The 132738-nt window shown below is 60.7% G+C and overlaps 8 protein-coding genes across 13 annotated transcripts; 4 read left to right on the top strand and 4 right to left on the bottom strand.

Moving 5' to 3' along the window:
• Positions 1-14207: 14207 nt before the first annotated feature.
• LOC309381588 (uncharacterized protein) lies at positions 14208-16212 on the bottom strand. The gene is made up of 2 exons (XM_081932747.1): positions 14573-16212; positions 14208-14448 (listed from the first exon to the last, which is right to left on the bottom strand). Exons 1-2 carry the CDS (start codon positions 14786-14788, stop codon positions 14299-14301), a joined length of 366 nt encoding a protein of 121 aa, XP_081788873.1. The 5' UTR covers positions 14789-16212; the 3' UTR covers positions 14208-14298.
• A 1458-nt stretch (positions 16213-17670) lies between these two features.
• On the bottom strand, positions 17671-27922 carry LOC309400907 (TSC22 domain family protein 4-like). The gene is made up of 4 exons (XM_081969640.1): positions 26050-27922; positions 25102-25265; positions 19590-19641; positions 17671-17957 (listed from the first exon to the last, which is right to left on the bottom strand). Exons 1-4 carry the CDS (start codon positions 26824-26826, stop codon positions 17757-17759), a joined length of 1194 nt encoding a protein of 397 aa, XP_081825766.1. The 5' UTR covers positions 26827-27922; the 3' UTR covers positions 17671-17756.
• Positions 27923-29177: 1255 nt separating this feature from the next.
• Positions 29178-42900, top strand: LOC309400906 (neuronal tyrosine-phosphorylated phosphoinositide-3-kinase adapter 1-like). Of its 2 annotated transcripts, none has more exons than XM_081969638.1 (7): positions 29178-29307; positions 29679-29925; positions 35752-36047; positions 36720-37970; positions 38284-38490; positions 38832-38941; positions 39765-42900. In XM_081969638.1, exons 2-7 carry the CDS (start codon positions 29726-29728, stop codon positions 40020-40022), a joined length of 2322 nt encoding a protein of 773 aa, XP_081825764.1. In that variant the 5' UTR covers positions 29178-29307; positions 29679-29725; the 3' UTR covers positions 40023-42900. The 2 variants fall into 2 exon arrangements, with proteins under 2 accessions (XP_081825764.1, XP_081825765.1); XM_081969639.1 differs by having other exon boundaries at positions 29202-29307; positions 29676-29925.
• A 7431-nt stretch (positions 42901-50331) lies between these two features.
• LOC309381268 (arf-GAP domain and FG repeat-containing protein 2-like) lies at positions 50332-58927 on the top strand. The gene is made up of 12 exons (XM_081932046.1): positions 50332-50645; positions 52902-52995; positions 53431-53546; positions 54388-54478; positions 54896-55022; positions 55366-55491; positions 55879-55981; positions 56104-56168; positions 56280-56372; positions 57104-57232; positions 57316-57401; positions 57498-58927. The coding sequence occupies exons 1-12, from the start codon at positions 50344-50346 to the stop codon at positions 57567-57569; spliced, it is 1404 nt and encodes a 467-aa protein (XP_081788172.1). The 5' UTR covers positions 50332-50343; the 3' UTR covers positions 57570-58927.
• A 6327-nt stretch (positions 58928-65254) lies between these two features.
• LOC309401068 (insulin receptor substrate 1-like) lies at positions 65255-73051 on the top strand. 2 transcript variants are annotated; one of them, XM_081970011.1, is made up of 4 exons: positions 65255-65460; positions 66133-67220; positions 68865-70520; positions 72412-73051. In XM_081970011.1, exons 2-4 carry the CDS (start codon positions 66869-66871, stop codon positions 72417-72419), a joined length of 2016 nt encoding a protein of 671 aa, XP_081826137.1. In that variant the 5' UTR covers positions 65255-65460; positions 66133-66868; the 3' UTR covers positions 72420-73051. The 2 variants fall into 2 exon arrangements, with proteins under 2 accessions (XP_081826137.1, XP_081826136.1); XM_081970010.1 differs by having other exon boundaries at positions 65255-65530.
• A 3509-nt stretch (positions 73052-76560) lies between these two features.
• LOC309401025 (histone deacetylase complex subunit SAP25-like) lies at positions 76561-80230 on the bottom strand. 3 transcript variants are annotated; one of them, XM_081969931.1, is made up of 5 exons: positions 79736-80230; positions 78742-78890; positions 77768-77875; positions 77333-77433; positions 76561-77123 (listed from the first exon to the last, which is right to left on the bottom strand). In XM_081969931.1, the coding sequence occupies exons 2-5, from the start codon at positions 78878-78880 to the stop codon at positions 76923-76925; spliced, it is 549 nt and encodes a 182-aa protein (XP_081826057.1). In that variant the 5' UTR covers positions 78881-78890; positions 79736-80230; the 3' UTR covers positions 76561-76922. The 3 variants fall into 3 exon arrangements, with proteins under 3 accessions (XP_081826057.1, XP_081826056.1, XP_081826055.1); XM_081969930.1 differs by having other exon boundaries at positions 79823-80230; XM_081969929.1 differs by having other exon boundaries at positions 78742-80230.
• Positions 80231-83665: 3435 nt separating this feature from the next.
• Positions 83666-103180, bottom strand: LOC309402135 (calmodulin-binding transcription activator 2-like). The gene is given in 22 exon segments (XM_081971732.1): positions 83666-84512; positions 84782-84856; positions 85440-85633; positions 86286-86357; positions 86547-86887; positions 86890-87076; positions 87273-87628; positions 87720-88020; positions 88336-88414; positions 89285-89463; positions 90930-91048; positions 93911-94045; positions 94164-94290; positions 94407-95518; positions 95920-96063; positions 97162-97315; positions 98400-98471; positions 99035-99170; positions 99806-99873; positions 102309-102412; positions 102648-102733; positions 102895-103180. Coding segments are annotated over 21 exon segments (4050 nt in total). The 5' UTR covers positions 102676-102733; positions 102895-103180; the 3' UTR covers positions 83666-84445.
• A 13477-nt stretch (positions 103181-116657) lies between these two features.
• LOC309401851 (kinesin-like protein KIF1C) lies at positions 116658-132003 on the top strand. Of its 2 annotated transcripts, none has more exons than XM_081971145.1 (22): positions 116658-116794; positions 122143-122286; positions 122924-123000; positions 123122-123301; positions 123464-123529; positions 123609-123787; positions 123964-124075; positions 124367-124444; positions 124565-124630; positions 124868-124949; positions 125336-125414; positions 125540-125685; positions 125825-126000; positions 126345-126424; positions 126823-126898; positions 127091-127170; positions 127278-127372; positions 127725-127808; positions 128076-128256; positions 128470-128542; positions 129192-129830; positions 130433-132003. In XM_081971145.1, the coding sequence occupies exons 2-22, from the start codon at positions 122181-122183 to the stop codon at positions 131099-131101; spliced, it is 3324 nt and encodes a 1107-aa protein (XP_081827271.1). In that variant the 5' UTR covers positions 116658-116794; positions 122143-122180; the 3' UTR covers positions 131102-132003. The 2 variants fall into 2 exon arrangements, with proteins under 2 accessions (XP_081827271.1, XP_081827270.1); XM_081971144.1 differs by lacking the exon at positions 116658-116794 and adding an exon at positions 121482-121755.
• Positions 132004-132738: the final 735 nt, after the last annotated feature.

Below are 132738 nucleotides of genomic sequence, written 5' to 3'. Positions count from 1 at the left end.
CCTCTTTCCCTCTCTTCTCTCCTTTCCTCCCTCCCTCCCTCTCCCCTCCCCCTCTCTTTTTCACTTACAAAAATTGTAAAATGTGACAAAACTCACTTGAAAAATGTTTCACTTAGCAACCGAAATTTGTGATCGTAAGTTGAGGACTACCTGTATAATGGCCTCTGTGTCACTTTGGCTCCCCATCCCTGTAATCTCCCCCAAATCCTGGGGCCGAGGGGGCGCCCTCCCCAGGAAGCTGCTGAATCGGCAGCCTTGGGATGCCCCCCACGCCCCCCACCCAAGACCCAGAGCTCCTTCTGGGGGGCCCCACCAAGGGGCCGCCTCTCTCCTGGGGAAGGGGTGCGTCTGGCACCAGGGACAGGGGCTGCTGAGATGAGCCCCCCCCCCCTTCCGTAGCCGTTATCAGCTCCAGGCAGGAGCCGGAGGGAGGCGGCCGCATCTATCGGCCGCCCCTCCTTGGAGGCAGCTGCCCAGATGAGAGGGCCTGGCGCCTGCTGGCCACGTACCTCACGTCCTCCCCTGTGCCGTGCGGGCGAGGAGCAGGCAAAGGGCCTCCCTGGGATAGCCTGCCCAGGGCGGGCAGCGGCCAGAGCAGCAGCAGGGAGGCCAGGAAGAGGCCTGCAGGAGAAGGAGCGCACGGTCACTTGGGGTTGGGGGCTTTGAGGGGCCGAAAAGAGGACGGCCATAACAGGGCATTATGGGTAGCCCTTGGCTGACAGGTCGTGGAGGGTTAAAGTTCAAAGTTAAAATGGCATGGGGGAAAAGTGACCTACGACCCTGGCAGCCTCCCCGTGGTCACCGGAAGGGGGCTTTAAGGGGCGCTTGGCACCAGACTCGTTTTTCTGACGGTTGCACTCCTGGGGTTCGCCTTTTGCGACCTTCCGGCAAGCAAAGTCCATGGGGAAGCCGGATTCACTCAACGACCGTTCTTACTAACTGAACAATTGCAGGGGTTCACTGAACTGGCTAGGAAGGTCGTAAAATGGGGCAGGATTCGCTTAGCAACAGAAAGCTTGGGCTTGATTGTGGTCATAAGTCAAGGGCTAATTGTAAATAAATAAAATAGAAACAGAATAGAATTGAAAGGAATAGAATAGAATAGAGAGGAATAGAATGGAATAGAAAATAGAATAGGATAGAGAATAGAATAGAGAATAGAATAGGATAGAATAGAGAGGAATGGAATGGAATAGAATAGAATAGAGAATAGAATAGGATAGAAAATAGAGGAATAGAATAGAGAGGAATGGAATGGAATAGAATAGAGAATAGAATGGAATAGAATAGAGAGGCCAGGGAAGGCACTTGAACGTCAATCTGGTTGGTGCCATAGAAATTTTTCCTGGCAAGAGAGTCACGTATTGGACCGTCTCCTGTTCCTGCCCCTGCCCAGCCCCCCCCCAGCTGCAACAGCCCCTCCTCACTGGTAGTCCTGGGTGCTGCGAGGGAAGGCCCCCCCCCCAGTGGCCAAAGTGCGGGGAGGAGCAGGGCTGCCCCCCGTCCAGGGCGGTCAGTCGCCGGAAGGCCTGGGCCTCTGCTGACCAGAGGTAACGGACATGGTGGTGCGTGAAGAAGTGGACCTGCGGCACAGCGAACGGTCAAGCGCCTCCACGGGGTAGGGAGGGAGGGGGCTGCTGCAAGCCTCCCCCCCCCCCCGCTCACCTGCATCTGCTCCCCACCGGTCAGAGGGGAGAGAAGCCGCTCCTCACAGCCCACGTCGTCTCTCGGCCCTGCCGGGCACAGGGGCCACTTGCTCTCTAGCCGCTACAGGAAGCCCAAGGGGTCGGTGCCAGGGGCCGAGAGAGAGGAGACCCGTTCTCTGGACTAGATCTGGAACTCATCCTGGAGGAGGAGGAGGAGGAGGAGGAGGAGGAGGAGAAGATGGAGGAGGAGAAGGGGGAAGAGAGAACCTGAATTCTGCCCAGGGGCACCAGGAAACGCACCACAGCTGGGGTGCAGAGCTGCCCGCCTGTTGGGCGCAGAACACAAGAAGGCCGCCTTGCACCCTTCCAGGTGCCCGCTTGCTCGGGGCCCCAGGAAGGCCCTGCCGGCCTTGGGCCCATCCAGGAGTTCCCCCCTCCGGTCTGGTTGAGGAGGGGGCCACCCTGGGGCAGAAGGGCCTGGCTGGGGCACCTACCGTGGTCCTCAGCAGAAGTACCTGGGCGTCCTGCAGGGGCACTGCCCGGCAGATCCACTTGGCGCTCAGCTCTGGCAGCCGGTAGAGGAAGAGGAGGAGGAAGCTGCTGCTGCAGACGGTGCCCAGTGAGACCAGCGCCAGTTTCCAGCAGCGGAGGCGGTAGCCCTGGATCCCCTGGGGGAGGGGGGGAGGGCAGTCAGGCCAGCCAGGGGCCCTGAGGGGCCCACAATAGATGGACAACCAGGGGAAGGAGCAGAGCCCCCACTGGTCTCTGGGACCTGCCCCTGTGGGTGGGTGGGTGGGTGGGTGAGGGTGGGGCAGAGGGCAGTCCCCCAGGGGTCACGAGGAGCCACTCCAGGCAGATGCCTTGGTGGCTCCTGGGGAGGGGGACCGATGGCACCCACTGGGAGAGGCACCGAGTGCCAGCCTCAAGCACTGTGCCAGGGGGGTCCATCCAGGAGGGCCGGAATACAATGCCTGGCAACCCCCACAGGGAGATGCACCAACCATTTCACCCTCCTCACTGCCCCTCACATAGGCTGCGCTCGTTCTCTCCATGCTTCCTTTCTGTGGGTCAGGCGCCTACCCCACTGCCAAGCTCCTGTGGGGCAGGAGGGGGGTCAGAGCTGCCCATTCAGCCAATGGACCAAAGGGGGCTGGCAGGGAGAACGTCACCCCCCCACAGACACACGCCACGTGCTCCTCCCACCTCCCCACAGGTCCCAGTCCAGCCCCACAGCTGCCTCCTGGCTCCAGTGCCCTGCCCTCCCTTGCCCAGGTCGCCGGATGGCTGCCCTGGTCATGAATGAGTGCCCTGTTGTCCCCTCAAGCCTGTGGTTTTGGGAAGCCGACCAGCAAGCTGTGGCCGTTGCCCAAGGCAGCCGGGGGGCGGGGGGGGCGGAAAGGCCGTCCCCGTCTGCCCAGTCCATGGGGGGTTTGGGGGGGGCAGACTTATGGCAGCTTTTGTCCCTGTGTCAGCTGTAGGGCCCCGCGTCCACCGGCCACATCCAGCAGGGGAGAAGGCGGGCAGCGTGGTCAGCAACTGGAAGGACAGAGGACAGAGGACTAAGCAGGGGCACTGGCAGAGCAGAGGGGGCCGGGCAAGGAAAGAGAGCTCCGTGGAGGAGGCCTGGGGGTGGGCTGGGGGGGGAGTGGGAGCCACCCCCTCCCCTGCTTCGGACACCTCCTGTCCTGGGCATGACTGTGGCGGTGGCCTCTTTTGTGGGCAGCTGCCTCTGTGCCCATCTCGGCTTCGGCCCCAGACAGCCTGGCTCCTGCCAGTCTTCAAAAGCCGCCTCTTTCCACACAATGCACTCGCCCCTCGCAAAGGCCCAGGCCGCCTTTCTCCAGGTTTTAAACCAGGAGTAGCCAACGGTCGCCATTTTGAAACTTGGGGACTTCCACTCCCAGAATTCCCAGCAATAGCTGGCTGGGGAATTCTGGGAGTGGAAGTCCCCAAGTCTTAAAAATGACCAAGAGAGGAGATAAGACAGGCCGTCAGAGCAATAGAGCTCCCCTGTACGGGCGCAGTCTACCTTTTGAGTCACCAAAGGGAAGGAAAGGCGGGATGGCTCCTGCAGGGGAAGCCCCCACGGGTGAGAGGAACCAGCCAGGCTGATTCCAGGCCATGTGGGAGCCCGAGAGGCCCCTGGCCGCCCTTCCCCACGGTTCCTCCTGCCCAGCTTCCTCTTGGCACCCATCGCTTCCCACAACCCCTGGCAACCCAGGCCAGGGAACCACAAAGGCTGCCATGCACAGTGCCAGACCAGCCTTTCTGGACAGGCTGGTTTCGGCTGCCCCTCCGCCTGCTGGGCAAATAACACCCCCCTCACCCACCCTCACCAAGGCAGCTTAAGTTCCTAGTCCTGCAGGAGGCAGGCGGAAGAGCCCGGAGTAGCCTGGAGCGTGCCTGGCCAGTGGAAGGCTCCCCCCGCCTCTCTCCAGCCTGGGCACCCTCTCTTCTTGGAGGCAGTCCTCGGCTTACGACCAGGACAGAGCCCAACACTTCCATTGCTAAGTGAGACATGAAGTGAGTTTTGCTGCCTTTTACAACCTTTCTTGCCACGGCTGTTAAGTGAGTCGCTGCCGCTGTTCCATTGCTAAGTGAAATTGGCTTCCCCGTCACCCGGAGCCCAGGCAACTGTCGTAAACGTGAACCTGTCGCCAAGCTTCTAGATTTGGCTCAGGTGACCATGGGGAGGTAGCAACGGACGTAGGAATGAAACATGGTCGCAAATCCCTTTCTGCAGGCCTTCTCGTGACTTCAAACCATCCCTAAACGCGAGGAGTTAACTGCACAGCTTTGGTGTGCCCTTAAAGGCGGGCACGGGCAGAGGTTTGGCAAAGGCGGGGGGGTCTTCGGGGCCTTGGCTTAGAGACCAAGGGCGCTGCTTGGGCTGGCATCCCTGCCAGGAGAGTCCCTTGCCCTCCCCAAAACGCAGGAAAGCGCAATCTCCACTTTGCACAGCGACGCCCGAGAGGGTCCGTTCCCCCTTTCAGGAGGTCCAAGCCTTGGGCGGTTGTAGGGTGCCCCTCTGCAGCCCCCCAGCCTCGGAATTGGAGGGGGGGACCAAAATCCCAGCATCTCCGGGGCCCCAAGTGCCGCGAACAGACACAAAACATGTGCGTCACAACCTGGGGAGCACAGCAACCAGCCCCCCCCCCCAGGCACCGCTAAGGCAGGAGGGGTCTATGGCACCCCAGGCCCCCAAGTTCGGCCCACTGGACTGCCAGGCCCTCTGCCCACCCACCCCTCTTCACCCGGCCTCTGAGGTCACCAACTCGTGTCGCCCCATAAGGGTGAAACTCCAACCGTCCCTCCGAAAAACCGATCCAGTTAGCGGCCGTCATCCTTTCTTTGTGCTGCCCAGTGCAAGTGGGGGAGGGGCAGGGGATTTCTGCAGCCGTCCCCCCCGGGCACAATTTATTCAATTGAAAGATTTACACGGCCGCTCAACACAACAACAGCACAACAAATAATAATAATAAAATAATAATATATTTATTTCTTAGCCGCACCCTCTCCCGAAGGACTCGGGGCGGCGTACAACGAAACATACGAAATAAATATGTAAACAAAACAAACATATAGCAAAGACATACACTGAAACATACACAAGGAGGAGGTCGATTGATAAAAACAATTAAAATACAATATATAAAACCCCTAGATAATTAAATATAATTAAAATACCCAGTTAAAAACCCGTCAGGAGCGATATGGTTAGATCAAAGTTGAGCCAGGCCAGCTGCTTGGAATAGGTGGGTCTTGAGCTTGACACGGAAGGAGCGGAGGTCAGAGGTATTCCTAATATCCGGAGGGAGGTCATTCCACAGGGCTGGGCCCGCCACAGAGAAGGCTCTACTCCTAGGCGCCGCCCCACGACATTGTCTAGCGGACGGCACCTGGAGGAGCCCCTCTCTGTGCGAGCGGATTGGTCGCAGGGATGTATGGGGCAGAATACGATCCCGCAAGTAACTAGGTCCTAAGCCATGGAGCGCTTTAAAGATAGTTATCAAAACCTTGAAACGCACCCGATAGACCACAGGAAGCCAGTGCAGCTCGCGCAGGAACGGTGTCACATGGGAGTACCTAGTACTCCCCATAATTACCCGCGCGGCTGCGTTCTGGACCAACTGCAGCCTCCGGGTGCACTTCAAGGGAAGCCCCATGTAGAGAGCGTTACAGTAGTCCAAGCGAGACGTCACCAGCGCATGAGTGACTGTGCGCAAGGCATCCCAGTCCAGTAGGGGGCGCAATTGGCGCACCAGGCGAACCTGGTGGAACACCCCCCTTGCCACGGCTGTCACATGGTCATCCATGGACAGCCGGGCATCCAGGAGGACGCCCAAATTGCGCGCCCGCTCCACGGGGGCAAGATGAATGCCCCCAATGGCCAATGATGGAATTAATTGGCTGAACCGGGGGGCTGGTACCCACAGCCACTCCGTCTTGGAAGGGTTGAGCTTGAGTCGGTTGTCATCCATCCAGATCCGTACGGCTTCCACACACCGGGACATCACTTCGATGGCCTCGTTGGGGTGGTTCGGGGTGGATAAGTACAGCTGAGTATCATCAGCGTACAGATGGTATCCCACCCCGAAACCACGGATGATCTCACCCAGCGGCTTCATATATGTGTTGAACAGAAGTGGCGAGAGGACCGACCCCTGTGGCACCCCACAAGTAAGGGGGCGTAGGGTCGACCTCTCTTCTCCTGTCAACACACGCTGCGTCCGGTCAGAAAGGAAGGAGCCGAACCACCGCAAGACGGTGCCCCGGACCCCCAACCCCTCCAGCCGGCGCAGCAGGATACCATGGTCGATGGTATCAAAAGCCGCCGAGAGGTCTAATAGGACCAGGATAGAGGAACAACCTCTATCTCTGGCCCTCCAGAGATCATCCACCAACGCGACCAAGGCCGTCTCCGTGCTGTGACCGGGGCGGAAGCCGGACTGGCGCGGGTCTAGATAATCATTTTCCTCCAGATGTCGTGGGAACTGGTGGGCCACCACACTCTCTACAACCTTCGCCAAAAAGGGAAGGTTGGAGACAGGACGATAATTGGCCAGCTCCAAAGGGTCCAGGGAAGGCTTCTTGAGCAAGGGTCTCACCACCGCCTCTTTCAAGGCAGCCGGGAGAGACCCCTCGCCCAACGAAGCATTCACTAGGCCCAGGAGCCAGTCTCGTGTAACCTCCCAGGATGCCAGTACAAGCCAGGAGGGACACGGGTCCAATAAACATGTGGTGGGTCGCAGTCGTCCACGCAATCTGTCCAAATCCTCGATGGCAACCAAGTCAAACTCCTCCCAGATCGAAACCTCAAGACTCGCCATGGGCGTCTCCACTGGACCACTGACTGGAACCCAGTCTCTCCGGATTTGAGCGATTTTATCCTGCAGATATTTACCAAATTCCTCTGCCCTGCCCTGTAAAGGGGCCTCCCGCGGCCTCTGAAACAAGAGGGAGCGGGACATCTGAAACAGGGCGGCAGGGCGGTTCTCCGCGGACGCAATGAGAGTGGCACAATATTGACATTTGGCCGCTCTCAATGCCACAAGGTACGTCCTTAAATGGGCTCGTACCTGTGTTCGATCAAATTCGGAGCGAGAGGATCTCCAACGACTCTCTAGACGTCTCTTGCGGCATTTCATCACCCTCAGCTCCTCGGTAAACCAAGGGGCTAGGGTGGATCGTTGCCGCCGGAGAGGCCGCAAAGGCGCCATCCGGTTCAAGGCCCCGGTAGTTGCATTATTCCACGCAACCACCAGGTCCCCTACCCGGGGGCGGGTCAAGGTTACAGGAGGTGGCCCAAGCTCCGTCTGGAACCTATCAGGTTCCATCAGGCGCCTGGGGCGGAACCATCTAGAACTTTCCGGTTCCGCCTCCCCGCGGCGGGAGGTAGCACCAGGGAAGTCAAGACGAAGGAGTGAGTGATCTGACCATGACAGGGGAGTGATGGTTAAGTCCCCTCCTCCCAGATCACTCAGCCACTGGCCAGAGACAAAAACAAGGTCCAGAGTGTGTCCTCCCTCGTGTGTTGGGCCCTGAATCATTTGAGTCAGGTCCATGGCTGTCATGGAAGCCATGAACTCCCGAACCCCCTCTGATGCTTCTCCCACCGACGGCAGGTTAAAATCCCCCATCACTAAAAGTTTGGGGGTCTCAACCGCCACCGATGCGATCAGCTCAAGTAGTTCAGGCAGGGCCGCTGATGTATAGCGAGGAGCCAGGTATACTATCAGCAGGCCCAACTGTCTCCCAGGCCCCCATTTCACAACAAGGGTTTCACATCCGGACGTCTGTGGCACAGTAGACTCCCTCGGCTCTAAGTCCTCACACTGAGAAAGTGACAACGGTATAGAAACACAAACGGTGCAATATAAATAAATAAATAAGCCAAAAGTAAGTAGGTCGGTTGGTCGGTCTGTCTGTCTGTCTGTCTGTCTGTCTGTCTCTCTCTCTCTCTCTCTCTCTCTCAAGCTTCAAGGGTCGCTTTGCTTTGCTGGCTGGGGGATTCTGGGAGTTGAAGTCCAGGCGTCTTAAAGGGACCCAATCTTGGGAAAAGAGTGTTCTAACCGTCTCAACGGCAGTTTTCACTCCATCACCAGTAGTCCTCGCTTTACAACAGTTCATTTAGTGACTATTCAAAGTTACAACACCACTGGAAAAAGCGGCTTCTGACACTGTTTCATGCTTTCGACCATTCGTGACCAAAAATTCATCCCCATGGGCAACGGACTCACATTTATGACGGTTGCAGTGGGATCATCCCTGGCAGCTTTCTGACAAGCGGAAGTCAGTGGGGAAACCAGATTCACTTAACAACCACGGGACTATCTTCACAGCAACAATGATTCACTTAACAACTGTGTCAAGAAAAGTCGTAAAATGGGGTAAAACTCATTTAAGAAATGCCTCGCTTAACCGCAGAAATGTTGGGCTCAATTGCGGTCGTAAGTCGAGGACTGCCAGTACATGAAACGTGACCTGACTCCTTCCTGGATGCATGGGGGCAATGAATGGGGGGGGGGGAAAGCCAATGTAGAGAGGGGGTCCAAGGTGAGGAGGGGTTGGGGGGGGTCTCGAGTGAACCGCAGCAGGGGTCTTCCTTCACGATACCCGAGAATGAAGCGCTTGGCACCCCAGCCAGGCCAGGCAACCTCAGGAAACTCCCGGGTACCCTTCCCAGCTGGGAGAGGCGGCCCCTGCCCGGCCCCAGAGAACGGCGGATGCTGCCAATTTCGTTAACGGCTTCTCCTACCACAACGGATTTCCCTCCAGGGCTGGATTGGCTGCCAAAAGCCCGTCGACTTCCTGGGCTTCCGTCAACCGTCTAGGCCCCTGTGCCAGAGAAGCTCAGCCAGGCCTTCCCCTGCAGATGGGCCTGGCACAGGTGGGCGAAAGGAGGGCACCCAAACCCTGCAGAAAGCTCACATTTGCGGCTCTTTGTAAAAACGGGAAAATCCCAGTTCGGGAAGAGGGTGGGGCTCCCTGGCTCCCCCATTCCTCCCGCCCCTTCCCCCCACCCCCAGCTGTTCCCTGCCAGGGCACGCCTGCCCCCTCCCCCACACAGGAAGAGCCCGCTTGGGCAGAGCGCAGGTGGGGCCCCCGTGGCACATGCCCCTGTGTGGTCTGGCCCGGAGGAGGAAGGAACAGAGGCCTCCATGCCAAGCACCCTCCTGGGGCGGCAGATTCTATGGGGAGACCCAACCCAGCGCTTAGCTTGATTTATTTGCTGCCGAGGCCTGGGGGGAGGGAAGGAGGGAAGGAGGGAGGGAGGGGCTGTCTGGCTCCTTTATCTAGCCCCAAAATCTTAGTCCTCTCCACTGCCATGCCGGCTTTACAGGGAGTCCTTGACTTACGACCGCAACTGGGCCCAAAGTTTCTATTGCTAAATGAGACGTTTAAGTTAGCTTTGCCCTGTTTTATAACCTTTTTTTGCCATTGTTGTTAAGTGAACCACTGCCATTAAGATAGTAACACGGTTGTTAAGTGAATCCAGCTTCCTCGTTGACTGTGCTGGTCAGAAGGTCGCAAAAGGGGAACACGTCGTGACCATAAGGCACTGCAACCGTCGTAAATATGAGCCGGTTGCAAAGTGGCCGAATTTTGATCACGTGACCAATGGGGATGCTGCAACGGTCATTAAGTGTGACAAATAGTCATAAGTCCTTAAGGAGTGTTCTAGATACACTAGAATACTTTGAAACATACCCAGGAAAACAAGCGACACTAATCATTTTAGATGCTCAGAAAGCTTTTGATAATGTAAGCTGGCAATTTATGATACATTTTGGTGCCATTGTAAGTTCGAATGGTCACCAAATGAACGGTTGTAAGTTGAGGACTACCTTTAGAAGTGTGGGGGAGGGAGGCCAAGACGGGGTTTGCATGCAAACACACAGGCAAGGCCAGGATCTTAATCTTGGGAAGGGGGTCAGACGAGAAGTCCTCCAAGGTCCCATCCAGTCCTATGAATCTGTGATCTTCCTGGGAGATGCTACCTCTTGGCATTCCAAAACTGGCAGCCTGGGGTTCAGATCAGCATGGGGCACCGAGGGGGGGGGAGAGGGGGGAGGATGCCTCTGGCACTCTGTCATGAAAAACAGCCTCCCCCAAATTTGTGGGGCTGCAGCTCCCCTTCTGGAGGGCCAAGCAGAGACAAGAGGCTCCCACTGCAACCCCAAGGCCGGATTCCAGCAACAGAGCCCAACCAGTGGCAGGGAGGGGTGGGGGCGTGGATGTGTTTAATTCACTAATTAACCCGTGGCATGGCATCCCTGCAGAAGTCGTGGGGCTCCGTCACTGGGGCTTTCCAAGAAGAGACAGGACAACCCTTTGGCTGGGATGGGCTGCTAGGGTCCCTTGCTTGAAAGGGGGCTGGGCTAGATGACCTCCAAGGTCCCTTCCAGGCTCCCCTGTTATACGGTTATTCGGGGATCTGGGAGCGGCTGGGGAATTCTGGGAGTTGGGAGCTGCCGAGGTTGAGACACGTTGTGTCAAGAGTCACTAGCGCAACTCTTAAGAAAGTGTAGCAAGCGCTCCGGGATCCTGGCCGCCGGCGCTCCCTCCGTCTGGAGGGGAAGGGGCTGCCAGGCTCCCCGCTTTGTGTCCTCCTGCCGGGAACGCAGCCCGTCCTTCCCTGCCCCAGCCGAAGATCTTTCGCCCGGGACCCCCGCAGCTTTCCCGCCCGGTTGCAAGCAAGAGCCCTTTCCGGGTCGCGTTCCCACGAGACACGTGTTCCGGCCGCGGCCCACGTGACTCATTCACCCGCCGGGAGCTCCTCATCACATCTCCCGGCGAGGGGGAGGGGGCGCGAGAGGGGCGGGGCCGGAGAGGAGGGGGCCGCCCCCTCGGCAGAGCGCGCGCCGGGGCCCCGAGAGGGTCGAGCGAGCCGAGTCCGCCGCCTGCTCTGGGACAAGACGTGCGAGAGATGACCCTCCGCGAGCATGCGCCGCCTGTTCCCCCGCCGGCCGAGCCATGCGCAGGCGCAGGCGCCCATCGGCCCGCTCTCCCCGTGCACCCCTCTCGTTTCCTCCTGCCGGGAATCCTGGGAAATGTAGTCCGCCTGGCCGGGGAGCGGGGGAGAACACCCCCTATCTATGAGGTACCAAGACTGACATAAAGGGCAGAAAGAGGGTAGTTCCTCTTTCCCCCTCCTTTGTGGGGTTAGCTGAAGCCCCCCTCCCAGGGGGAGCATGACACGTGTCTGTGCCAAATTCACACAACCTTTCAGGCTCCCTTTCAGTCCTGAGGCTTGTGGGGGTGTCGCCTACGGTTGGCTGAGAAGCGGAATAATTTGCAGCGGCTGTTGGAGAGATTGTGCAATGCAACGGTGGATAGATTAACAGAGTTGGGAGGGAGCTTGTAGGTCATCTAGTCCAGTCCCACGCCCAGGCAGGAAACCCCAGGGCAGAGGTCTTCAAACTTGGCCACTTTAAGACTTGTGGACTTCAATTCCCAGAATTCCCCAGCCAGCAAGCCTTGAAGTGGCCAGGTTTGGGGACCCCTGCCCTACGGCCTACCCCATTTCTGACCAGCCCAGTCTCTCCTTGAAAGCCTCCAGGGATGAAGCTCCCATAACTTCTGAAGGCAACTTCTGTTCCGTGGGTGGATTGTTCTCACGGTCAGAAAATTCCTCATTTCTAGGTTGAATCTAGGACCTTGTAGGCCAGGCAGGGAAAACGCAGAGGCCGCTCTGGGAGACGGATTTGGCTGCCTTGGAGGACTGTGAGCAGGAGATGGGAGCGCACCTGGCAGTCGGCTGGCCAGCACGCACGCACACACCAGCTTTCGGCCCTGCCACGTGCACGAAGGACGGCTGATCGTCATGCGCACCAGAAACCCAGAAGACGGACAGACAAGGCACACGGGCCATAGGTTCACGGGCCCAGGGTCTCCTGCCTGAGCAGGGGGTTGGACTAGAAGACCTCCAGGGTCCCTTCCAACTCTGTCCTTCTGCTTCTCACCTCAGGGCACGGAAGTGAGCATTGGGCACATTGCAGGATGCGGTCCAGAAGGCGTCGCGCGATGGAACAAGGAGAGGAGGGCAAAAGAAAGGATGCCAGGGGAAAGTGGCCGCGAAATGGAGCAGAGAGTCCTGGAAACCTTTTGCTTGGATAAAAGGAGGAATAAAGAGTGGCTCCGGATTGAGGGAAGGGGAGGCCGAGTGCGAATCCCTGTGCTGTTTGCAGAGGGGTAAAGGCCGTTGTACGAACGCTTCTTTCCTTCCGCCTTCTGAGTCTTGCCAACCGACCCGCTTCGTGGGTTGTTCCGGGCAGCCCTGATTCATCCTCCCAGCACGCTGCGTCAGGTGGTAGAGCCGACGGTGAGGTGGACAGAGTGGGATCCAAACAATCTCCCTGTCCTGTTTGGATAGCCTGCCTACCGTATAATTACCTCCCTCCATAAATGCCATCTTTAATTAAACCCGGGACTAATTGACATCCTTCTGAAAGATGCCTGTCAGCAGTCAGCTCAGCCCGGTTCTCCAGGGTGCCCAGCTCCGGGCAGGCCTTGGGAGGCAAAGCGGGGGAGGGGGGGCAGGGAGGGTCAGGGGCAGCTGCCCTGGGCACCCAAGATGGGCACCTATGGCGTGGTGGCGCTGGGTGAGCAGAGGGCGGAGGGGAGGGGCCTTGGCGTGACCCTCCTCTGTTTTCTTCCTGAGCTCTGGGGCCTCCGAAGCAGGAAGATGGCCCTTTGCCAGGGCAAGGGAGCCGGTTGGGCAGCCCATTGCTGGAGGGGCAAGGAAGGCGTGGCGCTCCCGCTGCGTGAGAGAGCTTGCCAAGGGAAGGAGATAACGTGGCCACACCTTCCCCATTTCCCTGGCTTCTCTAAGGAGTTCATGTAAGGACTGAAGTTACTGCAGTAGTGAAAAAAGCGACATGACCGTTTTTCACACTTACGACCGCATGGTCACAGGATCAAAGTTCAAACAGTGGGCAACGGTTCCGTATTTATGACGGATGCAGAATCCCGGAGGGGTGTGTGATGTGTCTCATGTGACAATGGGGAAGCCCGAATCACTTGACATCCCTGTGACTAACTTCACAAGTGCAGTGATTCACTTAAGAACTGTGGCAAAAAAGGTCGCAAAATGGGGCACAAGTCACTTAAGAAATGTCTCGCTTAGCAACAGAAATTGCAATCGTACGTTGAGGACTACCTGTGGACAGCCAGGGCCTTAAAAGCAGCTCCTTTGCCACGTTCAGTCACCTTCTTTTAATGACCCCGTAATCCCTCCCCTCTGGGCAACTGACTGGAGCTGAGCATTTATTGGCCGGATGCCCTTCCTGTTGCCAATGCGGAGTTATATTCAGGAGGTGGATTCTCATTGTGCCCAGAGTGGGAAATCTACGTAGGATCCTTGGCCACTTTCAATGTCGCCCCCAAAATTAATGGGAGGAAATCAGTCCATTTCACGTAGTGTATCACTGGGAAAAGTGGAAGCTTCAAACCGACATCTGTCCGAAGAGGTCCAACCCATTTGGATCAGAGCATCCTCCCCCAGAGGGCTGGGCTTCCCCCCAAACAGATCCCACCCCCCAAAATAAAAACCCAGGGGTGGAGATGCATACCCCTTGCTTGCCTTTGCTACAGCTGGGTGTTCACAGTCAAGCTATAGGCTTGTTTGATTATATGGACTTTGGTGTGGGAAATAATTGCTCTGAATCCACCCTTTCCCCCCCCCCCAGTGCCGTGATTGAGTTGGGGAGGGGGGAGGTCTGCAGCAGAGACCCAGCCTCTCTCTTGCCCCATCTTTGGAAGAGAAGTGGGGGACAGCCGGGCCTCCCTCAGAAAGCCTGCAGAGCAGCAGTGAAGGGCAGAAAGAACCGTCTCCGCTGGGTTTTGAAGCCGGAGGAGGGCCGGCTGCGGCAGAGTAAAGTGAGGTAGACCGCAGGCACAGGCCGCGTCCAGCAACCCGTAATCAGGGCAGAGCCGTAGGTTCGGCTCTTGGGACACGCAAGGGATCCTGAGGGTCGGTAGCCTTTGGAGAGGAGCAGCGGGGGGAGGCAGGTCCTGGCTTCACACACAAACAGAGAGACGTCAATTCCTTCCATTGGCTTCAATTCCTCTTTATTCCCTATTGGCGTAACCTTTATCCAGAGCAGGGCAGCCTTCTTCTCGAGTGACGGGGCACTTTCCGTCCTGCCCCTCACTGGCTTTCGTGCAGCAATTGCTGCTGTTTCCGTCTGTCTCGCACAATCTTCCACAGCCGCAGCCGGATGACGAAAAGCACTCCAGAGACATCGCGCAACAGGTTCTCCTCCAGCTGGGCATCGGGGTCTGCGCCCGCATCCTCGGCCTGCAAGGGGGAAGCGCAGGGGTGGCCCCACAGAGCCCAGGATCAGAGCTTCCCTGTGGGGGAAATTCAAGGACTTGGCCCTGAAAGTGGTGGGGGGAGACCCTTAATAAACCAAAGGGCCTACCTCTGGGGCGTCTCCAAAGAGGGACAGGAGGCTCCTGCCTTTCAACCAAGATGAAATTGGCGCCAGGGGCCACGCCCGACCCATCGCTGCCTGAAACAGGCAAGACGAGAGCAGAGGTTTTGGGTCGAGGGTGACGGGATTCCTTTTGCTCTCCAGGGAAGATGCCCCAGAGACCCCTGCAGCTGAGGAGGGCCCCCCGGGGATTTGGATTTGCATGATTCCCTTCTACCATTCCCCACCCTCCTCCACCATGCGCTTGGCCGGTCCCCACCAACTCAGTCTTTGCGCCGTCTTTGTCTCTTTTCAGGAGGTCTCCCAAAAGGCACCTGGGATTTGTTCATTTGTTTTCCTTTGAAAACGCTTCCCTTCTCATCCCAGAAGTTTCTTCGGTTCTTTAACAGTTGAAGAGAGTTGGAAGGGACCTTATAGGTCATCTAGTCCAACCCCCCACCCAAGCAGGAGACCCTATAGCATAGGGCCTGGGCTATTTCTGACCGAGGGCAGTCCAGTCTCTTCTTGAAAGCTTCCAGGGATGAAGCTCCCACAACTTCCGAAGGCCACTTCTGTTCCGTGGGTGGGCGGCTGGTCTGGCGGTCAGAAAGCTTCTCCTTATTTCTAGGTTGAACTCTCTTCTTGGATGAAAAGGAAAACTTTTTCAAAGAAAAACCAGGACCTGCATGATGGAGAATCTGCAGGTGCATTGTTAACCCCAGGAAAGGGGCCAAGAGGGGCTGTGGAGGTGGGGGGAAGATTATCCAGACCAGGAGGGTTCTCTGGGGAAACGATGGGGACTGGGGTGCCCCCCCCCCAAGGGCCCCTGATGTGCTGGACAAAGGCAGCTGGAATCTGGATGGGGCCGAGTCCAACCTTCCCAGACGGTCTGACCTCAAGATTGACCGGCAAGAGGAGAGCTGCCCTCTGGACTCCTTGTGGTGCCCCTTAAATCGAGGAGGGGGGGCAGGGGCTCCCCTGATGAATCCCTCTCGTAGACCGGGGGACCGGCCCACCCTCCCTTCAGCAGGATCCTTCCGTTAAAATTGGAGGTTCTGGCTCAAAGCCAAACGAAAGGCCTATCTCGTTAGCCGGGGGAACAGATGCCGTGCCCGGCCCACATGGTGGTCCCTGATGGAGGCCCATCCGCAGCGGGGGGGCAGGTGTGCGGAACAACGGTCGGAGGGCTTCCTGGTGGGGGGAGGGGGGAGGGGGCCCGAGCTGCTCACCCCCGGCTCTTTGGCAAACAGCAGGTAAATCACGAGGGAGCCAGCCAAGGCCAGCAGCAGAGCCCAGGGCAGCAGCACCAAGGGTTCCAGTGTGGGGTCGCCACCCCCCTGGGGGCAGGAGGATCCCTGCATGCCCCCCAGAGCCGGCTCCAGTTCACCCACTCTCTGCCGCTTCAGCTGGGCCCGGCTAGCAGGCAGCCATGCCAGGACCAGCAGGGTGAACCGGCACAGTGGCATGGTCTTCTCTCCAAGGGATGTGCCGGAGACTGGTTGCTAGGGAACCGGTTGCCAGGGATACCGTAGTCTGAAGCTTCCGTGGACCAACACGGCCATTGTCACCCTGAAGCAAGCAAGCAGGGGAAGGGGCCGAGGGTCGGGGCTGGCGGAGCCACAGCTGCAGCCTTCTTCGGGGGCACCCATTTACAGGGAGCAGGGCAGCTGGAATTGGCCCAGTTCGCCAGAGGGTCTGTGGCCCGGGCCTTGGGACAGGCTGACCTCTCCATCCGTGGATCTGGCCACGCAGGGAAGCCTCCCTCCCGGTGGCCATTGGAAGCTTCCGTGGGTTGCCCAGGCAGCCTGGCAAGGCTCACCATCTTCGCTGCCACCTCAGCAAAGTGACCCTGGATTGGGTTGGGGGGCTCTCGGTGTGGGATTGAAAAACCGGCAATCTTGGTGGGACGGGGGTTTGCCCCATCCTGGCCTGACCCCGAACGCCCCCGCGGGCACTTTCCGCTGGCAAAGAGGGCGGCCTTGTTTTTTCTCCCTGCCCTCGGGAACACGGTGATCCCAGTGGGGGGAGGGAGGGGGAGGCGGGGCACGGCGGACAACAATGCCCTTGTCACCCTGCCCTGCTGGCAGCGGGCGGGCGTCCACGTGCCAGACGGCCCCAGCTGTTCAGCCCACCCTCTCGCTCGGCATGCGGCCACGTGCTCCGGCCGAGGGACAATGGCCCTGTTCAGCAGACCAGGCTCGGCTGCTGCTGCCTTGGGGGGGTCAAAACAAGGGGAGGGGAAGGGCTAGTGTTCGGGAGCGCTCCACTGGGGGGAGGGCACGGAAGGATGCGGGGGGGGGAGGGAGGCACCAAGGAGCTGCAGCGTCTCCTCTGCGGCTCTTCTTTGAGCTGTCCCTGGTGGGGGGGGGGGCAGAGGGGTTGCCAGTCCACCTGCCTCTCTCTCCCGCGGGGGCTTTTTCCAAGCGGCAACTGGACTTTCTTGGGTGGGAAGTTACTCCGTTCAAAACGTTTCCCTTCTCATCCCGGAGAAGTAAAACCTTTTCCAAGGAGAGGAAAAAGCCCATGCGAGGCAGAGGCTGGCCAAACCCCCCCCACTCCTTCCCGGGACCCCCAGCACCTTTACTCCCCGCCCCACAGATCACCCCATGGCACACGGAGCGACTTTTAACAGCTAGGTACTTTAATAACCTGAAATACTGCAAAAGTGCCCTGGATATAAAACTATTGGCACTGCCAGACTCTCCGATCTTCATTCTGCACCCCCCCCCCCAATTTCGAACCACGTACATAGTACCTTAAAAAAGTCCCCCCCCCACTTCAGTCTCGGAGGGGGGGCAAGTGCAGCACTCTCCCCCACAGGTTAGGGGAGGGAAATCCCTGCGAGGGAGGGGCCGGCCAATCTGAGGCTTTGTGTGTGGCCCCCTCCCCCCGCTAGGAAGTCTCTCCTGCTCCTTTCAGAGCTGGGGGGGGTTAAGTTGCACCCCCAGAAGGCACACGGTGGGTTAGTAGCCCAGATCCCAACCCCCACCCCAAAGGCTGGTTTCACAAACACACTTGTGCATGACCCTCCCCCACCCCCCCACCCCAAAGAGGCAAGTTCACATCAGTGGGACTGCGTTGGAGAGCTCCCTCCCTCCCTCCCTCCCTTCAGGCCCCCCTTAGTGGCGGCAGCGGCAGCAGCAGCAGCTCTCTGGCCATCCGTCCTTCCATCCATCTGTCCGTCCGTCCGGGGTCACGCGGAGCCGCTGGACGACGGCTTGTTTTCGTGGTGCTGAGCCTGAAAGTGGCTGGCCTGCTCCGTGTTGGCCAGGGAGCGCAGGAGGCTGTTTTCCTGCTCCAAAGCGGCGTTGCGCTCGGACAGTTCCTTGATCTGCTCCCTCAGGACCTCCACCTCTTCCCTCACGGCGAACATCAAGTGGCTCTTGACCAGGTCCTGGGGAAGGAGGAGGAGGAGGAGGAGCGGTCAGGTTCCCCGGGGAGCCCAGAAGGCCAGCCCCCCACCCCCTCCCCACTGCATCCATCCAGCCTCTGACCACAGAATTGGAAGGGACCTCGGAGGTCTTCTAGTCCAGCCCCCTGCTCAAGCAGGAAGCCCTACTCAATTTGAGACCAGTGGCTGTCCCTTCTTTTCTTAAAAGCCTCCAGGGATGGAGCCTCCGAACGTTCGGGTGGCAAGCAGTTCCACTGATTAACTCTTCCCACTGTCTGGAGATTTCCCCTCATTTCTAGGTTGCTACTCTCCTTGATGAGTTTCCATCCATTGCTTCTTGTCTGCCTTCAGGGCCTTTGGAGCACAGGTTGACCTCCCCCCACCCTCTTCTTTGGGGAAGCCCCTCAGACCCTGGAAGGCTGCTGTCATGTCAGCCCCTAGTCCCCCTCTTCATTAAACCGGACACGCCCAATTCCTGCAACCGTTCCTTGTGCCTTTATATGCCTCCAACCTCCCTGCTCCTCTTCGTTGCTCTTCTCTGCCCTCCCAATATCTTCTTTTTATATCACGGGGACCAAAAACGGACGCAGCGCTCAGTCTTCCCAGAGGTTGCCAACTGACCGGAGGGAGCGGTGCAGTGGTGAAATGTTTTTACTACCGGTCCTGAGGACGTGGCTTGGTGGGGCGTGGCTTGGTGGAGGGGTCATGTGACTTTATGGGGGTGGCTATTTAGTCATGTAACTGGGGGATCAAAAGACACTTTAACAATGTCCTGCTGGAGCAGGGTTGGACTAGATGACCTCCAGGTGCCTTCCAGCCCTGGATTATCCTCTGAAGCTGCGTCCAATGCCTGGTTTGTAGTCCTTCCTTCCTCTCCTTTTTCTCTCCCCCCCTTTCTTTCTTTTTCCTTTTCTTCCTTCCTTCCTTCCTTCCTTCCTTCCCTTTTTCAGCACCCCCACCCCCCATTTTTGGCAGCAAAAATGGACCCCCCCCCACCCCCTGGATTTCCGGAGAACCTATAGTAAAAAAAAAATGCTTTAAAAGTTTGTTTTTTAAAAAAAGTTCCAAAGCTCAGCTATGTGACGTGTGATTGTCGGAACGGAGGGTTTTTTATTTTTTATTTTGACTTTTTAAAATATTTTTTGCTACAGGTTCTGTGAACCAGTAGCAATTTTACTACCCGTTTGGGTGAGACGGCCCGAACCGGTAGCATTCCACCCCTGGAGTGGTGACATCGCCTGGGCCTTGCCAGAGGGATATAAAGCCAGGAGAATCCCACCCAGAAACCCCAAAGAGGCTTTTCAAATGGCAACTGGACATTCTTGAGTTTTTTCCCCTTTGAAAACATTTCGCTCCTCATCCAGGAAGCTTCTTTGCTTCTTCTTGGATGGGAAGCGAAATGTTTTCAAAGAAAAGAAGCGAGAAAGTCCAGCTGCCGTTTGGGATCACCGTGAGATGAAGATGGCCGAGAATCTCCAGAAACGTTATCCAAGAAATGGATTTGGCTGCTGCCAAGGGTTAGGGACTGGCAGCTCTCCTGGGCAGAAGCTGCCCCCTGCAGCCCGCCTAGGCCCACCAAGCGCCCTGCCCGCCTGCCCAGGGCCACCCTCCCTCCTGCCCCGCCTCTGGACTCACCATGGCTTGCTCAATCTTGTTGTCGATGGCAATCATACTGCTGTTGCTTCCACTACAAGAGAGAGAGAGAAGGAGAGAGAGGGAGGGAGAGAGAGAGGGGGGGGAGAGAGAGAGGGGGGGGCGCCCGTGAATCGGACTGACCCCCACCAAAAGGCGAACCTGCCTGACTTGTGCCAGTACCCCTCCCTCCCCACAGGGCTTCTGCTCCCCAGAGTGACTTCTGCTGCCCTCCCCCAAGGTTGGCCAGCCAGGCAAAACCAGAAGAAGAACAGAGTTGGAAGGTACCTCAGAGGCCATCTAGTCCAGCCCACTGCTGAACTAGGAAGGGCTGGGAGCCCCAGGAAAGCCCCAGGAAAGCCTGATTGCCGCAGGGACCCTCAAGGGCAGAGGAAGAGCCCCCGAGGCAGGACGGGAGGCCAGGAGTGGCCTTGGGATCCCTGCCTGAAGGGGGGGCTTGCACTGCCGCCTCCTATGCCACTCTGGCCCCAGCCACGGAGGCCAGACCAAGCAGCCATCCCTCCTGCTTTGGGTCGTGGCTCTTTAATCCATCAGAATAGAGCTGGAAGGGACCTTGGAGGTCATCTAGTCCAACCCCCTGCTCAAGCAGGAGACCCTGCGCCATTTCCAGTCTCTTCTTAAAAACCTCCAGGGATGGAGCACCCACCACTTCCAGAGAGGGTACCTGCCCTGGCTCCCCCCCTCCCCTCCCCTCCCCTCCCCTGCCCCCCTGAGGGGTCTGGGTGGGCTGAGCTGATTGGTCAGCGTTTTCCATATGGGGCCCAGAAATACAGCAACCGCAGTGAGGAACGGAACCAAAAGCGCTTTGGGTTTCTCAGTTGTTGTAAGAATGAGAGCCCCCCCCCCCCAATTCCTCGTCTTCAGGAAGCGGGGAGAGAAGCAGATTAATCGGGGGGGGGGGGAGGCTCCTTGGTGCTCTCTGAACTTGGTTGTTTTCTTGCGGGTGTTTTGTGACCCAACTAGGGAAGATCATTAGTTTGGGGGATAAAACCCTAACCAAGTTCAGAGAGCACCAAGGACCCCCCCCCCATCTTCCTCCTCCCAACACCCCCCCTCTTTTTAAGCACTGATGTCGTTCCCTAGTTGCACATGAAACGTCTGGAAGAAAACCACCAACTTCAGAGAGCACCAAGGACCCCACAGTCCTCGTCCTCCTCCACTCTCTCCTCCTCCTCCTCCTCCTCCTTGCAAACTCACTCCCTTCTAGCCCTGATGATGTTCCCTAGTTGGGTCATGAAACGTCTGCAAGGAAACCCCCAAGCTCAGAGATCGCCAAGGGCCCCTCATTTCTGCCCTGAACTACACATTGAGACAATTCCCCAAAGCTGCCGCCTGGCATTGCTTCCCACCCCGCTTGACCCTCTTCTGAGCCCACCCCAGAGCCCACCCTGGAGAGCAGCTCAGTGAGTGACAGACCCAGACACTCTCCTTTCCTCCATAGGAACCTTCCCCTGGCCTCCCCCCTCCCCGCCCGCAGCCCAGACCCTCCCCACTACCTGTGGAGGACCAACAGGAGGGAGACCAGCCTCGGGTCCGCCTCCTTCTGGCGGCAGCTGCTCAGCTTCCGGGGGCTTGGCGGGCCGTCCCTCGGCTTCCTCGCCCCCGCGGCTGGGGAGGCCTCCCTGGATGAAGCCGGAGAGGTGCAGCCCCTCTGCCTGGGGCGAGGGGAGGCCCCCGGATCAGGGAGCAGGCAGCAGCCACAGCCAGGGTGCTCCCACCGGGACTCGTAAGCGGTCACCAGGGACCGGACCGACGCCCGTTGGCGATCCAGAGACATCTCCCCTGCCTCCAGCTCTCTGCGGTCCCTTTCCCCTTCTCCTGCCGACGCGTCCTTTGGCCTTCACCCGCCGGCTCTCCTGAGCCTCGGTCCCCCCCAATCCATCGGGCGGCCTGGGCAAAGGCCGTCGGTGCGCCCAGCTGCCCCCAAATGGGCCAGGCGATGGGCACTCCTTTGGCCAGCAGGCTCCTGGCTCAGCATAAATAGCCATCTCTGTGCCGGGCTCTCGGCCCCCTCTCATTCACTCTCATTGGCTGGGGTGCAGGGGGGGAGCGTGCCCCGTTTCCCAACCTCTGGAGGAAGCAGAGCCAGCCAGCAACTGGGGCCTCAGCGCCAGAGCACCCCTGCCTCTGCCCGCTCACTCTCTTCCGCCCCCCCCCCCCCGTGCCCAGGACGGAAGTGGCGCTGGGACCTTCGCTGTGTCCCCCCCCCCCCCCGCTCTTGGCTCAGAGGTGGCCCAGAAGGCGTGCAGGGGGTGGGGGTGGTGGGGGCTGCACAAAGGAACCTTTGTAGACTTGCCACCTCTGTTTATGCCAGTCCCCATCCAGGAAGGGAGGGGTGCTGGGGGTGGGACGTCATGGGAACAGGGAAAGGAGTCCTAGGGCATTGCATAACCCAGCAGCACCGGCCCCCATGAATGAGGGCCCCGGCCCTGCCCGCCCCCCAGCCTGGGCAAAGGTGCCAGCGGACTAAGGTGCCCTTGGCAGGCAGACTGAATCCGTGGGGCACGGAGGGGAGGGGAAGGGACGGATCTAGGAGGGAGACGCCAAGCAACCTCCCCCCCCTCCCTGGGAACTCTCCTTCTGCCGGTTGAGCTGACTGTGGGGTGGGGGGGCAGAGGGATCTTTGTGCCCACACTACAGGTAGTCCTCGGCTTATGACAGTTCATTTAGTGACCTTTCAAAGTTACGACGGCAGTGGAAAAAAGCAACTCGGGACCGTTTTTCACACTTACGACTGGGTCACCTGTTTAAATTTCACATGCTTGGCAACTGACTCACATTTATGATGGTCGCCGAGTCCCCAGGTGGGTCGCGTGATTTGCTTTTGTGACCTCCTGATGAGCAAAGTCACCAGGGAAGCCAAGACTCACTTAATGACCGTGGTACTCACTTAACAACTGTGGTGATTCAGTTAACTGTCTCACTTAGCAACATAAATTCTGGGCCCAATGATGGTCATAGGTCAAGCACTGCCTGTAAACTGCAACTGCACCAGAGCCTAAATTTGCTTCAGCCACAAGTGGGTTAATTTTGTGGACAGACAGACAGACAGACAGACAGATGGGAATAGATGAGAGAGAGAGAGAGAGAGAGAGAGGATAGGTGGATGGATGGATGGATGGGAGATAGATAGATAGACGGATAGCCGTGAGTCAGTTGGTTCAAAGCACAGCCCCCCCTCCCTCACAGTGCACCCAACTGCCCACTTGCCAAGTGGAGGCCAGATTCCCCTTGAGCATGCACAGAGTGTAAAGCCTCCAACCTATTCCCTGCCAAGTCTTGAGAGGAGAACTCGGGGAGCCCCTCTCTAGACCTCCATCTTTCCTCATAAACCCAAAGCCCCCCGCCCCCACCCCCCACGGCTGGGCATTCGAGGCCCATGAGGCCCCCTGGGAGGGCTGGGGTGTTGGCATCGGAGAGGGCATGCATTCTGGGGAGGGTGGGGCAGGACAGGCTGAGTGTCAAGACAAGATTTGCTGTTCCTGAAGGGAGCCTCCCCCCCCCCCCCCCGCTGTGGGGCAGAGAGCAGAGCTGGCAGGGAAGGCCCTTCCGTCAACTGATACCACTTGCTCAGATGCCAGCCTCTTAAGCCTTGGAAGGATTTATTCTGGGCACAGGGCTCTTTCACCCCCGCCTACTCCTGCCCAATGTCCCACCCAGCCTTGTTCCAGGCTGAAGTTTACCTCCCCCCTCTCATTTCTTCCCTGCTTCACCCCATGCCGCTCCCCCCCCCGAACACTTAACATGGCTAAGAATAGTAGAGCCGTGTGTCTCCCCCCCCCCCCCGGGAGGAAGGTAGTGGGTGCTAGACAGAGCTTGTGCGGTGTGTCAGTCATCTTGATAGTGGCCCCGTTAAGCTTCCGGGGCGGGGGGAGTACAGAGATGATTGGGGCGGGAGCAAGCCAGCAGGGCAGGGGGCTCACGGGGAGGGGGGGGGGCTCGGAGGTAGACAGAAATCGGAAGGCTACACCTGCTTTGGCCTTGGACCCAAGCCCTCTGAGCGACCTTGGGGGTGGGCTGAAAGGGGAGGGGGTGAATTGACATGGGGGGAATGGGATGGGGACCCCTGGAAGTCACCAGAGGGGGGGGGAAACGGAAAGGCAGAAACATAAATGGGAGTTGGAGCCCCTCCTGGGCAGGGGGACAGAAGCAGGCTAAGCACCAGGAATGGGCCGGGGGGGGGGGGAGTTGCTAGAGCACCTGTTGTCCCCCCTGCCTCCCCCAGCTAAATGGCCGGCTGTGGGATCCGAAATGCTCAGGTGCAGCCAGGGCTGAACCTGAGAAGCAGCTGGCATTCAGGAGACCCTTCCTAACAGGGAGGACAATTAGCCAGTGGAACTGCTTGCCACCAGAGGTTGTGGATGCTCCATCCCTGAAGCTTTTTAAGAAGAGAATGGACAGATCCTTGTCTGAAATGGCGCAGGGTCTCCTGCTTGAGCCCGGGGTTGGACTAGAAGACCTCCACGGTCCCCTTCTAGCTCTATTCTGATGGATTAAAGAGCTGTTACCCGCAGCAGCAAGCAGGGGCGGAGGGCAAGGGAAAGCCAGGGGCACGCATGTTTCTGTGTGTGTGTGTGTGTGTGTGTGTGTGTGTGTGTGTGTGTGTATGTGTGTGTGTGTGTTGGGGGCTCCCTTGGCTGCTGGCCCCTGAACCAGGCGCAGGAGAGCTCCAGAGAGGCTGCTGGGGCTGGGCTGGCTGAAGGCTGCTGTGGGTCAGGCTCGAAATAGACTCTCCTCTGTCCCCCCCTCAACCCCCCCCCCAGCTCTCTCCGCTGTGCCAGGGTGGAAATAGCAACAGGCGGGCCTGGAGAGAGCGCTTGGCCTCACCTACCTGGGAGGCGGCCGAAGGGGGCCGGATCCTGAAATTCTACCCGCCCCTCCCCATCCCCCGTTTCCCTCCCCATCACCCTCTGGCCCCCCAGGACACTGATTGTTTGCGCCAGAGAGAAGCCACTGAGGGCGTCGCCCGGAGCGGAGGAGGTGAAGCAACGCCCCTCCAAAGAGGGGAAATGGTTCGGGGAGAGAAAGCCCTGGCCCCACGCCCGCCCAGCCCTCCCACCGCCGGCTGTTGCAGCACCCGGAGCCACTTCCGAGGGGGGGGGGGTGTTACAGGCTGCCCCCCCCTCTCCCCGTCCCAGGGCTTGCAACCCCTCCTTCCTCCTGGCCCCCTCCTTCCTCCTCTTGCCCAAGCTTCAGCTCAGGGGAACTGAGGCGGTTGCTGGCCGTGCCCAGGGCAGCCCCAGGCGCCTGCAGAGAGCCAGGGGCTCAGGGGGGCAAGTAGAAAGCCTCTGCTTCCCTCCGACGTGTCACCCAGGTGCTCCCGCCGGCCCCCTCCCAGCCTCACCCACCGGGGGTCTCCAAGCACCTGGCGGAGAGAGCTGTTGAGGGCCAGACCCAAACTCCTCTTCACACTGGGGTTACAACCCCCCCCCCAAGACTGGGCACAGCTGTCCCGAGATGTGCCAGGCCGCCCACCTACCCCTCCTGCCCCCACCTGTCGTCGTCGCTGTCGTGAGAGCCTCCCATGCCAAACATCGACCGGGCCAGGTTGAGGCGGGCCACGCCGAAGGGGTCCGAGGTCCTCCGGTGGGGGCTTGCATCGCGGAAGAGCAGGGGAGCCGGGGAAGACGGGCGCGAGCGGGTCTCTCGGGGGAAAATCTGGGGGGGGGAGAAACAGCTGAGCCTCCCTGGGCAAGAGGGACTCTCTGGGTCAGGGAGGGAGAGGAATTGGGGGGGAGGGGACCTACTATTCAGTGGTTGTAGTGGGCCCCACATAGAAGGGGAAAGCCGTCACGGGATGGGTGGGGGCTCCTCTAAGGGGAGGGGGCTGCCTGTTGGCATAGACAGAGAAGCAGGGGAAGAGGCCGAGGGCTGGGCAGGGCGGGGCAGGGCCACAGTTCCCCTGCCCTCTGGCATCCAAAGAGCTTCGGACCAAGCCTGACCCCACTGGGACACCAGCATGTGGGCAGCGGTTCCTGGCCAAGGACACCTGAATGGACCTCCCCCCTCCCCCACCCCCAAGCACAACTGAAGAGTTTCTGCTCTTGAGAAACTTTTCCCACTTCTCAGCCCTCTTTCCCCTTGGCACCAGGGGTGGTGGGTACTAAGCCACAGCTTGCCTGGTTCCTTCCACGGAGGGAGGTGCAGGCCCAGGGCTTCTTCCCTGGGAGCACCAGAGGGATTAGCCACCCTGGGGCCCATCCCTCCCCATGCACAAGGGGGGCTCTGTCTCCATGGGCCCAGCGAGGATGAGGAGTTGCCCCCAGGAGGACGGGCAGAGGACGGGCAAACCTCTGAGAAGAACAGAGTCCAAGTTAGAGGCAGGGTCAACCGGAGGCCGTTCGTGAAGGGGAGCTTCTGCTCCGGCCTCTCTTGGTGCCCGTCCTCAGTTGGCTGCGACCCCCCCTCCCCTCTACAGGTCACAAGACCCCCACATCCTCACCTTGTGCCGCTCTTCCGTCTCCCTTGGGATGAGCTGGGTGACACTTTTGGGCAGCAAGTGCTCCTCCACTCTCACCACCGGGATGCTGCCAGGCTGGGGAGGGTCTCCGGGCTCTTGGGCCCCTTCCTCTGCAGCCAGGGGCCGTGTCTCTGCCACCCCTCGGGCGCTATGGAGAGACGCTGGGCTGGGGGGGGTCCTCACGGAGCGGAGGACAGGCAGGCCACCCCCCAGAGAGCGGGCCTGGTGGGCTGAGGCCGCCGTGGGCACCGGGAGGACCAGCAGGGACTGCAGGCAAGGCCCTCCCCGGCGTGGCATCTGGGGGCTGAAGGGCGAGGAGGGCTTCGCCAGCAGCCCGGCCACTTCCAGCCGTGAGTCCAGGGACTGAGGCTGCCGGGCAGAGTCTGCCAGCCGCCCTGCCAGGTGGTGGTCCATCTCCTGTTCGTAGAAGTCCCGGCAAGTCCAGCGCCCGCGTTTGTACGGCTCTCCCAATCCATGGTCCAGCTTGACCACACGGAACCGGGAACCCGAGACGCTGCCGAGGGAGCCCGGGTGCGAGGGGGCCGAACCCGGGGAGCCTGCAGTCGAGGGCCCGTTTTTGGGGCCCTCGCTATCGTTGGGATGGTGACTGCCGTTTTCCACAGGGTTGGGCTCGTCCGGCAGCCCCCCCGCTGGCCTGGCCGAGGGGCCCTTGGCGTCTCCTCCTGGCAGACCCTCCTTCTCGTAATCAGAGGTGACGCTGGTGATCTGGAAGCCGCTTTTCTTCTTCCCCACGCTCATGGTCCCGACCGGGCGGGGGTCTCAGCGGCTCTCCGGGCAACAGAGCAGGAGGGGGGCTAGCAGGGCTGCGGAAGCGGCTGCCCCCGAGCCATGGCTGCCCCTGAAGCTGCGGAGTCTGCCCCCTGGACTGGTGTGAGGACAGGGCAGGCCCCCCAAAGACCCCGGGGGTCCTTCGCCTGGGGACCGCAATCTCCCCCCCCCCACACACACACACCGGCACTCGGCGGCTCCTGCGGGTCGGCGAGAGGTCGGCGCGCCCCGGGCAGTGGCAAAAGCAGCTTAAGGGGCATTTGCCTGGCAGGCGTCCCGCATTGTTTCACTCCCAGCTGCAACTTTCTCCGGCGGCGGCTCCGGTTCCTCGGCGTGGCGGGGCGCCCGCTCCTTCCTCGCCTCCCCTCGATCCCGGCGCGGAGAGCGGCTCAGGGGGCGTCGGGGGTGGGCTCCGCTCGGGGGCATGCCCGGCCTCCCCCCCCGCTCCCGAGGCAGGACGACCCGCCCAGCGACGTGGGCCAAGGCGAGGCCGGGGCTGCGCTGGGTGGCTGCCTTGAGCTGGCTCGCCCGCCTTCCTTCTGCTGCGCCGCTGCTCGCTCGGCTGCTTCGGCTGTTGACAAGCCCCAGCACCAGGAAGTCCAGCCCCCTCCCAACCAGCTGACTGGGTGACGCCCCCCACCAGCTGGGGCCAGCTCAAGGCGCGCTTCCCTCCGCCGCCCCCCCCTTCACCCGGGGGCTGCCAGCCTGGGAAGCCCCCGAGGAGGGCAGAAGCAGAAGGCAGCCTGGCAAGGGGGTCCCGCCTAGCCGGCCACCCTCTCGGGGGGGGGAACCCCCAGCCGCCTGAGCATCGCCGGGATGGCGCCCCACTGGGCCTGCCCGCCACCCCGGACGGAGCCTGGGCAAGGGGAGCGGTGCAGCCGAGGGACTCCCTCCTCCCGCTGTGGGGACCGGGAGTCGCCCTCCCGAGGGCCTCCCAGCCTGTTACCGGGGCTTCTGGACCGGGGGGCAACCGGAGGGTCTCCCTGCCCACCCCACCGCCTCCTTTGGCTCGGTCATAAGTCCCCGGGCCCCCGCCTCCTTCCGCCCCCCCCCCCCGCGTAAACCTCAGCGCGTGGAAGCGGGGGAGTCTCGAACTCTGCCCGGCCTCACCTCAAGGCTCCGGTGGGGCGACGCCGCCCCCTGGTGGCCGAAGCGCAGCCCCGCACAGCTTCCTTCGGGCAGCCGGCGCGGCTTGCCCGGCGGCCGCTGGGCCACCTTCGGCCGGCAGGTGGGAGTCGGGACGCCCAGCCGCCCGTGACCGGTGGCCGAAGCCGGGCAAGATTTCCTCCGGCCGCCGCCAGACCCGTCCATCCGGACCGACGTGGCGGCCGAGGCGTTCTCGCCAGGCTCCGGGGACCCGCAAGTGCTCGGGCCGTCCGGACTGCCGCGGGGACTGCCGGTGCCTCGCTCAACGCTGCCAGCATCTCCGAGGCCGCCGGTGGCGACATCTCAGCAGACGAGCGTCCTCGAGGCGACCCCCAGGCCCCGTTGAGCCAGCGACCCCTCCGTGCCCCGCTCGCCCGCTCCCCTCCGGCCCAAGGCACAGCAAGGACGGACGGCGCGCTTGCCCCGGGCGCCACTTCCCGGAGGGCAGGAGCGGGCAGTGCAGCGGGCGCCAGCTTGGGGAAGCCTGGTCCCGCAGCCCGGCCTCCCCTTCCCTCCCCTCCCTTCTCTTCCCTTCGGGGGGGGGGCGGGCTGCGGGTGGGCCGGCCAGGGCGTCGCTGCTCACCTCCGCCCAGGGCTGCCCTCCGTCGCCTCCTCTCGCGGCCGGGGGAGCCCTGGGAGGCGGGCCGGGAGGGGGCCGTCGGGGAAGGGCCATGCCGTGGCGCCGCAAAGGAGGAGGGGGCGCCTCTTCCGGCCGCCAGGGGCTCCGGGCCAGGCGGGGCTCCGGGAAACGCGGCCCGGCCTTCTTCAGCCCCCCCCACCACGGCAGGCGGGGGTCTCTCTCCCCTCCGCCCGCGCTGCGCCCGCGCTCCCGGCTGGGGGAGGCGCGCCGAGCCGCTGCGTCAGCCGGAGGAAGCGGCGCGGGGAGCAGCCGCCGCCAGGTGAGCCCCGCCGCGACCCCCGCCGCCGCGATCCCCGCCCGAGGCCCCGCCCGGCGGCGTCGCCGGAGTAACGGCGGGGAGGCGGCGGAGGGCGGCGTCGCAGAGCAGGTGCCTCTCCCGGCGCGGCGGGGCTTGGAGGCGGCGCTTGGCGGAGGCTCCGGGGCAGCGGCGCGGGGACGGCGGTGTGCGCGGAGCCGCCCCGCTCAGCCCTCCTCTCTCTCCCCGCAGCCCCGGCCAGGACCGCGCCCTTCCCGCAGGCCCCGTGGCGCCATGGAGGGACGGCCCCCCTGAGCCCGCGCCCGGCATCCTCCTCGCCCGGGAGGAGAAGCAGGGCGGCGGCGGCGGAGGAGCGATGCCCTCCGGCCCCCGCCCCGCCGGCTGCCCCCCCTGACTCTCCGCCTCGCAGGTAGGTGGAGGGGGCGCGGGAGGGGGATGCTCGGCTGTCTGGCGGGGTCCCTGCCGGCCTGGCTTGCTTGCGCCCCGCCTGGCATCTTCCCGGGCTGGCATCGGCCCTCCCCGTCCGGCTTCTGTTTTCTCCGGTTCGGTCCATCAGGGCCGGGAGGGGGAGAGGAGGGGAGGGGGAGACCGTCTCGAGCGCCCCCCCCTCTCCACCGGCCCGGATTGTTTTTCAGCAAAGCAGGTCAGCCGCAAGGAGGTGGGGGAGTCCCGGGTGGGCGCTCTGCACGGGCTCAGAGGCGGCCTGGTTTCTGGCCCCCTCCCTCAATCGTCCCCCCTCCCCGCCCCACTCTGGCTAACGGCGCCTCTCCCCCGCAGCAGCGCCCCCTCCGGGCGCCCCCGGCCCGCCTTTGGCCAGGCCGCAGAAGATGAATGCCGGTCCCCAGGAAGCCCTGGTCTCCGTCTTCCTGCAGTTCATCGAGGCCCGGGGCTGCTGGTGCTACGGGGCGCTGAGCCAGACCTGCCACCCCCAGGAGCTGCGGCGGCTGCGGAGCGACATGAACCTGCTCTACCGGAAGAGCGGCAAGGTGGACTGGAAGCCGGGCAAGGACGAGGAGCCCAAGCGGGGGTGAGCGCTCGGGGGGGGGGGCAGGCGGGGGGGAGGGAGGGGGTGGCGTGCAGAACCCCTTCCCATCCGAGCCAAAGGGAAGCCGCTGCCCACCCTGCCCTGGTGGATTGGGCCCTGCCCATCTGGCCCGGCGGCCTCTTCTGTGCTGTCGCGCCTTCCACCCTGCTTGGCTTCTTCATCCAAAGTGGGGAGGGGGCCGCAGGGGTCTGGACTTCCCTCCGTGGGGCTGAGCAGCCCTTCCTTCCCCAGCCGGGGTGGGGGGAGTGGGTGGGGGGGGTGGGAGGCGGAGATTTGGGGTGAGTTTCCAAAGGGCTGCTTTTGTGTTGTGAGGAAGGTGATGGGGAGAGGTGCCACAATTCCCGTTGTGTAGACCAGGGCTCAGCAATTCCACAACCTGCCGGCTCAGGAATTGTGGGAGCTGAAGTCCACAGGTCCTGAAGTTGTTGTCCACCCCCCCTGGCAGTGATTGGGGGGGGGGCTCAGCTGATGGCTTGCAAAGGATGAGGAATGAATGGATATCCAGCAGGGGATGCTTTCCTCCTGCTGATCTAGAGAGGGGGGGGCTGTTTTGTTCAGCGAAGGGGCCGCTGTGATGCTCCTCTTTGGTCCTGTCAGGTGAGACACCCCCTCTCCCTCCCTTGAAAAGCTTCTTGTGTGGCCACGTGGAGTGTTTGGGTGCTGGAGTGGCGCTTGAGGTGCACCTGGGTGCCAACTGATTTTCCTGCCAGGATTTGGTGCCACACGAGGCTCACATCCGGAATGGGCCCCTCGGTTGTTTGGAGGCCTGGGTTCTGCCTGCTTGGCTGTGGAAGCTGTGGGCTGTGGATGATGGACTTTGGAGCAGAGAAGTCCAAAGCCCTTCTTTGTTGTGGGTCAGGCTTTTGACTTGTGGGGTGCATTTCTTCCCTCCCTGCGGACAAACTGCATAGGATCAGGATGGAAAGACAGAAGACGGAATGGCATTGAGTCTGCCTTTTGTTTTCTCTCTCTCTCTCTCTCTCTCTCTTTCATTTCCTTTCTTTCCCTCCCTCTTTCTTTTTTCCTTTTTTCTTTCTTTTCTCTCTCTTCTTCCTTCCCTTCCCTTCCCTTCCCTTCCTCTCCCTCTCTCTCTCTCTCTAGCTGGTCTTATATTTATTTACATGCATTTTTGTCCAGTGATTGACATGTGTCCAGGATCATTGACATGAATGGTCTGCTCTGGAGAATTAAGGATGACAATGTTGTGGGGGCTGAGGCCAGTGTGAAGCGCCCCCCCCTTCCCTGTTTGCAGTCTCTGAACCGAAGTGGCCGTCAGGAAAGGTTGGGATTCCTTGTGAATTCACCCATTTGCACAGATTGCCTCCAATGGTCCCTCTCAGTCTCCAGTTGATCTGGTCAATGTGCTTCTCCCGCTGCCCCTCCCTGCCCCGCTTGGTGCCGCCTCCCACCCCTGGGGGCCATCGTGGAGGTTAGTGGGGGGTGGGTGGGTAGGGTTAGAATGGTTCAGGCATCCCCTCCTCCCCCCCTCCATGGGAGAGCATGGCGGGGGCCTTTGGGGGTCTGAAGCACAGGCAGCCCACGATTCAGCCCAACATTTATGCTGCTAAGTGAGGCAGTCGTTAAGTGAATGTTCCCCTATTTTACGACCTTTCCTGCCACGGTGGTTAAGTGAATCGCTGAAGCTGTTAAGTGAGCAACAGGGTCGTTAAGCGAATCTCACTTGCCCCCCTTTGACTTGGCTCACAAAAGGGGATCTCGTGAGCCCCCCCCCGGAACTCCACGACCGTCATAAATACGAGCAATTGCCAAGCGTCCGAATTTTGATCACACTGCCCTGAGGTTTTGCGACCGTCGTTAAGTGTAAAAATGGGTCCTAAGCCACTTTTTTTGGTGACATTGTAACTTTGAATGGTCACTAGGAACCGTTGTAAGTCAAGGGCTGTCTTCCTTGGGGGGGGGAAATCAGCTGACTCTGGGGAGGCCCAAATCAGACCCACACGCTCCGACCCAGTTCTCCTGCTGGCTCCCTGCTGTGCTCACCCGGCTGCCTTCCCCATTGCCAGGCAGTGGCAACCGCTTTTTTGATCCCTTCCTCTCCCAGGCCCCCTTCCCTCTGGAGGAGGCAGGTCTTTCAAGGCGACCTCCCCCCTTGCAGGCTGCAGCGTCTTTCCTTCCTTCCGAGAGAGCCCTCGAATCCACCTGGGGCCCCTTCAAACGTCTCCTGAGAATGCCACCTTCCCCGGGACTTTCGGCAGGGGGGGGGTTGGGGGAGGCCACCTTGCCTTAAGGAGACTTCCTCAGCTGGGTCGGAAACATCTGCAAGAAAATAAGCAACTTCAGAGAGTACCAAGGACCCCACAGTCCTAGTTGTCGTCGTTGTTGTCCTCCTCCTCCTCCCTTCTAGCACTGATGATGTTCCCTAGCTTGGTCATGAAATGTCTGTAAGAAAACAGCCATGCCGAAGGACCATCAAGGACTCCTCCCGTCTTAGCAGCTGCCTAGAGTGGTGAGGCAGGTGGGACCCCCTCGAAGGGTGTCTGAGGCGGTGGGCCCAGTAACTAACCAAGCAGAGAACCAATCTAGAATTAAGGAGAAATTTACAGACAGAACAATCAACCAATGAAACGGAAGCTGCCTCCGGAAGTTGTGAGTTCTTTCAAGAAGAGGTTGGACCGCCATTTGTCTGAAGTGGTGTAGGGTTTCCTGACTGAGAAGGGGGTTGGACTAGAAGACCTCCAAGGCCCCTTCCGACTCTGTGATTCTGTAATGCATTTCACCTTCTCTGCGTTTCCGCAACGGGGCAAAACCCGAACTCCCTTCTAACTTTGTTGTTCTGTTATTCTGCCTTGGACTCTAAGCATTCCAAAACCCAACAACCAGGAGAGATTTCCGCTGGCCTGTTGGGCAAAATCCTTAGCGTGGCTCCTCCTCGATTGGCGTTGTGTGAGTGCGGCTGTGGTGTTTCACGGTCCTCGGGCGAGTGGTTGAAGTGGGCCTCCTGATGTCCTCATGTGGGGGTAGCCACATAGATGGGGCGTTGGACCCAAGGAAGTGGATCGAGTCACCAAAGTGATGATCTCACCAGCCTGTTGTCATCCGGGCGTCCTGTGCTGGGCACACACGGACTGGTAATCGGTTCTTTTAACCCACCATAGGTTGGGTCCTAGAATCATAGCTTAGGAGGGGATGTAAAAGGGAAGGAAGTCGGAGCAGGATTAACTAATGAAAGGTTAATTAACCAAAGAGCCGTGGTGGCGCAGTGGTTAGAACGCAGGATTACAGGCTGACTGCCCACGGCCAGCAGTTCGATCCTGACCGGCTGAAGGTTGACTCAGCCTTCTGTCCTTCCGAGGTCGGTAAAATGAAGACCCCAGGTTGTTGGGGGGTGAGAGGCTGACTCTGTAAACCACTTAGAGAGAGCTGGAAAGCACCGTGAAGCGGTATATAATAGCACCTAGCTATTCCTTGGGAAGGAAGGAAGGAAGGAAGGAAGGAAGGAAGGAAGATGAGAAGGAAGGAATGGAAACGAGAAGGAAGGAAGCTGTAATGGCGCAGTGCCTAGAATACAGTATTGCAGGCTGACTCTGCCCACTGCCAGCAGTTCGATCCTGACTGGCTCGTGGTGGACTCATCCTTCCATCCTTACGAGGTCAGTAAAATGAGGACCCGGATTGTTGGGGGTGAGAGGCTGACTCTGCAAATGGCTTTGAGGGGGCTGGGAAGCTGTACGGAAGCTGAAGGGGTTTTGCTGCTGCTAACTATACCAGTGTTACTCAAGTTACTCAGTGCTGGCTGGGGAGCGCCGGGAGTTGAAGTCCCCCCATCTCAAACCATGCCTGACAGAGGGCCAACCTACCTCTACATGGGGATGGTCAAGGAAGCCCTGGAAATCAGCAATCCGCTGCAGGTTTTCCAGGGCCCCTCCTGCGGAAGGTGGGCTTGAGACCCCCGGGATGGCTTGCCACTGGAAAGCCAAAGGGGAGGAAGGGTCTCTGCTCCAAATCAGCCACCAGTTGGGCTCCTGGCCAGCAGGATAGAATTCCTGGCAAACGGGAAAAAGCATTGGAAGCTCCCAGGGAAGGATCCCTCCACCGTGAAATGACCCCTCGGGGCCTCCTTGTGGCTCTGTCTTTGGGGGGGGGGACCCCAAAGCATCAGGCCCTCCATTGACCTCCAGGCATTTTCCACAATGCCACGGTGCACGGTGTGGCTTGGGGGCTCATGGGGGAGGATACCCCTCGGGGTTTGGGTGCCAGTGGTTTAACGTGGGTGGTGTGCCAATGCAAGGCTTGGGGCCCCCTGGGCAGCCCCTCCTGTGCCACCCTCACTGGGCCTGGAACACAGAGGCCCCTCCCCTTCACACTTCCGCTCTAGGCCTTTGCTGGTGGGGAATTCTGGGAGTTGAAACTGCCAAGATCGGGACGGGGGGGGGGGAGAGGCGGGACTCGAGTGCTGTGTGCTTGCCATGTCTTCTGGGGTGGCCTTGGGGCGTCCGAAGGAACAGGAGCCCCTCCTCCCCCTCCCTTCCTAGCTGGCAGCACGCAAGGGGTTAAGCCTCCAGCAGGCTATGTTGCCGCTCCTGCAGGTCACCCAGACACAGTTTCCATGGAAACGGCTGGGCCATCAGCCAGCATCCTGCTGCCATCCTCGTGCTTTGGGTACCCAGGACCCTTCGCTCCTGCGAATAAAGCCTTGGGGGAGGACAGGAGGACGGGTTTCCAAACCTGCCAGCTGGGAGGGGCAGGGAGGACCACGGGAAGGGAAGGGCCCCTCCCGCAGGGATGCTGAGAGGAGGGAAGGGGCACTGCGTGGCCCGGTGGGGGGAGAAAGCCGGCCCCACGCCAGCCACTGACTGGGGCCCCTTGGGGGGCCGATCCCCAGGGGGGGGTGCTTCTTCTCCTCAGGGTCTCGCTTGGTACCAGTCGAGAAAGCTGGCCTAAGATGCTCGGAGGGGGTGGGGGGGCATCACGCTAAGCAGGAATGTTTTGTGGCTGTTCAGGCCTTGGGGGTCTTTGGCCCTCCTGTCGTCTTAACCCACTTCCCTGTCTTGTGGGATGCCAGGGCAGGGAATCGGGGGGGTGGGGGCAGGTTTGGTGGCCCAGAGGAGGGGAGGAGCTGATCCTGTGCGGCCCCTTCCTCTTTCTCCCCCCTGTCCCAAGGGTGAGGGGGATGTCCGAAGCCGCCTTCCCTTCCTTCCTCGCCTGGGCTGGGCTCCCACCTGGCTCCGATGGGTCTGGGGGGTGCCAGGCTGGCCACTTGGCGAGGCTCGCTGTCTCCGCAGAAGGGAGCGGCGGAGACTTCTCCCCTCGCCCGGCGGCGTCTGCCAGGGTGCCAAGGAGAGGTGGGGCTGGGGGGGCAGCAGCATCTCTGGGGAGGGCTGAGGGGCCCTGGGCCGGCCGGCTTTGCTCCCGAGGCTGAGATGCCAAAGCGCATTTCTCTGTTGTCTGTCACTGGCACGGATGCCATGTGAAGGAGAGGAGAATTCCAGTGCTGTGGGACTGGGCTGCAGACTCGGGTGATGGGGGAGAATCAGAGCCTTGGTGCCCAATTGCACAAATTCAGCTTCCCCACCACTAGGGGGAGCCCTGCTTGTCGCCTGACGTGCCTGAGATCCAGGAGGGTTGACCCCCCTGGTGAAGCGCAAACAGACGCCATCTTTGTTTGCGACAGCAGCATCCAACCTTGGTGACTGAAGACTTCTGGACTTCAATTCCCAGAATTCCCCAGCCACTCTTCTGGGACTGGAAGCCCACAAAGTTGCCAGGATTGGTGGACTAGAGAGTCCCTTTAGCGCCAATAGTCCAGGAGGCAAACGTGGGCCCCTAACCCTCCTCTCCCCTCCTGCAGGTCGGCCAAGGAGACGAGCGTGGGGAAGGTGCGTGACGTGGCCTCCTTCCGCCGGCATTTCAGGATGGGCTTCATGACCATGCCCGCCTCCCAGGAGCATGCCCCGCACCCTTGTGCCAGCAGCATGGCGCCCCGCTCCCTCTCCTGCCACTCAGTGGGCAGCGTGGACAGCAGCAGCCCCGCGGAGGGGGTCGTGGGATCTCGCAAGCCGCCCGCCAAGCCCAAGCGGCACCCAAGCACGAAGCTGAGCACGGAGGCCAGGAGCGCCCTGGAGCTGATGGGGAGCAAGAAAGGAGGTGAGGTGGCGCTTCGGATGCGTTTCGGTGGGGGGATTTGGGAGAAGCCTGGCCTGCAGCCTCGGGGCAGAGGGGCGCTCACCTTGCGGCTTGACTACTGTGATGACTGTTCTTCATGGGGCCACCCTTGAAGTCTAGCCAGAAGCTTCAACTGGTCCAGAATGCAGGGATGGGCGTGGCCCTTGCACCCATGCAACACTTCTGCTCCACAAGGTTGTGTTGGTTTCCATTGTGCTCCTGGGTCTGAGGCAGCTGGGCAGGCCTCCTAACACCCGATCTGCCCGGGTGGGCACACTGGGGGCTTCCTTTGGGGAAAATGAGCCACGTATGGGCAACCCGGCAGCAGAGCGGCTGCCCTGTGGAACCAGCTGTGCCCCCCCAGATCCAGATGGGCCCCACTCCCCCGGCCTTTGAAACCCTGTCCCTAAGGCCCTGTCCCTGGGACGCCTAATCTCTGGCACGCAGAGCCTCCTCTGTGGGCCCACATGCTGTCACCAGCTGGTCTTTGCAGGCCCCAGAAGGGCTGGAAAACAGCTTGAAAAATTGGTGGAAGGCCTCCCAGGTCCCTTCCAGCTCTCTTATCCGGTCACACTGAGAGATGGGCATCTAAAGGGGTCGGGGCTAGGTGTGCAACGGGGCCTTTTGCCATCCTCTCCTCCCTTTCTCCGCCAGGGGGCCCGAAGGCCGGGGTAGAGAGCCGAGAGGCCGCCCGCAAGGTGCCTCCGCAGAAGCCCAAACGCAGCCCCAACACGCATCTCTCCGTCTCCTTCGACGAGACCTACTCCGGGCGCCTCCCGGGTCCCGCTCCAGCCGGCGGCCTGCAGCGCTACGCCCGGGCCATGTCCCACGGCCAGGCCAAGGGCTCCGATGCCGAGGAGGACGAGCCGGTCTACATCGAGATGGTGGGGGACATTTTCCGGGGCGCCGGGGGCCCCTCCCAAGGAGTCACCGCTGCGGAGGACGACTCGGACGAGAGCGAGGCCATTTACGAAGAGATGAAGTACCCGCTGCCCGAGGAAGGGGGGGAGCCCCGCCCCAACGGAGCCCTGGCCTCCCCTGGGCATCGGCTGCCTAAGAAGGAGGCTGCGAAGGCCGCGCCAAGCAGCAAGACCTCCCCCTGCGAGATCCCGCCCCCCTTCCCCAACCTCCTGCAGCACCGTGCCCCCCTGCTGGCCTTTCCCCAGGGCAAGAAGGGGTACAAAGGCCCCGAGGGCTCCAAGCTGCCCGTCCTGTGCCACGCCAAGGATGCCCCTTCGGCCCCCATGACCCCCCAGGTGCCCAGCCATCACCAGCAGCGGGGGGGCGAGAACCCGGCCCTGACGCCTTCCGGACGGGCTCGCAGCCACTCCACGCCGCTGCCCCCCCAGCCGGCCGGGCAAAGCAAGCCGGAGAAGGATCTGCCCGCCTCTCACAGCATGATCTGCCCCCCCGCAAAGCCGCCCCCCAACCCGGCCGTGCCAGCGGCCTCCGCCTCCTCCAGACTGCCGGGGAAAGACAAGCCGGCCGTCTCCTACACCATGGTCTACTCGGCGGTCAAGGTCACGACCCACACGGCGCCCTCCGAGCCAAAGGCCGAGGAGATCTCGGTGCTGCAGGGCGTGCTGTGCAGCCGGCCGGCCCCCTTGCCCGCTTGCAGGCAGGTGCAGCGCATTTGTACGCTGCCTGAGCCGCCCCCGCTGGGCATGGTCTGGACTTACCCGGCGCCCTGCGCAGGGCTGAAGCACCCCCCGGCCTACGAAAGCGTCAAGGGCCTGGGCACCAAGGCCTCTTCGGCCGTGAAAATCCAGCTGCGGGACAGGGCCTTCGCCAGCATCCACCAGGTGGTGGCAGGGGAGGAGTGCGGCCGGCCGGCTGCGGAGGAAGAGGCCTTCGGCTGGATGCTGCACAGGAGGGCCGGCCTGCGGAAGGGGAAGGAGCCCGACAGTAAGTGTGGGCGAGGGTCCTGGGGGTGAGGGGGGAAGGATACAGAGGCCCAGGGTGGGGAAGGGGCTTTGGTCTTGACATGAACTGTTGGCCACTCAGGAAGAGAGGGAGGGTGAAGGGAGGATTTGTGGGGAGGGGTCTTCTCCCATTTGGGGTCACGGGAGGCGTTTCCAAGGGGCTTGTCTGCTGATTTATAGGGGGCAATTTCTCTCCTTGTGCCCCATCATTCTGGCAGGGCATGGGAGAGGTGGGGGCGGAGCTGGGCATTCTGTGGGTTCCCCCTCCTCTGCCCATCCGTTTCCTGCCCATGCAGAGCTCCCAGACGGCCCCCAGACGTGGGAGGGCAGCGAAACGGCCCAGCCCAAACTGGAGAAGGAGGAGAAGGTTGTGCCCAGCCACCCACAGTCCAGCATCCCGGTCCGTGCGCCCCCCCTGGAGTGCCTGGCAGCCAAGATGCCCGGCGGCAGGACCAACCTGCCCATCCCCTGCCAGACCTTCCCTGCCTGTCACCGCAATGGAGGTGAGTGAGCCATGGAGCTGGGGGTTGGGGGCTTCCTTCTCGGCCAGTGGGGAGGGGCAGGGGACCCCCGTAGGCCTCTGGCTGGTGGGGGGCCGCAGGGGGGGGGTTCCCTAATGCAGCTGCAAAGAGGCCGCTGACCTTCCGGGGAAGGAGGGCTGCAGCAGGCAACACGCTTCCTCCCCTCCTTCCCCTCCCTCCCCCTCTGTCCTTCCCCTCTTTGCTGGATGGGCCGGAGGGCAGACCGTGGGAGGATGGGGGCGCTTTCTGCCTACAGCTTGGCTCTTGTGGGGGCATGTGAGGCAAAAGGACTCACCGGTCTCTTCCTTCCACCCCCTGCCCAGATTTCACTGGCGGTTACCTCCTGGGCCGCTCGGCCTCCACCTCGGGCGTCCGACAGGCTGTGACCCACACCCAGAGGCTCTGCAGCCACTCCAGGGACCCAGGCAGCCCGGTAGGTGGGGGGTGCAGGGGAGGGGAGGGGCTCCTAGGGGAGGGTTTGCTCAGAGCCCACCCAGCTACATCTGACAAGCCACGGGGGAGTGGGGTGGCGGGGGGGCAGAAATTACCTGCAGGAGGTCCATTTTCTCAGGGATGGGGAATAATATGGAAACCCAGGAGGTCGGCTGTGGGAACGGAGGAGGGGGGGGGGGCGTGGGGGCCTCTCGGCTGGGTGGCTTCCTTGCAGACGTTTCAGGGCCCCACCAGGGAACGCCATCAGTGCCAGGAGGGAGGGGGGGTGCAAGGAGGAACATGGGGGGAGGGTCCTTGGTGCTCTCTGACCTTGGTTGGAGACATTTTATTACCCAACTAGCGAACATCACGAGGGTAATGATCATTGATGAACATCATCTGGCATGGATGACGTTCCCTAGTTGGGTCATGAAATGTCCGGCTCAGGGAGATGCCGGCAGATGAGTAGCCATCAAGCAGGTGCCCAAGGGGGCAAAGGTTGGGGGAAGGGGCATCGGCAGCCCTCAGCTGACGGACCCTGTCTCGGGGGGGGGGCACGTCCAGGTAGATCCCCCCCCCTTGTTTCTGAAAGCAGCTTTTGCCGGCTCGGCTAGTTTCAGTCGCCAACCCAGTTTTTGTGCCTTGGAGGTGCTGGCGTGTGCCCGCAGCCTTCCTGCCCACCCGTGAGATTTCCCCCCTGCGAGGGAGGCCCCGATGCCCGACCGCTCCGGCTCTGAAACCGATGGGGGGGGGGGGAGAAGGCCAGGCGGGCTGGCAGGTTGTGCCAAGTGGGCTCCTAACCCCCCACCCCCTCCTCTTTGCAGGCCTTGCCCTACGCCCTGCTTCCCCCGCCGGAGGCGCTGCAGAGCTCGCGGGAGAGGGACGGAAAGCTGCTGGAGGTGATCGAGCGCAAACGCTGCGTCTGCAAGGAGATCAAAGCCCGGCACCGGCCGGAGCGCAGCCTCTGCAAGCAGGAGAGCATGCCCATCCTGCCCAGCTGGCGGAGGAGCACGGAGAGCCGCAAGTCGGGCACGCCGCCCTGCCGCCGCCAGCAGACGGTGCTCTGGGACACGGCCATCTGAGCGGGCAGGGGCTGAGCCCCGAGAACCGGTGCCTTGTGCCAGCCGAGCCCAACTGGTGGCAGGGCTGACTGCTGGCCGCGTGTCTCCCGCTGGGGACCCTCCGGAGACTGGGGGGACTGCCCCCTCATGCACGGCAGCTGGAAGGACGCCGGGGGGACCCACGTTTCTTTCACGGCAGGGGGAGAAGCCCCCCGCCTCCACGCCAGGGGGCACCTGGGCATCAGAGGCCGGGCACGCTGGAAGCACCCTTGCCCGCAGCATTGGTGCAGAGCGACTGGTGCTGCAGGACCATCTCTGACCGGTCTTGGGGGGGGGCAGGGCAGGGGCTGGGGGCTGGGGTCCTGCGTGTGGGCTAAGGAGTCCTTCTGGACCAAAAGCTGCACCCACCCACCCACCCCCAGTTTTTCTTCCACCCCTGGAAATGCCAAATGGGAAAAGAGGAGTGTGCAAATTTTGGAGGCCCCCCACCCCCCATTCAAGGCCTGCAAATCCTTCCATTTTCGAAGCTGTGTGGATCTGAAGACTCCTGGGGGCAGAGTTCTTCTTCTGCCAGGACTCAGAGAGAGAGAGAGAGAGAGAGAGAGAATGGGAAAGAGAACTGGTGGATGAGAGCGGAGGAATCGTTCCTGAGTCACGTAGTCCTCGACCTATGACTACCATTGAGCCCAAAATCTCTGTTGCCAAGCAAGGTGGTTGTTGAGTGAATTTTGCCTCCTGTGACGACCTTCTTTGACACGGCCGCTGAGGGAATCGGTGCAGTTGACAAGTTGCTCATTTGGTCATTAAGCAACTCTGGCTCCCCCGTGGACTTGGCTTGTCGGAAGGTGGCAAGAGGGGGTCGCGTGACCCAGGGACACCGTCATAAGTAGGAGTCACTTTGCCAAGCGTTCAGATTTTGACCGCGTGGAATTCTGCAACCGTCGTTAAAAAAAACGGCCCCAAGTCACTTGCCTTTCAGTGCGCTTGCAACTTGGTGAACGGTCCGTGAACAGACCGTCGTAACTCCAGGACTTCCTGTGCGCTCTTTAAGAAAGCTCCGAAGGTGCCCTTCTTAGCAAAATTCAATCCTAAAGTCGGCCCTCTTCCAGATCCGGCCCAACAGCTGTTTCTGGGCCCGCGACGGGATCCTAAAACGGCATTTTCCAAACTCTCAAAATCGATGGAAAAGCAAAATTGGAAGGGGGGGGGGTGCGGGTGTGAGTGGCAAAGCAGTTAGCAGATAAATAAAATGCCCCCCACTCCGGAGTCACTTCCCTTTCAGAGGGTGGGCCAACAGGGGATCAACTCCTGTCTGCTGGAGGCGACAATTTGCCATCAGTCTTTTTCCATTTTTACTAGCCGGTTTGCCGAAACCAGATTTCCCCCCCAAAAAGTTGAAATTTTGCAGGGAAATAAGGACTGGATCTGATTTTGGGGGGAAAGAGTTTGTTGCAGTTGTTAATTACGGAGTGAGGGTTTTGTGGTTGTCGAAAGACAGCGAGGTGGGTGAATTAATTCCCTCTCCTTTCGCAGGAAGTTTGTGGTTCTTAATTGCCCAGCGTTGCTGGCTGGGGGGATTCTGGGAGTTGAAGTCCACCCATTTTAAAAGTTCACCAAACTTGAGAAACGCCCTTCTTCTAAGGCAGGACAGAAGGTTGGATCCCTCTTCTGGCTTCTGGGAGACGCGGGAACTCCTCTGAGGGGTCCTAGCAGGTCAAACACAGGGTAGACCATGGTTTAAACTTGTGCCAAACCCCCATTCTATGCTCAATGTACATGTGCTCAGCCCATCACCCACACATGGGTGGGAACCCCGCTTTCTTTAGGCCCATCTTGCCCCATTCCAGAGTCGAGGAAGTGGGGGGGGGGAACAGCCAGTCTTAGGAAGGGGGGGGGGAGAAGCCACCGGTCAGCCTCCTCCCTGTCTGTATTTGGCGTTGCTAATGGCAACCGGTCAGTGGTCTTCCATCCTTTCAGCCGCTCGGCGGGGCCTTCCCAGTTCATGCCACGCTACGGGCACAGCCTCTCCACCTGCTCTGGTGCCCGCCATGCCTCATTCCCTGTGCCACCCGGGCTGGGTGTCAGAATCGGAACCGAGCTGGAAGGGGCCTCAGAGGTCTTCTAGTCCAACCCTCTGCTCGAGCAGGAGACTCCAAACTATTCCAGACAAGTGGCCCTTAATGCAGGGGTGTCCAAACTTGGGAACTTTAAGACTTGTGGACTTCAGCTCCCAGAATTCCCCAGCCAGCCACAAGTCTTAGAGTTCACTGGGAATTCTGGGAGTTGAAGTTCACAAGTCGTAAAGTTCCCATGTTTGGACACCCCTGCGTTAAGCTCTCTTTGAATTCGCTCCCGCCCCCCCCCCCCCAGTCTGGATGGTCCTTGCTTTGCGTCCAGGTGTCCCTGTTCTCAGCAACGGGACAATCCTGCCCGCCGTGCAAGGGCTATTGTTTGAAATTAGCCCCCCCCCCCTCCAATGGCTCCGGACCCCTTTAGGATTCGTCCTCCCCTCCAGTTTCCCTGTTAGCGTCCCAAAGACTTGGCTGGACCAGTTTCGACGCTGGCGTGAATCCGTTTTACAAATTAGGATGACAAGACACAGCAGCGACATTTTCCCCCCCAAAAAATTGAGAAAAAGCAACCCCCCCCAAACCGAAATGGCACCACGGTGGGGCACGAGGGGAACCCAGTTGGGGAATTTTGGGTCCGATGTGCAAACCCTCCCACCCCCCCGACCCCCCTACCCCACCCACCCCGATTTAAATATTTCACAAGATTGTCTAGTGTAGCAAGATGAAACTGCTTTGCAAAAATATTTATGCTGGGGAATTCAAGGGAGGGTATTTATATATTTAAAAATGAAGGAAAGAAAATAAAATTGTCACGCTGGTTACTCCTCTCTGGGTTACTTTCATTTGCTCAAGTCTCAGCTTTGCATGGGCTGCTGGGGGATTCTGGGAGCTGAAGCCCACCCACCTTAAAGCAAGGCAGCTGGGGGATTCTGGGAGGGTTTTTTTTTTTCTTAATAAAGTTTTATTGTTTTTTTAAATACAAATAATATATTTATGAATAAAGCATTGTCCAGGTTTTCCCCTTTTACATCCTCTTTTATACGTAATCCATTTTACATCATAATTCTATTTCCAATTTCAACTCTATTATTCTCATATTTTCCATCTTAAACTTGTTTTCTTCTTGTTATACAAACAATATCATTAATTGCCCCTTCAAAGTTATACCAAATTATCGTTTCATGGTTCCTCTTTTCATCTATTTTACCCTAATGAAGCCATCTAGTTATTTATTTATTTTTATTTTTTAGTTCCTTTTTCTTCTACTCTTGTTCTTCAATTAAGCCCTCTTTTACTCTCTTCTTTTTCCTGGTCTGAGTGCTACATCTAAATTTCTATCTTATCCTGGCCCTCCAAAGTTTTAACTTCAAATAGTTCGTTCTACATTCATGGTTCCAATTTAACAAATTAACAATTTTTCCATCATAGTTCTGTTTTCATTATCCAACTGAATTGATTCTCTTTCCATTTTTTCATCTTAAAGTTATTTTCTTCTCAGTATCTAAACAATATCACCAATTTCCCTTTAAGCTTAAACCAGATTATCCTTTCCTCTTTCATTTATTAACCTATTTTGCTATAAACAACATACATCCTCAATTTGTTTTAACATAGCAAACATTTAGCTTAACAATTCTATTATTCTTTCCCCCTATTTCCCCCTTAAACTTAGTTTCTTCTTAATATATAAACAATACCACCAATTTCCCTTTCAAGATTGAACCAACTTATATTTTCTTCTTTCATTCTGTTAGTTTATTTTTATAAGTAATATACACCATCAATTTCAATTTTTACCGCCTTAAAGCAAGGCAGCTGGGGGATTCTGGGAGTTGAAGTCCACAAGTCTTAAAGTTCCCAAGTTTGGACACCCCTGGTATATACCCTTGGGGTCCCTCTCCCCACCCCTTACCCAATAAGAGTGTAACACCTTCCATGGAGTGATATTAGCACAGGCCGGTGTTAAGGTGGGAGCTGCTGTGGACTGAGCTGGTGGAGTGTCAGATTTTTTCCCCTTCTCTTCAGTCATCTGTTCCTACCAAGAAGGTAAAAGGGATACATTCAGGCTTGCAATGCAACTCCCCCCCCCACCGAAAAAGGGATTAAGGGGGACAAGAGAAAAACAAAGGACATATGGGGGGGGGGCATCTTCCACCACCTGTTTATATGGGTCTTGTCCCTGGCCAAGAAAGACCTTGTGGATTTCCCGCTGCCGCTAAATGGAATGTAGCTGGTGTGCCTGGATGCCATGCCACGTGGTCCACGTGGCCCAGACGGAGGGGGGGCAGCCGGTGACCCTTGGACTCCTTGCAAGTTTGCCCCCTGAAGCCATCAGTTCAGCCAACCTGGGAGGCAGAGAGGGAGAGAGCTAGAAGGAGGGGAGGAAGTCTGCAGCAGTTCTCCATCCTCCAGGTCAAGGTTGTCCCAAAGGTACTTTTTTCAAGGAGGCAACTGGACTTTCTGGTTTTTCTTTGAAGGCGTTTCGCTTCTCATCCCAGAAGCTTCTTCAGCTCTGACTGGATGGAGGGGAAGGGAAGGATTGATGCTCCTTGCAGACAGCTGGTCATTTGCATCCTTTGAGAGGGTCCCTGAGGCCACCTGGAGCTTTACCTGTGTCCTCAGGGTCACCTGAGTGGTGCAAATGGTTCCTGTAGTCTGCAATTTTCCCTCTCTGGAAATCTATTCCTTCTCTCACGCAATTCCAAGGGTCTTCATCCCAAATTGCGTAGCTAAAGTCTGTAGAAGGAGAGGAAAAAGTGGGCATCTGAAGTGGCCTGGCCATTTTGGGTGCCACGCGGCCCCCCCATCTCTGCAGATTACCCCAAGGAAAAGTCCTCCTGCCTCTCCATGGTTGAGGAGGCCCAGGGGGGCTTGGAGAAGGTCCGGGGGAGGCTGGGGGGGAACTTGCTAGCCACGTGGGCCGATGCACCATGGAAGTTGAAGGACCTGGGACTGCGCAGGGGGTGGCTGACCCTGCCAAGGCTTTCCTGCTCCCGATCCCAGCGCATCCTTTCTCCTCTCAGACGCATTTGTGGTGCTTGCAAAAATATGTAGATATATATTTTTACTACACACCAGAGGGCAAAACACCACAAACAAAAGCTGTGTGGCTTGGTGAGCCAAGCGGCACCAGGCTGGCTGCGAAAGCTGCACATGGAAGGGACACCTGGTGGATTCCGCCTTCCAGGATCTTGGGCGGCCGGGGGTGGGGGTGGGGAGAGGGAGAAGCATTGGGGGCATTTTGCAAATCTGAAATTGCAGATGGGAGGAGCGTTGTGTGTGTGTGTGTGTGTCCCTCTCTCTTAGTCTCTTATTTCGCTCTTATTCATCTCTCTCTTATGTCTCTCTTCTCCCCCGTTCTCTAGTGTCCTCTATGGGAGAGGGGGGGGGGATGCTGGAAAACGCTGACACTCCCCACAAAAGAAGGGAGGCGCCCTCTGAGCTGTTCCCCCCCCCCCCCGTGCTGTTGAGCAGGGCCCATATGGGAAAAGAAATTGGGGAGGGGGGAATGGTTTGTGGTCCAGGAAAGACCTTTGAGCAGATCTGCCTCCCCCCCCCACTTCTCTTGGCATGGGTGAACACGAACGGGGGGGGGCGGGAATGACTCCTCTGGTGCCAGTCTTAACAGCCCCCCCCCAGGACCCCATCTGTGGGGAAATGATGGCAGAATGGCTCCCTTTGTGCCAGGCTTTGAAGAGCCAGCAGCAGACGGGTTCTGTGCCACTCGCTGGCACCTAAGGACGCCTTGCCCTACCCAGCCCCTCCTCCTCCTCCTCCTCCTGTTCTCTGCCAGACAGACCCCGTCCGACTCCTTTCTCAAGCCTTGCGGGCTCCGTCCAGCTGGCATCTGTTTCAGCAGGCTCCTGTCCTAGAGGTCTCACCCGCCCACCCCAGGCTGCCAGATCCCACGCCCCCCACTGGATGCCGGTGCTTCAGCTGGGAATATGCCAATGGGCATCAACTTCCTCGGCTGGGAGGGAACAGCCTTCCCCCCCTGCCAGCTGTCTTGCTCACCCTTCTGGAATTCTGGGAGCTGAAGTCCACCGGTCTTAAAGGGTCCATAATCCTCCTCCAGAGTTTGCTGCTTTTGGGTGGGTGGCCAGATTACGGCCCTTGGGTTATGTTTGCTCCAGAAGGCACCTAACCCAACACCTGACTGGCAGGGCAAAGTTTATAACCCATCAGGAAGGAGATTTCTGTGGCATCAACCTCTCTGTTGCCCCTGCCTGACAGCTGACCTTGGCAAGCTTGAGGGGTCTTGTGCAACACATACTAACAAAAGAAAAGAGTTGGAAGGGACCTTGGAGATCTTCTAGTCCAGCCTCCTGCTCAAGCATGAAATCCTGTACCGTTTTCAGCAAATTGCGTTCCAAACTCTTCTTAAAAGCCTCCAATGAGGGAGCAGCACCCGTACCTTCTGGTGGCAAGCTGTTCCATTGGTCAATTGTCCTCACTGTCAGGAAATTTCTCCTTAGTTTTAGAATATATTCCCTCCATATATTACTTCTTGTCCTGTCTTCGGGTGCTTTGAAGAATGGGTGGACTCCCCTCTTCTTTGCGGTAGAGCCCCTCAAATATTGGAAGAATGCTATCGTGTCACCCCTGCCTGGTCCTTCTTTTCATTAAACTGAATAGACTCAATCTCTACAACCGTTCTTCATTAGTCTCCAGCCCCCTAATCCTCTTTGTTGCTCTTCTCTGCACTTTTTCTAGAGTCTCCACATCTTTTTTCACATCATGGCGACCAAAACTGAATTCAGTATTCCAGGTGTGGCCTTAGCAAAGCATTATAAAGTGGTACCTCCGATGGCCATGATGTCCAAGATGGGGACCCAAAGGTGCTTTTTCAACTGGACTCTTGTTTTTTTTTTCTTTGAAGACATTTCGCTTCTCATCCAAGAAAAAATCCAGATCCCAGCAACCTTTTCCGCTTCATTTTGAGATGCAGACAAGAAAAGACTCATCCCCAACAGTCTGGGCCTGCCTTCAACGGGGAAGGGAGCCAGGGCAGAAAAAAGCACAGCTCCACAACGCAGCTCCTTTCAGCAGCTCCAGGAAGGCTCCACGCCCCCTCTGCACCCCTCAGGTGGCCCTGAGACACAGATGAACTTCCCAAGTGGCCTCAAGGACCTTCTGAACAGAGGCCAACGACCAGCTGCATTCCGCAAGGAATATAAATCAATACAATACAATACAATGGCAGAGTTGGAAGGGACCTTGGAGGTCTTCTAGTCCAACCCCCTGCCCAGGCAGGAAACCCTATACCGTTCCAGACAAATGGCTATCCAACATCTTCTTAAAGACTTCCAGTGTTGGGGCTTTCACAACTTCTGGAGGCAACTTCTGTTCCACTGATTAATTGTTCTGTCAGGAAATTTCTCCTCAGTTCTAAGTTGCTTCTCTCCTGGATTAGTTTCCACCCATTGCTTCTTGTTCTACCCTCAGGTGCCTTGGAGAATAGTTTGACTCCCTCTTCTTTGGGGCAGCCCCTGAGATATTGGAACACTGCTATCATGTCTCCCCTAGTCCTTCTTTTCCTTAAATCCTTCCATTCCCTGCCATCCAGCCAGAGCTGAAGAAGCTTCTTGGATGAGAAGCAAAATGTCTTCAAAAGAAAAAGAAAAACAAGAAAGTCCTCTTGAAAAAAAACACTTTGAGGCAACCATGACCTGGAGGACGGAGAATCTCCAGAGACACCAAGACGAAGCCCTTCAAATGAGACATGCAGGTAGCGAGCTTCTTCCCACCGCCTGCCTTCCGTGCAGCTCCGATGTGCATTGATGACTCCGCTCTGCAAGACCGTCTGCTCTGGCACTCAAGAAACGCTCTGAAAATCGGCATTATGAACGCAACCACACTTGTGTGTTTTACTTTCTCCTGAGCTCCTGTTCATGATCCCGTCTTTCGACCTGGCTCTAGTACCTGTCACTTAGCAGCGTCCGAGGTCTCAGGCCAGGAGTCCCCAAACTTGAGCATCTTTTAAGATTTGTGGCCTTCAACTCCCAGAATTCCGCAGCCAGAATTGCGTTCTGGGAATAGACAAGGGATGCTGCATTCGGGTGTTTATTTTGTCACAAGAGGTTAACAAAACTCAAACTCCAAAACATAAAAGGGGGTTGGGGGTGGGTGGGGAGGGAACGAGGTTTTGTTTTTTGTTTTCCCAGGAAGAATCAAACTGGACTGGAGAACATCCCAAAAGGGTTTTGGGGGCACCGGACTCCGAGGAGGCATCGTGCCTATCGCATAGATGGGGAAGATTTACGAAAAGCTGGTGCATAAATTAACGAAGAAGCAACCAATCTGGGAAAGGCGAAGGTTCCAACGCCCTGCTCAGGAGACGCCAGCACGACCAGGCGCAGCCAGGGTGGCCGGACACCTCCTCCTCCTCCTCCTCCTCCTCCTCTTCCTCCTCCCTCACTCGCACTCCGGCTGTGAATTCCTACCCGTGTTTGGGGGCTGCAAGGTTTATTTACAGCACGGGTGTGAATCGTCAGCCCGTCACTGCCGCCTCCGTCTCCTGGGTCGACAAAACCCTGCAAACGTGGCTCCTGCATTGGAAGGAACTAGGGAAGCACCTCGGATGATTTCAGACTGCCAACGGTTCCAAGACCCGTCTCCCAAAGCCAAAATCCTTCCGGTAGCCCAGGGCACAACGGGTGCCTGCCCAAATATTAGCTCTGCGTCACGAGGCGTTTTGGCACAACAGTGCAAAGGGTTGTTAGTTCATCCAGAATAACCCAGCTGGAAGGGAGCCTTCTCAAACAGGAGTTCCTCTCCCATTTCAGAGAAACGGCCGTCCATTTTCTCTTCTTAAAAGCCTCCCGTCATGGACCACCCACAGTCCTCCCACTGTCTCTCTCCGGAAATTCCTCCTGAGTTCTAGGTTGCTTCTCTCCTTGGTTAGTTTCCATCCGTTGCTTCTTGCCCTGCCTTCAGGGGCTTTGGGGAACGGGTGGAGCCCCCCTTCTCTGCGGCAGCCCCTCAGATATCGGAAGGCTGCTCTTGTGTACCGTCCTGTGCAGTCTTTCCGATGCCGTCTTGCTTGTTGTGCTAGAGCGAGAAACTTTATTTTGCTCAAAGCACAACTGATGATGAAAGAAAGCACAGAAAAGACTCCCCTAAGGAGAACTACGAGAAGCTATTTGTGGGCAAAGCAAAATGGGCTTTGAGAGACAAACATTTATGTCGATTGAAACTGCAAGTAGGAATGCCCCAGAAATTTAAATACATAAAAGTTTAAATAAAAGAAGGGTAATCGACTGGTGGCAAATATCTCTGTGTAACTGCCAATAGGAACATCCGTTTCTGATGATTTCAATGTTTTTACGCTGTACGCTGCCAGTCACTTCAAAACAAGATGGGTGGCAAATAAGTTTAGTTAATTATTAATTCTAGAAGATGATAAGAGGCAGTCTGTGTGAGTTAGCAGTCTGTTCCCTTGCAAAATGAGCGCATTTATTCATTTCTTTAGCTGCCCATCTCAGTCAAGCAACTCTTGGCAGTGAACAATCCAAAACAATTATAATACAAATTATATATGTATATGTATGGTAGGTGAGTTAAATATGCTGTGGTTAGATGTCAAATCCAGCAAGGTCCTCCAGGCCTTGTGGAAGGCCAGTCGGGTCGGGGGTCCTCTCCAATCCTGAGGGCCGAATGCCCCAGAGGGGCTGTGCCAAAGAAGGTGCCCCTCAGCCGACCTGCCTTGGCACGCCCACCACTGCTCTCTAGGAGGAGGCCTAATCCCTTCTGGACCTTGAAGCTGAGGAAAAGCCCCCCTCCCCCTTGGGGAAAGCTTCCTGGGCATCTGTTGGGGGTCTTTGGGGGTCTTTGGGGGTGACATGCCGGGTGCACGAGGCATCCCAGAGTTTTTCAATGTGTTTGACAAAAGCCCCTCCCCCCCCCGCTGCTCAACCTTGGCAAGTTGAACCCTCAACCAGGGGAATTCTGGGAGTTGAAGTCCAACCCCCTCCTAAACTTCCTTCCTGCCTCTATTCTGTTTGGCAAAGTCAGCCTAGCCAAGGATTAGGGAGAGAGGGAGAGACTAGATCCCTGTTCCAAGCAGATCCCCGATGCACGGATCCCTGCCTCGGGGAGACAGCCGGTCACGCGCCTGCAAGGGGATCTTGCCTCTTCGCCAGCGGTGCGCATGCGCCTGAAGGGCACGTGGCCGAGCACGCCGACCGCCTCTGCGCAGGCGCGTTCAGGCCCCGCCCTCCGTTCAGACCGTTAGGCTAACGGTGCGCGCGAGGGGGCTCTGCGAGGCGAGCATGCGCCGCCAGAGGTGGGCGGTGCCCGGCGCATGCGCGGAGGCGGCGTCCGGGGGCAGCCGGGGGCTCAGGTGCGCCCGGATGGCGGCGGCGGCGGGCGGCGGCGGCGGGGGCTCCGCGTCCGGGTCCAGGAAGCCGGGCTCCCCGCGGGACTCGGAGTCGGAGGTGTGGTCCCGGCGCGTGCGGGAGCTGGTGAGCGCGGAGCCGGCCAGCCGCCTGTGCTTCGAGTGCGGGCAGCGCGGCGTCACCTACGTGGACATCACCATCGGCAGCTTCGTCTGCACCGCCTGCTCGGGCGCCCTGTGAGTCCCCCCCCTCGCCCCCTCCCTCCCTCCCTCCCTCCCTCGGCTGGGGGTCCTTGACGGTGGGAGGGGGGCAGGGGGGAGGGGCAATCGCTGATCTCTTCCCCCCCTTTGAGTCTGCGGGTGGGGGAGACCCCTCCCTCCCCTCCCCTCCCCTGGGCGGCTTTCCTGGGGGAAGGGGAAGCCTGCCCCGCTCGCCCTCGAGGGAGGGAGGGGCAGCACACCTGGCACCTGCCGAGTGCAAGCGTTACCTGCTTTTCTACCAGGAAGAGCAGAGTTTCTTCAAGGTTGGACACTTGCAGAGGGGTGGACTACAACTCCCAGGATGCTGGCTGGGGAATTCTGGGCTTTGAAGTCCACTCCTCTTGCAAACGGCCAAGGTTGAGAAACCCCGGCCTCCCCCCCCCTCCCGCCCCCCTTCAAGATCAGCCCCACAAGGGATCAGGGGCACGAGATCTACATCCGTCCACCTCCCTGGGGAATTCTGGGAGCTGAAGTCCACCCGTCAGACGGGGAAAGACTGACTCCAAAGGAAACGGGCTGCTTGCTGCCGCTGCCCTCCCACCCGTCTAATTCTCCCGCCCTGCTGGTCGCCCTTGGTGCCTCCGGGTGATGCCAGCTCTTCCAATGCAGGGAGCTGCAGTGCTGCCTTTTGCTCCCTGGCCCTGCAGCCTGTTGCAACCCTCAGTGGCCGATCCTGGCTCGGATAGGAATTCAAACAGAGGCTCTGGGGAGGGACGGGAGGGGGGTTCTTGCCCTGGCACTCCCTTAACTCAGTCTTGGCAGATGGAAACGCAGCGATTGGAGCGATTGGACGTAATTTGGGCTCGTGCTGTGGGTAGATGGCGGATAATAAAATGCAACAGGAGCTCGCAAAGCACAAGCAAGACCTAAAAAGACCATTCACACAACACCTTTGACCCGTTTGTGGAAAAACAAGGGTTGGGGAGGTGGAAGGTTGCGTTGTCTGCTCACAACACACACGCAGCTTCTGAAGGGGGGCCTTGATAGCTGGGAGAGACACCATGAAAAGAAGCCGCTTGAGGTGGGAGGCAGAGGAGGCGAAGGGGGTGTCGAGCGTCCAGGAAGGTTTCTGGGTCGAAAATGGGCTGCAGGCTGCCTCGTCCCTGCCCTACGGCGCGAAGCCTGTGGAGGCCTGGTTTGCAGGGAGACCCCCTGACCTCCCAGGGCATCTCAAGGGCACAGATGGGGAAGGCTCAGCCGTGGGAGCTGGGAGCCCTGGGGGTGTGCATGAATTTGGGGCAAGTGGGGCCTGTATTTCCTTCTCCTTCACGGAGACCAGCTGCAGCAGGGGGGCTCCAGTCTCGGCAACCTTGAGACTTGTGGACTTCAACTCCCGGAATTCCCCAGCCGGCTGTGGATGTTCCTATTTGTGGGAACGCAGGGACTTAGGAGCCAGAGCCGCCCCTGGTCCGAAGCCAAGTTGAGCTGGGTGCCCCCACTCCCCGAGTCCCTCCTTTGAAGGCCGGTCCGAGAGCCGAACTGTCGGTCCTTGTAATCATTAACCGCCAGGGGCAGCTCAGAAGAGGGGAAACATGGCCCCTGCTGAGCCAGGAAGAGCCCGCGGGCAGGAAGTCTGCGCTGCCTGGCTCCCTTCTGCCAAGACCCGGATCTTTGGGGGGAGGGGGGTCCTGGCCACGTGGTTAGCTGTCCTCAGTCCCACTCACCGGGCCAAAGAATCGCCCCTTAGCTCAGCCCTGCCTCCTACGGAGCATCCCTCTCCGGCCAGGAGTGGCAGGATAGCGGTCTTCCAATATTTGAGGGGCAGCCAGAAAGAATAGAGGGGACCCACCTGTCCTGCAGGAGGCCCCAAAGGCAACTGGCTTTGGTTTTTCCTTGAAGACGCTTTGCTTCTTGTTCGGGAAGCTGCTTCGGTTCAGAACTGAAGCCCTGCTGCCTTTGGGAAAAGCACCCGGGATCCACCTGTTCCTCAAGGCCCCAGAAGGCAGGACGAGGAGCAGAGTGGGTGGGAAGTAACCAAGGAGAGAACTAAGGAGACATTTCCTGCCAGCCAGGACAATTAGCCAGTGGGACTGCTTGCCACCAGAAGTTGTGGGTGCTCCATCACTGGAGGCTTTTAAGAAGGGACTGGACAACCGTTTGTCCGGAAGGGTTTAGGGTCTCCTGCTAAAGCAGGGGGTTGGACTAGAAGACCTCCAAGGTCCCTCCCAGCTCCGTTATTCTCTTCCCTGTCCATTGCTGTAACTTGTGAATTCTTTTCTCTCCCCCATGCAGCCGTGGCCTGAATCCCCCTCACCGGGTGAAGTCCATCTCCATGACCACCTTCACGGAGGGCGAGGTCCAGTTCCTCCAGTCCCGTGGAAACGAAGTAAGGGGGAGGGGGTCTCGGCCGCTGTACCTTTGGCGAGAATTTCTGTGGGCCTACAAGCTCTGGGCGGCATAGAAGCTGATGAAGTCATTCCAGCCCCCAGGCCTGTCAAGCTGGGTGTGGAGGCAGATCTGCCTTTTAAAAAGCAGGCTTGCCAAACAAACCCCGAGGGAGGGAGGGAGGGAGGGGCTCCTGCTTCTCCGTCGGTCGGTCGGTCCCACCCTTTTATTCAACGAATTTGCTTCCTAAAAAATCTGATTTGGAGTCCCAGAGGAGCCTTTTTCGAACTCGACTCTCTTATCTAAGAAAGACTGGCTGCTTTGTGGGGGGGGAAACGCACCTGTGCCCCCCCCCCCCCCCGTGACTGGATGGCTGAGCATCTGCACAGGCACCGTGACGGGTTGCTCTCTCCTCTCGTTCGGATCCCCTCCCCAGGCCTGCCGGAAGATCTGGTTGGGGTCGTTCGACTCGCGGTCGTCTCTGCTGCTGGATTCTCAGGACCCTCAGAAAGTGAAGGAGTTTCTGCAGGAGAAATACGAGAAGAAGCGATGGTGAGAAGGGTGGGTGGGAGGAGAGAGGCTGGGCTCCGCTTGGGGAATCCCAGGTCCTGATTGGGATTGGCAGCTGCCCCCTCCCTCCCTCCCTCCCTCCCTCCCTCCCTCCCGTGCAACAAGAGCCAAGTCAGTTCAGGCCCCCCGTTGCAGGCTTCCCTTCGGCTGCCTTCCGTAAAGCCATCCGTAAAAACAAGCCCTTCCCTCCCTTCTTTTCATCCCAGGGGCAACAGAGCTACCCCTGGGATGAAAAGTGGAATAGCCTGTATGTATCCGAATCTACAGTCTAAATGTTGGAGACCTGACTGTGTTGGTGCCACCTACTACCATATTTGGTGGACTTGTAAAAAGGTTAAAGCATTTTGGATAAAAATATGGTGGGTTATTCAAAATATGCTGAAAAAGAGGATAAAGTTCACACCCCAGTTGTTTTTGTTAGGCATAGTTTCAGACTGTGCTGTCATAGAAACTAATCTGATCTTGAACCTAACGACGGCAGCAAGATTGTTGGAAGAAGGAAGAGTTGCCCACTATCCAAGAATGGACGTTAAAAGTAGTAAACTTAGCAGAGATGGCCAAAATCTCAGCGTATCTGAAGGACCACTCAGATGAGAAGTACAAGCTGACTGGAGAAGATGGATTGACTATATTCAAAACAAATACTGGACTAAAAAATTTCAGTTAGCTTATGAATGAAGGCGTAAGGAATGCTACCGTTTATTCAAAGCTAGCTTACTAAAGGGGGACGTAAAGCACAAGAATAGTAACGTGTTAAAAGGAGGGGGAGAATCAAGGCAGCCCCCCCCCAAGGCTCACCTGTCTCTCCTGGTTCTCCTCGCAGGTACCTGTCTCCTGACCAAGCCAAAAGCCTAGCGGCTCCAAGTGCCCAGGCCTCCCCTGCAGAAGCCAAGACGGGCGCCAAGGCCCCCCAGGTCAGAGCTCCTGGCTGGGGAGGGCGGGGGCCTCCGCTGGGCCCTCCCCCCCAGGCACACGGCATGCAGGCTCCTCTGGGGGCCCACTTCAACCAGGGGCTCCTGCCCACTTGGGCCCAGGGAAGCTGGCAGGGGATTGAAAGGGAGGCTCCCCCGTGGCCCTTTGGGGAGAGAGGGTGGCACCCTTTGAGCCCTTGTGGGAGGGCAATAATTAAAAGGCCCCTCCCCTCCGACCTCTGCTCCTGGATTCAGCTCCTCCACAGCCTATGCCCCCCCCCCCCCATAGACCCTGACTCTGCCTCATCCCCAGTGGGAGGCCACTGGCTTTATGCAGTCCGGAGGGTGGGGCAGCTACTCTCGGGGGGGTGGGGGTGGGGGTGGGGGCTTTCTGCTTCCCAGGGACCCCTTTCTTTGCAGGTGTCGGAGAAAGCGCCCGCACCGGCTGCCCAGCCCGCCAAGAAGGCCAGCACAGACCTCCTGGCAGACATAGGGGGGGACCCCTTTGCAGCCCCCCCACCCAGGCCGTCCTTCTCTGCCTTCGGAGGTGAGTCCCTCTGGCGGGGGCTGCAGGGGCTCTCCTAGCGTGAGTGGGGGTCTCCCTACTGAGCCTTCCTCTCTTTTGAGGGCTGACGGGGCTATTGGGGAGGAAGACCTGGGGCTCTCAGTAGGGAGAGGATCTGTCTGGGGCTGGGGGGCCAGCAGGGAAGTCAGGAAGGATGGCAGCAGGGACCAGGTGAAGTGGCATGAAATGGCATCCGATTCACACAAACCCCAGGCAGCCTCTTTGCTTGGAGACAGTGGACCCCATCATGCCTTGGGGGGGGGGGAATCTGTAGCCCTTGAGGTTGACTAAGGCTCTCTGCCCCCCACCCCATTTGTGCCCTCAGGCTCAGTAGCAGCTCATCCTGCTTTCCCCAGCTTCGATGCCTTTGGGGGAGGCCCAGCAGGGTCGACTTTTGGGGACCCCTTGGCCTCCAGCCAGAGCCCTTTCCAGAGTCACCCCATCACTGCAGGTAACCTCACCCCCCCCCCCCCAACTCAGGCCCTGGGAGAGACCTTCCGATGGGGTGATCCTGGATGCTTCCGGTGGGATTCCGACTTGTCGGGATCTCTGCCTTCCTGGGAGCCTCATCAGAGGGGAGGGGGTAGGTTAACTGGGGGGGGGGGGAGAGGGAGGAGAAGCATTCTAGCCCCCCTTGGGTTGCAGGGGGCACCTGGGCTTGCCCGCTGTGGAGGAGAGAAGGGTGGGGGGGGCTGCTTGGGAAGTGTTTGTGCTGAAAGGAAGAATGGGCCGGTGGGGGTGGGGTGGGGGGGCGTCTCCCATCCAGAGGGCTATGGGGATCTTTGGGGCCGTCCAGCCAGCGAGGGACCCCTTGACCACTGTCCTCCTTTCCCTGCAGGTGTTGCCCACGTGGGACCCTTCCCCGCCTCCCCTGCCAGCCAGCCCGGGGTGGGCATCCCAAACCTGGGCGGAGCCTTCCGCATGGGAGCGGTGCCAAGCAGGTAGCTTCTCTCCCGCTGGAGCCAATGCTGTCCCCGCCCTCGGCTGCCCCCAACAAGGCCACAGGGGGCCTGTCCGTGGGGGGCAGCCTTGCCTTGAGCTGAACGGCCCTTTCCTTTGGCAGCGTCTTCGGACCCCTCAGCCAGCCCCCCACCCTGCCCCCCTCCAGCCCCGCTGCGGTCTTTGGGGGTAAGTAGGTGGCTCCTTGGTGGGGGGGCGGGGGGGGCACGGGCATCCTCAGGGGCTCAAGGGGGATTCCCTCCCTCCCTCCCTCTCCCTCTCTCTCTCTCTCCCGCTCAGTGCCCACCTGCACCAACCCCTTCGCCAGCCCAGTGGTCACCCAGCCCACGCTCCCGTCCACCAACCCCTTCCAGACCAACGGCTTCAGCCAAGGTAAGCCTTCCATGCCTCTCACAGGGGCTGCCCACGCCCCCCTGGGGACCCCCTGGCGCCCCTTGCTGGAGGAGCAGCCCAGGGTGTAACCCCAGAGCCCCCCCGTCTGTTGTGCCCCACTGGGGCCTCCTGGAGGAAGTGAGAGAAGCCAGAACCCCCCCTCCCCCCTCCTCTCCAGGGGCTTGTGGGGGGGGGTTCCTCGTGGGGAACCCGGGTTCCCTCCCTCCCTCCCTCCGGACTCTCAGGCTGAGCTTCCAGAGTGTTAAGAGGGTTGGGCCATTTGGAAGCTCCCCAGGTGGAGCCCCCTTCTCCAGGGGTCAGCTTGTGGGGTGCACACGTGCTTTGCCAGACTCCCTCAAGGCAGCTGAGAGGTTGCTGTTGCTGTGGGGGGACCCACCAGGGGAGGCAAAAGGGGTCCCTGGTTGAGACCCTCGGAAGAGGGCAGAGAATAATAATATCCCCCAAGGCCCCTGAGGGCGGCAGGACAGGAAACAATAGATGGGAACTAAGCAAGGAGAGAAGCAGCCTGGAATTGAGGAGGAACTTCCTGACAGTCAGGACAGTTAACCAGTGGAACCGCTTGCCACCAGAGGCTGTGGGGGCTCCTTCCCTGAAGGATTTTGATGAGATGTCTGAAATTGTATGGGGTTCCCTGGCTGAGCAGGTGGGTGGACTAGAAGACCTCCAAGGTCCCTTCCAACCATCCCTCACTCTGGACCCTCTTCCGGCAGGCACCTTCATGGTTGGGTCCCCCGGCAGCTTCTCGGCCTCCCCCCTCTCCAGCACGTTCGCTTCCCCTCTGCCCCAGGAGCCGCTCTTCTTCCCCACCCAGGGAGTGGTGGGTCAACCGCACAACGGGGGTAAGAGAGGGAGTTGGGCCCCCGGTGGGCAAAAGGGCTACGGGCCGCTTCCCCCCCCCCCTGACCCCCCTCCTTGCCTTCAGGGTCAGCCTTCGGGGGGTTTCCTGCAGCCCGAGACGGAGCGAGGCCCCTTGGACTCCCTGCCGGATACTCCACCAACCCTTTTGTGGTAAGGGGGACCGGCCCTTGAGGAAGGGGGGCTTCTGGGGAGGGTCTGAGGGTTCAGCCGGGAGGGTCCCTCACCCTCTCCCTCTCTCTCCCGCAGAACCCGATGGCCGCAGCACCTTCGCCTCCCTTCGCCCAGGCAAAGCACCCCCCCACCAACCCCTTCTCCTAGCACCCTTCAGCCTACAGGGCGGGCGGAGACCCTCGGGCGGGGAGGGGTGAGGGGGGCTCCCACCTGCATAGCCCAGCAGGGACTCCGTCCCCATGAACAGGGGTCACAAGGGCAACAGGAGCCTGAGCAGAGGGAGGGGGCAGCCGAGGCCAAAGACCCCTTGGGAAGGGCCAGAGGGGGTCCCACTGGAATCAGCCCCTCCCCCCCAGCACAGAGCTTGCAGAAGGACCCCTGAGAAGGGTCTGCAGCAGCCCCTCCCCCACCGGAGGGTTCCCAGCAGGCCTTGCGATTTATACCGTGGGGGGGGGGGCAGTGTTGGTGCCACTTCTCGCCTCTTTGGCCTGTCCCGTTCCCTCCCCTCCCCTCCCCCCATGCCCACCAGGCAGCCTCTGGTTAGCAGGGGGAGGAGGCCAGAGACCCCCTCAGCTGCCCCTCCTTGCTCTCCCCGCCTTCTTGCACTAAACCTGGGGGGGTGTTTTCAGTCAGGGATGCTTCAGTTAGTGAGCCTCAGTGAGGGGGGGGCTTTGTGTCCCAAAAGAGAAAGAAGGGGGAAGCGCACCCCCTCCCACAAATTTCCTTTTCCAAGGGGAGGGTCTCCTGTCACGTGCCATATGGTTTGGAGCCTTTTGAGAGGTTCCCCCCCCCCCCCGTTTCCTTCTGCCTGGATGTCCTCCCTCACCTGCCCCATGGGAGACCAACTCTTTGGGGGGGGGGCTCTCCCTCACAAAATGCTGCCCTCCAAAGTCTTCCACCCCCGACCCCCCTCCCTTGTCAATCAGTGCCTGCTGAGTCTCATCCACAAGTGACAACACTTCTGCTTTCGGAAGCCCTCCCCCCCCCCCCCCGTCCTGCTCTTATCTTGGGGGGGGGGGGTTGGAAAATCTGACTGGGCTGAATTTAAGCTCCCCCTTCTGACCCCCTGACCCCCGAATTGAGGGCAGAGAACCTGCACTCCCTTCCGACCCCCCGACCCCCATTGGCAGCAAAGCCAGCGCCTGGGTGGGGGTCTCCGGATGGCCAGGGGGCTGTGGGGGGGTGTCGTGGGTCCCTCTTTTGCACCTTGTTCCTTCTTTGCAGCACCTCATTTCAGGGCTCTCCTGGGGGGGGGGTCTGCTTACCGTGCTCAGTTTTTCTTTTTTGAACCCCGCCCCTGCCCCCCCAGTCCTTCCCCTCGCTCCCCCCCCCAAAGAAGACTGGAGTTTATATTTTGGAAAAAATATGGACCTACGTTTTTAAAAGCTTGTATCTATCTATGCTCACCAAATCTATCTATCTATATATAGAGAGAGAGGACACAAGACGTGTTGCACTCAAAATGTCTATAAAATAATCTATACGAGGAGAAAAAGTGGATTTAATGGATGTGCCCAGGTGTTTTCTTTTTGGGAGGGAAATAACTGGCCTGCTGAGCTTTCCCATTGAGTGTGTGTGTGTGTGCACGCGTGGGGGGAGGGGGGGCTCAGAGGGATGCTCACACATTGAAACCCCCCCCCCGGAGACGGAGAGGTGGTGCCTTTTCAGCCCAAATTCTATGGGGGGGGGCATCCTGATAGCTGGGCTCCCCCCCCCCCCCCCGCTAGCTGGCTGTCCTTGGGAGGCCTTGAGCTGATCCTGGCCTGGTTGTGCTCCGATGGGAAATCCCTGGGGAATTGAAGTTGGAACCCCATTCAGTTGGCTCAACTCCAGGGCTGCCCGGGCTGTGCCAGCTGGGGAATTCTGGGGGTTGAAGTCCACAGGAATTAAAAAGTGGCCAAGATTGGACTACAGCAAATCCCAAGAGCTGCGACAGGTGCCTGCGATGCTGGAGTCACGGGCGGAGTCTTTTGAGTCTCCCCAAAAGGCACACGGTCCTCCCCAGGAGCCCCAGTTGCCAGCCGGTGCTGCCCAGGGGCCCTTCTTGTTCCTGGGGCTTCCTTGGGGCAGCCTCGACCTGTGCCAGGTGGGAGTCCTAGAGGCTGAACCAGTAGAAGCCGAGTTGGTGTGTGGGTGTGTGTCTGTGTGTCTGTCCCTGGCCTTCCTTCAGCTATGACCCTAGGGCGCCCTCTGCTGGAAGACTGGTGCAGAGGCAGCCCCTGCCAGGGCCCCAACCCAACAGTCTGGGGGTGGGAGGGGGGAGCATTGCAATTGCAGGGGATCCTCCCCATCCCCAGAGACCACTGTCATGCAGAGCCATGTGGGGGTGGAAGAGGCTGTATTTGGGGAGGGGGTGCCTGGCCGCCTGGAAGGGGGGGGGGGCTCCATCAGGTGACCTCCCAGAGCAGGTCGATGCCGGATAGAGTCAGGCCAAGCAGGATGCCGGAGAAGTGACCGGTGAAGGAGCTCCTGTGTCCGGGAGAGAAAGAAGCAAAGGACGTACAGAATGGGGGGCTCTGATCATGGACCACCACACCCATTTCCCACCCACGGTGGCCGCCTGCAGGTGGGGCTCCCCCTAAGTGATTATTGCCAACAACTCCCAAGTTTGGGGAAGGGGCAAAGCAGCAGCATCCGAGGCCCCCAACCCACATCACTTGAGGGCCTTCAAGCGGCTTGAGTGGGCCAGGAGGTTGGCGCTTCCCCAGGCCGGGCTGAGAGGCTGCACCAAGGTCGGCCCAGTTGCTTCCTTTCACTCCCACAGGACCAGGGGCGCTAAGGTTGGCCCGGAAGGAGGCTGAAGCTGAGCGGAGCCCATAATGGGATTCCATGGTCTGCTCTGGTTGCCAGGGTGGGGGGGAATGGGGGGGCTTAAAGGCAGTTCTGAAGACGGGGGAGTGGGAGCAGAGGCCTCCAGGGACCACCTCCCTATGGGGAGACAGGGTGGGGGCCGCTATCTGGGGTGGCTTTAAAGAGAGCCAGCCCATCTGCAGCCAGGTGGGAGAAGAGGCCTCAGAGGCCCCCCCCTTGCCGACTGAAGCCCACCCGAGGGCCCCCCTTACCTGGGGTAGAAGAGCGCCAGGGCCAGGCATTCCACTATGCAGAGCCACCTGGTGGTCATGGCGATGCCGGTAGCCATGGTTGCCACGGGGAAGGCCTCCACCTGCCTGCCCATGGCTTCCAGGGAAAAAAGGACCCCTGCAGCGCAGCAGGACGGAAACAGGAGGGGGCCCTGTGAGGAGGGAGGGAGGGTCCCCACACCAACACCAACCCCCCTGCCCCCCCTGCCCCTTCTGCCACCCACAGAGCTCCCAGGACAAACTGCCCGGATCGGCAGTCCTTGCCCTTCTGGAGGGAAGCCCCTTGGGACTTTGAGGAAGGGGCAACTCTTCCCTCCCTGTGTCACACAGCACTAAGACCCCCAGGAGGGACCCTGGGAAGCCACAAGGGAGGGCAGCTGCTCTCCCCCCCTTGTGCCCTCCAGTGCAGCTAGGCTCAGGGCTTCTCCGGGGGTCTCCAACCAGCCCCCCCCCCAGTTTGCTTGAGACCCCAGGGAGAGGGAGCTGCACCTGAGAAGCCCACCGCGCAGTGCTCCCAGTACCAGTGGTGCCCAGTCACCAGCGCCAGCAGGGAGTTGAGCCCAAGGTGCATCAGGCCCCCCAGCAGGGCCAGGGCCAGCAGCAGGGCGCCCGTCCGGAGGGTGCCCACCTCCTGCTCCAGGCTCCAGCCCAGCCAGAAGAGGGTGCCCATGTTGAGGAGCAGGTGGAAGAGGCCCAGGTGGTGGAAGGGGGCCCAGAGCAGGCGCCCCCACTGGCCCTGCTCCCACACAGACGCCACGCTCAGGCAGGTCCCGCTGGGGGGGTGGACGGGGTGGCAGAAGAAGGCCACGTTGGTGGCCACGAGGGCCAGGGTGGCCCAGGGCACCATGGGGTAGGTTCCCCCCGGCTGGACAGCCTGGCAAGGGGGAGAGCAAGGCCTCTGTGACCTCAGGGCTGATGCCAACCCCTTCCTTGACCCTGGGCCCCTGCCTGCCTCAGGGATGGGGCCCTGCAAGGATGCCACCCAGGGACCCTCGGAAGCCCCTCTGGAGGTCTTGCCAGGGAAGGGGCCAAGGGGGCGGCAGCCTTGGTGGACCCTGCCCAGTTAGGGCCAAGGGGCATCTGGGAAAGGCCCCTGCTGGTGTCCGGTGAGGTAGGGGTGGGGCTCAGTCTGCAGTCCAGAGCATCTTCCCTCTTCGGCCGTCCTCTCCTCACCCATAAACCTGCAGCCTCAGGAGCTGCTCAGCGGTCAGTCCGGAACTGCTGCTCCCAGGAGTTGCCTCCTTCAAAAAAGCAGAGGTGGCAATGGGTGCCAGTCGCCTGTGGGGCACCTCCTCCACTGGATTCTTCCACCCGCCTCCTCCCAGGTCTTCCAACTGGAGAGAGAGAGAGAGAGAGACGGACAGACGGACGGAGAGACTCATCCATAAAGCAAGAGCCAAGATATATCTCTATCCCTTTCTGTGTCTTTCTCTCTCTCTCTCTCTCTCTCTCTCTCTCTCTCTCTCTCCCTCCCTCCCTCCCTCCCTCCCTCCCTCCCTCCCTCCCTCTCCCTCTCTCTCTCTCTCTCTGCCTTTGCCGCTCCCTCTCTCCCCCCCACCTCTCTCAAAGCGAAAGTCAGATCCCAGTTGCCGGAAGCTGGCTTGTCCTCCTGCTGACCATAATCAGGGCAGCGTCCCCTCGTGCCCAGGCCACAGCCGAGTGTTTGGCCACAAACACCAGGGCTGCAGCCGGCCAGGTTTAGTAAACAGGCCAGGGTTGGGACTCAAAACATTTCCCCACGCCTCTGGGAGGGGGGGGTGTCTCTTGAGGCTGCTCCTGTGGGGCAGGGAAGGAGGAGGCCTGAAGAACGCTGTGCCCGCTCCCCTTGGGCAGACCATGCTCCACGCAGGGTTGGCATCTCAATTTCTCCCCTGCCTCCGTCAGAACCTGTGAAGGAAACTGGGTTGGCGCTTAACCAGGTTCGAGAAAGCTCGTAGCCACGTTTGTGCTAACATTGCCTGACACGGCACGGCGGGGACCCCCGGAGCCAGCAGCCCGGGTGTGGCGTGTGCTGGAGCACAGAACGGCTTGAGGCTCCCGCCCTGTGGCAATGAGTACCGGGTGCTCGATATGAGGAGGGTTGCGCATTGGACCCACGTCGCTCCTTCATTTAGGTTCACCCATGGAGCTGGAGGGGAGCCCCATGGGAGAGAGAAGGCTGATGGCACACGGAAGCAGGTGGCGCTTCTTCTTCCCATGGTGGAATCGTGGGCTCCATGATCTCCTGCCTCCATGTTCCTCTGCAGCTTCCCCCCCCCCCCAGCTTCTCTGCCTCCCGGGAGGGGCCCAGCCCCCCATTGCTCAGGGCAGCCATTGCAGAGCATGGCTCCCCTGTGAGCCTACAGCTCTTTTGCCCTTCATAGGGGGCTGAGGCCCCCTCCATCAAAGGAGCCCTGGGGTGGGAGGGGTCCCGAGCCCTTCCCCACCCACTGCCCCCACCCTGGGCCAGCCTGAGAGCGTTGAATTGGAAGGGTCTGGGCTGACGGGGGAGGGGGGGTCAGGGGCACGGCTGGGAGGGGGCAGCCCCCGAGCAGAGAGAGACCTTCCTTATCAGGGGCCACTGTTTGCAGTAAATACCACCCTTCTCCCCTTGGCCTCTGGGTGGTTGGTGGAGGGGAGGGCAGCCTGCCCCGTCCACTCCCTTCCCCCTCCCAGCTGCAGAAGGCGAGGTGGGACCCTCCCTCAATTATTTCCCCTGATTGGCCACATCAAAGCCTCTTTTGCCCCCTTCCTTTCGCAGGGGGAAACCTTGACTGCAGCTGGGGAGGCATGCCATGACCTGGGGGGGGGGGGAAACAGGGAATTGCGGTGGCTGGGCTGCGGGTGGGGGTCAAGGGGGGCCACCTGCAGGGTTTCTTACCGGCATTCCCACAAGGGAGGGGGCATATGGCCATGGTGCGCTGTGGCAGCTCCCAGACCCAGATGCCACCCTCCTCCATGGCTGCCTGGAAACACCGCCTCCCTGCAGGCTGGCTAGGCTCCCCCTTCCCAGGAAGCTGCCCCCCCTCTCCCTGCTGGCGGCAACAACAACCCCGCAACCACACAACCCTCAGCCGCTACTCAGCTCATCTGGGCCTGAGCACTCTGCCTCCGAAAGAGGGGTGCCCAGATTCTCCTGCCCACCTCCAGCTTCCTAGGCTGGCACCCCCCCCCCCCCTTCAGACTGGTGGGAAGGCAAGGGAGGCCTTGGATATCACCCCGACCTCCGGCTGGCCTTCAGGGGGCCTGGGCTGAGGCCCTGGAGAGCCTCCTTCTTCTTCCCCTGCGATCTTTCCTCTTTCATTGGATATTATGATTTTTTTCATTGTTGTGAGTCACCCAGAGTTACGTCGGTTGCCATCAGTGCATAATGATATCTGGTCAGCTCGGTCAGGCAGCCGAGACCGTTTGTTGGAAGGACCTGGTCCAGCCTTCCACAACATAAACAAAAGAACAGACCGGACAGCCAGCCCGTCTCCTGCTTGAGCAGGGGGTTGGACTAGAAGACCTCCGGGGGTCCCTTCCAGCTCTATTCTCCTGGATGGATTGAAAACCTTTCCCAGCCTCCTTTGGGAACGCAGAAGGCAGGAAAGCGCAGGGCAGGCCATCCCCAGGCATGGAAGCTCCCTGGGGGAGGGGGAGCCGGCGGGAGGTCTACCCCGCGGGATTGGTGTTCTGCCATCAAAGGAAGCAGCAACTCTCCAAGCCCCCCCCCCAAGAGAAGCATCCGGAGTTGGGGGAGAAGCTGCTGAGCTTGGCTCCCCGGCTTGGCTTCCCAGGGGGGAAGGGGCCCGCGGGGGGGGGGCGATAGAGGCCGCTCCCGGTTGGCCGGCCCTTGGCTTCAGCTGGCCGGAGAACCGGGGCCGCCGCTGATTGGCCGGCAGCGGCAACGCCCAAGCGCAGCTCTGCCCGACACGCCACAGCCGCACACACGCCCACGCGGCTCGGGCTGCGGCGCCTCCTGGTCCCCGCTAAGCCCGGGAGAGGGAGGTCCAAAAGCCCCGCGGCCCTTCGGGCTGGCCCAAAGCAGCCTCGCATAGCCAGGCGACCCCTTTCCCGCGCCCCCCCGCGCCCCGTTTGCACGGCGGGACGAATCGGTGGGCGTCTGTGGGGCAAGGAGGGGGCCCGGCGGGGGCTGCGCTGGGGACGGTCCTGCCACGGGGAGGGGGGGCGCTCGTCGTCCTTTCTGGCTTATCCCCCCCCCGCCAATATCCCGTGGCTCTGCAAACCGCTCATGCGGAGCCCCTCCAATCCCGGCAACCGAGCCGTTGGTGCCGAGGCGCCTGGCGGTCCCCGGTGCGGCACGGTCGGACTTGCGAGGATCGTCGAGGGTCGCCAAGCGCTTCCCTTGTGGGGCCGGACTCGCTGTCCCAAGTCTCAGGAGGCCCCGAGAAAGGCTTATCCTCCGTTGCAGGAGTCTCGTGGGAGGGTTCGGTCAGAGGAGGGCGGCGGGTTGGACTAGATGACCTCCAAGGTCCCTTCCAACTCGGTTAATCCGTGTCGGTACCTCTGAAGCGCCTCGTCCAAGCCGCCCTTCGGAGCGCCCTTTCCCCCCACTGCTTAGGGATGCTTGCCGCTACTCCGGAGCCCCCCAGCCGGGCAGGGGGCGCGCCGGGGGGCCAGGCAGGCAGTTGGGCTCTCCCGACGCGCCCAGCATCATGCGTGCGGGGGGGGGGGCGGGGGTCGGCTGGACCTGGGCAACGCCTCGCGCCTCTCCTGATCTGTAGCCGGGCCGAGAGGTGGGACGCCCACTCGCGTCCCGGGGAGGGCGCCAGACCGGGGGCGCTAGGACCGCGGCGGCGTCGGCCCGCCCGGGCTGCGGCAGCGCTGTGTATAAAGTCAGCCCGGGGGAGCAGGGCGGGTCGGCCCTCCGCCTCCCGCAGCCCCGCGCGCGCCCGGGACCCTCCGCTGCTGGAGCCGCCGGGCGCGCAGGGCCGTCGAGCCCCCCCCGGGCGGCCGGAGCGGGGTCTACGAGGCCGGTGGGTCGGTCGCCCTCCGTGGGACGGGGCGGGGGACGGGCTTGGCACCAGGCGGCTCCGAGGCCCGCGGGTGAGTCGGGGGGAGGGGGGAGGACCGTGCCGCCTGCCACTCCGAGCGCCCCCTCCCCTCTCCCGTCGGGCTCTTGACCGCTTTGGGCGCAGAAGAAAACGCTTGGGACCCCTCCCCCGCAGCCAGAGGGGGCTTCTGCGCGACCCCCGACGGCGCCTCCACCTCCTCCGTGGCCACTTTGGGGGCCCCGCAAAACCGCGGGGAAAGGATGGAGTCGGGTTTCTGCGCCGCTGCGCTCCGATCCTCCTCCCGACCGGCTGGCTGCGCTGCCTGTTTTATCAGGGGAAAGAAAAGGGGGCTCCGTTCTGCTCCCCTTGTTTTGGAGGAAGGGCCTGGAAACAGACGAGGGGGGGCTGCGAAAGGCTCCCTCCCGAGAGATGCCCAGCGGGGCCCTCGGTGCCAGGCAGCCGCCGCCGCTGACATTTTGCCTGTAAACTCTGCCCAAGTCCTGCTGGGGGGGGGGGGGGACTTGTGACGCCGCCGAGGCACCCCCCCCCCTTTCCCCTTTTGCTTTCTGCCGATGACTTCCGTGAAATGCGCGGCCAGGTATGGCCAAACGCCGCACCTGACACGGTTTCCCCTCCTGCCCTTTTCTTCCCCAGGAGTCCCGCGCCGGGAAAAGCAGGGATTTTGCTCCGCCGCGCAGCTTCCGAAGGCAAAAGGGACCCCGGAGCCGAAGGCAGAAGAGCCGCGAAGTTTCCCAACTGGCAAAAGCTGACATTTATTTCTCTGCCTTCCTCCCCCTTCTCCTCCGCTCCGCATGTGACTTTTATTAAGCCCAAACTTCTTGCAAAGGCAGCAGACTTGGGAGCCAGGAGGCACAGATGGGGCCTTGTTAGAAGATCAGGGGGAGGGGGATCCCGCCCCCCAGCCTTCCTGGGGGTGTGGGCTTTGCTCCTTTTTCTGTTTTTGAACTCTGCTGAGGGTTTTTGGGGGGTGAGAAAGGGGAACAATTTTCTGGTGAGGCAGACTTTCCCAAGCAAGCTACCCCCCCACCCCCCCACCCCCCACCCCCCACCCAAATTAACTCCTGAAAGGATCCCTTGGCCTGAGAGGACCAGTGGGCTGAGCAGGGGCCTCTTCAGTCCCTTTCGGGAGAGGGGGCGGTCTATAAATATGAATAATAAATAAATAAATAAATAAATAAAATCAGCGGCCCAGGAAGGGGGTTTGTCTGAGTCTTCTGACCCCTTGGTGTATGGGGCAGCCGCAGGTGGTCCTTGGGGCAGGGATCTGGGCAGAAGGGTCCTTTCCTGCCCGCCCCTCAACTCTGCTCTGCCCAAGAGGGATGCAGAGTGGCAGCCCCCCCGCCTTCAACCTCCACTTGCCCCCCCCACCATGGACTCTGGAAACGACCCCCTCCTCTTGGCTGATGTCCGCCTGTGCGGCTACCTGCGCAAGCAGAAATCCCGCCACCGCCGCTACTTCGTGCTGCGCTGTGGGGGGGAGCGAGGGCCCCCCCGGCTGGAGTATTATGAGAATGAGAAGAAATTCCGGGCCGGGGGCCTCTGCTCGCGCCCCAAGAAGACCCTCCCCCTGGAGGGCATGCTGACCATCAACAAGCGGGCGGACGCCCGGCATCAGCACCTGATCGTCCTCTGTGGGCGTGAGGGCACCTTTGGCATGGCTGCAGAGAGCGCCGAGCAGCAGCAGGCCTGGTACCTGGCCATGGTGGAGCTGCATGGCAAGGGTGAGTGTGGGGCAGTGGGGGAGGGGGCAGTGGGGAGTCCCTTGGCAGCCTGTGGAAGAGCCAGAATTGCCTTCTGGGGGAGACCGAGGGTTGCGCACCCGTCAGCCCATGCCAACCGGGGACGAGGGGCCTTGTGGTGGAGCCTCAGAGAGAGCCAGGCCCAATGCAGGCTCTGTGCCAGCCAGCTTCTCTCCGGGTGCCTTCTGAAGCAGCAGCGATCGGTGGGGGATCTATGGGGGGGGGGTAGGGGTGTGTTTAAGGCCAGGATATTCCCCCCATCTTCCGCTGGTTCTGAGTCCAGGTGTTTCCCCTCACTGCTGCCCCATTCCTGGCCCCTCTGGTGGCCCTTGGAGAAGGGCTGATGCCAGGAGCTCCCCCCACCCCACCCCCAATAATGGTGGCTGCTGCATGGCTGGAGTGCATGTAGGGAGCCCTAACACCAGGGCTGTTGGGCTACGGATATGGGGGACCCCAGGGCTCATCATTCCCCCCTCCCGGCCCTTCCTCCCCAAGGGAAGCAGTCCAGACCCCCCGGCCGGCCTCAGTGCCGCCCCTCTGGGGTGAATCCCTCCCAGCTACCTCTGGAGTGCCAGCGTCTGCCCCCCCCCCCACATCCTAGGCCAACCCCCCAAGAGTGCTTATAATTCAGGGGTCTCCCCACATCTGGACCATTGAATGCCCCTCCCCTGAGTGTGTGGGGGGCACCTTGTTGTCACCCTCAGGAGAGCCCAAAGCCCATCCGTGGAGGCGTTGAAGATGGTGGGATCCGATTTGGGGAATACTAGCGAAGGCTGCCCTCTTCCCTCCCTCCCTCCCTCCCCTCCCCCCCGGTGAAGGGCCCCCTTGGCTTCCTGGGCGTTGGGCTGGCCAGGCGCGGTGCAGCCGCCTGGGTGAGAAGCTCCGCGCATGGAGCCTGGGGAGCAAAGTTCCCTGGCAGACCTTTGGGTGAGTGGGCTGTGTGCCCAAGCGGCTGCCGCCATGCACCGTCACCGAGGCCCAGCGGGCTCCAGGGGAAACTGGCGCTGCTTCCGTGGCCAGGCTTGGGAGAGGCCCAGGTGCTCGGCCGCTGTGGGGAGGAGCGGGGGGGGGGGCTGGACTTTGCTCCAGGCGAGGCTGGGCTGCTGCTGGCCGCTGAGTCGGAGGCCTCCCCCGGCCGGCCTCAGCTTCCGTCTTGGCTCCCTGGGCAGCAGCTGTCCACCCACTCTTGCTGGTGTGTGTGTGTGTGTGTGTCTTGCACATGTGCACACAGGCCCAGGCAGGGCTCAGTGCACAGGGTTCTCTTCTGGGAGGGGAGGGAGGGGCAGGGCTCCCAGAGGCCCCTGCCCCTTCTCCCCAGGGCCCCCTCGGGCCCCCGTGCGGCTCCCCCCTGCCCTGCAGCTTCCCAGAACCAGCTGGGTCGCTTGCCAGCCCTGGGGTCTCCCTGGCAACCGCCCTGTCCCCCCCCCTCCCGTAATGCTTCTCCCCTTCGTGGTTGGGGGAGGGGCGCCTGCTTCCCTCCCTTGCCCAGTCTTTCTTGCGCAGGCGCTGGATGCCCTCGGGCGCCTCCTCTGGATGGGTTGGCCGGGCATGGAGAGGACGTGGGCTGTTCACCCCCCACAGCCTAAGACGGACCCCCCCTCTCATGCAAGCCTTTGCTCCTCCTAGGAACAGGCCCCTCGGAGGGGGACGGGGAGGCGGCCCAGCCCGTCCCGGCCTTCAAGGAAGTCTGGCAGGTGAGCCTGCGCCCGAGGGGCCTGGGCCACTCCCGGAACCTGGCCGGCGTCTACCTGCTGTGCCTGACCGAGAAGACGGTCAGCTTGGTGAGGCTGAACTCGGACGAGGCCGCCGTGGAGCTGCAGCTGCTCAACGTCCGGCGCTGTGGCCACTCGGAGAACTACTTCTTCATGGAGGTGGGGCGCTCGGCGGCCACGGGGCCCGGGGAGCTCTGGATGCAGGTGGAGGACCTGGTGGTTGCCCAGAACATGCACGAGACCATCCTGGACGCCATGAAGGCCCTCAGCGAGGACTTCCGGGGGCCCGGCAGGGGCCAGGCGCTGCCTTCCACCCCCATCCTGGTGCCTGCCCGCCGCCAGCCCCACAGCAACCCTCTTCCCGGCCAAGGCGGCTTCCCTTGGAGGAGCCGCCCCGAGGGAGGGACGCCCTCTTTGCGTTGGAGCCCCACGGCCCCGGGGCAAAAGAAGCCAGCGGCCAGGAAGCCGGACTCCTTGAGCGACTACAGCGCCATGTCGTCCGACGAAGGCGGCTCCAGCCCAGGAGAGCTACGCCCCCCCAGCACGCCTGACCCCCTGAGCGCCATGGTGGTGGAGGGAGAGCTAGACTACATCAGCATGGGCCAGCGGGCCTCCCTCGACGGGGCCAGCCTACCCAAGTGGCCCTCGGAAGGCCTGGCCAGCAAGCGGGCATCTCTGCCCCCGCTGCTGCTGGGCAAGGGCACCCCCGGCCTCCTACGTCGCAGGCAGAGCGCCAACCCTGCCGCCTTTTCGGCCAGCTACCCCGAAGGACTGAACCTCCACAGCGCAGAGCCTGGGTACATGGCCATGCTGCCAGGGGTGGCCCCGGGCCCCGAGGAGCAGGACTACGTCCCCATGACGCCCAGCAGCGTCTCTCCCCCCCGGGAAAGCGGGGGCTACATGCTGATGTCCCCCAGCAGGAGCTGCTCCCCGGACAGGATGGGCCAGTGGGCTCCGGGGGGCGGGGAGAGCAAGCCTCCCGCGGGCGAGTACGTGAACATGTCCCCCGCTGGGCAGGCGGCCCCAGACGCCCCCTTGGAGCCCTTGCTGCTGCCCCTCCCGAGCCCCCCTCCGGTCTTCTCCCCACCACACTCCTTCAGGCGCGGCCCCAGAGCCCCCTGGCCCCCCGCTGGCCGCCGGCGCCTCTCCTGCTCCTCCTCAACCAGCTCGGAGAGCCTGGAAGAGGCTGCCCGCTACCCCCTCAGCCTGCTTGCTGACCCGCCCGGAGGTGCCAAGGCAGCCGCCTCGCGCTCGGGAGCCAACTATGTCAACCTGTCGCTCCGAGGGATGCCGGCAGACGCCAGCCAGGTGCCAGCCCCCGATGGCTCCACCGAGCTGCTGCCACCGCCACCGTTTGCGAGTTGCCCCTGCGCAGCCGAGGGGAACACCTCCCCACTGGACCCGGCCCCAAGCGAGAGTGGGCTGAACTACATCGACCTGGACCTGGCCCTCCCTCTGCACCCATCGACTGGCCCCTGCCAGGTGGGGACGCCCCACAGTTATGCCAGCATTGACTTCCAGTGCCTGGGGGAGCTGCTGGCGCCGAAGCCAAGCCCCAAGGGGCCTCCAGGTAAGGGGGGGGATTTGGGCTGCAACCGATGACCGGCAGCACCTGGTAGTTTGGTCTGGATTCAATTCTCCAGGGAGCCAACGCCCTTCTTGGGAGACCCCACCAGCCACCTGGGGGGAAGCCACCCCTCCTAGACCAGGCTCTAGGCTGCAGGGCTGGCCCTGGGTGGCCATGGTTGCCCCGAGGGAGCCAGACCTCTCCAGGCAGCCCCGTCTCCTGGTTGGCCAAGGCGTTCTGGGTGGGTGGGTGGGTGGGGCAGATGCTGCCTTCTTCTGAATTTGCCCTCCGAGCAGAAGAGGCTTTCTCAGGCTGGGTGGGGTGGAGTTGAGAGCTGCTGTTTTAGGATGGGCATCAACCAGGCTGCCCAGCTGTTAGGAAAGAGGGTGGGGTGGGGTGAGGGGCTCCTTCCAGAGGCTGGGTTGGTGGGGCAGCTGGGCCAAGCAGAGAGGGGGACCCGAGAGAGCTGCATGTCCTCGTTCTGAGCTGGGGGCATTTTGTGTCCCCATTTCCGCTTTCTCTCCCCCTCCCTGCTTCCTCCTCATGTTCCAGCCCATCTTCCCCCTGGCGTCCATCCTTCCTAAGGGGGGGGGGGGCTATTTCAGCCCAGAAGTGCCCACTCAAAAGACTCTTTCCTCTGTGGCAGCTGTGATGCGGCTTCCGAATGGGGGACAGAGCTGGAGGGGGGGGGCTGGTCTCTCTCCCTGAGCCTCCATGGCAGGGCAATTCCTCCCAGAGGGGGCTCCGATGGGCACTGCCCCCTGGGCACTCTATTTATTTATTTATTTATTTATTTATTTGAACTTGTTAGTCGCCCCCTCTCCCCACGGGAACTCGGGGCGACGTACAAAAGCAACAATCAAAACAGTATCATATAGAGGAGGTAAAAATAAATAAATATTTATAAATAAACTCTGAGGGACGATGGGCCACTGAACCTGGGGCTGGACGTCCCCCCACTTCCTTAGGCAGGGAGGAGGTTGTGGGGCCCTCAGAAATTCCCAGCTGTTCAGTTTTAGGGGAAAGCCCCCATTTCTGAACCCCCCTTCTGGTTGTTTTGAGCCGGGCCTGTGCAAAATGCCCTCTGAGGGCGTGCAGAGTGCCTCCCCTGAGCTACGGACATTTCCCAGTGTTACCCTCTGCTCCAGAGGTTGTGGTTTTGTAGGGAATGTGGGGTGCAGGCATTTTCTTGTACGACTGTCGTTAGCTCGATGCGCTGCCCCAGATGTATTTGGGGGCTGCTGCAATCCACATTGCCCCACACTGACATCAATTGAACAGAAGACAGAGGGGCAGTGAGGGAGATCCTGACGCAATTCCTGCTTTTCTCCCCCTGCAAACTCTGCTCTCTGGAATTGGGGTGGGTGGGTGGGGGGGTGTCAGCCGGGCCATCCTTGGGGCTCTCGGGCATCCAGTCTTGTCCACCTCTGCATATGTGCAGTTATGGGGAGGGTCTCCGGGGGTGGGGCATCACCGCTGGGAGTCCCAGCCTTTCTGAGGGTGAGGGTCTCCCTTTCAGCCAAGGGGTTAGTTGGTATGTTTTAACTTTCTTTATTGGTTCAATAATTCCCCAAGGCTTCAATGTTTTTAATGATTTTATGTCAGTATTTATGGCATTGCAAGCTGCCCAGATTCACTTCGTAGTGAGAGGGGTGACCCATAAATCTAAAAAAGTAAAATGCAATAACAACAACAACAACAACAACAACAACAGCCTCCCTACTTGGAACAGCTTATATCCCCCGACGTTACCTTAACCGTTCCTAGGTGGGCCTTGGTTGGGACTCCAGCTGTTGAGCTCCCAACCAGCCCCAAAGGCTGAGAATCCCACCAAAGATTATTAACCACAGAACAATAATAATAACCACGGTGGTCACTTTTTTCTTGCTCCTAGAACTCTGACCTTCTGCCGAGAGCTGCAAGGCAGTTCAACCTCGGACGGCCTCCCCCTCCTCTCCCTCTCGGGCTGGACAACGTCGTTTCTCCCTTTGGGCCCCCTCCCCATCCCAGCCCTGCGCCCATGGCAGGTTGGGGGCGGGGGAGGCCTGCAGCCCCCTCCAGAGGACTCCTGCGATGCTGTTCCTGTGCCTCCCCTACACCAAAGATGAACTGGGGGAGGGGGGCGCAAAGGGGGGGGAACGACCCTAAAGCCCTTCTGGCTGGGAATGAGGGAAAGGAAGGGATTTGCTGCGGCCGAGACCCTTGGTGTTTGAAAGCAGCCGTGGCTTTGTGCCTTGGGATGCCCCTCCCCCGCCCTTCAGACTTGTAACCTCCCTCCTCCCTGCCCCCCTCCCCAAATGCCAGCTGCATTCCTCCTGCCCAGCCTTCACATGCGAGGCTGGCTGCCCCCTCCCCTCTCTTTTGCTGCTGCTGCTGCTGCTGCCTTTTGCACAGGCTTGGCCCCGCCAGCCTCTTTGGGGGGGGTGCAGCCCCCTCCCCCCTCGCTCAGGCGCCTGTTATCTGGGCTGGCCAAAGAAACCCTGCTCCCTTCTGTGCCGGCTTTCTGGCCTTTAAAATAAAGACCTTTTTAAGTATGGAAGAAAAAGGACCGGCTCTCGTTGCCTCCCCCCCCCCCCCGTCGGGGCCACTTGGGGGCCTGGCAGAATCGCATTGTGAGATGCTAAAGCCCCACTGGGGCCCCTCCCCAAAGCAGAGCATCACTTTGCAAAGGATGTTGTAGCCACGTGTGACTATCCGGAGTTCCTCCCTTTTTGGTTCACGGCTGCATAGAAATGGAAGGAGTGGGAGCTGTGTGGGGAGGGGTCTCCCTGTGCTGTGGGGGGGGGCTTCCATCTCTTGCAAAGGCCGGGGATCTCTCCGAGGGCTGCTGTGCCCAGAGCCACCTGCCCCCCGGAGGGCAGCTGCTGTGGGGCTTCTTGGGACTCTGCACGGGCAACTGCAGCCTATTATGGAGCCCACCCTTTGGATGAGTCTCTGCCAGGCACCCGGGGGAGCCCCTGGGCAGGGCAGCCTCAGCTTCCTGGCACCCCCAGGGGACCCCTTCCTGGAGGGAAGAGAGAAGGGCCTGCATGGTCCCCCCTCTCTCCAGGGGCCACAAGAGCAGCCAAGCTCCCCGGCCTCGTTTTCCCCTCCTTGGGGAGGGGTCCTTGGCCAGACTTTTCCAAACACCCAGCAGGTTCCCCCCTTCCCCTCATCCAGGGGGAGCTGGGCCCATTCCCCGCCCCCCCATCCCCTGGGCAACCCCAAAACTACCCTACAATGGGGGGGGAATGCCTGGAATTCACACAGGAAAACTCCCCATCTGATTCCAGAAAGGCAGTCCTCAACTTACAACTTAGTGACATTGTAAAAAAACAAAACAAAAAAGATACTTATGGCCAGTTTTCACACTTACCGGCTGTGGCAGCATCCCTGCAGTCACGGGATTACAATTTGGGTGCTTAGCCACTGAACTCACACTTACGACGGCTGCAAATGTCCCAGGGGAATCACGCAATCCCTTTGGCAACCTTCCCACAGCAGAGTTCGCGGGGAAGAACCAGGATTCAGTTAACGGCCGTGTGACTAATTCGACAACTGCAGGGATTCACTTAACAACTGTGGCGAGAAAGGTCCTGAAATCAGGCAGAACTCACTCAGCGACTGTCTCGCTTAGCAACACACTTTAGGCCTATTTGTGGTTGTGAGTTCCCACAGTCACTAAGGCTCTTAAAGCCCAGGTGGGAGCAGCTGCTGGTAGTCCGCTGCGTGCCCTCCCCCTCCCACCGCAGCCCTCCCGAGGGACAGAGGCCAGGGGCCCCGGGAGACGGAGGGCCCACCACCCTCGTTGCCTGGCAACCCCCCGGGGGTTCCGGAAGGCGGCTGAGGACGGCGGCCGGAGTCTCTGTGCGTGGGCACCCATGGGGCGAGTGGCAGGGTGGGCTGTGGGGCTCCTCATGAACTGCACTCTGTGGCGCCTCGGCTGGTCGCAGCGGCCCGGCTGGTACTATGGGGGTCTGGAGGCCCCCTTTGGGAAGACCCTCGACCCCTCCCAGATGCCCGGGGGCTTTGCCCTCAACAGCCAGGCCCTTCTCTGGTACGCCTACTGGCTGATCATCAGCATGCTGGGGGTGATTGCCGTCTCCTCCATCGGCCTCTTCCTCCAACAGCTTCTCCGTGCCCAGCAGGTAAGGCCCTCTCCTGGCGGGTGGGTGGGTGGAGGAGCGCCCCCCCAACTCCCACAGCATCCATCCCTTGGCCTAGAAGTCCTGGGCAGGGTCTCCAGCTCCCTACCCTTGCACCTGCCCAGCTCCCTCCTGCACAGAGAGACCCCCAGTGGGGCAGGGGTAAAAGGCTACCGATTCGGGCCGGTTCAGCTGAACTGGTAGAAGAAAATACTAAGAAATTTTTTTTAAAAAAAGTTCCGACCATCACACGTCGCACGGCCAAAACCGGGGTGGGGTGGGTGTCCGTTTTTGCTCCCAGCAGGCTTCCCTTAAGCCTTAGGCCAAAAAAGGGGGATGGGGGCACTGAGAAAGAAAGAAGGAAAGAAAGAGAGAGAAACAGGGAAAGAAAGGAGAAAAAAAGGGAAAGAAAGGGAGGGAGGGAGGGCAAAAGGAGAGGAAGGAAGGACTACAAACTTGGCATTAGACGCAGCCTCAGAGGATAATCCAGGGCTGGAAGGGACCTGGAGGTCATCTAGTCCAACCCTGCTCTAGCAGGACTTAGTTGATGACTACATAGCCACGCCCAGCCAGTCACATGACCCCCATCAAGCCACGTCAACCAATCCAGTAGTAAAAAAAAATAGACTTCACCACTGCCGCAGGGGTAGGAGCCCCCCTGCAACCTAGAAAGGGGGAAACACCGTGAGATTCAGTTCAGGCCCCCAAGAAGTTAAGAGGCTCCCCCCAAACCTCCTGCCTCTTCAGCTCTTCCAGCCCTCAAAGTAAAACTGGCTGGTGTAACTCCCTGCCACAGGATCCTCTCTCAACTTCTTTTGCATTTTTCTCTCTCTGCCCAACTCTTGAGACCCTCCTGGCTGCTTCTGCCCAGTTAAAAGGGTCCCGTCAAATCATGATGAAGGCGCATGAAGTACGTGGCACCAAATCCTCAGGGGGGCCTGGAGGAAATGGAAGGCTGTAAGGCGTGTCTGAGGGAAGGCCAGGCAGGGGCCCTGCGGGTATCGGGGAGGGGACTCCTTCCTCAGCCCCAGCCTCTTCTTCCTCAGAATCCACGGAAGGAGGAGGCGACAGCCCGGCGAGCCGACCCAGAGGAAGCCGCCTTGATGGAAGCGCTGCACCTGTTGGATGCCGTGATGGAGAAGACCTGGCACCACCTGCACCGGCTGGAGAGGAAGCGGAGGAGTCGCAGAGGGACGTAGCCTCCGGGCACGGTGGAATAAAGAGACCCCCGAGACACCGCTAGCCCCACGCAGCTTTCCTCCCCCACCCTTGGCAGTAGCAGCCACGCTGAGGGGTGGATGCGGCCCCTGGGCCTGGGTCTCCAGCAAGCAGGGAAGGGGGTCAACTTACAAGGGCCTTGAATCCGTGGGGCAGAAGCCGCTTCTCAAAGGCAGCGTGATTTAGCTTTTCAAGGGTCCCCAGCTGGTAAACCCCCCCCCCCCCAATCTTACTTTCAAGGGGAGCAGCTCCAGGGGTGACTTTTGGGGACTGTTCAGGGACCCACGGCCTGCCCTCCATGCTTCAATTTCCAGGCGCTTGTGGCGTTCCCGAAGTTTTAAATCAGGGGTGTCCAAACTTGGGAACTTTAAGACTTGTGGACTTCAACTCCCAGAATTCCCCAGCCACCAAGTTTGGACACCCCTGGTTAAAGGCTCTTGAATTTGCAGTGGGGCCACAGGGGATGAGGGTGGGGAGAAAGTGGGGGTGAGGCCCCCACAAAACTCTCTTGGAATGGGGGGGGGGGTGTGACTAGAACTGCAACTTGGCTGGGCCAGAATGGCTGCGAATGGGATGTGTGTCCTCTCCAGAGCCCTCTGTAAGCCCTCACCCCCCCCCCCCACCCCAATAGTGAGGAAGGAGGCCCAGCCCCAGGACTCAATCTCTCCTGGGAGAAGAGCAAAGACCCGAAAGGAGGAAACTTTTAACTTTATTCCATCCGTGAAGCCCAGGGGGCGGTTCGGTTCCCCAAACAGGATGGCCAACAGTGGCCCCTTTAAGACTTGTGGACTTCAACTCCCAGAATTCCCCAGCAGCAAGGGTTGACCAGAATTCAACATGGATGAGGGAAGAACCAATGTAGCTACACTACTTATCCCGTTTTTGATAGGGTAACCTTCTTAATAGACAGTGGGAATGCGCTTGACGTGATATATCTTGACTTCAGCAAAGTGGGGGAGCCGGCTGGGGAATTCTGGGAATTGAAGTCCACAAGTCTTAAAGTTGCAACAGTTGGGCAGTAAGAAAGAACACAGCACAGAAAGTCCGTCTGTCCGAGGGGTTCTTAAGGGCCCCCCTGCTCGGCCCCCCTGTCAGCCTGGCGTCCAGCTTGTGCTGCTGCTGGCAGTTCCAGAAGGGCAGAGACGGCTTTCAGCTCTTTGCTGGAGAGCCAGCGTCGTCTCCTGGGGCAGAGGCTGGGAGTGGGAGGGGCCTCCCGGGGGGCCATGATGGGGGCCGGGGTGTTCAGAGGCAGCCGGCGGAGGACCTGGAGGGAGAAAAGCAGGGGGGAGCTGCCCCACAGCCCTTCCTTTGGGCCAGGCAGCCCCATCACAGGGCAGAGCTGCAGTGGGCTCGGTGTTCACTCCCCTCCCCCCCCCCCGGGTTCTTTGCAAATCCCCCTCCCCAGCAATCGGTGCCTTCCTTGGCCCTGTTGGCTGTCCCCTTCTCAGCCCCCTCCTCCCCTGCGGGACCTACTTCCAGAGAGCAGCAGGAGAGCCAGTTGTAGATCCGGGACCCGGGGGGCTGGGTGGGGTCCATGTAGAAGAAACTGCTGCAGTCCAGGAAGGGTGGGGGTCCTTGCAAAGAAAGGGGGGGGGATCATCTCAGAGGGGGTTTCAAACTGGGCCTATTGGGAGACCGGGGAGGGGGAGGAGTCTTCCACATGTACTGGTTGGGGAATGCTGGGAGTTGAAGTCCATCCACCTTCGAGTGGCCCAGTCTGCAAAACCTGGCCTTAGGTGGGGAGGGGGAAGGCTCTGGGACCCCTGCCCCTCCCTAGCAAAGGAAAGCCCTCTCCCTTCCTCTTTTGAGAGCAACTGCCATGGGCGGACTGCTCCTCCCGCAGTGGGGAGACCTGTGCCAGGGACTGCCACCTCCCCTGCCCCCACCCCCATTGCAGCAGCCACTCACCTGCTTCCCCTGCTGGGCCTTCTGGAGGGGGGTGCCGGGAGCAGCGGCTGCAGCCCAAGGCGGCTGAGTAGAAGGCCTGGAGGGACGGGTGGCAGAGGGTCCGGCAGCCTGAAGTGCCAACCAAACCCAGGTCAGGCTGGGGAGTGGGAGACCGGAAGTGCTGGCTGCCGCCCCCCCCCCCCCCCATGTCTGAGACTGCAGAGGGAGGCTGGTGGTCAGGAAAGGGGCAGCAGAGGGCAGGGTCCAGCTTGCCCATTCACCGTCACTTGCTCTCTCTCACAGAGGCAGACACGCGTGGCACACAGGGCCTCCCCCATCTCACCACTGCCCACTGACAAACCAAGGTGCACCCCACATGTCTCAGCCGTGCTACCATCCCCAAACAACAGCCCTGCGATGTAGACCAAGCTGGAGAGAGAGGTCTATGCAGAGGAAGCACCGGGGGCTGCTGGGGACAGCACTGAAGCTGAAGGGGCTCTTTGCGAGGTGCCCACTGGGGGGCCTCGTGCTGTACCCCCAAACCTGCTTCCTTGGATCCGCCTCAGCCCCCTCCAGCCCACTTGCTCAGCCTGAAGCCTGCAAAGGACCTCGGGCAGGAGGCTGCCCTCTGCAGCAGGGCTGGCTCCTGGCGCCACAGGAAGGAAGGTGGGCATGGCGTCCCCTCTTTGCCACCCTCCCCTGCTGTGACTGATCTGCTTTTCCCTGGGGGGGGGGGGCGGGGGGGAAGGAGAGGAAGCTGGGTGATGCAGAAGGCAGGACCACAATGAAGCCTTTTGGGGAAGGCTCGGGAGAGGATGGCCGTTCCTTGGCCCTGGCACTTTTCCTGGGCATGAGCACAGACCCTGTGGGCCTTGCCAAGCTTTTGGCATTAAGGCCTGTGCCCATTTCCTTGCCCTCCCCTTGAGCCCCAGGAGTCCCCCAGCCCAGAGTGCTCCCAGGTCACCCACACCCAGCGTGCCCCAAGCCCCACTCACCAGCACCCACAAGATGCCCTGCCGGATCCCTTCCTGCGGGAGGTGGGTCCCCTGTCTGGGCTGAGGGAGCTGCTGTCACCTCCTCCTCCTCCTCCTCCTCCTCTTCCTCCTCTCCGGTGCCCCAAAAGTCCTCCAACATTTTTGCAAGCCTGCAGGAGAGCAACAGGGATCCCCGCAATTTCCTGCCAGATTTCTGGGGTGGGGTGGGCCCCTTTGAGGGCAAGCAGGAGGGAGGGTCCCAGGGGTGCATCCAGGGACTGCAGGGGCCCTTCCCTTGTGGGGGGGGGGGGAGCGGCAGCCCCTATCCAGAGATCCAGCAGGGCATGGCCAGCCTGTTTCCACTCCCACACGGACACGCCAACGGTGGCACCAGAGCAGCACAAACTCCCTGGTGGACGAGCCCATTTTCCCTTCACTGATGTTTTTTTAGTTGCTTTTAATTAAAGGTTAATTTTCCTTCTTTTGGACCAAGGGTGTCCAACCCTGGCCACGTTGTTGTGGACTTCAACTCCCAGAATTCCCCAGCCAGAATTGAAGTCCAGAAGCCTTAATGAGGTTGAGACTGCCCCCCCCCCCCGGGCAAAACCAGGAGGAAAATTAGAGGGTCCTTTAACTTAAATCTACCTTTTCGTGAGCCCCCCTCGGGCCCTCTGGCGCCCTCCCCTCGGGCCAAAGTCTCTTTAGGGATCATTCCCCCCCCCCTCCAGGAAGGCCAACTCGCCAGAATGGAACCTGGCCAGGGAGATCACCAGGAGGTTGGTCGCCCACCGCCGCCCCCGAGGGAGCAGCAGATCCCAAGTATAGCGACCCCTTTTCGTGTCTCCTCCCGGAAGGCCAACGGAGCGGAGGGCAGGAGGTGATGCGGGGGGAGGGTGCTATACATGCTAACCAGCAGCGCATCCACGAAAGGGTGTTGGATGTTGCAGCCTCGTGGCAGGGAGTTCCACGCACCCCCCGTCCAATATCTTCAACGACGCATTCCCCGGACCTCTACCTGCACCCGGGTGACCGCCCCCGACGTCTTCCCACAAGGCAGGAGCGTCTCTGCCCGGGCCGGGGCTCAGAGCGACCTGAAACTCACCGGGGGGCCGCTTTCTCTTACGCCCTCCGCGCAGGACGCAGAAGCCAGCGCGCCCCGCCGTCGCGAGAGTCGGAGCGGAGCCCCGGGAGTTCGCGCCCCCCCGCAGAGAGGCTCCGAGACCGCGGAAGCCCCTCGGCCGGTCGTGGGCCCGCACCGCTTCCAAAGGCGGCCTGAAGGGGATACGAGCGCGGCCCCCGGGTCCCTTGCGAAGCGCCACGGAGGTCAGCGGGGCCCGGAGTGGGCGCGCCCAGCATCGGGCTCCTCGCCCCGGGCTCTGCCGCCGCCGCCGCTTGGAAGCCAGAGAGCCGCACTTCTTCGCCATCGACGGCCCCAGAGCCTTCGACTCCGTCCGACGGCAGCCCTCGCAGCAGGTTGGGCCCTTTGGCGGCCCCTCTCCGCCTCCCCCTGCACAGCCCCCTCCCCACCACGGGCCGTGCAGCGGCTCCCCTCCCGCGCAGCGGCACCCCGGGACCCCCGCCCCGTGTCGGCTCCTCTCGGGGGCTGTGCCTGTCCGCTACGTCGGTTCATTGATCGATGCGGGTTTTAAGGCGGCTCTCCGGTCAAGCGGTCCAGCTGAACCGCCAAGACAGCCCGAAGGGAACTCCTGTTCGGCGGGGCTGTGGGGAAGTAGCCCGGGCGCCCCCTTCCCACGAAGCCCGCCGAGGCCGCAGAAGCTCAAGGGCGGGGCTGGACTAGACGACCTCCAGGGTCCCCCCCGACTCCCTTCTTCCATAGCTCAACCTCACGGGACGGGGGGGGGGCGGCTGCACTCCAAGAAGGGGGGAGAAACGCGTGTTCCCCCCGCAGCCCCGCCCCTAAATAGCGCAGCAGCTAGCCACGCCCTCGCCCACTTTCTCCCACTGGCCCCGCCCCCTTCCCCCAGGAGGAGCCTGGTATCCCCTCAGCCCTTGTTCCGGGAGGATTCTGGCATGGCGTCATGACGTCACCGGCCAGCGAGTCGGAGGCCAGAGCGCCTTCCTCTTCTAGCCGCTCTTTTCTCCAGCTTCCCTTTCCCGGAGGACTATTATGCAAGCCCAGCCGTTTCCATTTTTTTTAACCGATTTAAATTCAAGCCGTCGCAAGCGGTTTGTTCTCCGTGCAGCCCCTTGGAGCTAAGCCGTTAACCCCTCCTGGGGAGGGTCTGGCACAAGAGCCCCCTGCCCGGCCAGGCTCTGCTCTGGGCTTCCTAGGGAAGGCTGGCATGAGGAGGGGGCTGTCAGGGGGCCACTGAACGAGTATAAGAATCCATATTGGCTCTCTTTTTTCTCCTTCAATTAAAACATAAATTAAACATTTTTCATGTCCAGGTCCAATGTTGTTAAACAGACTAATAACGATACAATGTTTTAAAAATATAATAATCTTGTTAGACTAACAATAATACAATGAAACACTGACATATATATTAATAATTTAGAATTTTTCGTTATAAAAATGAAGGATAAAGATAATAAATGAACTAATGTACATTTGATAGAAGATTGGTAATATAATATGTAACTCTAAGTGCATACCATAAAGATATCCTGTTGAAAGCAGTGAAAGATATACAAACATAAACATTTGGTAAATTCTTTTATACTGTAAAAATATTTAAAATGAGACAAGGATTGCATAAAGGTACGTTGGTGTTAAGCAGACAATGAAGAATGTAAGAGAATTAAGCTTATTGAAAAGAAATAAATAAATAAATTTATAAATAAATTTAAATTTATTAGCCGCTCCCTTTCCAGACAGGACTCGGGGCGGCGTACAATAAAGCATATAAGACATAAAACATATATACAAACACATACACATACATATATACAAAGACATACATGCACGGAGGAGGTAACAAATTACATCACATTAGACAGTTAAAAATCACCATTAAAATGCCCCAATTGTAAAAACATAATTTAAAATTTAAGAATTTAAAAGAACTGTCAGGAGGAGTAAGAAAAAACTACGGTTGAGCCAGGCCAGATAATTGAAAGAGGTGGGTCTTCAGCTGTACACGGAAGGAGCGGAGATCGGAAGTAATCCTGATGTCACGGGGGAGGTCATTCCACAGGGCTGGGCCCATCACAGAGAAGGCTCTGCTCCTGGGTGTCGCCCCCCGACACTGTTTGGCGGACGGCACCCGGAGAAGTCCCTCTCTGTGTGAGCGGATTGGTCGCAGGGATGTATTAATATTAATCGTAATTGAGCATATGCTGCACAATGAAAGTGAGGGTTTTTGGCTATATTGGATGGAAAAACTGGGATTGTATATGTAATTGAAAATACGGGTGCAAAAGCACTTGCAAACAAACGACATCCTGTATGCAATGGATGAACATTTTTTTAATGTTGTCTTTTATTTTTTTTAAAAAACCATGGATTAAAAAAAAAGAATCCATATTGGCTATTTGCTTTTATTATGAATGGCTTATGTTAATATATAATTGTGACTGGTTAAACCAATATTTGCTGTTTGCTTCTGATATGTTATACTGTTAGAAATCATTTATTAAGAATTAAGCTTTGTTATGGGCTTCTGCTTGTATTATTGTAGACTGTCAGAAATTAAGTTCTTTTCTAGCCTAGCAAATTGTAACCTTAATACTAGACTGCAAATGTCATCTCACTGCTGGTCTTTCTATTCTTGGCTTCAAAGCTAGGAACGTTCCTGAAAACAGAAGACATTGTTACCCGGGAATATCAGGCCCCATAGATAAAGGAACCAAACTAGGGAATTTTCCTGGCTCATAAATCCTTAAAGCATTCTGCCAAAAAACGAACTTGGCAAAGGGGAGCTGCCACCCCCCCTGCACAAGGCTCTAGGAATCCTCCATAGATAAGGGAGACGCAAAGACAGCAGCTCGAGCAAAAGAACGCTTTAAAGATCAACGTTGGTAACGAATCTTTGTCTCTGATTGGATAAACTTGGTTTCTGTCTGCCTAAAATGTACATGACCCCCTGAGCCCCTCTCGCAGGGCAAGGCTCTTCCTTTGCATTAATCTGTTTGTATGTTTTGGAGAGAGTTTGGTCACCCAGCTTTTCCTACGGCCATAAATAAAAGCCGATACTTTTTGCAAACCTCGTCTTTGGAGTCTCATTCTCTTTGGCATCTCAGTGGCTCAGGGAAACTGCTGGAACCTTCCAGCACAATGCCCAGAGTTCAGCCTAGAAAGCCCAAATGCCCCTTCGGGGGCACTTCCAACCCCCCTCCAAGCGCCCCCCCCCCCCTTTGGTTGCTAAGCAGGTGGTGGATGGAGCCAGGCAGGAGCCTCTTCCCTCACTGCCCCTTGCCCCACTTCACCCCATGGGCAGCAGCTGAAGGGAGCCCCCCTCCTCCCCTCTGCCAGGGGGCGGGGCCTCCTCCTGGCACTCCACAGCTTCAGCTGGCCCTTGGGGCAGAGACGGCTTCCCTGGGGGGGTCCTCCAGAGTCTCTGCCCAGCCATGCCCGAGGTCCACAGACCCACTGAAAAGGAAGCGAGAGGCATCAAGGGGCCGGACATCGGGCAGTGGCCAGAGCTGCTGGACAGCCCTGCTGAGAGCAGAAGGGGAGCCACCTCGCTTAGCAGGAGCCCCTCCTCCGGCCACACGGGGGACCAGCAGGGCACAATCAGAAAGGCCAAGGAGGGTGGGGCAGAATTGAGGCCAGATTCCTCCCTCCCTCCCTCCCACGGATGCAGAGCACGGATTGGGCCAACTGAGAAAATGCGCTTTGCCCCCTGGATGGTGGGGAGACCCTCGGCTGCTGCTTCCCACTCCCAGGGCATGGTGTTTGTGCCTATTCCCCCACCAAGAGGCTCCAGCCCCCCCCCCCCACACTCCTGCCAGGCTGATGCCCACTCAAGGACTTTACACTGGAGGTTTTCTTGCCGTTTAATGTAAATTTGTACAAACCAACCAAAGTCATGCAAAACGGAAGGCAGGTGTGAGAGACGGAGGGAGGGACACCCAGAGGCTGGGCCGAAATACACAAAGGAGATTTTCGGGGCGGGGGACAGAAGGGGAGGGGCTCCAAAATTACAAGCCATGCGTCTTTCTCCCCAGCCTCCTGCCGCCACCCCAAGGGGTAAGACGCCTTTGGGTTAAGCAGATGCCAACCTGCCCACCTTTTGCCCATATCATACACGTATGTACAGAGGCACGGGGAAGGGGGCAGGGGGGGTGCTGGAGTGGGGGGGGGCCCTCTTCAAATCCCAGCCTGGCTCAGCTTATGGGGAGGGGAGAAAACAAGACGGGGTCTCAAAAGTGCAAGTGGGGGCTGCTGCAGGCCCTCCAGAAAGCTGGTGTGAAGGCAGTGCCCCTCCCGCCAAGAATCCCTCCCTCCCCCTTACACAGCCCGGGGTGCGGCGTCCCCCTCCGACCCCCGGAAAAGCCCCTGCGTGGCACAGGAGCCTTGGCACAGATGGAAGGCGAGCTCCCCGGGGGCTCCTGCCACGCAGCCAAGGGCCCTGGCCAGGAGAGCTTCCGCACCCACCCCAGGCGGGAAGGGGCCAAGCTCTGACCCAGGGGGCTCTACTGCACAGTCCTTCCTTCCTTCCTGCGGGGAGGCCCGTGGCCCCCCCATCCCCCCCCGTCCTTTGGGGGGCTTGGCTGGGGTCAGGATTCTCCTCTGCCGCCTCCTGCGGGCGTCCTCTTCAGGCTAAGTGGCCATGCCGCGCTTCTGTGGGGGCAGCTCCATCTCCTGCCGTTGCTTCAGTTCCTTCATCCTGTGTTGGGGTGGGGACACCAAGGGGTGGCTTCTGAACGGAGGGCGGGACCCCCCCACGCCCCTGGAGCAGAACAAGGCACCCCCCCCCCCCCTCACATATATTGTGCCCCACAGGCACCTGGCTGGGCTTCTCACACTGGGTCTCCTTTGGATCTTCTAACTGCCCCCCCAGAAACCTCACCTGATAGTGTTGATGAAGCCTGTTCAGCAACTGCAGAAATGCCCCCATTCCCTTCCCCCCCCCGGTGCCCCCCCCTTCTGCCGTACCTGTGCCGACAGCGTCGTAAGAAGCGCATGATCTTCCGAGCGGCCTGATCCTGCTTCTTGGTCAGGAAGGGCCCCCTGTCGGCAGAGGAGATGGGGGGGGGGGGGTGTCAAGAGGCTGGAGTGGACCAGGCCCCCCATGGCAGAGAAGGGATTCACTCAGCAACCCTCTTAAGGACTGCCTTCATTCACCTCAACCCAAGGCACTCTGGGCATCGGGGGGGGGGGGGAGGGCATACGAGCTTGAAAGGGGGGGGGAGCGTTTCTACTGCCTAAGGGAGGCTGGCAGAGCTGCCCCACCCAGGCTGCCTGAAGGACGGCTCTTCTCCCAGGGCAGCATCAGGCCCAGCTGCAGGGAGGGGGGGCGCAATCCTTGTTGGGGGTGTGTATCACATCAAGGGGCTGAAATTGTCCTTCTCGGGGGCGGGGGGTGGGGTGAGAAGCTTTGCCAGCCCAGGTGAGGACCAGAGACAGGGAGGAGCCCATGGCTATGGACTTGGCTGGGAGGGGGTCTTGGCCTTCAGGGCGAGGGTCTCCGGCCGAGTGCCCCAGGCCGGGTCTGCTCCTACCTTCCTCCCCCCCCCACCCTGTGCAGAGCAGGTGGCCTACTCCCCTTGCAGACCCCCACCCCCTTCCGGCCCAGCCCTGTCCCGGCACCCACTTCATCTTCTGCTGCAAGGCGGCCGATGCACGGGGGCCCTCCTTCAGCCTCTCGTACTCCTTGTAGCTGCGGTAGGACTGCTGGATCAGCACGGCGGCCCGGCGGCTCTGCCGGAACTTCTTCTGCTCGTAGTAGCTGCGGAACTTGCTCTGGATCAGGATGGCCGCCTGCGTCATCTTCTTGTAGAGGGCATACTGGGCGGGAGGAGGGAGGGAGGAGAGGAGAGGAGGTCTCCCACCTGCCAATCCCGGAGCACCCACAGCCTTCCCATCAAAGGCTGGGGGGGGGGGATGAGATCCCACTGTCCCCAGGCCCCAAGGGAGGTTTGGGCTCCCCAGCCTCAACCAACTGAAACGCCTTGAATTCCTGGTGGAAAATGTTCCCAATTCAGGAGCCCTGGGACTTTTCTGGGGGTGGGGGTGGGGTGGGGGGGGTAGGACAGGGAGAGGATCCTCACCCTTTCAAGGAAAACATCGAGCCCTCTCCCTTTGCCCCCCCCCCCAGCTGGAGCCGAGATGCCCCTCCCCCAGCAAAGACGGATCCTCCATTTCCCAATCCATCCCGGGAGCCGATCATGGCCTGCTCTTTCTCGGGAGGAGGAGAAGAGAAACCCCTTTCCTCCCCAGCCCCACCTGCCTCCCCTCTTCCCCTGCCGGGAGTGGCCCCTCCCCGGGGCCTCTGAGCAAGGGCCCCCCTTTCCTGCGTTACCTTCAGGGCAATCCAGGTCAGCTTGCAAGACAGAGAGAGGCAGCAGGTTAGTTGGGGGGCGCTTGCAAGTGTGTGGGGGAGCCTCCCGAGAGGCTGGGAGGGGCCAGAGATGGGGCTGTCCCCCCAACGGAGCCCTACCTGCTTGTACTTCCGGTAGCACCTCTGGATAACAGCTGCCGCCAGCTCCTGCTGCTCCTTCAGCCGACGGCCCTGCGGGGTGGGGGGAGGGGAACACCAGCACAAGAGAAGGGGGGGTGTCAGCCCTGATTCTCCCCTCTCCCCAGCGAGGCTTCTCCCCACCCTCCCAAATACAGGAAGTCCTTGACTGGTAACATTTCCATTGTAAGAGAGACCGTCGTTAAATGAGTTTCGGTGATGTGCCCCGGCCGGGAGGCTCACCTTGTACTTCCGGAAGGCCGTCTGGATGATGCGGGCGGCCTCGTAGAGCTCCCGCTGCTCGTGGTCGGAGAGGGTCAGCAGGGCGAAGTCGCTCTCCATCTTCCCGTTCCCCGAGGCGTTGAGGAACTCGGCCCAGCTGGCAGCGGTGGGAGGCGGAGGGAGGCGCTCGAAGGACAGCTCCGCCAGCGGGGACTGCAGGGGGCTGAGGCAGGAGCGCCCGGGGGGCGAGGGGGACAAACCTCTGGAAGGCAGAAGGGGAGAAGCCGACATGAGCCCCTCTTCCCAAAACCTCACCAGCCTCTCCCCCCCACCCGCCCCCTCCCGGGGGTCCGGCAGACCTACCGTCGTTGGGGCAGACTGGGCAGCTGGTCCACGTTCTCCAGGTAGCTGGCCAGCCAGGACATGGTCTCGTTCAGGCCCACGTTGCTGGACCGCTCGCGCAGAGGCGCCTCGGCACAGCCAAAGTCCTCCTGCTTGATGCGCTCCGGCGTGGCCTCAATGATCTGCTTGGCCAGGGTCACCACGTCCACCTGCAAGGGGACAGGGCGGGAGATGAGGACCAGGGCAGGCTTAGGCTTAGACTGAAGAGGAGAGGCCCAGCCCTGGAGGAGGAGACCCCCCCCGGGGCTCCGCCTGGGCTTTCCCACACGGCCACTGCAGGAGTTGCTCCCGGACCGGCCAGAGAAAGGGTGGCCACCCACTCCCCCCCCCCACACGGATGTGGACCTGCAGGACGTCCGGCTCCAGCAGCTGCTGCTCGTTCTCAGCGTTTTCCCCGTAGGCCAGCAACTCCGGCTCCAGCTGAGCTTCGGGGGCCCCCGGGGGTCCCATGGTGGCCCCCTCGCCATAGTTCAGGAAGAAGGAGGCAGGCGGGAGGCCGGGAGGGCTGATGGATTCCGGCAAGTACCAGCCCTCCAGGCTGCCAGGGGGCAGGCCCTGGCAGATGTCCATGGCTCCCTCGGCTTCGGGGCTGTAGGCCGGCGACTCCTGGAGGGCTGACCCGCTAGAGTAGGCCGAGGTGACGGAGAGGGAGCCTTCTGAGCGCTCCGAGGGGGAGGAGACCCCGCTGGCTGTGCTGAGCCCTGAGGAGAGAGAGGGACTCGGGGGTTCAGTGGGCACCAAGCATCGCTGCAGGCCGCTCCCCCGAGGGAAGGAAGCCCCCCCCACACACACCTGTGTCTGGGCTGGCCGAGAGCGGGGAGGGGACGTGCAGCCCCTCCGTGGGGTGCTGGAGGCCGATGACGCAGGCCTTGCCGGCCGACCCGGATACGTCCGCCGAGGGCCCCAGATGTTCGGGGAGGGCCTCGTCCTGGCGCTGCAGTTCTTCCAGGCACGTGGCCAGCTTAACGTGGCCCCGCGAACGAGCCACGGTGAGTGGCAGGCGGCCCAAAGAGTCAGGGATGGCCAGAGCTTGGCTGTTCCACCGGTAGAGCAGCTGGGCTGCCTCCAAGTGGCCGAGAGCGCAGGCCCACATCTGGGGGAGGGGGGTGGGAGAACAGGAATGAGACCCACGGCTGAGGCAAAGCAGCCGGAGTGGATTCCAGCTTCTTCGACTGACGACTCGCTCAGGGACGCATTTCTGGCGTGGGCGCACTTTGCAGGCACGCTTGATGCGCAGCAGTAAAGAAACCCAAGACGGTGCCGCCTATGGCGCCACTGATAGAACCAGTTCAGGGGCGTGGGCGGCCGTTGCTACCTACACCCCCCCCCCCCGGTGGCTCTGGCTTCCTCTCTTGCCGGACAGGGCCAGCCCCCCCTTCCGCCCTCCCCTCCCTGGAGAGGCACTCACCAGGGGGGTGCAGGAGAAATGGTCCACGTTGAGGGGATCCACCTCTTGCTCCAAGTCCAGATTCTGGGCGTTGAGACTCCTGGGGGAACCGAGAGCAGCCGTCACGCCAGCCCCCCCCCCCCACAGCCTCACCCCCCCCACCCGATTTCAGAGGGTCAACATTTGCCAGATTTTATCCGAGGACGGACGGTATCTTGTTAGGCAGGAAAAGGCTGGGACCTGCAGGCTGGCTGGAGGGCCTGCATACCGAGACCCGGAAGGCCCTGCTGGGACAGAAGCCCCCACCCCCCAATGGCAGTATCCCCCACTGAAGACTCGCGGGGCTTCCCGGCAGGCCAAATGGACCGGCAGGGCTCCTCCTGCGGAATCAAAGGCCGGACTCCGGAACCAACGATCCAGGCCCCCTGCGCCATTGATTCCTTTTCCCTCCAGAGAACTCCGAGTTCCCCATTGCAGAACGGAGCAGATACAGCCGCACACAGGCAGACCTGGACTTATGACCGTCATGGAGCCTGACCATCACGCTTGTCAGTTGTGACCATAGTTAGACGGGGAAGGTTCAATTTTGTCACGATTGTTAAGCCAGCCAGAAATAATGGTGAGTTTTTCAGCCAAACCGTCGTAAAACAGGGTCACGTGTCCACAGATGCCACGAAGGGGGGTTTGGCCACGTGGCCTCGGGGGAGGCGGCTTTGACCGTCAGAACTGGTTGTAAGCCGAGGACTAAGCTGTGGGTGTCCACAGGGGATAGCCATCCATTGATTAAATCCGTTTATTACATTATTTGTTTTTTTACTAATAAAGCATAAATTTAGTAACCCGGGACAAGGCGCTGTAGCCCCCTCAGAATTCCTCTCCCTTCCTAGCCTGCCTCCTCTCCTGGGTGGAAAGCAGATTTCTAGGCAAGAGACCTCAATGAGGCCTGGGCTTTCCGGGCAGGGGGACTCACCGCCACTTGATGAGGGTCTCGATGAGGCGGGTGTAGCCTTGGGCGGCTGCCAGGTGCAGGAGAGTCATCCCTCGGAAGCTGACGTGGTGCACGAGGGTCTCCGAGCGAAGCCACGACTGCGAGAGCATCATCTTCTCACAGACGGCCACAATGCGCTCCTCAAAGGAGGCGGAGGCGGCCTAGATTGGGCGGGGGAAGGAGGGGGGTGAAGACCCGCCCCTTCCAGGCTCCTCCCCCAAGGCGCCACACTTCCCACCCAAACCCCCCAGCCTCCCGAGACCCCCCCAGCCCCCTCCCCAGGGGGTGGGATGGACAAGGGGGGGCAAGGAGCCAGCGGGGGGGGGCAGTCCCTGCAGCCGGCTGAAGCCCTCCAGTTGAGGGGAAAGTGAGGAGTGGGATGCCATATTCCTCAAAGGCGCCCTCGGGGCAGCCAAGGGGGACAGAGGTCTTGGTGGGCAGTGGCCGCCCTGTCCCTCAGGCGCCCTTCAGCTCCTAGGTCACGGCCATGCCCCCCCCCCCCCCCCAGCTTCCTTACACCTGTCTGCTCTGCCGGCTCTACCAGGACCCTCCTGACTGGGGATGATGGCTTCTATAGTGCCCGCTCTCCTCTCTGACCGCAAGACGTGGCTGTGGTGTGTGCCAGGCAGGCTGTGCCCCTCGCCCAGAAAGTCTCCACGTGGTGCCCTTGCCCTCTGGCCAAGTGGCTGATCACAACGGAAAGAATTCGGGGCCATTGGGTGGCCGGGGAGGGGTGGGGGGGCCAGATGCCTTCCCGCCTCCCTAATCCCACCCAGAGGCCGCCTGGCCTTATCTCCCCACCGGGCCGGCCGGGCAGCTCCAGAATAGCTGGTCTGGCTGACCAGGCAGGTGCCAATCTCAGCGAAACCCGAGATCCAGGCCGGGGGGGGAGGGGGGGACGCACACTAAATATACATGTGGTGGCGGCTGCTTGTGGGGCTGGGACAAAGGGGGCGGGGGGGCACCTCCACCCCAGCCACTGCCTGCACGCTGCCTGCTTTGGGGGCTCCTGGGGAGGGAGAGGGGGGGTTGAAAATTCCTGTCAGTTCTGCACTTGCAGCTCAGCAGGACACATGAAGGGGGGGGCATCAGCTAAACCCCCCAATATCCACCCCTCCCGACAAGCAGCAGTCCCGCACCCTGGACCTTCTGGCTCAGAGGGGACCCTGTCCAGCCCCTGCCCTCGCTCTGTCCCCCCACAGCTCAAGGGGACGGGCACCCTTTGTGAGCCACGCCCTTGCAGAGTGAGGGCTCGGAGGGGTCCCACAGCCTCCGGAGGGGAGCCATGGGGCGAGGAACATTTCCGAAGGGCGAAAGGGGAGGGGGCAGCCCTATGGGTTTGGGGAAGAGCCTCACGGAAGGAGAGAAGGGATGGGGGGGGGCAGCAGAAGGGCATCAGCGGAGGGCAGGCACAGGCCCCACAGCATGGAGGGCAGCCAGAGGCCTCCCAGAGAGGGGGCCCTGCACCCCCACGGCCAGATCCAGGTGCCCCCAGCCCAGAGACTGGCAGAAGGTGTGTCTCTGCGCCCCTGAACCCCCGACTGGCAAAGCCCTCAAGTCACGGAGGAAGCCGAGCATGGCAGCTGGGCACCGGCTCACAAGCTCAGCCTCCTGCCCCACCTCTCACCTGGCCAGGGGGCTTCTCCCCTTGGGGCTGGGGGCCGTGGGAGGCAGAGGCAGCCATCTCAGCTACGCGTTTCTCCATCTGCTCCAGGCGCTCAAGGATGGACATCCTGAACTGGTTATCTGGGGGGGGGGGAAGGAGGCTGGTGAGAGGCAGCCCAGCCCCGCCCTGACCAGCCCAGGTGAACAGGGGCAAGGGGGGAGGGGGGCAGCTGGGCGAAGAGGTTGCTGGGCATCCTGTTAAGCTAATCCTGACTTGGGGCGATTAACGTCCGGCCTCCTTTGGCCAGATGAGGGGGAGGGGCATCTCCATTGGCCCAAATGGGGGGGGGGGGCTGGACCAGTCCGCTCCGTCTTGGAAAGGGGAGCAGAAAACTGGGCTCATCCTGGGGGCCCCCGGAGCCCCCGTGTCCTGCGGCTGCTCCAGGAAGGAGTGGACCCAGCCCATGGGGATGGGGGGGGGCTAGAAGGGGGCTCGTGTCTTCTGCCTGATGGGGGGGAGGTTGGGGGGGTTTAGAGAAAGACATTGATTAAAGAAACAAACAAACACAGTCTGTGGCAAGAAAACCCAAATGAAGGGAAGGCCCCCTCAGCCCCACCAAAGGCCAGGGACCCCCAGCCATCTCCCCCAGTCTCTTTACAGAGCAAAGCCCGGGGGGGGGTCCCTTCCACGAGTAGCAGAATGGAAAGACGCCCCTTCCCCACCCAACCGTCACAGGCACCAACCAGGAAAGTCAAGTGAACGGCAGAGCACCCCCCAAAGTGTCCGAAACCCCGCTTGCCAGGAAAGGTGCTGGAGACAACCCCTGCCCCTTCCCACCCAGCCCCCCCAGCTCATTCATGGCCCCCCAGAGGGGGCTGCCCCTCGGGGAGGGAGGGCTGCTTCTGCCAGCCCACACTGGAGCCCAAGGACCCATGGCTGGGAGGTGTTCTTCCCCCCCCCCCAGAGCAGAACCCCCTCCCCAACCCCCCAGGGTGCAGGTCCTTCCCTCCAGCCGCAGCCCCCTCTATCCATGCTCCGGCCCCTTCCCCACCTACCCGAGGCCAGTGCCTGATCTGCGCATTGCTGGGGGACACGGGGCTGCCCCCTTGCCTGACCCCCAAGCCCAGCGCTCTGCTCCTCAACTCTGGAGGGACTCAGAGGCAGCTGCCAGGGACCGCAAAGAAATCCCAGGTTAGGCCCGTCCCCCTGCTGGGGGAGGGGGGGGCAGAGATCAGGGCACCGCTACCCTTCCTGGTATGCAAAGACTGGGCGAAGAAGGGGCTGCTGCTGCCCCCACCCCTGAGGCCCTGGTGGGAGGGGATCCAGCTCTTCCCCACCAGCCAGAGAACAGAGGCAGCCTGACCAGCTCCGGCTGTCCTGAAAATAGCCACCGGCCTGGGCGGGGGCGGGGGTGGTGGTGAGGGTGGCAATCCTTTAATGAGCTCTGGCAGACACAGGCCAGCCGGAGGGACCTTCGCCTGCAGCTGGTGGCTGAGCGGAGCCCCCCCTGCACGGCCTCCTCTGGGGGGAAGGGGCCCCTCTCCGCCCCACCTAGCGGGGTCCCCCTGCTCCCCACTGCCTCCCTTCCCCAGCTGCCAGGGAGGGGGCGGGAGAGGCCCAGCCCGGCCTCTGCCAGGGCGATCGGGCAGCTCCTTCTTCTCAGAAAGGGATTTTTTCCAGGTCACATGGGGGGGGAGGGTGCGGCCGTGCGTGCCTGGACAGATGCCCCCGGGCACAGGCGGGGGAGGGGCCGCTCTTCAGGCACCCCTCAAAGCCTCTTTGCCCGATTGGCAAGGAGAGAGCTGCTCGGCAGAGGCTCTGACCGGACTCTGGCCAGGTGAGGTCTTTCCGGGGTGGGCCGGGCTCAGTCTGCTTCCCCACCCCCACCCCCCTTTGGGTCGGAAGCAGGTAGGCCCCCACCTGCCTGAAGGGCTGCGAACTACCTGGCCCACCTGCTTCGAGGCAACTGGAGCCCTTGCACAGGGGAGGGGGTGCAGAAGCTCCCGGCTGCCCCCCCCCCCGGCATCGGAAGATTTCCCCCACTCCAGGCTGGCCATGGTTCTCCGCCTGCAGATCCCCAGGCCTTCCTTGCCCTCAAGCAGGAGGGCAGCCACACTGGCCCACCCGGTTGGTCTGGCAGAGGCCGGGGTGAGGGGTGAGGGGGCATTCGGCCTGGGCAGTGGGGGGGCTCAGCTGCAACCCCCCCGGGACCAAAGCAGGGTGCCTACTCCGATGCCCTGATGGGAAGCAGCAGAGGTGGGAGCAGGGGGAGGGGTGCTGCTGGGGCTGGGAGGGGGCAGCCTGGCCTGGCCCTCCCCCGAGGGGATCTGTGGGCCCAGCGCAGCCCGTCATGGAAACTCCTGGCCCCTCCCAGCCTTTCCGCTGCACATGCCAGGAATATCCACGTAAGGCGACACCCAGGCCCGGCCCGGCACAAAGAACCCTCCGGAGCCCCAGACCTCAGCCTGGCCATGGGGCAGCTCCCGCCGTGGGCTCTGGGCAGCCGTGGGCTCAGAGGCGCAGCACGGAAACCCCCCCCCCCGGGTCCCTTTCGGCCTCGGCTCTACAGGCAGTCCTCAACGTACAGCCGCAATTAAGCCCCAAATTTTGGTTGCTAAGCGAGACAGTTGCTAAGTGAGGTTTGCTCCACTTTACAGCTTTTCTCGCCACGGTTGTTAAGGGAACCGCTGCAGTCGTTAAGCTAGCAACGCGGTTGTTAAACGAGTCTGTCTTTCCCTTTATCTTTGCCTGTCCGACGTTTGGAAAGGGACCTCACATAATCCGAGGATTCGGCAATGGTCATAAGTACGGGCCGTTCGACTTTGCATCACGTGACCAGAGACGCTGCAACGGTCGTAAGAGTGAGAAATGGTCAGAAGAAATCATTTTCCCCCCACTCTGGTCATTAAAAGGAACGGTCGTAAGTGGAGGCTACCCCTGGACAGGGCGGGGTCCCCTGCCCGCAGCTGGCGGGAGGGGGGAGGGGCGCATCCCCCACTCACCGTCCAAGGAGAGCCAGTCCAGCTGGGTGCTGGGCAGCGCCAGGAAGTTCCGCGCCCGATACTCAAAGAGGACGGAAGGGGAGAGCAGGCAGGAGTCCTGAGCGACTTGCAGCGGCACCAGCCCCGCCTCGTGGGCTGCGGGAGGAAGGGGGAGAGCACGGTTGGAGGGGGGGCGGCGGTGGCAGAGTGGCCCTTTGCTGCGGGAGGGGCTGTGTGGGCCTTCCCTCCCCCTCCCCCCTCCCGGCTCCCCTACCTGGGCAATAGCAGCGCAGGACCCCGGACTGGATGAGTGCAGCAGGGACCGAGATCTGGTCGAAGAGGCAGCTGTAGGACTCCGAATCGTCCATCCAAGGGCCGGTGATCAGCACCTTGACGCCCCCCTGGCCCCCCAGGAGGAAAAGGCAGGAGTCAAAGAGGGTCCAACACCCCACCCCCACCCCTCTGCCCCTCCAGCCAGGCCTCCGGGGCCCTTCTGGCCCCACAGCTGAGCACCCACCTCCGGGTAGGACCACTCGGGGGAGAAGTCGGTGATAGAGACCAAGGGCTGAGCGGAGCCCCCCAAGGCGGCCTCCACCATGTAGCAAGGCTCGGCCAGCGGCTCTGGCCTCCCTGCCCCGGGACTGGGGCCGTTCGGGCTGCCTGCGCTGTCGGCCGCCGTGCCCTCGGTCATCAGCTCACTAATGAGGTCTGGGAAATGGCTGTCGAAGGACAGGCCCAAGGGGCCTCCTGCGGCCACTCGCTGAATGACCGAGTACAGCTCCTCCTGCAGCTCCTTGGGGGAGATCTCCGGCACCCCCCCGGCCTCTCTGCCCCCTTCGCCAGGCAGCCCCTCAGCCCGGGAGTCCCCTTCATGGCACGCCGTCTCCATGGGCGCCTCCGTGCTGCTCTTGGCTTCTGCCACCGTGGGGCTGGTTGAGAGGGGAGGGGGCCCCTGCCCGGCCGCGTCATCCTGGATGAAGAAACGGTTGGCAGAGACGTAGAGCGAGTAGCCTGCGGCCGGGGCGTTGTCCGGGGGTTCTGGTTCGGCTTGGAGGCCCGGGCCGCCCCCATACGTCTGTCCTTGCTTGGGGCTGTTCAGGAAGCGGTCGGGGTCGAAGGTGTCCGAGGCCCCCTCGTTGGTCTCCATGGCGGATTCCAGGCTCTGCGAGAGGACCAGGCCGGGCAAGACGGACAGGCCCAGAGGTGCCACAGGGACCGCCGCACCCTCTCCAGAGACCAGGTGCTGGCTGGGGGTCAGGGCCAGTGGCTTCTCGGGCCCACTCGGGCCGGCCATGACGAAGATGGTGCTGCCGGGAAGGCTGACGGAGAGGGTGCCTGGGGGCCGCTCCTGCTTGGGGAAGCCGCTGGGCCGGGCCAGGGCAGGGGAGGGCTGTGTGGAGTCAGGGAGGGCATCGGCCATTATGGGGGAGCTGGTCTTGGCGGGCTTGGGGCCTTTGCTGTCCAGGAGAGGCCCCTTGACCGGCTCAGCCTCAGCTCTGGCCTCGGGGCTGCCGGAGATATTCTGCACTTCCGTCAGGGCCGGGAAGGGGCAGGGACGGACCTCCACCTTCGGGGAGATGATCCGGTGCTTGATGCTGTTGCATTTGTGCGGGACGTGGCCGGGACTCCCTGTGAGGAGAGGAGAGGAGGGGGGAGGGGGGGTTAGAGCCAGCGTTTCCAGCCTCAGACGAGGATCCTGGCTTACTTGCAGGGCTGGCAGGGCGGGGGGAAAGGCAGTGCCCCCCCTCAAGCCCCATAACTGGGCAACTTCCACTCCAGACAGTGTTTTCCCCCTCCTTCCTCTGGCCACCTGACTTCCTGCCTTGGCAACACAACCTCCCCGCCTGACACACACCCACACCCACACTGACAAACTAAGTTGGCCCAGGTGGCCCTGCCTCTCTAACCCCTGAGACCCTCTGGGTGTCAGCCCAGCCCTCCTGGAGAGGTTCTCCCCCAGTCCCCAGTCCCCCAGCCTCTCAGCCGGTGGGATGCCCCGGAGGCCCCTGGGGAGGGGAGCGGCCGCTGACCGAGGCTGCTGCTGCTGCAGAGGCAGGCGTGGGTCCGGGGGGGCGGCTTGGCCTGGTGGCTTTCCAGAATCTGCTGCACCAGCTGCTCCACGGAGGACTCGGCTGCGCTGCTTCCGTTGCCGCACGCCCACTTGATCCCGTGAACTGCGGGAGGGAAGGAGGAGGCCGTGTGTCCAGCCCAGGGTCCCCGGCCTTGTCATCCCCTCCCCTCCCAACCAGCCTTCCCCAAATGCAGAAACCCCACCCCCACCCACCCCCGGGAGGAGGAGGGGGCGCTGCCCCTGCCACGGGCATTGGGGCACTGAGTGGGCAAAAGGGAGCCTCTTTTCAAGAGGCGGTGGCCAAATTTCCTTCCCCAGACAGGCGGCAGCTCCCAGATGGCCAAAGCACCCAGCCTGCCCAGCAAGGGCTTGGCGTCCAGCTGCTGGTCAGCCGGAGCCTCCTGGGAACAGAGGAGGAGGCTGCTGGTCTGGCGCTTCTGAGCAGCCCCTGCCGGTGGCCAGAGCAGGCTGAGTACAGCCACCGGCCCTTGGCGGGTCGGCCAGCTGGCCATTCAGAGCTCCCCGCTCCAGGAAGAGAGGACAGGGAGTCCTTGAGTTACAACTGCAATGGAGCTGGTCACTCGTGATGGCTACAAAATGGGCCGCTCACAGGATGGACCCAATTTTGTGACCTTTCTTAAACCTTGGTTAAGCGAAGCCTTTCTTTGCTACGGTCCCCAACCGCTGGCCTGCAAACCACGGCCAGGCCGTGGCCTCCGCACAACCAGGCCACGAGAGCGGTGAGTTGGTGCACGCATGCGCAGCCCAACTCACCCGTTGACTGTGGGACCCCACAAACCGCGGCCAAGGTGGCCTGGCTGCCCAGCCCCTGTGGGGGTCATGTGACCTGGAGGAGGGTCTGAGCGTTGGAATTTCGACTCCGGGTCATAAATCCACACCAGGTAGGTCAATCAGAGCTTTGAAGAGTTACTTAGTGACTCGTCGTAAGTCAAGGACCGGCAGGTTCCCTCCCTCCACAAAGACCCCTAAAACCCATCATCCTGGTTAGGAGTGCAGCGCTGCAGGCAGATTGAATCTCAGCAGGCTCAAGATGGACTCAGCCTTCTGTCCTTCCGTGGTCCGTAAAATGAGGAGCCAGACTGTTGGGGGGCAAAAGGCTGACCCTGAAATCGCTTAGAGGCGGAACCGTGATGCCCGCATGGAAGCGATCCACGAGTCTAAGGGCTCCTGCACGGCTTACACATGGGTTTCAGCTGTCCGACCAGTTCCTCCTTCGACCACTTCAGCCACTCCTTGCGGTCACTGTTGATTGAGCACAGGATGGGGCTGCAGATCTTCCCACAGTCCTCGATGGCTGGCACGTTCAGGTAGTGGACCAGGACGATGTCCGGGTTCTGCGGGGGTGGGGGAGGGGGGGGGGTGGAGAACAAAGGAGCCAGTCCAGGCCTTGTTAAAAGAGGGAAGAATTTTCCTAAGCCTTGAATCCTGGTTTCCTTCCCGCTTCTCCCTGGTAGTTAGATGGATCCAACCCACATTCCCGCCCTCAAACTGAAACTGGGGTGGGTAAGCTAAGCCATGGGGACTCCCCAGCCGAAAAGAGGACTTCCGGAGAATAACTGGGGAGTCCTAAAGAGACGGCACGTCAGGCCCCAAAGCAGGAAGAACCGTGATGACTCTTCCAAGTCAACTTCTTCATTGCTTGAAACCTGTAGACGGATTCTTGCCGGATTGAAGACTCAAGACTCTCTGCCTCTAGATGTACTCTGGGGAACTATTAAGGAGCAGCTGTCTTCACCCTCTTTCTCTCCTAGTTTGTACCTGGGCTGTTGCCTCTTCCTCCTCGGGAATGGACCCTTCCCCTCCAAGGGATCCCCCTCCTCACGGCAATTCGTCACATAACAAGAGCCATGAGAAATGAGGAGCCTCTTTAGGGAAGGCCAAGCAGACCCCTCCCCCCCACCCCCCAAAAGAAGCAGGGCACCAGACCCACATATTTCCCAGACAAAGAATGTATGTGTTGTGGACATTTTTCTCCTGCAGTCCTTGGTATGGTAAGTAAGTAACAGTGAATAAAAATGTTTCCTAAAATCATCATTTGTCCTATTAAAGCAGGAGGCATCCAAACTTGGCAATTTTAAGACTTGGGGACTTCAACTCCCAGGATTCCTCAGGCAGCAGAGCTAGCCGGGGAATTCTGGGAGTTGAAGCCTACAAATTGGAGGTCCCTAACCCTAGCAACGTTCAGGGGTGCAGGCTTGAACTCCCGGGATCCCCCAGCCCAGCACCCTGAGATGGGCAGGTGCACAACTGAATTCCCCGTAGACTGTAACGTTCTTCAGCTGAAATAAGGCCAGCCATTGCAAAGTGCAAGGAGAGGGCAGCAGCTCACCCAATTGCTATCCTCCTTCTGGAGATCCCTCCCCACCCCATTCCTCCAGGAAAGCCCCCGCTCGGCTCAGCAGCCGCAGGGAGACCTACCTGGAGTAGCCAATAGCAGCGCCGGTGGAATGTCGGGACGATGGACGAATGGACGTAGCAGCCGTAGAGACACTGGGGAAGGCAACAGAGATTGGGGGGAATCAGACCCCAGCACAGATAGTCCTCCTCTCTGAACCACTCGTTTAGTGACCGTTCAAAGTTACAACAGCACTGAGAACAGCGGCTTCTGGTTGTTTTTTCACACCTACGACCCGTTGCGGCATCCCCAGCTAACCAAAAGGTTGGCAACTGACTCGTATTTAGGACGGTCACAGTGACCTTCCAGTGAGCAAATCAACGGGGGAAGCCAGATTCACTTAACAGCCATGGGATTCCCTTAACGATGATGGGAAGATCATAAAAGGGGCAAAGCTCACTTAACCAATGTTTTGCTTAGCGATGGGAAATTTTGAACTCAATTGTGGTCGTAAGTCAAGGACCACCTGTAAACCCCTCCCCCACTCCCAGGGCCGGATCCTCCTCTCCACCCCTGGCCTCTGCAGCCCCCTTGAAACAGGGGCCCCGGAAGGACCTCCAGCATCCCTCCAGGGGCCCCTTCTGCGCCCCCCTTGCCTAGAGAGCACCTGGGGCCTCTGCAGCGCCTCTTCGCCCCTTCCCGGGGGGAGCGGTCCTACCTCCACCCCTTTGACCTTCAGCTTCATGTGGTCCTCGCGTGTCGTCTTGCCATCTTTCCGCTTCTTCCAGCAGTAGCCGTCCTTCCGGTATTTCACCTTCTTCCGGTTGTACAGGATGAGGGAGCCGTTCTGGGGTCTGCCAGGAGAGGAAGTCCTGGGCAGCAGCGGCTCCCGGAGGGCCCTGCGGCTGTGGAGCACCCCCCCCCCCAGGTCTGCAGGGGCCCCTTGGGCAGGAGGCCTGGGGGCCAGCAGGACAGAAAGCCCCTGGGGGCGCAGCCATCACCCACCCCTTCCCCAGCAAGGGGCTTCGGAGTCTCCGTCCAGCCAGCAGGGGCTCCTCCACTCTGCCAAGGCCAGAAGGGGCAGCCAAAGAGGGTCCGGCATCCTGTAGCCCACCTTGCGGGAAGTGCCCGGCTGGGGTGGAGGGGACAAGGACCCTCACCCATTTTGGCAGCGTCCCTGCAAAGCGGCTTTGTCACGCCTGTATGCTGGCATTTGGGTGGGGGTCTTTTCCTCTCATGCTTTACGTTTCCTTTCCTTTCATCCTTTAAACGTGCATGTCTGAAGCCCAAGGAGGCTTGGACCAAAGCAGCAGGCCAGTTAGAAGTGGGCAGGTGGTGCTGCTTACCCAGACCCCCCCCTCCCCCCAAGAAGGGATTTCAGGCCCCCAAAGCACCAGCTGCATCTGCCTCACCAGGGACGGGTGGGTGGGCCGGGCCTCTGGCCAACCCCCTTGCCCCGGCCTTGAGGCAGCAGGGACCGGCCCCTTACCTGGTCTTGGGGGAGCCCGAGAGCCATTCCTCATGTTTCTCAAAGGTGATCAGGTAAGAAGCGATCTCCTGCAAGAGAGATCCAGAGTGATCCCCTCAGAGGCAGCCCCCATCCTGGGAAATGCCCAGGGGCCGGGCAGCCAGCAGAGGGTCAGGCCAAACACAGGGGGGAGATAACCTAAAAGAGCTCCAAAAGGATCTGGAGGGATCCTTCCCTGAAAGCCGGAAGAGGTTGGGGCCCTCCCAATTGGGAAGCCCCTGGCATGGGCTCCTCCCCCATTCTGCATTTCTGTCAATTCCTTTCTTGCAACCCAAGAAAGCCGCTGGGGGGACCGAGGGGGCAGGAGGGCCGAAGTCTCTTGGGCAGGCCGGGAAGCAGAACGAGGCCCAGGGCCCCCTTCCTCACTTTAATCCCCCCCCCCCCAGATGCCCTGTTCCCTGGACAAGCCTCCGGGCACTCGGGTCAAACCAGGGCTTGATCCAACGTGGGCCTGGGCAAGAGAGGCTGGAGAGAAGGGGGCAGCCCTCCCCCAGCCCTTTAGAGGCCGCTCAAAGTGACCATGGCAGGGAAGGAAGCAACTGATACTCCTTCCGAAGGTCGAAGGGCAACTGAAGGACCCTGGAAAACTAGGATCCCTTGCCTAAGGACGGAGCCCCCGGGGGTGTCCTTCTGGGCAAGCAGCATCCCAGGGTCTGAAGCAGACCGCTCCAACCGTGGCAACTTTGAGCCGGGCAGACTTCAACTCCCAGAATTCCCCAGCTGGCTTTGCTTGGAATCCTGGGAGGTTGAGTCCACCAGGCTCAAAGTTGCCACGGTTGGAGAGGCCTGGTCTAAAGGCAGAGCTGGGGGGGGGGGGTGCAGGGGGAAAAAAAGCCCTGGTTGTAACCCAAGGACTGCCCGGTGCTCCTTCCAGCCGGCAGCCCCTCCCACCCCAGAGCCCTGATGGGAATGCTGGCCCACCTCCAGCACCCCCAGCTGCCCCCCCCACCCTGGGCAACCTCTGGCCAGAGGTCCTCTGCAAGCCAGAAGGCCCCGCAGGGCGTCCCCCTCCCCTTTCAGACTCCAGCAGCCTCTAAGCCTGGAGCGGAATCTGCCGGATCCCCCCCCCCCCCCAAAGACTGCCCTGAGTTGGCATCCAGGAGCCTTCGCCTTCTCCGGGTCCCCTCACTTCCTGCCAGTCTGTCTGCAGCCAAGTGTCCTTTGGGAGAACAGCGAATACCGGTCTCCGGTGGCCCTCCCAAGGCTGCCCAGGCGGATACCCCGGATGCCGGGGGTCAAGCCAACTTCAGGGCCTGTGAGAACCAACCTCTGACCCGCCACCGTTCAGTGGAAAACCCTGCGGCCTTCTCCCTGCCTTGACCTGGGACCGAGGGGTCAGGCGGCCGCAGCCCCCTTCCAAAGGGCACCTGGTCCAGGACGTGCAGGAATCACCGGGGGGGGACGGGACGGGGGGGGGGGACAGACGACTTCTTAGAGCAGAACCCCCTCCCCTCCAGCCAGCAGCCCCCTCCCTCGTGGGAAATGCCAATGCAGCACTAATAATATGAAGGCCGGGGCCTTCCCCAGAACCAAAACCAGGCGAGGAACTGCACAGGAAGCGGCTGGGTGTGAGGGAGGCTCCGGGTGCCAGAAGGGAGAGGCAGGAGATGCCAGCCGAGTGGCAGAAGCAGAAAGCAAAAATGGTGGCCGTTGGCAGGAAAGAGGCCAGGAAGGGCGAGCAGAGCCAGGCCAGAGGGAGAGGCACCTGGACCAGCGGGCACAACGGACGGAGCCGGAATTTCAAGCATGTGCTCCAGAGTCTCCAGAGGAAGGCAAAAAGGATGAAGAAGACGCGCAGGAGGGCTGGATAATATGTGGGAGGGGGCGCACGTGGCTTCCCCCCCATCTGGGAGGAACTACAGCCCCCACCTCAGGAACGCTGCCCTGGGCTCCTTTTCCATGCCCGGTTTCTAGGATGCCGCTCTTCCGAAAAAAAGAGGGCATCAGTGGGGTTTGTTCGTTCCAGATCCCAAGTAGCCCCTGGCAGAAACCCCTTCCCTGTTTTATGCACCAATACAAAGATTAGAGTGGGCTCACATTCCCCCACACACACACTTACCACACCCCTTGCACTGGGCTAGTAGGTGAAGGGAGCCCCTATTTTAAAACGGGCTTATTTGGGTTGGGTGGTTGGCTTAAAAGAGGGGAGGGGGATCCCTCCTGGCCACAGTCAGTGCCAACCAAGTGCAATTCGACCTCAGAGACTGGGAGGAGAAAACCTGCAGGGGGCTGGGGGGGGGAGGCTCAGGAAACAGGAGCCTGGATCCTTAGGGGCCACGCGGGGGTCGGGCGGAGGGGGTCCCGAAAGGAGGGCAGAGCCCACCATCCAGAGGGGCCCTTCAGTGCCTGAGCCTGTCTAGTTGATGGGGCAGTTTATGAGCTAGACCCCAGGATGGGTTCGGGGTTCTGCAGCAGCTGCAGCCTGCGTTCCCCACCCACCCACCCACCCACCCAGCGCCCCTACCTCGTTAGTGTTCCAGCGCAGGCGCTCCTTGGGCAGAGCCGGGCACTTGGGCACGCACTCCACCAGCTTCTTGGGCAGGAAGACCTTCAGGTGGTGGCTATTCTCTGCGGGAGGGAGGGGGGGACACAGAGGCGGCGGGGTCACCCTTCCCGGGAAGACTCAGAGATGCGCCAACAGGGGAGGGGAGGGGAGGGGGGCAAACGCCCGTCTGCGCAAGGATCGCTCCGGCCGCCACCTGCCCTCCCCCTCCCGGCGGCTCCGGCCCGGCCCCTCCCCGTGGGAAAAGACCGGCCCTCCTCCTCGCCCCAGGCTTCCCGCGGGCCGAGACCCCCGACTCACCGGAGACCTCCGTGGCCGCCTTATTCATCTTCGGGGCGGGCGGGGCGCTCAGAGGGCTCTGCCGGGCAGCCTCCACGCGAACCAGCCTGGGGGGCGGCAGGGCGTCAGCGGCGGAGGGGAAGCGGCCCCTTCTCGGACACCGGCAGCCCCCGCTCCCTCCCTCCCTTCCTCCGCCCCGCCCGCACCCGGAACCCCCGCCCCGCCCGGTGCCAGCCTCGCCCGCCCGCTTTGCCCGGCTGGCACCTGCCGAGGCGCCCGCAGCTCCGGCTCCGCCACCGGCCGCCATTCCCTGCGCCGGCTGCTGCTCGGCCCCTTCCTGCCTCCGCCGCGGCTCCGCTCCGCCCCGCCGGTGACAGCTCGGCCCCTCAGCTCAGTGCGTACGGCCGGCGGCGGAGCAGCCTGGCTGCCCGGGAGGGGTTCGCGCGGACGGAGGCGGCGAAGACTGCCGGGGCGGAAGGGAGGAAGCGGCCCCGGACCCAATCCCAGCAAGGATGCAGCGCGGCCACCGGCGGGGCGATGCCGCCCTGCTTCCCGGGGTCTCACCCAGGCGGGGGTCCCGGATCCTTCGCCTGCGGGGCGCCGCGACCCTGCCCCGATGCCGCCCAGAGCGCAGCTTCCCGCGTGGGCGGCGGGAGGATGGGGAGCCCGCAGCCTCCCTGCAGACGCCCGGCTCAGCCCAGGGACTTCGGGGCAGGAAGGAGCGGGGGAAGGCGGCCCCCGGGTGCAGGCCGAGGGGGGACATTTTCTGCTCCTTGGGCTGCACCCCGCCGGGAAGGGGGCGCTGCTGGGGGCGGCATTTCCGCCCTGGGGTCAGCCCCGCTGCCAGGAGCCCCCCAAAGGATCCCAGGAAGAGGCTTTCCTGGCCACTGGTGGACTTCAACTCCCAGAATTCCCCAGGCAGCAGAGGCGGTGGCCGCCCGTCTTAAAGGGGCAGAGTCTAAAAAAACAACCACCCCAGATGCCAATGAGGCCAAATGGTACTGCAAGCAGGGCCCGGTCTGAGGAAGGGATCAGGAAAATGGGTTAGGGAGTGGGGAGGACAAGGAAGTGCCCCTCTTGGCAGGGTATAAAGCAGGCATGTCTAACCTTGACCAAGGTTGGATCAACTCCGGGAATTGCTGCTGGGGAATTCTGGGAGATGAAGTCCACAAGTTTTTAAGTGGCCAAGGTTGCCACCCCTGACGGAAGGGGAATAACAATTGATCTGCTCCCATCTTAGTTTAGGGCCCAGGGATCCCCTTAATTCCCACCCTGCAAGTGAGTTGGAGACTGCAGGTAGTCCTCGACTTATGACTGGTTGAACTCAAGAGTTATGATCATACGTCCCAGCTCTCCCTGTTGCAGTTGTTAATTTGGAGCACGTGGCACCTGGGGAGTGTGTATGAGGGGGGGGAGACCTTGGGTTGCTGAGCAATGGTCGTAAGTCTTTGGGGCAGCTGAAGAAAGCTATCTGGAAGTGGTCATATGGGGAGGGGGGCTGTGAACGGTGGCCAACACACCTGGAAGGGGCAGGTGAGACCCCAGCCCGTTTCCACCAGTTAACATTGAAAGTAAGCGAAAACCACTCCAATGGTCAGAATTGAGTTCCACAAATATATTTGATGAAGAGGGTAACAAGCAAACTTAGCACCACCAGAGAGAGAGAGCATTATTCAGCGACATTCGGAGCCCTTTTAATCCCTCCGTCCTTTTCTGGGCAGCTGAGGGACTCCCAGTTGGTGTCAAATGCTTGGAATTAGGAACTGCGGTTCCTTTGGGCTGAACACTGCTGAGTGGGGAGGGGGGGAGGCTGTATTAAATAAGGGGAGGGGGACATTTTCTTCTCCTGAAAACTCACCTCCCCCCCCCCACACCTTAAGGAACATCAGTCACGTTTCATCAGCTGTGCCTTCACAAGCAGCCCCTTGAAACCAGAGGGTAGGAAAGGCCTCTGGTGAAAAACACGCCTGTTGCCTTAAAAATGCATTGCAAGCCAACTGAGGCGAAGGCCAGCCGCCTGTCCCCAGCCCCTTTCTGCTGGCAATGCCCGCCTGACACGGTTCAGTCAAGATCGGAGGGGCCTGGTTTCTGGAAAACGGAGGCCAGCTCTCCCACCCTTTCTAGGGGGAAAATAAAGGAAGCCATCTTGGCTGAGGCCGTCAGCCTCATGAAGAAGGACGGAGAGGGCTCCTGGTGGTCAGTCCTTCGGCCAGGCCAGGAAGCCTCCCTCATCAGACTCCAAGAACTAACTTCCCTGTAAAAGGGCAACAATTTATCCTGAAACTACAAGGGCTGGAACCTCCCTCTTAACTTTCTGGGAATGTGTCCTCACCACGTCCGCCTCTCTCTGTGGGCAGGAAATATTGTGCCACTTTTTGTCATTGACTTTAAGGGCGTGGAAGAGGCCCGAGGGGCAGGGAGAAAAGGGGAGGGGGGACCCAGGTCAGCCAGGTGGGCCAGAGGTCTGGGGGGAGAGCCGTCTCCCTGGAGATTTTAGGGTGCCAGAAAGGAAACACGGCCACTCCATTGACAAGGAGCCTGGCAGGGGCCCCTCTTTCTTCCAAAGGCCTCGCTGAGCTCCTCGGAGGAGCTTACTCCTACGTTACACGCAGGTGGGGGAGGAGGAGGAGGAGGAGGAGAGCCAAGGGAGAGAGAAGGCGGTGGCCTTCGACAGAGCCAGGATTACTATGGAAACCCTCCTCACTTTCCCCTGGTATTCGCTTCCTCTCCTCTGCCCACGGGGGGGGGGGGGGGGAGGCTTATTGGCAGCACAGAGGAGGAGGAGGAGAAGGGGGCGCTCTTTGGCCTGCCAGTCGGGGGGGGGGGGAGGGGGCATTGGCAGACTTGCAAAAGGGAAATAAAAGGGCCCCCTCCCCAAACAGCAAGGCCAAGCACGGACGGAGGAGGGAAGGGCTGGCCTTGGGGGGAGGGGACACGGGGGGGGGGGGGCTCCCAGGAAGAGAGAGGCTCACACACACACCCTGGCCAATGCAACAACACACCCCTCCGCCCCTGGAGGGAACCCGGCTGGGCAAGGCCGACCCCCACCGCCCGCCTGGCCGCGGTCATTCCTCCGGTCGCAGCTGAGCGCTTCCTCCGCGGGGAGAGCGGTGGTGGGCCGCCACAGCGTAGGCGGCCAGGGGGCTTTCTTCGGGGAACCTCAGGTTCCACTGCGGGTGGAGGAGGAGCTGCAAGGCAAGGCGAGAGTCAGTTGGGGGGGGGGGTCACCCCAAAATTAAACCCCTGGGAGGGAGGGGGGAGGGCTGGGGGTAGAGTCAGGGTGAGGGTCTCTCATGGAAGCCAGCGACCCTTTCAGAACCATGAATTCCTTCTGCAGATCCCTTGGACTCCAATGCCCAGAATTCTTGGCTTTGCTAGCAGTGGGGGATTCTGGGAGGTCGAAGCCCACAAAGCTGCCAAGTTTGAGACACGTCATTGAGGAGGAGCCAAGCTCAGTGCCCGCCCCACCCGCCCCACCCGCCCCTCCAGCTCTCTGACTGCGGGCGAGGTTGCTAGGCAACAGGGGCCTCCCACCCGCCTTGCATGGCAACCTGATTGCCGCCCCCCCCCCCCGCCAACTGCTGACCTGGGCACTGGTGCCTCTGCCCGGGAAGGGCCTGGCGTAGGGCTCCGGCGTCCGGGTGGGGCTCCGCAGGCGCACAGGAGGGTCCCCGGCCGTCCCGCTCCTTTGGGGGGAGAACTGGGGCAGAGCCCCCCTCTCCTGGGCCGCTTTCTGCCTTTAAGAGAAAGGGGAGGGGCCTCTGAGGGGGACCCTGGCGCTTGACAGAGGCTGACGAAGGGACTGCAAAGCAAGGCTGCAGCCAGTGGGGCACCCCGAGGGCAGCCAGACGGTTTGCAAGGGAGGCGGGGTCCTTTGCAAGGCAGTGAACGGGGGTCGCAGGTGGTGGGAGCAGCCCTGGCTCTTCCGGTCGGGACAGGGGAAGGCTGCCCCTTGCCATCCCACTCCAGCAGGGCGGAGGGCCTGCCAGATTCCGGGTTCAGAAGGTTGTGTGAAGCAGGGAAGGAGCACGGGGGGGGGAGCTGCTTTGGTGAGAGGAGGGGATGGGAGGACCGGGGGTCTCGTGGCCCCTTCCTCAAACGGAGGCCTTGCATCCCCAGAAGGGATCGGAAGGGGCCACTTGGGAGACCGAGCCAAATCCCAACCCCCAGCAGCCATTTCCATTCAGCAGGGGATACACAAGGAGTCCTCGACTTACGACGGGTCAGGGCTGTCTCCCCCCCCCCCCACCGCAGCCCTCACAATCGCAGGGCCAGATTTTGGGCGTTCGGCAACCACTCTGCGTTTATGGCCACTCACAGCGTCCCGTTGTTGCTGAAACCGATGTTTGCTTCCTGTTTGGGGCAAAATGACCCGTAGGAAACAATGGGTTCACTTAACGACCGTAGCAAAAAGGTTTGTAAAATCGGGTCCGGTGATATGATGACCCACTTATGACCGCTAATAGGCGGGCTCTCTTGCGGTTGTAAGTCAAGGACCTTCGGCAAGGCCTGGGTGAGGCCAAGGCAGTGGAGGGAGGCTTGCCAGGCTCCGGCCTTCACTAACCTGCTACAGCTAGTCCTCGACTTACAACAGGCCATTTAGTGGCCGTTTAAAGTTACAACGGCACTGATGACTGTTTTTCACAGTTGCGACCGTCGCAGCATCCCCACAACCACGGGGGTCAAAACTCACGGAGCTTGGCAATTGGCTCGTATTTATGACAGTCGCCATGTCCCGGGGAGGGGAGGGTGTCACGTGACCTCCTTTTGAAACTTCCTGACCAGCAAAGCCAGATTCACTTAACAACCATGATACTCGTTTAGCACCTGCAGGGATTTGCTTAACGACTGCGGCAAGAAAAGTTGTCAAATGGGGCAAAACTGACTGGACAAATGTCTCACTTGGCGACAAAAATTATGATCGTAAGTCGAGGACTACCTGTGTTATATGCCAAATGCCCTGAAGGTGGGGAGGGGAGTGGCCGTGGGGCCAGACTGGGCCTTTCTGGGCAGCCAGAAGGAAAGGAGCCATCCATATGGGGTTGGAAGCCCCTGGAGAGGAACAGGAGCCTGACCTTTGGCCCTGGGGGCAGCCAGAGTGCCCCCACCCGCCCACCTGCACGTGCCCCCCCCCACCCTGCCTTTGCGAAAGGTGGGGGAGGGGCTTCCCTACTTGTCGATGTTGCTCTGCCGTCTCTTCACCTCCTCCAGATGATACAAGACGGAGAAGTCCCGGAGCCGTCCGAGGCCCTTCTGCTTCGGCCCCTTCCTCGTCTTCCGGCACAGCTCCTTGGGGGTCGGGAGGCTCCGCGGAGTAGGGGCCACCTCCCAGGGCCAAGGGCCTCCCCCCTCTCCTGCAGGCCGCTGGGCTGCGCAGCCGGACATCTAAAGAGCAGGGAAGCCAAGAGGGACTCAGCAGGGGCCCTCCGGCTCTTCTACCCGGGGCTTTCCCACCTCCTTGGCAACTGCCGGACTTCAACTCCCAGAATTCAGAGCAAAGCTGGCTGGGGAATTCTGGGAGTTGCAGTCCGCCAGGCTTAAAGTGGCCACGGTTGGAGAGCCCTGCTTGGCTGACTCAGAGGTCATGCCCCCTTCAATCAAGGGAGAAGAAGGGAGCCCTGCGTACCCACCAGAAGACTGGAAGGAGGGAGGCACGGGCGCCCGGGCTTCATGGCTGGACCTCCAGCAAGAGCTCCCTGGGGGTGGAGCAGCCCCCTCCTCAGATGGAGGTTGACCCACGGACAGGGGAATGGAGGAAGAGTGAAGGGACTCTGCCTTCAGTGGGAACGTGGGTGACATTGCAGGAGGAATGATTTCCTTCCCCTAGAAAAGAAGGGGGGGAGCAAACACTCCTGTCACACCAAGCCCCCTCACCGAAAAAGAAATAGGTCTCTTCTTCTGTGCTCTCTGCACATGTTCAGCTGAACCCTTGCAGACTGATACTGAGGGAGGGGCATTAGGGAGAAAAGGGGCTATTAAGCCCAGCACAGGCCTTCCAAAGAGCAGCTCCTTTGAAATGCCACGGAATAGGAATGCCCACAAAAGGGGGGGGGGGTTGGGCCTGGACCCCCGATTCATCTTGGCTTAATACTCACGGGCATCACGGGAAGAGTTCCCCTTTGGGCTCTGCAGGGCTGGCGAAAGCCTTTTGCCCAGCTATTTCACAGTCACCCCAGGGCCCCCCAGCATGGCTCCTCACATCTTGCCCCCCCCCCCCATGTTTTCCTCCACCAGGCCCATGGTGCTAAACCAAATTCGGCTTCTGTGGCTTGTGCCAGACTCGATTCAGACCGCCCTCCATCAGGGGTGCTTTGGGGAGCCATCCTGCACCCCAGCATGGGTGTGAGCCAAGCCCCGTGGCTGGGCAGAGGCCAGGGAGGGTGGCAAGGGTTGGGGGGGGGGGCGTCAGAGGGAACATTCCCTTTTGGGCCAGCAGCCCCATTGATCCCCACTCCCACCCAGCAAAGCCAAGAGCATCCCTAACTAGCACCCCCGGGTGAGCTAAGCGTGGGGGACCCCTGGCCCCTGGCCCAGCCACCGGCTCCGCTCCCCTTCAGAAGGTGCCAAGCGCGGAGGACAGAAGCAGAGCATTTCCCAGCTTACCACAAGACGTGAGGGTTGGAGAACAAATCCACCCCCTTTTCCTCATGGGTCCCAGGCAGCCATTGTGCTTCAGGAGACGGTGGCGGCCTTGGTCGCGTTGGTTGATGATCTCTGGAGGGCCAGAGATAGAGGTTGTTCCTCTATCCTGGTCCTATTAGACCTCTCGGCGGCTTTTGATACCATCGACCATGGTATCCTATTGCGCCGGTTGGAGGGGATAGGAGTCGGAGGTACCGTTTTGCGGTGGTTCGGCTCCTACCTCTCCGACCGGAGGCAATGTGTGTTGACAGGGGGACAGAGGTCGACCCCGAGGCCACTCACTTGTGGAGTGCCACAGGGGTCGGTCCTCTCGCCTCTCCTGTTCAACACATATGTGAAGCCGCTGGGTGAGATCATCCGTGGTTTTGGGGTTGAGTGTCACTTCTACGCTGATGATACTCAGCTGTATATTTCAACCCCAAACCACCCCAACGAGGCTGTCGAAGTGATGTCCCGGTGTTTGGAGGCCGTCGGGGTCTGGATGGGGGACAACAGACTTAAACTCAACCCCTCCAAGACCGAGTGGCTGTGGCTACCGGCACCTCGGTTCAGTCAGCTGATTCCATCGCTGGCCATAGGGGGCGAACAATTGCCCCCTGTGGAACGGGCGCGCAATTTGGGCGTCCTCCTTGATGCCCGGCTGTCAATGGATGACCATGTGGCAGCCGTGGCGAGGGGGGCGTTCCACCAGGTTCGCCTGGTGCGCCAATTGCGCCCCCTACTGGACCGGGATGCCCTACGCACGGTCACTCATGCGCTGGTGACGTCCCGCCTGGATTACTGCAACGCTCTCTACATGGGGCTGCCCTTGGGACGCGCCCGGAGACTGCAGTTAGTTCAGAACGCAGCCGCGCGGGCTGTGATGGGGAGTACAAGGTACTCCCACGTAACACCTCTCCTGCGCGAGCTGCACTGGCTACCTGTGGTTTTTCGGGTGCGTTTCAAGGTGCTGATTACCATCTTTAAAGCGCTCCATGGCACGGGACCTAGTTACTTGCGGGATCGCATCCTCCCACATACATCCCTGCGGCCAATTCGCTCACACAGGGAGGGACTTCTCCTGGTGCCGTCCACTAGGCAATGCCAACGGGCGACACCAAGGAGTAGGGCCTTCTCTGTGATGGGCCCAACCCTCTGGAATGACCTCCCCCCCGACATTAGAACCACTTCTGACCTCTGCTCCTTCTGGCAAAAATTGAAGACTCACCTGTTCCGATTAGCAGGCCTGGCATAATTACAATCTGTCCCTCCTGGCAAATGTATTATTATCTGGCTATCTTAGGGGTTTTTTAATTTGTTGTGTCTGTTTTAGGATTTAAAACTTATATTTATATTAGCTTTGTACAGTTCTTTTAATTGCATTTTAACCTCCTCCAAACTGTACATATTTCACTTTTTTATTGTATTTTGTGATATTCTCTATGGACTGTACACCGCCCCGAGTCCCTTCTGGGAGAGGGGGCGGTCTAGAAGCACCAAATATAAATAAATAAATAAACGGCTGAAGCCCCACCCCCACCCCCAATCCATCTGTCTGTCACTTGTCTGTCTCCAGGGGGGTTTCTCCCTTTCAAAGGGGGCTTTGAATAAGAACAGCGTAGGGAGGGTACCAGGGAGAAGACTGGTCCAAATTCTGGGTTGGAGGTCAAGGCACTTTGAGAGGGCAAAGACAGTAACCCCGAAGGCTCAGCCCGAAGCCCCCACCAGAGTAATTTAGCTCTGGGGCTCTCTGTCCTTTCAGGCCAGAGTGGACAGCTTGGTCCCCTGGCAGCCAAAGGCCGTCCTGTTGCTTCCTCCCGGAGTCCTTGGTCTTCCCTCTGGAGAAGGGGAGGGGGGGGTGCCTCGGTCTTGCTCCGTCCTGCCCAGAGGGTCAGTGTCATCTCAGCTCATGGGATCAGGTGGGGAGTGGGATCTTTTCTATGAGACTCCCCCCCCCAAAAGGCCAGCCCCCCCCCCAATGCTACACCTGGTGGGAGGTGGCAAAGATGTCCCACCGTACGGAGGCTTTTCTCTGGAAGTGGCAGTCGGTGCCTCTGGTGATGCACGACAAAGGTGCCCGCATCAGGGGTGGGCAGGAGAGGGAGGGGGCCTTGCTGCCACAGCATCCTCCTGAGGATGGAGTCCGCTGCTCGCTCGGACCCTCTGCCCAAAGAGGCTGGGACGGCTCCGCCTGGCAGGGGTCCCTTTCGCAGGCTGAATTCTTGCCTGTCACATGTTTTCCAGGTAAATCACAGCCTTCGTTTTCCTTGCTCCGTGGGGCCCCTATGAAGGTACCCCCCCCAAGGCACACACCAACCCCAGCTTAACCGGCAAACAGACAAACTCTGCCTGTGGCTTCTACTTTCCACAGGGAAGGAGAAGGAGTGATTTGAACGAAGGCCTCATCTGGGCCATTAAAACCTACCAGCAGGGGTGGGGCCTCCTGGTAGTCTTCCATCCAGAGGTAACTGAAAGGGAAACAGGTAGGGAAGTACTACTGGCTTTTACTTCAGAATTCCTTATATGTTACACTTAGGAGAACTAATCAGCTGTAGGAACCCAGCTAGTCTTCCTGGGGGCAAATCTTTCCATTTGGAATCATGGGCTAGACTGAAAAACAAAACCCCCCCGATGTAATGCTTGCAAAGAGGATGATAAAACGGCCTCCTCTCTGCTTGGTCTCATCAGCAAACAACTTTTCCAGAAACAGGGAGCAAAACCTTCCTTTTGCAAACAAAAGTGAGCCATGGCTTCACATCCCCTAACAATGTAATACAGGGAGTCCTTGACCTACAGCCACACGATGGAGCTCAAAATTTTTCTTGTATCTGAGCAACATTGGAAAAGTGTAGAGATTCCTACGGATCAGAAGGTAATAAGGAAAATATCTGAATGTGCAGAAATGAAGAGATTAACATTAGCAATTAAGGAGAAAGAGCAAACTGATTATTAGATGATTTGGGAAGTATTTTACCAATGGCTGGAGAGAGAAAAAAGGAGTTTGGAAATGAAGTAAGCTAAAAAAGTAGTAAATAATACATATCTTAGATAGAGAGATAGGTAAGATGAAAACTGTTAGCATGCGTACGAGGAGAATAATGTTTAATGTTAATATGATATTGTTACTAGAAGATATTAAGAAGAAAAATGGAGAGTTCCATAACGTTTAAATGCTCAATATATTATAATACTAAACTTAGGGAAATAATGTTAATATGAATGTGAAAGTTGTGGCAAAAGAGGAATGATGTTGCACAGAGATGCTTCTACCCAGACTGACACACGGCATAAGGAAAGATGGGAGGTTTATTCTTGTAACTGAAAAGTAATAAAACTCTCTATAAAAAAAATTCTGTTGTTAAGCAAGACAGCTGTGAAAGGAGTTTTGCCCCATTTTACAACAGTTCTTAAGTGAATTACTGCAGCTGTTAAGTAGGTAACGCGGTTGTTAAGTGAATCTGACTTCCCCACTGACTGTGCTTGTCAGAAGGTCGCAAAAGGGGATCGCATGAATCTGGGACACTGCGACCGTCATAAGTATGAGTCAGTTGCCAAGCGTCTGAATTTTGAGCATGGTCGTGAGTGTGGAAACCGGTCATAAGTCACTTTTTTGGTACCGTTGTAACTTCAAACAGTCACTAAGTGAGAGGTTATAAGGCGAGGACTGCCGGTGTCAGGGAGAGAAACCTGGAACTGGTTTTTTTCCCCGCACGATATTACCCACCAGGGTCGCAAAACGTACCTCGGCTGCTGAACGAGCCTGTCCCAAAAGTCGGGCATGCAATGGGCATCACAGGAGGGGTTGACTTCAGGCTGGTCTCTGCTGACCATCTTGGACTGCCTTAAAAACAGGATGGGGCAAAACCGTTAAGTTTTCAGCTAATTATTTTGCAAGGAAATGTTCTTATTGCACAGGAGCAGAATCCGCTGTGCTATTAATACCCCTCCCGCTGCTCAGAGGTGGAGGAGGAGAGGGAGCGCTGGATGGTTGTTGCATCCATGCATGGAAGGACTTGCGTCCCTGGATCCCATGGCAATCCTCTCAATTTCCCTCGGGCAGCTTCCTCTTCCTCCTTTTGAGATAATTCCAAGAGAGGAATTGAAACTAGCATTTCCTGGAAGTCAACTCTTTTAATACAGAAATGCAAGCTCGGTCTAAGAAGGAAAGGAATAATAATGAGCTCCTCTTGCGGTGAGCAGATGGAGTCACCTCAAAGTTTGGGGCACCATCAAAAAGCTCATCTTTTATCAATATATAACAGTAAAGTAATATTGAAGAAATATTTAAATAGCTTAGCAAAAGCTGCACAAGATGAATGTTCAACAAAAGGCAGAAATTCAGCTGTGATCAGTTATGACTTCTAGCAGAATTTCTCCTGGGTCAAATGGCAAGGATTGACAGCCATGTAACAAAGCCACTAAGCAGTGCAAAAAGGAAGAGGTCGTATCACAGCTGAGGTTTCAAACACCTTTGGCCAGTGCAAAAGTGGCCAATGTGCAGAGTGGAATTTCTCTCTGTGGAAATGCGTGCCAGGCCGCACAGAAATTAAGCACCAGGTGGCAGCAGAGAGACCAAAAACCCTCCTCCCTGCTGCCATCTAGGAGCGGCCTGCGGTTCTGCTACCCAGAAATGGGTGCCCCAAATTTAAGGCTAATTTGGTTAACCTTGTGGTTAATAATTGGTGACAGTGATACTTGACAATTGTAGCTTAAAACAAAGATTGAAGGAGTAACTGGGCTTACAGATATGGCAAGAAACAAGCGATCCATTGAGACTGGTTTGGCTCCGTATTGCATTATTTATTTCCTTTTCAGGCATAACTAATGCAGGTTGTATAAAACCGATGCACGAATACCCATCCTTGTTTTTATACAACTGATTTACAGGTAGTCCTCATTTAGAAACCATATAGGGACCCGTAACTTGGTCATTAAGTGAAGTGGCTGCTAAGCGGAGCCACAACTGCGCTTATAATCTTCCCTCAGCTTTTCTTTGCTTTACACACTTGCGAAGATCGTACAAGCAAGCATTGGTCACAACGTTAAATTTTTGTCACAGTGATGAAGGTATAAGGCAACTGATAAACAAGGACTCCCTGCATAGCACTAAGTTTTTTAAGCCCACAAGAAGGTAAATGCAAATATTCCAACAGAGTTCAGGTCAATTGGGAAGACATATTCATGGCTTGGAAAATGGATTTAATTGTCATTACCCATTTATCATTGTCTGTTCTCCGAAGTTCTCTGGCGTTAACTTATTAATATTTATTGGCATGGTTTAATTCAATTCCTTTCTAATCATTTCAGAGCTTGAAAGATACGGAAAAGAATTAGACAGCCATGCAGTCAGCAACACGCCGTGTGAAGACTTCGGAGGCAGAAAATAGGATTGAATTCACCGTCTCCATCACGAGCAGAAGCTCCTGGAGGATTTGGGTTTTATGTATCTCGTGCTCCACTGCGTCCCTTGTTGAGTTCACACTTCCACTAACATTCATAGCCCTTTGCCTCTGCTTCCGGAGTGTGGCGATGCCGCAGACTGAAGCCAAACGTAACTGGTTTAATAAATATATCACAAGACCTAAAAAATGTCTGCAGCTTTAATCCAAAGCAAGAGGCACCTCCTGATCTGCCAAAGAAAGAGGAGACTGCAGCTGAGATCTGGGCCGTTTCCATTTCTCTGCTGCTGGCCGGTCACTCAGGCCCCATAGCTCACTTGTCTGCCCTGCCCCGGTGCTCCCTCTTCCATAAAGCAGCGCCTTGACTTACAACCATAAATTAGGCCAAATTTTCCACTGCTAAACAAGACAGTTAAGTGCATTTTGCCCCACTTTACGGCCTTTCTTGCCACAGCTGCTAAGTGAATCACTGCAGTAACAGAGTTAAGTGGATCTGGATGCCCCACGGACTCTGCTTGCCAGGCGGCCGCAAAAAGTGATTCACGTGATCCTGCAACTGTCCTAAGTACATGCCAGTTGCCAAGTGGCCACATTTTGGTCACCTACCGCAGGGCTGCTGCGATGGTGGTTAAGTGTGAGAACCGGCCATAAATCCCCTTTGTCAGTGCTGTTGTAATTCTGAACGGTCACTAAACGAATGGCTGTAAGTTATGGACTACCTGTGCTGAGGTGTAGCTTACGATTTGCAGGCAAAGGGCCCTGAATGTCTGGGGGGGGGGTTTCTCGGTCATCCAGGCCGTCCTAAAGGTGCTTTTCCAAAGGGCAACTGGACTCAGGTGACCCTGAGGGTAAATAATCCCCAAGTGGCCTCAGCAACCTTCAGCAAGAGGGCCAAGGACTGGATGATCTCTCATTCCCCACCATTCAGTCCGAACTGGAGAAGCTTCTTGGGTGGGAAGGGAAACATTTTGAAGGGGAAAAAACAAGAAACCCTGCCTTGGATGGTTGAGAAGCTCTCTGCGGACGGCCCACTCCATGACTTCCGTTCATCCCTCTCCATGGAGGCGATTCCCAGCCATCCAGGGGACGGGGGTCCCAGGGGGGCTTTTTCAAAGGGCAGCTGGGCGTTTTTCCCCCTTGAAAACCTTTTGCTTCTCATCCAAGGAGCTTCCTCAATTCTGGGTGGGAAGCGAAAGGCTTTCGGAGGGGGGGAGCTCAGCTGCTTTGGAAAAAGCCCCCTTGGGACCCCCGAGGGGCGTCTGGGGATCTCCAATGTTTTGATTTGTCCCCCTGGGTGACCTCTGGAGCTCTTCGGGAGAGAACTTTTGCCAGGCCAGCGGGGGCCCCGTGGGCGTCTTCGCGAGGAGGCTCCGGGGCAGCCTCCCAGGGGGACACGGCTCCTCCGCCCAGCCACGTCCCCCCCCACCCCACGAGGCCTCTGCGAGGGCCGCTCTCCCGTCCTTCCCGGGAGCGTCCGCGGGGCCCCTGGCGGGAACGTACTTCACGAAGGGCCACAGCGCGGCCCCGCCGCCTTCCTCCGCGCGGCCCCCGCCCTCCATCTTCCCGGCCCACGAGACAGAGAGAGGCCCGGGCAGGGGGCTGAGGCCAGGGGTCGGCCCGCAAAGGCCCCCGGGGAGACCCTTCGGCCGGCTCGGAGACCCGGGGAGGCTGCGGCGGGAAGGCCCGGGCGCGCCCCTGACAGGAGACCGAGGGGACTACCGGCCCCAGAATGCTCTGCGCGGCAGCCGCGGGGCACCCTGGGAGCAGAGGCCGAGGCGCTCCTGCGGCGGCCGGCAGGGGGCGCTCCGAGGCCGCAGAGCGCGCCTGCCGAGAACAAAAGGGCAGCATGGGAGGGGGGGTCCGGGGGGGGCGGGGCTCGTACTCCTGTTGTTGGAGGGGGGATCCCGGGCGGGGGGGGGTGCGGGAGAGACCCCCCCTCCCGTGGGTGCAGCCGCCGTAGAGCCGTCGGGGGTGGGTGGGGGGCGTCGTACCTGGCGGGGCCTTTAAGAGCGCCAGGCCCCTCCGACGGGGAAGGCCGGCTCTCCCCGCTCTCGCGACATCCCGCCCCGCCCCGCCCGCCCGCCCGGCATCTGCCTCGCCTGCCGGGCGCTGCCCGAGGACGCCGAGCGAAGGGAGCAGCGGCGGCAGGTGGGCGGCGGACGTGGGGGGGGGGGCTGGGCCGGGGACTCTGGCGGGAGGGCGAGGGGAGGGGGCGGCGGGGGTCGCGTTGCAGCCGCCTGGGCGGGAAGGCTGTCGCCTGGGGGGGGGGGGGCGGGAGACCGAGCTGGCCGGGAGGGGAGGGGGCTCTGGCTCCGCCGCTCCGGGCCGTCGGGGAGGGGCTGCAGCGGATCCCGCCCCGGTCCGGCTTGCTGGGCGACTTGGCGTGTTGAATCCCTGGGGCTTCTTAGGCACCGGAGAGTCTCGCCCGGCGGATCCGGCACTGCTGGGCTCTGCCCCCCCCCCCCCGTGGGGGGCCTCCTGCAGGCTCTGCCTCTTCTGGGGAGGGGGGGGCTGCTTTTGCCCTGGGAAGAGGAGCTGAGCCCCCCCCCCCCCGCGTTCCTTAAGTCCCGGCTCATCGCCGCCGCCGCCTCCTCCTCCTCCTCCGCCTCCTGGGGCTCCAAAGGCCGATCTGATAGCTGGCCTGGCAGGGAGGGAGCCCATCCCATAATACCCCCCCACCCCTTCACTGGTGCCCTGCCTGCTGCAGCTCCCCTTCCCTGCCTGGCACCTGGGTGGCCAACCTGAGGGTCTTGCAAGGGAAGAAGGTGCCCCAGGGGCCGGACTCTGCCTCCTTGCCCCTTTGCCCCCTTCCTCTGCCCTGCGTCTAGGGCAGCCCTCCCGGCCTTGTGGCTCTCTCCGCCGGCCTCTCTCTGCTCCCCCATCGCCCCTCTGCTCCTTGACTGCCCTGAGCTGGGCCTCGGGACATCCGGGCTTCTCTGGGGCACCTTGCCCGACCCCGGCTTGGCTTGTGCCCAGAGCCAATTTGGGCAAAGCCTGGTCCATGGGGGGCGGGGGGGTGTCACGTGGAGGACGGATCCTGGACGAATGCTGAGCTGGGCAGCCTGGCGCTGGGAGCTGCGCTGAGGAAGGGAAGGGGCCCTGGTGACACGGCCCTTGTGATGGCCAGCTCCCTGGGCTTTGGGGGCCTTCCTCTGGGGCCTCCCGTGGGAATGCCGGCTGTGCCCTTAGACGTGGGGAGGTGGCGGTGGCCATTTCCTGACCTGCTGCTGCTGCTGCTCTTGTCGATCTCCCCTCTTCTCCGCTTGCCCCATGTGCCGAGATCCGCTCTCGGGGCCGGTTGGCATAAAGCAGCGATTTTGAGAGCCGAGGCTGAGCCAGCCAGGAATGCGGCCGTGCCCTTCTCTCTGCCCTTCCCGGCAGGTCGGGTTCCCCTCCGGAGCTGTCAGAAAGCCCAGATCAGAACACGGGCGTGTGGGTGGGTTCTGCCTTCTGCCCTGCTCTGGGACTGGCACCTCCTGGGTGACATTTCACAGCATGGAGGCCCAACGAGGGAGGCGGTTGCCGCCTCTGAGCTCCACCCCTGGTGCTGGGACTACCTGGCCCAGATTTCCAGCTCTCTTGGCTGGTGGGATGGAGGCCAGACGCAGCCATTGGCCCCCTCCCCAATTGCAAGAGATTTGCCAGGCCTTCCGACATCTGCTGAAGGCTCTCCGGCCTCTCTTTGCCCTGCCTTCCCCAGCGGAGGAGGAGGAGGAGGGTTGCTCCCTTCTGAAGAGCCGGATTCCTTAGGGCCTCCGTCAGAGGCTTCTTAGGTATTGTAGGAATCCTCCCGGGGCAGCAGGGGAGAGACGGGTGCTGCCCTGCTCTTCTCCCGCCTCAGTCCTGCTGACCGCAGGGCGCGATGGCTGCCCCTCAGCTCCTCGTGGCCTGCCAACCTTCAGAGCCTCCCCTTTTGCGAGCCAGCAGCCCCTCCCTGCTTCTCTGCCATGCCTGGGCTGCCCCTTGTCCAGGCACGCCGGCTTCCAGCTCTCTGCGGGGGTCCCGTGCCTGATGGCAGCCCTGCCTCCTCCTCTTACCAGCCGGCACCAAGGAGCCCCAGCAAAAAGGCAGCAAATCTAGGCTTAAAACCCTCCTTCCGCTTTGGGTGACATTTGCTCTCCTCTCGGGGGGGGGGCACTGCCTGGCCCTCCGTGGTGGGGGGGAGGGATGGAGGGGTTATCCCTGCCCCTTCCTGCCAGAGCAGAGGGGCTGGGGCGTTTTCCAGAGGGCGTGTGCCTGCTTCCTACCTGCTTGGCAGGTGATTACAGGATTAGCAGAACTTGGGGCCAAGAAGCACCAATTAAAGTCTTACTTCCCCCCCCCCCCCGGTTTCCTGGCAGAGTCCCCCGCAGGCTGAGGGCCCCCAGAGTGGTCTGAATCCTTGGCCCCACCCCCAGTGAGCCGGACTACCAGAATCTGGCCGGCTTCAGCATGCGGGACTTTGTTGTGGGGGCTCAGCCATCTGCCCCAAAGGGAGGGGTGAGGGGAAGAGGTCCGGACCCCTCCTCTGGTAGGTGAGTCCCCCTGGTGCCTCTCCAAAGGGGAGGGGGGAGCGTGGGAAGGGGCCGTGGGGCCAAGCACCCATTTGTGTGTGGTGCCCCAAGAGTTTTGCTGGGGATCAGCCAGACAGGGGAGCTTTCCCATAAAGGAGGAGGGGGCTTCCCTCGTGTCTTTTGCTCTGTCTGGGCAAGGGTCCTGAACAGCCCAGGGACTGGGATCTCCCTCCGGGTTGGCACACAGTCGGGGTTCCCGGGGCAAGGACAGCTCCCCCCCCCCGGCAGACGGGCAGGGTGTGCGTATGGGTCTACAGCCAGCAGCATCCCAGAGCCCTCTTGCTCGGGGGTCTCAGGCAGGAGAGGGGCTGAAGGGGGAAAGCGAGAGGCAGCCGGCCAGGGCCTGCCCAGAGGCCTTGAGAAGCGCTTGGGGCCCCAGGGTGGGTTGGGGGGGTGGGGTCAACCCAGGATGAGGATCCCAGAGCTTTTGGGGCTGGGGTCTGTCTAATCCCTGCCATCTGTCTTCAGGGCCAGGGAAGCAGAGCCCCTGAGGGGAACCTGGGCAGATGGGCGTAGCTTGACTTGCCCCCCCCCTCGCCCGCCACCTTTGCTTTCCCCTTCTGGTTGCCTGGCCTCTCTTGGGGGGGGGGGCAGCCCCCGGGGTTAGCCTGAGTCCTACTTCCGCTGTGGGGTGGTCGCAGCAAAGGGACCCGCCCTGCCTGGGAGGAAGGGGGGCAGTTGGCAGAGATGGGCAGGCCAAGGTCAGCTTCTGGGGGCAGCATTTGCCTCTCTGCCCTGAACTGCAGGGGGGCACCGAGAGGAGGGCAGTTCTGTTGCCAGGGAACGCAGGGGGTCTCTCTTCCTCCCCAAAGCCTCTTCCTCCCTATGGGGGGGGGGCAGAGGGCTAGAGCGGCCTGCAAGGGGGGAGACTGCTGGGGGGTAGGGGGCAGCAACAGCCTCTTCTCACGTGGCCTCCCTCCCCCCGCACAGGAGCAGGAGAGAGAGTGGGGAGGGGCTGCCTTTGCCCCCACAGGACTCCCCCTCCAAGCTGCTCTGGCCTCCCTTTCAGCCTCGGGGGGGGGGGGGGGGGCTTGGGAGGAAGCCAGAAGAATCGCCTGACTCGCACCCAAGACAACTGCACAACCTCCGCACAAGGGCCCACTTGGCCACTCCCGGCTTCTGTGGAGCCCCACAAGACGCCCCGGAGCCCCCTGGAAGAATTACGACATGAATAGAAGATGTTGCCCACCCCCCCTGCCCCGAGGAGCCTGGGCTGCTGAGCAGGCCTGGTGTCCTCTGGACGGTTTGGGTGGGGCGTCACCAGGTTGGGCAGGGGCCGTTCCTCTCCGTGCCCTGGATGCCTCGCTGGTGCTTGGGCCCGGGCGGGCGGGGCTTCCCTGCACGGGGCGCTTGTGCAAGGGCCCAGGCCCCCGAGTGTGCGTAGGTGTGCCTGGAGGAGGAGGAGGAGGAGGAGGGAGGCTCCGTCTTTCTCCCAGGGAACAGCTGCCTCGGCTAAAAATAATTGGGTGTTTTGCTGTCACCAGGCGTCATGTGAGGGAAGAGCCTCCGTCCGATGCCCTTGGGCTCACATTGCGGGAGGAAAGGCGCCGGGGCCCTGCACGCCAGGCCCAGAGTGGGGAGAAGGCGGAGACCCCGGTTGGCCCCTGGCAGGCTGAGTCTGCAGCCGGACTCAAGGCTGCCTTCCTGCGGGGAGGGGTGTGGGAGGGGGTCCGGGCCCCTCAGCAGAAGGCAGTCAGGCCTTGGGCCCCGCCTGCCTGGCATCGCTGTGACTCACCCAGCCTGTCCTGCCAAGCGAGGGCCGGGACGGTGTTTATCTGGGCTGGTTGTGCGCAGGAAGCGCAGCCAGGGGGGGGCTCCGCACAATGGGGGGAAGTCGGCCATCTGGGGAAGGGGGAGACTTGCCAACGGGGCAGGGACCATGGGAGCCCCCAGGTGGCAATTCAGCGGCAAGAAGGCGGGGTTGGCACGGGCAGCACCCCAATTCCCCGTGGGTGATTTTGGCTGGCAGTGATGATCCTGGGGATTGTAGGTTTCTGGCCAGAGGTCCGTGCGAAGGGTGGCTGGAGGAGGCAGAGGCCACGCCTGGGCCTGGTGCCATGGGGAGGGGAGGGGGGAGGTCTGCAGGAGGAAGCCGGGGGTGGGTGGGCAGCTGTTGGCCTTGGAGTGGCTGGACGGTTGGCCCTCAGGCCGGATGTGCGTAGAAGGGGCCACCCCCACCCCCTGGCAGCTTTACGGAAGAGGCTGTTGCTGCCCCACCCCTGGCTGACCTCTGGGGACAAGGTTGGGGAGGGTCTGGAGGAGGCTGAGGGGGGGATCTAGCCTGACCTGAGCAGGTTCCCACAACACCTGGCTGGCCAGAAGGGGGCACTCTCCAGCCGGTGGGCGGGTGGGGGCTACATTGGCCTTCCAGGAAGAGGCTCATGAAGGGCCGTGGGAGGGAAGGAAGCGGAGATGTCCGGTCCAGCCTTCCTCCTCACCTCCTGGCCAAGGGGGAGGGGGACACCTCTGCCCCCCCCCCCGAAGGAAGCAGCTGCTCCCTTCTTCCTGGAGGGGGGGAATTGCAGGGCCGTGGAGAGGGGGGTCCCTTGGGCAGAAGTAAGCGCTGAGCCAGCCTGGTTACCTGCCCTTCACCCCCAATGAAGGAGCCAAGTGCGCCCACACGCACACACACACACAGCCAGACGCCTAAATCCCCTGGTGGCTTTTGCTGGGCGTCCCAAGTGGGAAAGGGGGCTGCCTTTCCCAAGGATGGGGGTGGGTGCCGTGGGGGCGGGTGGGTGGTCCAGCTGGTTCCTGCCCTGCGTTTCACCCGGCTGCCTTTCCCCCTCGGAAGTGGGTGGGTTGTGGGGCGCCTTCTGGGTGGAGGGTCAGTGCCAGGACTGGAGCTCGGGTGGGGGGGGTGCAACCAGGGCCCCCCTTTGCCTGGGGTGCAGCTGCAGCCTCCCGCGCTCAAGGCTCCTTCTGCCCCTCCTCTCCCCACAGGTAACCTGCAGCCCAGCTGCTGCCCGGAGGGAGCCAGGATGGCCGGCGCGTCCGTCAAAGTGGCCGTCCGGGTGCGGCCCTTCAATGCCCGAGAGATCAGCCATGCGTCCAGCTGCGTCATCCAGATGCAAGGACCCACCACCTGTGAGTTTCCCACCGGCTCCCCCAGAGAGAAGGACGAAGCCACGTAGCGAGGGGGGGGTTGCTGGGGGGGGGCATCCCGCTGGGGGTGTCTGGGGGGAAAGGGCCCTGGGGAAGTAACTTTCAGACGCTGCGGGTGGCCTTGACACTCCGCTTGGCTTCCGGAGCCTAAGCGATTGTGAATAAGAGCCTCCAGGTTCAATGGCAGTCTACCCCGGACTTGTTAAAAGGAGTGGCATCCGTGGAGGAGGGAGAGGCCTCGTGTCCTCGAGTCCCACCTGGCCCTCCATGGCTTGGCTGCCCTGAGGAAAGTCCTCTGATGCCATGCCTGAGTGGGCTGCGCCCGTGCGAGAGAGGCAGGCAGGGCCCACTTGGGTGAGAGTGCGAGCTGGCACACTTGCCCGCTTGGGTATCCTAGCCCAAACCATGCCCCCCCTCCCTCACCTGGCCTGGCCTGGGAGCCTTCCAGATGCAGCTGCTGGCTGCCCAGGCAGTTGAAGCCGGGTTCCCAGGCACAGCCTCCTTCGGTGCTTGAAGGCAGCCGTGTCCTCCTGCTGAGGCTGCCTTTGCCATTGCGGAGGCTGGCAGTGGCGGATGTGGCAGAGGGGCTCCCCTTCTCTCCTCCTCCTCCTCCTCTCAGGCATCGCCAACCCTAAGCAGGCCAAGGACGCCCCCAAGAGCTTCACCTTCGATTACTCCTACTGGTCCCACACCTCGGTGAGTGTCGCTGTGGGGAGAGGGCTGCGCTTGGTTGTCCTGCGTGGGGGTCCCTCCCTCCCTCCCTGGACGGGGCCGGCCGTGCGTCCGGCAGCCCACCTGAGGCCCCCCTCTCTTGCAGGAGGACGACCCCCACTTCGCCTCCCAGCAGCAGGTCTACAGGGACATTGGGGAGGAGATGCTGCTTCACGCCTTTGAGGGCTACAACGTCTGCATCTTCGCCTACGGGCAGACGGGGGCCGGCAAGTCCTACACCATGATGGGCAAGCAGGAGGAGGGCCAGCAGGGCATCATCCCTCAGGTGCCCGGACCTCCCCTCAGCACCCCGTCCTGCCACCGACGGCTCCTCCCCCGCCTGAAGCCCCTCCCGCCATCTCTTGCTGGGATGTTGGGCCGAGGAGGGAGGGGAGGCGATTCCCCCCAGCCCTGACCCCTCCCTCTCCCTCCCTCTCCCTCCCTCCAGCTCTGCGAAGACCTCTTTCTGCGAGTGGCGGAGGAAGCGTCGCCCTCCCTGTCCTGTTCTGTGGAGGTACGTTGGGGGGCTGTCCCTCCCCCTCCCCCTGCACCCCTCCTCCGCCTGAACCTCCCCCCCCCCCGTCCCTCCCCAGGTGAGCTACATGGAGATCTACTGTGAGTGCGTGCGGGACCTCCTGAGCCCCAAAAGCCGTGGGAACCTGCGGGTGCGCGAACACCCCATCATGGGGCCCTACGTGGAGGGCCTCTCCAAGCTGGCCGTCACGTCTTTCGAGGACATCGCCGACCTCATGGACTGCGGCAACAAGGCCAGGTCAGGCCCTGCCGGGGGTGGGGGGTCGGGCGGGGGTCCCTGGGCCAAGGAGGGCGGGGGCCCAGCTAGGCCTGTGCGGGGGCTGCTCCGAGGGCAGAGTGCGGGCGGGGGTCCCGGATTGGCTGTTCCAGGAAAGGAACCCACCCCCTCTCCCGCCCCCTCCCCTGCCCTCCCAGGACTGTGGCTGCCACCAACATGAACGAAACCAGCAGCCGCTCCCATGCCGTCTTCACCATCGTCTTCACCCAGCGCCGGCACGATGAGCTCACCGACTTGGATGCTGAGAAGGTGGGGAGGCCGCTCACGTCCAGGAGGCGGCCCAGCTGCGGGGGTCTCTGGCGAGGGGCCCTCCTGGAGGAGTGTGGAAGGGCCCCTTGGAGACCCTCGAGGTGGGATGGGCGCTTTTCATGGGAGGCCAGCTGCTTACGGCATTCCCGGCCTGGGGCTCTGGTAGGATGGAGCCCTGCTCTGGGGGATCGGGTGGCTCGGGATCGGGTGGCACGGGGGGAGCTCGTGCTGCATCGGTTTGGGGCCCCTGAAGACAGCCCTCACCCTGTGGCCCCCTCCCCTTCTCCCCAGGTTAGCAAGATCAGCTTGGTGGACCTGGCGGGCAGCGAGCGAGCGGACTCGTCGGGGGCGAAGGGCATGAGGCTCAAGGCAAGGGGGCAAAGTTGGGCCGGGTCTCCCCTGTCCCAGGCAGGGTGGGGGGTGGGGGGGCAGGGCACGCCCCGTCCTTCCTCCCCCTCCGTGGGGCTCAGAGTGGAATCTCTCTTCCAGGAAGGCGCCAACATCAACAAATCCCTGACCACTCTGGGCAAAGTCATCTCTGCCTTGGCCGAGATGGTGAGCGAGTCCAGGGGGGTGGAGAGATCGGGGGCGGGGAGGGGGGGGTCTTTAGGGAGGGAGTAGGGGGGGTTGGAGCAAGAGATGGGACGAGGCCCTTGGATTCTCGGCTGGAGGCTTTGGGAGTGAGGGTAGGCACGGTGGGCTCTGTGGGCGCCTTTCCTCCCTGGGGCCCTGGGCGACCCTCTTCCCCCCACTCACTTCCCCTCTTGCCCACCCCCCCTCTCCCCCCCCCAGCAAAGCAACCACAAGAAGAAGAAATCCGAATTCATCCCATACCGGGACTCGGTGCTTACCTGGCTGCTGAAGGAGAACTTGGGTGAGTAGCTGAGCAACACCTGACGAGGTCCGGAGGGACACGCCCACCCAACACACACACACACACACACACACACTTCTTTGAGTGGGCACCATGGGACATGTACTTAGGGGCCCTGCAGGAAAGCGGGCAAAGAGGCTCCCGCAGCCGCTCAGTCGAAGCAGGGAACGGAAGGTCTGTCCCCAGCCTCACCCGGGTGGCAGAGGGGAGGGGGCGCCTTATACCATCTGTAGCCCCCCCTGTGGATTCCTTGGCTGTAGCGCCCCAGATTCTGCCCAGCCCAAAGGCTCCAGCGGGGGCTGAGGAGCACAGAGCCTGTGCTTGTGAAGGGTTGACAGGCAGAGGGTCCTCCGTTGCCCACCCTCTCCGCTTCCTCCTTCCTCCAGGGGGAAACTCCCGCACGGCCATGATCGCCGCCCTCAGCCCAGCAGACATCAACTACGAGGAGACGCTGAGCACCCTCCGGTGAGTGGGGGAGGGGACCCGGGAGGGGAGGGGAGGAATGGGGAGGGGGGGGCCCTGTGGCAAAGGTCCTTTTCTCCCAGCCCCTCACCCCCCCCGGTCTCAGTGCCCGTCTGCTCCTGCCCCAGATACGCCGACCGTGCCAAGCAGATCCGCTGCAACGCCATCATCAACGAGGACCCCAACGCCCGGCTCATCCGGGAGCTGAAGGAGGAGGTGGCCCGGCTGCGGGAGCTGCTCTCTGCCCAGGGACTCTCGGATGCCTGCTTCTCGGGTAGGGGCAGGTCTGGGTGGGCGTTCCGGGGCCCCCCACCTGCCCAGGACGGCTGTGAGGTGTTCGGAGCGAGGCAGGGCGAGGGACTGAGGGAGCCTTTGGAGGAAGCCGGGTCCATCGCTCGCTTGTGCCTTTGCAGGGCCTGATCCGGCCGATCCGGGTGGTGGGCAGAGCGTTTCCGGTGCACCCTTTGCCTCCATGGCCCCCTCCTCTCTCCTGCTGGAGCCCCTGGCCCTCAACGGGGAGCTGGAGCGGCAGCTGCCGGACTCGGAGGAGCAGATGCTGTGCACGGAGGAGGCCATGGAGAGGCTGCAGGTGAGGGGCCCTCCGAGGAAGCCCCCATTCCCCTCTCGGGTCCTTTGCCTGCTTTCTGATAGGGAGGGGGGCTCTGCCCTCCGAGGGGCCCTTTCCACCCCCAGGACGACCAAAGGTCGCCCCATCCTGCTCAGCAGGGGCGGCTTCTGGCTGCCGCTTCTCCTGCATCGCTCGGGACGGGCCCCATAACCCCCCGAGTGCAGTGCAACGAAAACTGCCCTGCGCAGGAGGCAAAAACAAGGGGACGTCGCTGTGGGTGCAGCTATAGGACCCCTGTGAGAACCGGTTCAGGGCCGGTTCAGTTACTAGCCCCCCCCCCTCCCCCGCCCTCCCCCCAATTGTAGGAGACGGAGAGGATCATTGCGGAGTTGAATGAAACCTGGGAAGAAAAACTGCGGAAAACGGAGGCCATGCGGATGGAGAGGTGAGTGCAGGTTGCCCCCCACCTCACTGCCCCCTGGAGGGTCTGCTCGGTGGGGCTGCATGTTTATTTGCAGCTTCTTTCCTGGGGGGGGGGAATAAGGGCCCAAAGCCGTCCGGGAGCCCCCAGGGGAGGAATCTGAGCCGCCTCTGTCCGCTGTGCCTCAGAGAAGCGCTCAGGCAGGCAGGGTGGCCTCCCTGCGGGAGAAGCCGCCAGCCGCCAGCTCTGACAGGTGGTGGCGCTCCTGGGACGTAGCACCCGAGCGGGAGGTTTGCGGCTTCCCCAGCGACGGTGCTGATCCAACCGGAGGCCCCTCTGCCCACGGCCACCGAGGTGCCCCAGGCCAGCTTCCTTTGGCTCTGCCAGTGACCCAGCCGTGGGGTCTCTTGTCTTTGCTGCAGGGAAGCCCTCCTGGCGGAGATGGGCGTGGCTCTTCGAGAGGACGGGGGCACCGTTGGCGTCTTTTCCCCCAAGAAGGTAAGCCCCGCGTGCAACGGACTCATTGGGAGTCTGCCCCGTGGAGAATCTCCCCCTCCCCAGCCCCAAAGGTGTTGTGTGGTTAGGGTTAGCTCCAACCCCCGGAGCCTGGCTGCACAGGGACCCGGCCCTACTAATGGACAGGAGGTTCCAGCTGTGCCCCCCGCTGATGCCCGTGTCTGCCCTCCCCAGACTCCCCACTTGGTAAACCTGAACGAGGACCCCCTGATGTCGGAGTGCCTGCTCTACCACCTCAAAGACGGCGTCACCAGGTGAGGCTGCACCATGCCGGGCGTTGACGGACGGAGGGCTGGCCTCCCTTCCAGCTGGCGGACAGGGCGAGGCCAGCGGGCCTGATCCCCTCCACTCTCCCGCCTAGAGTTGGGCAGCAGAACGCCGACATCCGCCTGAGTGGCCAGTTCATCCAGGAGCAGCACTGCGTTTTCCGCAGCGTCACATGCGAGTCGGGAGAAGGTGAGGCTCAGGACAGGTGCAGCTCCTCCCTCCGGGGCGACTGCCAGAGGCGGTCAGGATAACCGAGTCTCCTCTCCCCTCTCTTTGTGCTTGCCTGGAGCAGGGGGGCCCGGCCACGGGGCAGCAGGCGGCAGCAGGTATTGCCTTGTTCGGGGGTCTTCCTGGACTGGGGGGGGAGGGGGCAGGGAGGTATCCCAGTCACCACCCTGCCCGCCCCAAGGTCCAGCTGCCACCCACTCTTCTGCACGCCTGGCACTTAGCCTGGGGCTGTGGTCAACTCTTCCTCGGCCCCACCGGTGTGGGCTGCTTCCCGAGGACCCGGGGCCCTGATCCCTGCCTGTCTCCTCCGCAGTCGTGGTCACCCTGGAGCCCTGCAGCGGGGCTGAGACGTACATCAACGGGAAGGAGGTGATGGAGGCCCAGGTGCTGCGATCAGGTAGTGCTGGGGTCTGTCCTGCGCAGGGAAGGGGGCTGCAGCCTCAAAGCCCCCCCTCCACCACCGCCACCTCCACCATGACGTTTGCCGGGAGGGCTGTGTGGCTTCAGAGACTCCTCCTCAGGCGGGGAGCTGCCCCCTCACTGCTAGGGAGTCCTTTCGGTGGGCAACCAGCCCCAGGGGAAAGGGGGCGGGGGCTCTCCTGGACTGAAGGCCCCCTTGGAAGCGCAGCTGACGACTTGGCCCTCCGCCCTGCTCCCCCATCAGGCAACCGTGTGGTGATGGGCAAGAACCATGTCTTCCGCTTCAACCACCCCGAGCAGGCCCGGATGGAGCGTGAGCGCAGCGTGCCCCCCGAGGGCCAGGCGGAGCCCGTGGACTGGAACTTTGCCCAGAGGGAGCTGCTGGAGAAGCAGGGCATCGACATCAAGATGGAGATGGAGAAGAGGTGGGCAAAGCTAGCTGTGGGCAGCCGTGGGGCACAGGGGGCACAGGGCTTGCCCTTCCTCTGGGCCCTGCTTCCTCCTGGCGGTGAAAGATCCCCTGCAGCTTTGATCCTGCTGTGGAAGGGGGTCCCTGGGGAGGGGGATTGGGCGGATGAAGCTGCTCAGGGTCCTCGTTTGACCGTCCGGCTTCCCCCCTCCCCCCCGCCATGGGTCAGGCTGCAGGACCTGGAGACGCAGTACCGCCGAGAGAAGGAGGAAGCCGACCTGATCCTGGAACAACAGCGGCTGGTATGTGGGCGTCTTCCGGGCCCTCCCGTGCATGCGGGACCCTGCCAGCTGGCTTCCCCCAAGCAGCGTCAGTGGGCGGAGCCAGACTTGCTTTAATGGCGGCCTGATTTACGGAGCAACTGCAGCACAAAGGTCATAAAATCAGGCATGACTCAATTAACGACACCATCCCTTGTGGTCATAAGTCAAGGACTATCTGTGCAATGCGTTACAGGCAGTCCTTGACTTATGATCTTCCGTTTAGGGGCCATTCAAAGTTACGACAGTGACTTACGACCACTTTCCACACAACTGTTGCGGGGGTCCCCGTAGTCACGCAATCAGAATTCGCACACGTGGTAACTGGCTCATATTTACGACGGTCGCAGACTCTTGGGGTGTGTGTGTGTGTCACAAGATTCTGTTTTGTGGCCGCCTGCCAAGCAAAATCAATGCTGGATATTCACTTTCCAGCCAGGCTGCTAATTTGATTGCAGGGATTCACTTAAGAACTTTGGCACGAAATGTGGTAAAACGGGACCAAGCCTACTTAACAACTGTCTCAGAAATGTTGAGCTCATAAGTGGAGGGAGTGTTTGTCTTTCATGTCTCTTTCTGCTGGACCACTTGATCTCAAACACCCCCCCCCACTCATCCCCCAAATTCCCAGTATGCAGATTCAGACAGTGGTGACGATTCGGACAAGCGCTCGTGCGAGGAGAGCTGGCGCCTCATTTCCTTGCTGCGGGAGAAGCTGCCGGCCACCAAAGTGCAGACAATTGTACGCCGCTGCGGCCTGCCCAGCTCGGGCAAGAAGCGGGAGCCGCTCCGGGTGTACCAGATCCCACAGCGCCGACGGGCAGCCAAGGACCCCCGCTGGCTGACCTTGGCTGACCTGAAGATGCAGGCGGTCAAGGAGATCTGCTACGAGGTGGCCCTCAACGACTTCCGGCACTCCCGCCAGGAGATCGAGGCCATGAGCATCGTCAAGATGAAGGAGCTCTGCCGCCTCTACGGCCGGCGCGACACAAGCGAGCGCGAGAGCTGGCGCGCAGTGGCCAGGGACGTCTGGGACACGGTGGGCGTGGGCGAGTCGGAAGGTCCCACGGGAGGCAGTCCGGCACCTGGGAACGCGGAGACCCGGGTCAGCACGCCGGGCATAGAAGTCAGCGACCTCCGGGCGCATATCGACAAACTGACGGACATTCTGCAGGAAGTGAAGCTCCAGAACAACATGAAGGACGAGGAGATCCGGTCACTGCGAGACCGGGTGGTGAAGATGGAGCAGGTCATCCCCGTCTCGACCCAGGTGAGCAGGTGCCCAGGCGGGCAGCAGGGTTTCCCCAAGGCCCCTTTACCCCTCCTGCTGTGCCCACGGGGTGGGGGTGGGCAGAACTGTGGCTTGTTTGAGCTGGAGTCACACGTACGCAGGAAATAAATGGAAGACCCCCCCGCACCACTGGTGGGTTCTGGGCGGTACGGCCCCGTACGGCTGTACCGGTAGTAGCCGGGAGAAACGGCCACCGTACCAGTCTAATGGCTCATTTGGCCCACCCGCCCTCCAAGGCCTTTTGATAACGTGACCGGCCCATTGCACACGCATGCACAGCGTGTGGCGCCTGCGAAGCCTCCACCGGCCAGCTGGGTGTCGCAGGGCAGTGGCATGCACATGTGCACACAGCATGCGTGTCTGTCTAGGATGCCCAACCCCGTGCGCAGCGTACCGGTTGCACTGGGATCCAGAACCCACCACTGCCCCCCTCCCTCGGTGTCCCTGGCCACAAGCCCCAATTCTTCCCTCCCTCCCCACATAGTTCCTCCCCACCTTGTGTCTGGCCTGACCCACTCTGGGGAAGAAGTACCCTTCCTCCGAACCCCCCCTGCCATCTCCCCAATCCTCTGCCCCCCCAGGAAGACGAAGAGCTGGAGCAGGAGTGGCAGTCGCTGCTGTTGGCCCAGGAGGGCCGAGCTTTTGCCGCTGAGGGGGAGCCCGGGGGCTCGCGGGATGCCCTGGCTCCCCAGGAAGAAGAGGGCTCCTTGCCCTGCGACCGGGTCTCCCACCTCATGAAGAAGGACCCCGCCTTCCGCCGAGGACGCCTCCGTTGGCTCCGCCAAGAGCAGCTGCGCCTGCAGAACCTGCAGCCGCAGCAGCCGCAACAGCGCCGGGGGCCCAGCCGCTTCATCCCCCCGCAGGACTGTAAGCTGCGCTTCCCTTTCAAGAGCAACCCGCAACACCGCTACTCGTGGGGGCCCAGCACCGCCTTCATGGTGGGCGAGGAGAAGGAAGGGGCCCCTGCTGAGGAGACGCCTCGGGCCCCCGTCCCCAACAGCCACGCCAGTCCCACCATGCCGCCGAAGCAGCCTGCCCGGCGCCACTCCCTGGAAGGGGGCCCACGGGGCTGGCGCAGCAAGGGCAGAGGGCAGGAACAGCATCCCCCACGCAAGCATAACTATTACCCTCACCAGCACCAGCCCTACCCGCAGCGCCGTTCTGGCGTCCTGGAGGGACACACCCCACCCCGCATGCGCCGGCAGAGATCGGCACCCAACCTGCAGCAGGAGAATGCCGGTGCTCAGTGATTCTGCCAGGTGGCTGCTCCTACGTCCCCTTTTCCAGGGGGCAGTGGGGAAGATACTGCCTCGTAGGAGGGGTGGTGGGTGAGGACAGCCCCCGATGGGCAGGGCGCTGTCTCTGCAGTCCGTGGGTTCCTTGGGCCTGCACCGCAGTTTGCTTGGATCGGCGTAGTAGTCGTAGTGCCCAGGTGCAGGTGGCGGACGGGATGGGGGCCTGCCTGGGCACAGCTGTAGGGGTATTCCGCAGCCCCCCACCCCACAGATGCCTTAGGGGTGGCGATGGGAAAATCCAGGGCAGCAGAGACTTGGGGAGGGGTCTTCCCCTTGCTTTGTGTGGTAGGCGGGCCGGGGACGATGGACCTGTTCGATGTCCTAAAGGGGGGGGGGAAAGGGAGGGGTCCTAAGTGGGGAGGGGCAGATGCAGCGTGAAGCAAAATCCGTTTTTGGAGCAAAAAGGCAGAACTTCAAACTTTGCTGCCTCCCCCCCACCCCACCCCCAACACGCAACAGTTCCAAGGTGGGTAGAAGCCTCATATCCTATTGGGGGGGGGGCACAAATCTCTTTGTTCCTGCTGATTCTGTATTAATTGAAGTCTCATGGGAGCCCCCCTTCCCATCGCACTCTGCCACTTTAGGGCACCCCCGGCCCCTCTGCCATGGCGGGATGGAGAGGGAGGGGCCCGCTTCTGAGAGTGTTTGGTCATCCCCCCCCCCAATTCGCTGCTTGAGGTTCCGGGGGAAGCAGGCATCCAAGCACCCCCATGGAAGACTCCCTAGTGGGGGGGGGGGTTGTGCCCATGCTCTGCTTGGGGTGAGGGCAGCTATATCTGAAGCTCTTCGTGCTTGGGGGGAGATGTGGGGCTGTGTTCTTGGGTGGACTACCTGTTCCTGAACAATAAAGGTGGAAGAACACCCATCCTGTTGCCTCCAGCTCTTTGGGGGGGGGGGGGAGACTGACCGCCCCCTCTGAAGCAGGCCTTGCTGCCCTCCCCCCCAGCTGCCCTACGGCACAGGAGCAAGGCCATGGGGCAGGAATTCAGCCAGACCTATGAGGAGGAGGAGCGTTCCATGCGCCTCCGGCCTTGAGTCATGCCGGCCACGTGACCACGGAGACGTCTTCGGACAGTGCTGGCTCTTCAGCTTTGAAACACAGATGAGCAGCGTCCCCTAGAGTTGGGAACGATGAATACATGTGCGAGGGGAACCTTTATCTTTGCTTTACAAGGAGAAAATCCTGCAACACCGCCCCCCCCCCAATCCTGAACCTGGTTGGGCGGGGGACAAATTGCCCAGTTTCCCTCCCAGTCTTGTGGCCTCCGCAGACCCTCCTCAGCCGCCTTGTTCATGGCAGCCCCACAGAGGAATGGGTGGGGTGGGCAGGAGCATCTGCAAGGGGCCCCAGGGACTGTGAGGACCCATCCAGGGTGGGCGAGACTCCTGCTGGCTCTTCTGGGCTGTGGGGCCATGGGGGGCAGCAAGATCTCTGGGTGGATCATGTGGGGAGCAAATCAGAGGGGGGAGATTCAGCGGTTCTGGCCAGTTCTGGAGAACCGGTAGCGGACATTTTGAGTAGTTTGGAGAACCAGAAAATGCCACGTCTGGCTGCCCCCCTTCCCCCCGCCCAATCTATTCTCTGCCTCCCA

The sequence above is a fragment of the Natrix helvetica genome (assembly GCF_964273705.1).
Source record: "Natrix helvetica genome assembly, chromosome: Z".
In the NCBI taxonomy this organism is placed as follows: Eukaryota; Metazoa; Chordata; class Lepidosauria; order Squamata; family Natricidae; genus Natrix; species Natrix helvetica.
The sequence above is the reverse complement of the archived record's forward strand: the minus strand, read 5'-3'. Positions and strand labels throughout refer to the sequence as shown.

Bases quoted from the DNA above. Each gene is read 5' to 3' on its own strand.
- LOC309381588 (XM_081932747.1), bottom strand. From the start codon at position 14,788: ATGCAAATCCAAATCCCCGGGGGGCCCTCCTCAGCTGCAGGGGTCTCT. The intron at 14,449-14,572 runs GTAGGCCCTTTG...TCCCCCTTGCAG, and splicing joins TCTTTGGAGACGCCCCAGAG to GCCGAGGATGCGGGCGCAGA.
- LOC309400907 (XM_081969640.1), bottom strand. From the start codon at position 26,826: ATGAGCGTGGGGAAGAAGAAAAGCGGCTTCCAGATCACCAGCGTCACC. The intron at 19,642-25,101 runs GTGGGGGCAGGA...TCTCTCTTGTAG, and splicing joins CACGACAGCGACGACGACAG to TGGAAGCAACAGCAGTATGA. The intron at 17,958-19,589 runs GTGAGTCCAGAG...CTCCTTCCCCAG, and splicing joins ACAAGATTGAGCAAGCCATG to GACCTGGTCAAGAGCCACTT.
- LOC309400906 (XM_081969638.1), top strand. From the start codon at position 29,726: ATGAATGCCGGTCCCCAGGAAGCCCTGGTCTCCGTCTTCCTGCAGTTC. The intron at 29,926-35,751 runs GTGAGCGCTCGG...CCCCTCCTGCAG, and splicing joins GACGAGGAGCCCAAGCGGGG to GTCGGCCAAGGAGACGAGCG. The intron at 36,048-36,719 runs GTGAGGTGGCGC...TTTCTCCGCCAG, and splicing joins GATGGGGAGCAAGAAAGGAG to GGGGCCCGAAGGCCGGGGTA.
- LOC309381268 (XM_081932046.1), top strand. From the start codon at position 50,344: ATGCGCCGCCAGAGGTGGGCGGTGCCCGGCGCATGCGCGGAGGCGGCG. The intron at 53,547-54,387 runs GTGAGAAGGGTG...TTCTCCTCGCAG, and splicing joins AAATACGAGAAGAAGCGATG to GTACCTGTCTCCTGACCAAG. The intron at 55,982-56,103 runs GTAGCTTCTCTC...TTCCTTTGGCAG, and splicing joins ATGGGAGCGGTGCCAAGCAG to CGTCTTCGGACCCCTCAGCC.
- LOC309401068 (XM_081970011.1), top strand. From the start codon at position 66,869: ATGGACTCTGGAAACGACCCCCTCCTCTTGGCTGATGTCCGCCTGTGC. The intron at 67,221-68,864 runs GTGAGTGTGGGG...TGCTCCTCCTAG, and splicing joins GGTGGAGCTGCATGGCAAGG to GAACAGGCCCCTCGGAGGGG.
- LOC309401025 (XM_081969929.1), bottom strand. From the start codon at position 78,991: ATGCACCCCTGGGACCCTCCCTCCTGCTTGCCCTCAAAGGGGCCCACC. The intron at 77,876-78,741 runs GTGAGTGGGGCT...TTGGCACTTCAG, and splicing joins AGGGCATCTTGTGGGTGCTG to GCTGCCGGACCCTCTGCCAC. The intron at 77,124-77,332 runs GTAGGTCCCGCA...TTCTCCCTCCAG, and splicing joins TCTCCTGCTGCTCTCTGGAA to GTCCTCCGCCGGCTGCCTCT.
- LOC309401851 (XM_081971144.1), top strand. From the start codon at position 121,581: ATGAAGGGCCGTGGGAGGGAAGGAAGCGGAGATGTCCGGTCCAGCCTT. The intron at 123,788-123,963 runs GTCAGGCCCTGC...CTGCCCTCCCAG, and splicing joins GACTGCGGCAACAAGGCCAG to GACTGTGGCTGCCACCAACA. The intron at 127,809-128,075 runs GTAGTGCTGGGG...CTCCCCCATCAG, and splicing joins GGCCCAGGTGCTGCGATCAG to GCAACCGTGTGGTGATGGGC.